This window comes from Gymnoscopelus braueri (assembly GCF_963280865.1).
Source record: "Gymnoscopelus braueri genome assembly, contig: SCAFFOLD_73, whole genome shotgun sequence".
Classification (NCBI taxonomy): Eukaryota; Metazoa; Chordata; class Actinopteri; order Myctophiformes; family Myctophidae; genus Gymnoscopelus; species Gymnoscopelus braueri.
In genome coordinates this window covers 208,100-345,000 of record NW_027660867.1, presented here as the reverse complement: position 1 = coordinate 345,000, position 136,901 = coordinate 208,100, and the positions used below count along the sequence as shown (strand labels likewise).

General features: G+C 42.7%; 1 protein-coding gene across 1 annotated transcript; it reads left to right on the top strand.

The window, feature by feature from the left end:
* The first annotated feature begins 15,595 nt into the window (after positions 1 to 15,595).
* On the top strand, positions 15,596 to 78,947 carry LOC308081129 (NHS-like protein 1). The gene is given in 9 exon segments (XM_080457524.1): positions 15,596 to 15,725; positions 54,103 to 54,255; positions 59,410 to 59,537; positions 62,159 to 62,360; positions 64,038 to 64,169; positions 66,742 to 68,845; positions 68,847 to 70,120; positions 71,932 to 72,058; positions 76,225 to 78,947. Coding segments are annotated over 9 exon segments (4,812 nt in total). The 5' UTR covers positions 15,596 to 15,709; the 3' UTR covers positions 76,901 to 78,947.
* Positions 78,948 to 136,901: the final 57,954 nt, after the last annotated feature.

Genomic DNA, 136,901 nt, shown 5'->3' with positions numbered 1-136,901 from the left:
GCCTCTTTGGATAAATTGGTGGGAGTTTTGAATCGGGAAATGTCTTTATGACTTTGATGATTACAGAAAATATTACATTTGCGTGATTGCGTCCTTATACATTGTTATTGTGTGTGTGTGTGTGTGTGTGTGTGTGTGTGTGTGTGTGTGTGTGTGTGTGTGTGTGTGTGTGTGTGTGTGTGTGTGTGTGTGTGTGTGTGTGTGTGTGTGTGTGTGTGTGTGTGTGTGTGTGTGTGTGTGTGTGTGTGTGTGTGTGTGTGTGTGTGGGAAGGGTAAGCCTACCTGCACAACATGTAGATAAACTCACAGACTGGCACTTAGTCACACACATGCACGCCAACACGCACATCGTGAATTTACGGTGTGCTCTGTGTATCAATGACACGCGCTACTCTGTGAAGGCTGATTGGTGTTACAGGCAAGCAGACCTCTCTGATGTCAGCCCCACCACGTGTCACGCCAACGAGAACAGGCGACATGTCATAGCACGTGTGTTTATGCACCACGGTAAAGTCAGTGTGTGCCGGATGCGACGTGTTTGAATCTCAGTGCCTGAATGTGAATGTTTGTTTACTAGCCTTTGATTTAGCACCGAAAAGGCCCAGCGAGGTTCCCTTTGTTTTACTGTGAGATTATATGATTACGTTCCAGCCAGATATAGTACACCACTCAGTAAAACACTAGTTTGCTTCTCCTCTACCTGCCGGTTTTAGATGTGGCTGTGTGTGTGCAGTGTACCAGCTGCTCTTCACACTTAAATAAACACAATTTCCAACTGTATCTCAAGATATGTGTTGTATGCTTTGGTTTAATGTTCCATTCGCAGCCATGACACTCAACAGTCTTCTGTATGTCTCTGAAACGCTGCTTAAGTTATGCTAACCACTTAAACCCTAGTTGACCGGCATCCTGCTGGGCTCTATCCTCATAGCGCGGCGCTCTGTGCCGCGCTATGAGCTTGTATATCTGCTATTTTTGAATAGCCAAAGAAATCTTAAAATGACACAGATCCCGGTCCTAATGGATTAAATGACAGAGGAACACCGGGTAAAAAAATAAAAAAGGGCACCGGGTGAAAAAGGGTTACAAAATCGTGGGATAAAAATATGGTATATAAAAAAATGACAGAGGAGGTTAGTTGAATTCTACTTCATTATTGCACATTAGTTGTCTCCCTATTTCTCTCCTCTCCTCTCCTCTCCTCTCCTTTCCTCTCCGCTGAGTGTTTCTCTCAATTGCCTGTCCTATACAGCCCCTAAAGGACAACAACATGTTTTAGGTTTTCTGCATATTCCCCTGATGACCCCCGCCCCAACAACATGACACCGCTAAGCTAACCAGGAACACACACTCTTCATATTTTGTAGACTACATCGCCTGCGACGGTTTTTTCTGTTTGGCAGATGTTTATTAAATGCTATTGGTGCAATAGCTTTACAAATTAAGGCCCCACCCTTACGAGATTGTTTGGTCTGATATCTGTGAGAGCAAAATGACTAACATGTGATGATGATGTGGCTTAATATTCCGGGAAGTTGTTTCTTCTTATCAGTGATCTTGTGGTATACAGTAAATGGGAAATTATATAACCTTACGGCTCTTATTTTATACCTAAATTACTTTAAGGGTTTACATTTTGCCCTAAATTCTCCTTCTGGTACTGATAAATATGGATGTTGATATGTATCTGTTTTTTTTACGGTCGATAATATCAGTGCACCAATGTGCTGGTGGCGCTAGCAAAACATGAAACTTAATTTAACCATTTAGACCTGCAGGATGATTTTAAACCTGAGTTTCGGAAAAAGTTTATGTTGGCTATTAAAAAATAGCAGACATACAAGTTCACAGCGCGGCGCTGCGAGCTTGTACATCTGCTATTTCTTGAACAATTTGAAAATCTCAACAATGTTGATGAATGAATTTCTTTTTTTTTGACATAAACCTTCTCTTCTGGGCGGTCCCTGGAACAAAACCCTTTTCAGTATGGGGGTCCACAGCCAGATTTTGGGGTTCCTTGACAAAAAAAAAAAAGACACAGATGCTCTCCCGGATTGAAGGGTATAAGAACGCATGGCTTCATGGGTTAAGCATAGGTTTTATCAGTTCTCTGTTCTCAGGGGCCAACGTAAGGCTTCAGCCTCCATTCTGTTAACAATGTCATTGACTGGGAGACTGGGACAGATATTAGATGGATCATAATTGATTATTGCCACTTTCATTACTTCTCTGTGTGCAGGTTCAACGGGATAAAAGGAGATAAAGATTTGATGAGCGGAGGTAGGGTGGAGGAGGAGTAACGCTGACCTTTATGGTGACCGTTGACCTTCCTCCCCCCCTGGGGTTGGGGGAGGCTTTTTTAAACCGTTTTTTTCTGGAAAGGGGAAATCAATAGACTAAACCGGTTCCTGTCTCTTTGTCTATTTGACACTTCAGTAGATACAGTATCTCTAGAAAGCATTGTGCACCTGACCTGGGAATGAAAATAGATTCCGTCTGAGGTCTTTTAAAAAAAGAGACTTGAGTTTGTAGGACTTGTAATTGAGCTCCACTGCTACAGTGATTCATCCATAGAGCACCCAATGGTTTTGCTATATTGGCCTATGTATTTAAACTATCATCTGTGTCGGTCTGTTTTCATCATGTTTGGTCCCATCACAGACAGTTATTATTCTCCCAAGTGCTTTTAAAGACCTATTTTCTGCCACCGTCCAAGGTTTCATCTACCCATGTCTCTTTGTGATTGATCCCTCATCCCTGACCAGTAGAGTAGAGAGTGAGTGTGTGTGTGTTGTGTGTGTGTGTGTGTGTGTGTGTGTGTGTGTGTGTGTGTGTGTGTGTGTGTGTGTGTGTGGTGTGTGTGTGTGTGTGTGTGTGTGTGTGTGTGTGTGTGTGTGTGTGTGTGTGTGTGTGTGTGTGTGTTGTTGTGTGTGTGTGTGTGTGTGTTGTGTGTGGGGATTTCATTCTGCATATTTTTTGTTTGTGTTGCCTAATTAGTTCATGTTTACAGGTTAAATCAGCGTTGATGGTGTGTTGCATCATAGGATGAAGTATAGTGGGCTTAAGTTGATAAGGTTTAATCAAGGTATACGCATCAAATGAAGACAGAAAGGGAAAGGGTAGCGTTGCACTAACGCAGACACACACACACACACACACACACACACACACACACACACACACACACACACACACACACACACACACACACACACACACACAAACACAAACACACTGGTTTATGTGGTTTATTGTCGCACCTTAGTGGTCCCTGGTCACACACTCCCTCTGCGGTTACACTTTGGTGGGGAAAACTCCACCTCCTTGACATGCTTTGGAACGCCCCATAAGCACTGGATGTTGTTTTTGTCCCCTGTGGTCTGTGGCACTGTAATTGTGTTCCTTACTTCAGCTGTACATTATGCTTCAATGTGACAACCAGTGTGTCTATATTTCTTGGTGTGATGACACCCATTCTTTCTGTTGACATGCACAGTTTCTGTTGACATGCACAGTGTTTCATTATTCATTCATTTATTTATCTCTCACCGAGTAGAGAAATCACAGAAGGGACAACAACAGAAAACGTGCGTTCAGTTAAAGTATATTGGACAAACTAGTTTTGCAGCAAGAGGAGGATTACGGCTTTGAAGGCCGTCCCAGTTTATTCTTTACATTTCACAAAATGACAGATGAACGTTTCTCGAGTGTACTAAGCCCCACCCTGAGGAGTATGGCATAAGTTCTCACACAACAAAAAGTCCTTCCCTCCAAAAACAAGTAGGGAAAAAAAACGGCACACAAGAAGCCCTACTTTTTTTACAGTCTGCCTATCCTGTTTAACTGTTCTCAGTGCCTTGGGGTACGCCGTTAACCTTGCAGTGTAACCAGTCTCTTCCAAGTCTTCAGGTAGAATGTCAACAAGTGTTGTAATTATGTTAGACCTACATACCGTATATACACAGTAAAGTCCTCAGTGTAAACGTATCCATTCGTAACTCTGAGAGTGTACAAAAATAGAAGCAAATAAAGTTTTATATCAGGGACGGAGGTCCTCCACTTTGTCTCTCTGTCTCTCAGTGCGGGACACACCTGAGGGGGAGAGAATGGGGGTAGAGGAAGAGAGGAAGCAGAGAGATTAGAGGTGGAAAGAAAGATTAGGAAGGTTAGAAAAGCAGGGAGGGAGGAGTGGTTGTCATGCCGGCAGAAGCGGACGAAGGGGAGGGCAGAGATCAGGGATCAAGGAGAGAGAGAGAGAAAGAGACACAGAGAGAAAGAGAGAGAGAGAGAGAGAGAGGGATGGGCCGGCTGGCTCGTGTTACAGCACCGTGGCTAGGCTTGGGTGTAATCTTAACCCTGTACTCACATACGCAGATTACGCACACACACACACACACACACACCATAGGAGCAAGTGAGCAAGCCTGTAGCAGTGCAGCGGGAACCCTCATGAGCAAACAACTTCAGAAGAACTCGGCAGCAAACTGCGTTTGGTCCATCCGCGTGTCAGGCTTCAGGGTCGAAGCAGCAGGTGAAAGCGGTGCTCCCATGCACACAAAACTACTGCTCGCTCTTGTCAGTCACCATGATGGACTGATAAGAGACCTGCCAGCGCTTGGATTTATTTATTTATTCATTTTGCACCTTCAATCTACTTGGAATGCCTCTTCAATGGATCTCATGATGGAAGATAGACTCATTGAAGTCGCTCGTTCCACCTTCTAGACACTGTAGACATTAGAGAAGAAAGTGAGGAGAGCAACCTGTGCTGGAGTTGGATATCATTCCTCGGAAACTCCGCCCTGTGATGTCAACTTGGCGTCTTTAAAACAAACAAACACACACACCAACGAGGCGCACTGTTTCAGACCTACTGGGATTTGTGACAGGAGGTCTCCCTGAGTGCGTGGATGTGTGTGTGCGTAACCTCATCGGGCTGGGAATAAACCCAGGGTCGCACCTCACACCTCCTAGCTTAGTGGTCCTACAGCCTGTAAGTGTGTCAGCTGGTGTATGCAAACGACCGTTGATAAAATGCTCGGGGACACACTCTGTCATGAAAAAGACGCAACCGTTGACTTGTTCTGACTGAAACAGAACGTGATTAGGAATACTCTCTTCAGCCTCTCACACACCCTGAGGAATATCCCCAACACCAACTGTGTGTGTGTGTGTGTGTGTGTGTGTGTGTGTGGTGTGTTTGTGTGTGGTGGTGGAAAGGATGTGTGATTTTCCAGTTCGCCAGATTGGTTAATTACTACGTTGGATTCAGGATTCACGCCCGGGGTTTTGGAGCACTCTGCACACAAAGGAAAGTCAGAGGAGGTAGAGGAGATGTAGTGGCATTTGGCTCATGACAGACGGATGAAGTCAGAGAGAGCGAGAGTGGATATCTGGAGTCTGCCCGAGGTCAGAGCCATGACCTGTGGAACAGAGAAGAAGAGATGATGAGGCCTAGAACTGAACTTCCTCTAGGAACTGGTTTGATGCTGAACATGGACGTCTGAGACCTTTTGTATTAGATGTGGACTCTGCTCCTTTCCATTTGGAAACTATCACTGCTGCTTGTTGTTGACATCTTGAAGTGCACTTCCCTTCAGTGCAGATTTTCAGAGGGGGTTCATTGTAATCGGTCAACTTCAAAGGATTGATTATTCTACGCTAATAATTAAGACATTGGATTGTTCAGATTTATCAGACTGCCATAACTCCGGATTTCCTTGCCTCCATCTCCCACTCCTCATCCTCCGGGGCGAGGATGAGGGGGGAGCGGAGCTCTGGTTCCTTCCGCAAGGAGAAACCGGCGGCGGCGGCGGGGCTGTCGAGGGCCCTCAGTTGGCTCAACGTCTCCACCCTCTCCCGACAGACCAGCCGCATTTTCCGCAGCCAAGGCGAGCTCCACACGCACGGACGCCACGCGCACTCGCGCTCGCACACCCACCTGCCGCATGCCGCGGAGAGGGACGAGGATGAGGACGACGACGACAGTTGGGTGTACAAGCCCCAGCACCGGCACCGGCATCGAAGAGGTGAGACCAGAGAGAGAGAGAGATGGATGATCATGAATGGGATGGCTTGGGAGAGGGTCAGCTGAGGGGAATGGTTTTGTGAGATGGATGACAGGCTGAATGAATCAGTGGAACTTTTAGCTTTCAGTCTGTTCGCAGGGATTTTACCAGCTGCTGTATATGCCCGCTCAAACTCACTGCTGTATTTAAGTACACATTGTTGACACGTATGCGCTGACTAATCACAGAGTTCTGCCTCTGCTCAAATGAGTTGATTTACATTTCTGTGTGTGTCTCTCTCTCTCTCTCTCTCTCTGTCTCTCTCTCTCTCTCTCTGTCTCTCTCTGTCTCTCTCTCTCTCTCTCTCTCTCTCTCTCTCTCTCTCTCTCTCTCTCTCTCTCTCTCTCTCTCTCTCTCTCTCTCATCTCTCTCTCTCTCTCTCTCTCTCAGTCAGGAGGAAGCCAGTGAATGACTTGTGTACATGTGCATTGTGCAGACAAAGGCCCTTTTTTATGGCCCTTTGATTTCCCGACATTTACATGTCCCTGGCACTTCCTGTCTAGAGGATGAAGGGGGGGGGGGCATGGGTTGGTGCAGGGGGGTTCCGAGGGTCAAAGGACACTTTGTGTGGTGTGTTAGGTAAACAAAAGACGCGTCGGGCCGAAGCAGGTGATGTCAGGAGTATGGTGATGTCACAGACTGGTGGCGATGTGAGTGCCTGGTTCGGTGCCAGGGAGAGAGCTTGTGTGTGTGTGTGTCTGTGTGTGTCTCTGTGTGTATCCTTCATTGTACATTCAGACCAGAGGCTGCAGATGCAGTAGAATGGACTCATACCGCATAGAACGATGCCATAGTTGATTAAAACATTTTGTTTGTTGTAGCAAGGAGATCCTAACTGAGGTAAGAATGCCACCTAGTACTTCAGTGGTGTGGAGTTTCCTCAATCCTGATTAAGCTTATTATTTATTTAACAGGTAATTTGTGTGTGTGACTGACTCGCTGTGTGTGTGTGTGTGTGTGCGTGTGTGTGTGTGTGTGTGTGTGTGTGTGTGTGACTGTGTGCGTGGCCAGTGAGTGTGTCTGGATGCAAATGTGCACAAATGTGTGTCAGGTGCATTTGGTGCACATAGATGTCCGGTGGGATGTCCAGTGTGCATCAGGTCAACCGGTCAATTAGCTATTGGGGTCATTGGTTGTAACTCTAGCCTACTGTATAGACGTAGCCATTGGTTGTTTGTAACTCTAGCCTACTGTGTAGACATAACCAGTGGATGGAAGACACCAGTGCTACACTATTGTCTCACAGCGTGCTCCATTTAAAACTAGTTTGTCATGCAAATCTCCACTCACTCCAAATATTTCATTTGAATTTACTCAAATGACATTGGCCCAAGGGAAGAATTGAAGGTGAGCTATTCAGTTTAGGTAGTCTACTGCCCACAAACGTGTGTTTGTCTGAGGTTTTGACTTTGTTTGTGATGCATGTATATGTGTGTATTGTCATTTGCCTGTATTCACCTTCCTAAGGGAAATCTCAGGGTGTAGCTTATAACTGTAATTCTATAGCCTGTATGTGTGACTGCGTGGAGACATGAGGAGAGCGGGTGGTGTTACCTCATCATAAGCAGCCATTTTGGACCCTGCTGGTCTGGAACACGAGGCTTTAAGACTTCACTTCCGGCAACTGTTGTTGTTGTCTGTCCATGTGCCGTTCAGTTCACATCTCTCAATCCCTTCCCCAGTCACTCGCTCACCTCTGAACCTGCTCGGAGTCGTTCCTAAAACAGCTCTGGGCGCTACATGACTTGGATGTTTTGAAATCCTGCATTCTTTCGTACAACAGAGCCCAAAGGTTAGAAGCTGAAGTTAAGTGGAGTTGAAAGGGTTGCCATTTTGTAGTGTCATCGTTAAGTGGACCTTGGTGTGTAATGACCTGAACTGTCTAGATTTATATTTTGTTATTACCTGTCATTGTGACACACTTTGTGTTGTATGTTCTGTATTCAAAAGACATTCTTCTAGAAAGATTTTGAGGGATCTTTAGAACACAAGCAAAGTGAGTATAAGAAGATCATCCAACTACCTGTCCATGTTTGTTCCTACAAACCTATTATTTCATGTACTCTTTGGTGCATAGTATGAAAACATCTCTAAGTAATCAGAGTGCGAGTGTTCATTGATTATCATCCATCACTGACAATCACCCTTAATTTAATGGTCGATTAGGTTTGACCTGCCCAATTGAAGATTCAGTATGTTCTTAATTAATCAATGTTGGTCAATGAACTTTATTCTCAAAGGAGGGAAACTGGGAAATGTTTATTGATTGGCAGGATAATAGCAGACAACAGGGGACATATACACATTAGAAGATTACAACTTACTACACACTAAGAGCAGCTCTATGGACTTGAATGAAATGAAAACTTACTCTAGCCTGTGTCTCTCTCTCTCTACTCTTGTTTTATTTTCATGCTGTCAGATACACTCAGACATATCCTTTTTATAGGCTGTCCATGTCTGGAGACAGTGTCAGCGACAGGTCATACACACACACACACACACACACACACACACACACACACACACACACACACACACACACACACACACACACACACACATTAACACATTGATACTAACACTCAAATACCCATATCCCACAGAGGAAGCAGTCTATACAACCTAACGTATTTATAACAGCTGGATCCTGTTCTATGCCTGCCAAAGACATAGGCGGCCGAGCACCATGCCTGTGTGTAACTAATATAGCCCATAATAAGCAGTTTCGGTCCCGCAGCTGCTTAACTGGCAATTTTGACGCAGTCGCTGAGGTGACCAGTTGGATGTTTGCCTCAGTTGTCAAGGTAACGGTGCGTGAGCACTTCCTGGTGCAGTTTCACTTTGCTATTGGGAAGGCACTGAACCTGTGAGGTACTAGGGCTGCAACCGTCGATTATTTACCAATGATACTAATGAAGGCTCTGTTCACAGTGGTTCTCAAACTTTAAAATGTCAAGGACCCCCAAAACTCTCAGAGTTACACTTGTAAGGGGCCATTTGGACCCCCCTCAAAAAACCAGAGGGTCCCTGGACCCCAATTTGAGAGCCACTGGTGCATAGAGCCTATTGAGACCACTGTTTGGAACCAAAAGGTCTGCTGGGACCAGGTATCATTTGTTGCACTTAATTGGAGTTGGTTCTTCAGCCGAAAGAATTTGCATTGGACTGAAGGTGATTATAAATACTTGTGAAATGATCTGCCATCTGCATGTTTTTGACAGGGCAGCAAATACATTGAATGGTTTCTGATTAGTAAGTCACATGGCCTGTAGATGGCAACAGTGAGCCAACAGCTAGAAGGTGGTGACCCCCCCCCCCCCCATCCAAGTCTGTCCATTCACTTCTTTAACAACAAGCCTTTATTCCATCACTGCTATTATCTCTACAGCTTTCCATCTACCATTTCCTCTAGGTCTGCAAACACTATTGATTATTTTCTTAGCGATTATTCTGTCAATGACTTTATCAATTAATCGAATAACCGAGAAGCGCATTTTTTAAAATATTTATATATATCACTGAAGCTTTATTTTTTACTTCGGTCTCATGCAAAAATAGCGAAAACTCACAAGTTCTTGTGAGTTTGTAGCTCAGCTATTTTCGCTATTTCTTTGAATTTTCTTTTGAAATATATTGAAACCTTTCGCCTATAATGACATGACGCCATTTATATTTCTCATAATCTATTAAATCGATTAGTTCGATCAACTGTTGCACCCCAATTTCCTCTACCCCAGTAACCCCACCCCTACCTCCAAAGGCCACGCTTGATCAATTTCCAAAATCAAGCCTATTGATTAGCCAATAGCCACCGGGTTTACACTTACTGACTGAATCAATCAATCAAGGAGTGGACATGCTGACTCCTGCGGAAGGCTGTGTCAAAAAAAGATTGGACAGCCAGGCTCCAAACAGCCATCTAAATCCCCTTTAGACCTCTATCTGCTGTGGGACCTGGGGAATGAGGCTGGTGGGAGCTGTGCCAGATCAATCCTCATCCTGCCTGTGGTAGCTGAGAACCTGGACGTAGCCCCTTTTCACTCACTCACTAAGGAAAATTCCTAATGTAAATGAAGCAGGCTTTTCTGATTAATTTCTGTGGCTGGCAAGTATGAGTATTGAGTAAACCATTTGAAATGATAGATTTGAGATGCTTGTATGCTAGCCAGGTTTTTTTCTCTCTCTCTCTCTCTCTCACCCCCCCCCCCCCCCCCCCCCCCCCCCCCTCCACCACCCCATCTCTCTGTAGTTTTTTTCTATCCGCATTCAATACTGTATTTACGGTAACAACATTGACCATGAGTATTAACCATGTGTGGTTGACCAATTGCACAATGGCCAACACAGGATTGGGTCCTATTATGAAATGTTATTATAGTCTTTATGGTTTTAGGCTGTATGAGGGTTTTGGGGCCATAATTGTCTGTGGCTGTGTGTGAGATGCTTAGCGGATTAAGATGGAACCACACTGTTGCGTAAGTGTCTATTTGGACCATCTCTTTGGTTTTTAACTGGCAATGGTTTCTCATTCTCACACGCACACATGCTCTCTCTCTCTCTCTCTCACACACACACACACACACACACACACACACACACACACACACACACACACACACACACTCACACTCACACTCACACTCACACACACATCATTATCAACATCACCATGTACTTAGTGTGTAATTCCAGATTAACAGATGATAATTGTCTGTATGGGGAAATGTGCAGTATTTCGACTCATTAAAAGACACATGGAATTCTGCTGATGTGGCCTAGAGCCCATGGTGTACATACACAGATGCACACACATATACAGAGCACATATGGGCCTAATGCGCCACATCTTATAAGATACAGTATATAATGCAGATTGTCATTTTATATTACTCATACTGTATAGCAGACATGTCCAAAGTCTGGCCCGGGGGCCACGAGTCATTGAAGTTTTGGAGTGTTTTGAAATTAACCCTAGGAAGATAAGCTATTTGTCAGTAGAAAGTTTAAGGGCTCCCAACTGCTTGTTCCTTTTGTCTCATTCTCAAGATGTGAAAGAAAGGCTATTTCTTTTATTTTTGTAGAGACATTTTTCCACACATGCAGTACTTAGATTTGGCTACTCTGCCATTTGAACAAATGACAATTTCTTGGACTGTAAAGATAATAGCAACGCAGTGCAGTGCATGCATGCATGTGAAAAAGGGCTGGAAAAAGGCTGAATTGTTTTTGTTTTGTTCACAGCACAGATGAGTGGCTTACATTTGACTACACTGCCAACAAAGACTATTGACATTGCACTGTAGTTAAATACAATTGGTGTAATGTGGTGTATTTGTATGAGACTTTGTTGTGGTCCAAAGGTACAACATGACAGGAGATGCAGTTGGCCTTAAGGTATTTTCAAATGTGACCCCCTTTGAAAAAGGTTGGACACCCTGATGTATGATATGTTGTCAGTAATCACCAATCTCTCTCTCTTTCTCTCTATGTGCTGACTATCCTGACATTGACATCATAATCCAGGTAAGTCACCCCACTTTCTCTCCATAACTTCCTCTCCCTATCTTGGACCAGCCTCTTATCATCACTGCTACTGACTAAAACCTCTCCTGAAAGCCTATCACAGATCACCTTCTTGTTTTAACCCACCCTTCTCATTTAAGAGCATTACCACCCCAGCAAAAACTGAAGTCCTTTTTCCGCTACAAGCTGCTCGTCTGATTTACACAACCGGCCACACCCCAGAACACTACAGTAGCTACTTTATTGTCCACTATCCTATTACCTTTGCAGCAGGCCTATGGGATGTAATACCTGAACGCCCTGATACTAGATATCATATATTTCCTGCCCCAACTGTTTTTTTTCAATGCAAAAAAAAAGTTAAAGCCCCCCTTTTCACAAGTCTTAAAAAGTTGATGCCCTACTTTTGAGGACCAATGCAATTTCACCTCTGTTTTTTATCACAAGGACGGCCTGTTTAAGTCACGAGTCCACCAATTCGTAACAATGCTCCAAAAACAAAAGACAACACCGTCTAAAGTTCTCTGCATTTTGCAGTCTGTTATCAATCTTATCAGCGCTGAGCTCTACCCAGAAGTACAGTATTTCACTTTGTACTGAACTGGAAGTGTGACAGGATGTACTGTACATTCAACCCCGTGAGGTTCTGATTGATGTTCAATATAACGATACTTTCTTTGTTTGGAGTTGCAGAACAGGGCCTTTGAATTGATACAATGAGCCTTTAGATTGTCTTTCATCAATAGCCAGAGACTTGAGTTGTATTTTATAGAGCGTTGACGACAGTCTCCTTAAATGCCTCCTATAAGGCTTCTAATCTAGTAGTCTTTATTTTAATGTTCCTGTCCTCCTTACAGCAGTGATCTAAAAGTGATGGGGTCAGAAATAAATTCATCCCGGCTTTGTCCGCTTTCTGTTGGAGAAAGCAGTGATTAGGTTTTGTCTCTATAGAGAAAAGATTGAGGCATCCCCTTTGTGACTGAGGTTTTCATCTTGTAGGACAGTGCCCATTTTGAATGAAACAGTAATTTAGGTAGTTGCCTGGTGACGTAAAATTTTATTGTCTGGTTAGGTGGGCTATTCTGGGGTGGTGTGTGTGCATTTTAATTGTCAATTACTTCCAGGGTTGTGTTTTTTGTGGCTTTCTCATTTCATATAACGTGTCCTTGTGGAAGAGCTCACATACGTACACGCACATAGACACTCACAGACACACACATGCTGTAGTCACCCGGTAATTGACAGCATCTGGTCGTGGCAGACGTGCCATAGCCTGCAACCCGCACCGGGGTGGGATTAACACATGAAACACACACAAACACACACTGCCTCACTCATTTTATGAGCTTAAACATTATGCACACATACATGCACACACTGACACACACATAACCTCACTATAGTTTCTCCAAACAGAGTTTAAAATGCTCACATTACAGCAAGCGCCACACTTTTGATTTGTACTACCATCACATAAGGCTTTCACACAAGTTTGCTGAGTCCTGTGGTATTTGGTCTAAAGGAAGCATTGATTTCTCCTCTTATTGAACCGTTAGGAGAGTTTCAGACACCTCACCCCTGCCAAAAGTATTTGAAAACATGCCTAGCGATCAGTTGCTAATAAATATGTCACAGTATCATCAAACCTACGAACCTGCAAAACAACTTTGCCTCATTTGTGTACAGCAAGCACTGTAGTCGTTATGAGAACAGCCATCAGCTTCTGAACGAGGCTGTGTTACCCAACACAATTTATTAGTCGTAAATTACATAGTTTCAACTGTCACAGGGTTGGGTGGGTGGTTTAAACTCTCAGCTGTCAGTAGCTAGTTTTTGCAGTGTAAGAGAAAGCCATTACAGAGCCTCATTGGAAATCGATGGCCTCATTAAGTGTTCCACTCGAAAGCAAGCCAAACTTTGTGTTGACCCACTTGGGACCCTCTCTCCTTTTGTCATCATCTTTGTTTTTGTCACTTTACAGGTCCAATAGACAAGAATGTTACAGATATTATTATGAATACTTAAAGGTAGGGTAAGTGATATTTTTTGGTTAAAACAAAAAGTATTGTGTTAACTCTTACCCTGCCAGAGTTTTTTCAGAACAGTCTGTAGCCTCTGCCAGGGTTTTGACCGATTTTGGTACCTTTTCGCATAGCCACAAAATATTTTTCTCAAGTATGATTGATCCCCAGAAAATTTCTAATCACAGATGAGATTCAGGTGTGGTTTCACAAATGTCAACGAGGTCAATTTGACCTTGTTGTCATGTGTTGTTTGATGTTTGAAAATAGCTCAAAACCAGTGGTTTCAAACCAAAAAACATTGTGAATTGTTTGTCCGTTTCAATTTTAACATTGAAGTGGATGGAGCAGCAAATCTTTGGAAATTGTTATCTCCTTATTCGTTTGGAATATCGAAAAGGTGTCAATCTTAAATAATTAGAGAATCTTTTTTTTTTTTTTTTTTCAAGACGTTTTTAAACGTCTTTGGCAGGCAACAGCTAATTTCTCAAAGACGTTTATAAACGTCTTTGGCAGTTATAGAGTTAAAAGGTTAAAATACTATATTCTGATAGTAATCATTGCTATAGAGTGTTTTTTCAGTAACAGATGTCTCCCTGTCTCTCCAGCTCTTTAATAAACAGAAAATACATTTTTCGGTAGGTGTCAGAATCTCAGCCAATCAGGAGAAAGTACCCATTTTAAGCTTAATTTGTATAGTTTTCCAGTTCCAATTTTGCCTGCTCATTTCTTAGTGTCATCACTTCCAATTTCACTTGTTTAATCTGTATCCTGATTGAGTTCTCTGTCCTGGTTGGATAAAATTGGAAATGAAACTGAAACGAAAATGCATTTTCTGTTTAATAAAGAGGTGGAGAGACAAGGAGACTCCTAATACTGAACAAACACTCTATAGCAATGAGTACTATCAGAATATAGAGCTATTTAACAATTATTTTAACCAACGCAAATCACTTACCCTACCTTTAATTCAACAGTTAACCTACATCCTATCCCTCTGAACTTTGCAATTGTATGCTGTCTATTAGGAGACGTATGAAAAGACACCATTAAGACCATTTCTACCTTCCCAACAGGACTCTTTAGTACTGTATGCCAAGGTTGTTTTGACTCAAGCCAGCCTCTCATTACTGTTACCACAGTCAGCGAACGAGTCAGTAATACTGTGTCTGATGTTGACCGTGCTGGATGATCTGGCCAGCGTGGCCAGTTTGGGATGCTCCGAGCCCGTGCCGGCTTCCGATAACAAACGGTTGAGTCTGGGGGATTAAGCGATTATATTTGATCAGGGCACAATGGGTCGGCCGCGGGCCGGGGGCCCCCTGCCTCGTTCTGAACTGCTGACTGCCCAACTTCACTACAATCACAATCCCTACACAGGCTTACACGCCCTGTGTCTGAGTGCGTGCGTGTGTTTGTGTGTGTGTGGGCACATTTGCATGCCCATGCAAGTGAGTTCCTTTTTTGCCCTGTGCCCACAATGGGCCTAATAGGCCTGTGTTTTATGTGTACTTTCACGTAATGTATGTGTAATTGTGTATGTGTGTTTATCTGTTTACGGATTTGTTTGTCTGAAGATATTTAGGCTATACGTGCACTCCCCTGGGAAAGGGTCAATGATACATGCATTAAGAAGGCGGGTGACAGCAGCTTTGTGAGTCAGCCAGGCTGGGCTTCTGTCTTCCCTACTTCTTAAAGGAGGACGGGGGAGACAGAGGGGGGGACTGGTAGAGAAAGAGAGAGAGAGAGGAGGAAGACTGGAGGGAGGAGGGTTAGTAGGGGCTTTGCCAAGCAGTTTCCTCCAGCCCACACATTGGCTAGCTGCCACTCGCGGAGCGTGTGCGTGTGTGTGTCTGTGTGTTAGAGCAAGGGGGACACAGAGAGAGAGATGGGGCGAGAAGCAGGGAGAGAGAGACGTGTAAGTGTCAGGGTCCATTTATGAGTCCTGCAGGAGAACGGCGTGGAGTAAGAGGGAAAGAAACAAGAGAGAGGACAAGAAGGTAGAAGAAGAGAAGAGGGAGGGAATGCTTGGTGGTCAGTATCGGACAGCTCACTGTGGATATACACTACATATGAGGAAGTAAAGGAAGAGACATGTTCTGTCTGAAAGGTAAGTGTGTGTGCCCGTGTGTGTGTGTGTGTGTGTGTGTGTGTGTGTGTGTGTGTGTGTGTGTGTGTGTGTGAGAAGCATTAACCCTAATGGAGGCGTGGGACTTTTCCTGCAGACTCTCTGAGACAAAGGCAAGTTTTCAAGTCCATCACTCTCCTCCACATGGAAAATCATCTTTGTGGCCACTTCCTGTACACTAGATCCTTCCTCCTTCCTCTTTATGTAGTTCTTCTTAGTGGATGACATGCCCTTTGTTCTATTTTTGTTCTTTATCTCCCCCTCTCTACTACTCATTTCAGGTCTTTTGACCTTTTCTACCCACTCTCCTTCTGCTTGTTTTCAAATGTAATTTCATCTCTTGTCAGTTGCTGTCTGTCTATCTGTTATGAAGGGGACAGAATGGTGACTTGAACTGGTGGCTAATCATTTTGAAGCTCCCTCAGACTGGACCATGTAGTTTTTTTTAGTTTTTTTTACCAGAGTAGAGAGAGAGTGTGTGTGTGTGTGTGTGTGTGTGTGTGTGTGTGTGTGTGTGTGTGTGTGTGTGTGTGTGTGTGTGTGTGTGTGTGTGTGTGTGTGTGTGTGTGTGTGTGTGTGTGTGTGTGTGTGTGTGTGTGTGTGTGTGTGTGTGTGTGTGTGTGTGTGTGTGTGTGTGTGTGTGTGTGTGTGTGTGTGTGTGTGTGTGTGTGTGTCACAGAAGCAGCTGGAAAGGCAGCAGTTGCTGTGCTTCTTTGCTGTTGTTTCCTGCAGAGTGTTGCCATATGTTGGCCATTATTTGGCTGAACCGTGAGACAGATTGTTTGGCTCGTTTTAACTATTAGGATTTGACTCTCTCTCTCTCTCTCTCTCTCTCTCTCTCTCTCTCTCTCTCTCTCTCTCTCTCTCTCTCTCTCTCTCTCTCTCTCTCTCTCTCTCTCTCTCTCTCTCTCTCTCTCTCTCTCTCTTTCGCATTTTCACTCGCAATCACAGACACGGCTGGGAACACATAATGACTGCACTATTAGGAATGGATGAAGCAGACACATTGATTTGGCAGGCTGCATTTATGATTCAGCATACAGGAGAAACAATAACACTAGTGTCAAACCACCTTTTGATCACAGTGTTACATCATTCATATCAGACTTGTTCCCCTTGGTGGAGAGCCAGACCGATCCGCCATTATTTCGTCTCTGTCCGCGTGGAAACCTCATATGTCCAAAACTGTTACTTTTCAGGATTCAAATTCTAAAATGGCAAAAGTAGCAGATCGAGTGTGCTACTTTTGATACTTTTGTGTGATGCTGTAGTATGATCAAGTAGGACATTAATTTACGAAAAAACACAAAAAACTTAAAATATGGAGATAAGGGGTTTCTGCCCGACAGCGACAATATACTCTTCTGATGACATTGGTATCAGCAGTCATGCAGCCTGTGTCCTGCGTTGCATTGCGACGCATTGTTGAAGAAGCTCTATTGAAGAGACATGTTTTGTGTGTGTGTGTGTGTGTGTGTGTGTGTGTGTGTGTGTGTGTGTGTGTGTGTGTGTGTGTGTGTGTGTGTGTGTGTGTGTGTGTGTGTGTGTGTGTGTGTGTGTGTGTGTGTGTGTGTGTGTGTGTGTGTGTGTGTGTGTGTGTGTGTGTGTGTGGGGGGGGGGGGGGTGCGCAAAGTTGTAAGAGTGATGTGTTCCTTTATAATTGTATTTGAACTCTGCTTAGTTGTAGGAATGATGTGTTCCCTTATAATTGTATTTGAACTCTCCTTAAATGAAGGGGAGGACATCATGAAATAAAGTGGAGAATGAACTTAATTAAAGAAATACACTGACGGTTTGGTATGTCAGCTTTTTGATCAGCCTGCCTTTGTGTGACAAGAAAATTGGTACCAGCACACACCATCTGTTTCGTGGATGGCTCAGGCTAGTGTCACCTCGGAGATGAGGAAATCTGCTGTAGATATATGACTTTGAGTCATGAAATCGTGTGAGCTCAACATATTGTTGCTGCTGCTGTAACCAGTGTTTAGTTTGGAACAATTTGTGGGCAAAACTGAGTTCATCCAGTTTTGGAAAGTACCTCAGGGAAAGAAGGTACAATCAGTGTCCTTGGCATTGTCTTGCCTATAGTACTCATTTACCAATTTTCTTAACAAGACCACGAGGTTTGCATTTGTAACATGAGACGTAAGTAGTAAGCATTCATCTTTGTAAAATGCAGCTATTTTGACATGTAGCTCATACAATATGCTATACATGCATTGTCTTAAAGCTGTAGTATAGAGACACTGTAGTATAGACAATTTTAACTGCAAGTTCAAATTGGTGTCACACAATGAGGCCAACTAACAGAACAGTGAGGGCCCCCTGTGGGCTATCTGACTGGGATGACATCCGCTGTGAGAGTTGCCAGTTTCAGGTTTTGGGGCGAGCTTGTTCCACCTCAAATGTGAGTTTTCCTGTAAGCAGCTGAGGTGTGGAAAATGCAACATAGCTGACCCATGTTATCAAATGTACTAATAATCTCTCATCAAATGAACATATTGCTGAGAATTTATCTAATCTCCCCATTGTGAAATCAAATGCAAGTGACAAAAGAAGCAATACTTTTCCTGACTCGGGTTCATGCACAAGTTTCCTTTTCACCCTCAATCAAAATGCATTAGACCAAAATATCTACAACAAATTAATTTCTGGGCGCAGTTAATAATTGGAGCTTTCAACTCACCAACCAATGGGCAAGGCATGAGGAATGTCAGTCGGGCTTAACTGAAATGAAAACGGCATATTCTTCAGGAGAATCCCAATCATGGGCGAAGCAATATTTCAACCGATGCATTTTAGTTTAATTTGTCTACAAACATGAATATGCTGCCAGTGAGTACCTGGATCTTACCTGCTCCATCTGGTGGACAATAGAAAAAAATCCTCCGAAAATGTTAAGTGACCCAAAATAGTTTGATCGTTAACCTTGATCGTCATGAATGTGAATGAAGAATAATCCGTTATTGCCTAATCATGTGTACATCTCTTGTTGGCCGAGATTACCTGGTGCCTGGAGAGCAGATGTGTTGGTGGTGGCCAGTCATCTCCTCAGGGGCAGATGATGAGGGCAGATGTCGCAGAGGAATGCCTTTCTGTGTAACTGCACTGTGAAGCCATACGGATTAGCAGAGACAAGTTGCATGTGTAATTGGGTTGTAGTGTCAGAGCTTATAAGGCAGGTTTAATGTTAGAAGGGTGTTTAGTCTGGTCTATAGCAGCACGGTATCCTTTCACAGCAGGGAATCTTGTCTTGTATGCGATTATGTACGCCTGTGTTGTGTTACGCAGGCGTGCGCTGGAAGGTATGATTTTGAGCATGTGTCTTTATTTCCAGTGCCTGTGTTCATTCTTACTATGAAATACTTTATATACTGTAGACAGACTGTGTGTGTGTGTGTGTGTGTGTGTGTGTGTGTGTGTGTGTGTGTGTGTGTGTGTGTGTGTGTGTGTGTGTGCGTGCGCGTGCACTGCCAGGCACATATGCGTGTGAACTGAATTTCAGGAATGTGTGTGCGAGAGTTCCAGAAAGTTCTTGGGAGAGCCTGGGTTAACCGTGTTAGATTTGGACCAGGGGGCAGTGACCTACATAGCTCTATGTCTAAAACCTATATTTAACCCACACTCTGCCATGGTGTTTTACACTGGATTCTCACAGCCTACACTTACATTGTAACCACTGGACGGCGGACGGTAGAGCCCACATTTATGTCCACTGGACATAAATGTCCGTAAACTGTCCATTAAAGTTGTTAATTGGTTCAGGGCTTTTGCATAGCCGATTTGTGGCAACTGGGAACTTGACCACACAATGATGCTTATTCATGTTGGTTAATGTGACGCAAATCATACTTCAGGCATACTGCTTATTGTCAGACATGATAAATAAATACTAAGCACAGGCGGCTTGTTTTTCCAGCCCCGCTTTTCAGCTTCTGCCCCTGTTAACCCTTCTGATCTTGTAAAGAAGACAGTGGCTCCAGTGTCCCATCATGCACCTGTGTGGTTTGATTGGAGGGATTCTGACCTCTTGACCTCAGGGCTGACCCTACCTGCCCCCTGGCCAAGTGTTGATGGACGCTCTCACATGAGATGTGGCAGGCCACTTATCTCCAGTGGAGAGGAAGAGAGAGGGCAGTGACAGGAGAGGAAAGCAGTGGAGTGCCAAAAGGACTTTTGAAAGACCCATAGAATTTCACCAGTTAAAATTGATTTAATAAGTTCATGGTTTGTCGCATGATGACACCATGTTGACTCACTATGTCTGAGTGCTGAATCCCACATGAAATGAAAGACAACTTGTTGGTCATGCTGGTATAGTAGCATGAGTCACAATACCAGAATGACATAGAAGTGCTTGATATCAGTACACAATGCACTGCAATTATCTCGACACAAAATACTCTGCTTACCCACTTTCAACCTGGCGTCCCAATTTGGGTACGTCATGTCAAAACATTTCAAAACATTTCCAGAATGTTCTATAATTGCAGGAAAATTGCAGATCTACAATCTAACAATATGTGATGATGCGTTGTGAGGTTGTAGAACTGCTGTTTTTGTATTGTGCTTAAATGGTTAAATAACAGGACCTACGGTTTGGGTCATCTTTGAAACTTTGGGGGAAAACATTGACACGTTTAACTTGAATGAGAGTCTTAAGAGAAGATGGATGATGTGGTGGCATTGACTTCACCTCCTTATCTGGCAACAAGTCAAAACTCTTCCAAGGGGAGGAGTTCTCTTGCACTGATTGATAAACAATAAATGGAGAAGTTCCATTCACTGTGAATGGGGTCCTGTCAGTCAGGACCCCAGTGAGCTTTTTCACAGTGTTGTGAAAAGAGTTTAGAATTAGAAGACAATGGCTTGCTAACAAAAAGCCTTTTCGTTTTTTAAGGAAAGTTCTGCAAAAAGTTTTCCTGAGTAAAAGGTTTTTTATTTTTAGTAAGAAAAGACAATGGCAAAGTTCCGCGGACAATGCTTCTTGGGATAATCCAGGGACAATGCTGGCAAAGTATTTTTTTTCTTCCTGATTGACTGAAGTTAGGAAGGACAATAGTCCATGTCCTGTGGACAATGAGTGACTCCCTGTGGACAAGTGGATGACTTCCCCAGAGCCAACACAAACACAGCATGCAGGTGCTCCTCTCCCTCCATTCAAACCCATCTGTGTCCATGGAAACCATTGTCCCCAAACCTTCCGCTCCAGCCCCTCTCCCCACGCACACATATCGTCCCTGTCGGGCAGAAACCTCGCATCTCCAGATTTCAACTTTTGATGTTGTTTCGTAAATGACTGTATGTCCTACTTCTTCGTTCACAAAAGTCGCACCAAAGCAGCAAAACAAGCCCGATCTACAAGTACAAGCTCACAACGCATTGCATCGCGGTGCGTTGTGAATTTGTATAAGTGAAAGTGGTTAAGAGTGTCTGTGGGTTTTATTAATATTGAACCAATGAAAAAAGTATTAACAAGAGCTTGTCAGTAAATAGTAACAACATTGGATCCGTTGGAACTTTTTCCCATTTCCTGAAAAGTAACGCTTTTGGACATACAAGTTTTCCACCCAGCAGCGATGATATACTATTACTACACACACACACACACACACACACACACACACACACACACACACACACACACACACACACACACACACACACACACACACACACACACACACACACACACACACACACACACACACAGGAAGAGTGTATAAGCACACACACTCGTATACAGATTGATAAGCCAGGAGCTGATTGTCCAAGACACACATGCACAAACACACCTCCTGTGCAGCTGTAATTCCCATTTGGAGGCAGTGGGCTGTGAGAGACGGACCGCTGTGCACGCTGAGCTAGAGCTAGACCTGAACATTCACAGACAACTGACTCACACCCCGATATTGTGTGGATGTGGGTGTGTGCATTACAATGACAGCACTACCACCAGTAACGCACGCACGCACGCACGCACGCACGCACGCACGCACGCACGCACGCACGCACGCACGCACGCACGCACGCACGCACGCACGCACGCACGCACGCACGCGCGCGCGCACGCGCACACACACACACACACACACACACACACACACACACACACACACACACACACACACACACACACACACACACACACACACACACACACACACTGAATTGATGATGCCTCTAATGTATGTGTTCACATTGCTTCATGAACCGGATGACCCCCTACTCTGTGTGTGTGTGTGTGTGTGTTCAGCATGTGTTTGCCAGTTGACCATGCTATGGGAATGATAACTATCAGTAAAGGATGTTTGAGCCCCTGGCTATCTGCTGTGGCTTCACTTTTGCAGGTCGGACACACACACACACACACACACACACACACACACACACACACACACACACACACACACACACACACACACACACACACACACACACACTCTCTCACAGCCGATCTTGCCAGATGATATAGAGAGCATTGCTCTCTTTATCAGTTTATCAGGTGTCTGTGTTTATGCATATTGCGTATATTCATACATTTATGTTATTTGTGCACGCTTGTTTGTGTGTGCGTGTGTGTGTGTGTGTGTGTGTGTGTGGCCATTGGCCAGCAGCAGGGGGAGCCATTTGCCTCCAGTCTTTCCAAGTGTCTCTCCTCTCAGTGGTTTCCATCATCTACTCTCTCCGGCTCTTTATTGTCTCCGCCGAAGGTGGAGAATATGTTTTCGCTTTGTGTGAGCAAACATTGCTAGCCAAGCTAACATTGGGCAAGCTCCACGTGACACGTGTCAATTTGTTGACACCAATGCCTCTGATTGGCTAGAGGGACGCGTGACGAAATAAAATTCTATAAATAGGTGTGTCACTTCAAAAAGTTCCTACTTTTTGAAGTGAGGTAAAACAGGATCAATCAGACTTGATTGGAACAGTACCTTCAGTAAGTCCAAGTCACCCGTCTGTGCGTGTGTGTTTCCCTCTGAGAACACCTAACATTGGTCAAGCAAAGGCGCAGAAGGCCAAAGCTAAGAAAGCATACTCATCTACAATTGTAACGTAGAAGAGGACTAGAGTTGAAATGATCCCACAACAAAGCCGAACTCTTAATACGTGTCAATATGTTGACATCAATGTCTCTGATTGGCTAGAGGGACGCATGACGAAATACAATCCTATAATAAAAAGGTGTGCCACTTCAAAAAGCCGTTTACGTTTTTGAAGCGAGGTAAGACAGGATCAATCAGTCTTGATTGGAACAGTATCTTCTAGTCCAAATCACCCGTCCGTGCGTGTGTGTGTCCCTTTGAGAACACCTGACATTGGTCAAGCAAAGGCGCAGAAGGCCAAAGCTAAGAAAGCATACTTATCTACAACAGTAACACAGAAGAGGACTAGAGTTGAATTGATCCCACAACAAGACCGAAATCTTAATACGTATTAATATGTTGACACCAATGCCTTTGATTGGCTAGAGGAATGCATGACGAAATACAATTCTATAAATAGGTGTGTCACTTCAAAAAACCGTTTACGTTTTTGAAGCGAGGTAAGACAGGATCAATCAGTCTTGATTGGAACAGTATCTTCTAGTCCAAATCACCCGTCTGTGCGTGTGTGTGTCCCTCTGAGAACACCTAACATTGGTCAAACAAAGGCGCAGAAGGCCAAAGCTGATCAAACACACCAATCAACTGCTGAAACTGTTCAAGACAATGAAGATGAAGAAGACAGACAAGTATTTGAACAAACCAGTCAATTATGACGACTCCCATATGATAGATTGCTTCAATGTAAACAGAGCATTGCTTCAATTAAACAGAGCTAAGAATCATAAAGAAAGAATGAAATTAATCAGAGACAAAAAATTGCTAAATGACAAAAGACGAAGACTAGCCATGAATGCTTACAATATGACACAGCAAAGATTGCTACAATCTACCGACTGCGCCGAAAGTGGACACGTGTCAATTTGTTGACACCAATGCCTCTGATTGGCTAGAGGGACGTGTGACGAAATAAAATTCTATAAATAGGTGTGTCACTTCAAAAAGCCCCTACTTTTTGAAGTGAGGTAAAACAGGATCAATCAGACTTGATTGGAACAGTACCTTCAGTAAGTCCAAGTCACCCGTCTGTGCGTGTGTGTTTCCCTCTGAGAACACCTAACATTGGTCAAGCAAAGGCGCAGAAGGCCAAAGCTAAGAAAGCATACTCATCTACAATTGTAACGTAGAAGAGGACTAGAGTTGAAATATTTCTTTAACATACACCTTTTTATTTAACTACAGTATATATCTTTTACTCTACTGTATCTCATTAGTTATTGCTATGATAATATAATTGCTATAGTCTGCTGGCGGAGACTTGTGCTCCGAGGAGCACATTTTCTAGTTCTTTCTTTATTTGTATTCCACCACATGCTTTTGTGTGCAAAAGATTCCAAGTAAGTGTGCTAAAAGGCCACTCCAGTCCTACTGGTCATCAGTCCATTATCTGGATATATCAACAGCCTGTGCCTATCACAGCCAAGCTGATTAGTGATCAGATACAATAATAAGCACACGCACACACTTGGCACTCGGGTGTACACATGCTGATCATCAGTAGTTGCTATTCCTCACTACTCTGAGCCAACGTATTAACCTCGGCTTTGTCTTTGCCCATAGCATGTGTCCGTTTGCCTGCAGTACCTGTGTGTCTTTATCTGCCTGTTTGCTCCCTGTGTCAATCTGTCAGCTATTTACCTGCTGCTGTGTCCACCTGTGCCCCTTGCAGCTTCCACTTGAGTTTGGCCGTTGCCTGTGTCAGTGGACCAGGATCAAGCAAGCATTAGGGAAGACATCCCGCCTGGATGTTGTTGTCCAGTCATTATGACCTGAACCCATGTGGCCTCACCCCAACCCCCCCGCCGCTGTGTTATGTTGGTGTGACAATGAGTGGGTGGGAGTGAATGGGGTGAGCTTGAGGTGGTAGCTCAGTGACAGTGGACATGGCATGTAGCTTTCAACACCATATGTGGTGGTGTGCGTCATTGTTGTGATGTCATTCATCGAGGTTTTCATCCTCGGTGATGCATTGACTGTATGTTGGAAAGTGCTCTTTTTTTTTTGTCACCAAATAAAATCAATCAATCAATCAATCAATCGGAGGTGACCAGCTAACACACACGCACACGCACGCACGCACGCATGCACGCACGCACGCGCGCGCACACACACACACACACACACACACACACACACACACACACACACACACACACACACACACACACACACACACACACACACAGTCACACACAGTCACACACACAGTATATGTCGCATGAACTTGAATGCTGGAGGGGATGTGGTTAATTACCTGCAGCCTGCTGTCCATCTGTGCTTCTCTGTGTGTGTACACGAGTGCGCGTTAGCGAGTCTACCGCAGTCAGGGACTCGAGTTTGGGCTAATCTGGGTTTATAGATTAGACCAGCAGTGTAGGGGGGTGTTTAGAAGAAGAAGCAGCCATGTGGACACCACTGGACAATGCTGGTGCTCTTGTCTTAGACAAAGAGAGAGATGAAGACAGTGATGCTCTCTGCAGAATCTGCTGACAACTGCTGTCTTTTACGAAGATGTTTTTGGTTTTTTTTATTGTTTCATTTTTTTTACCATAAACTGTAAGCTGTTGATTGAGGCTGTCACTATCCTTTGGACATGCATGCTCTTCGTGTATGCTTAGTTCTGACAGGCTTGTCACTTTTTGTGGACAAAGCCACATCCAATTTGCGGTGGACCCTGACGGGTAATTTAGAGAACAGTTCAGCAGCAGGGGAAAGAACAAAAATCTAACCTCAGTTATTTCCAATAGAGCCCTACCCTTTGTTTTCAAACTTTATTTTCACATCTTTGGAATACTTCTGAAGTTTCTTGTGGTCGTTTTCTTTGGAAACCGAACTTTATTTTCTCAAGCTCTAAGTTCCGAGTCTGGGTTCGAGCCAGTCGCCTGTTTGTACAAAATACCCTTTTCCTTTTTTTTTTCTTCTCTTGCTTGATAGCCTGAGTTATTCAATTCCGGAATATTTCTCGGGAACTGTAATGATGATTCTGGAGATTGATCTTGTAATCCAACTCTGCGTATAGCCTCCCTTTGTCAGGCAAATCAATGTGGGTCAATAGCATCTCCTGAGAGGGCGAGGAAAGACGAAAACAAAACGGAGGCTGAGGAACAGGAGGAGAAGAAGAAAAAGGGGGGTGCAGCCTAGGCGGCCTTTTTGAGATTGCAGTGTTGCGGTGCAAGGGGTTGGGGTGTTTGGGTCCCCAGCGGGTTGCGAAGAGCCCAGTCTCCAAGTTTTGTCCTCCCAATGAAAGAGGAAGGGGAGGTCTATTGAGGGACTGGGGCAAGAGGGGGACATCTCAAACACACACACACACACACACTGCTCGTCAATACCCCCGGGGAGGGCCCAGAGAGGTTCGCACGAGGGAAGGGACAGAGTGAAGGAGGAGGAGGAGCGAGATGAGTGTGTGTAGGGGGAGGTTGGTCTAGGGTTAGAGAGGAGGGGAGGTCTTAGGTCTTAGCCTGGGATGATCACATACGTGCGTTGCCTCTCCTCTGAGCCAGTGGTCAGCTGCTGGCACGCGGCCTGCTATGAGGTCCCCTCTGTCCAGAAGTGGTCCCCGTGCTCCCCCTGCCAGCCTGCCACCAAGATGGGAAACAGCCTCCAGCCCGGGGCCTCCCCCAGCCCATGTCCTCCTGGCCACAGCAGGCCCGAAGGCTGCCTGCGGAAACGCCTGCTCTCCGTGTCCAAGGTCCACCAGAAACGGGACACTCTCTGGACTGCCAAACCGTTGCTAGGACCCGTCACAAAGGGCTCGCCGGGACACACGCACACCTACCAGGATGGCAAAGGTAGACGGCAGAACGTGGTTGTTAATTGGGGGGCTTTGGTCGAGTTCTTGAAAATGTAGCACGTTTAACGCTAAACGCGAGAGTGCACCGGCTTTGACATGGAGTGAAACCTCGTGTTTTTGCACTGAGCCCCAGATGGTTCCTAGCTACAGTATGTCGGTAGACATTTCAAATTAATTGCCAGGGTGATTACTTGGCCTCGCCTTTGGTGGATGGACTTCTCAAGTCACAGTCGCTGGGCTTTGGGGCTCATCCGTGAGCCTCTTAGCAAGACTTACCAGGACTTACAAGTGTATTGCCTAGGGGTGATATGCCATAAGGAAATGGTTGTTATTTTTTCTTGGGAAATGGTTGTTATATTTTTCTTGGCTGCCTTGTAGGTTAGTGTCCTGAAACTACATGCGTGAAATAGTGACCCGATATACAGCAAGGCCAGGGACTCAAGAGACTTGTGGGTGAAGCCTTCTTGTACCAAACTGAGCTCTGTCACTTTTCATGGGATTTGCGTCCCCTGTAATGGTTTGATCTGCACCGTCTGTTGTCTGCTGTGTGTGTTTGCGTCGATGTGTGTGACTCTGTTTCGCTGGGCATTGGGTGCATGGTCAACACAAGATTGTGTCATTGTGACCTCCACAGCCTTTGACCTCTGAAGTGGTGGTGGGGCTCCACATTGGCCAGAGCTGTGTGACCTTGGAGAGAAAGGCTTTCATTCATTTGATAGGTCATAAATAACCTTTCATATAGCCTATTAGTGATCTTCACCCACTAATAATTTAGCTCATCTGCAAGAATTGTTGTGTTATTTCAGCGTGGACTCACTGTGTTTGGGACTGTGTGGGGCTCAGATGAGTGCGTGTGTGCGTGTCTGAATGACTGCATGTCAGCATGCATGCTTGCACCGAGACCAGACGATGTGTGTCCTTGAAGGGGACAGCCGAGCATCGCAATTAAAGATGCTCCGCTGGCCACCCTTGGGAACCGGACACAATAGTCAGCAGCTGGGGGTGGCGGGCCAAGCGAAGGGGAAGTGTAACAGAGCTGACAATTTGGGGTAACGGAGATGTGACCCACTTTCACCTCCACCACAACATAAAGGACCCATCAGGGAGATGAGATGAGAGAGAGATAAAAGGACAAAAGACAGTGAGATGAAGGGAATTGAAGAGAGAGTTTAAAGAACAGCATAATACAGGGCTGGAACAATGCAACCATTTAGTTTTTCCACTTTTGTCATGAAATACACACTCTGTGTGTAGACTTTAAATTAGTAGTTTAGTTTTGTAGGGTGTGTGTGTGTGTGTGTGTGTGTGTGTGTACGTGCGTGCAACGCATGTAAGACTGAATCACTTATTCCTGTGCGTTTAGCGGAACAAAGCGCTCCCAGACAAGCGTGGCCCGTCCTCACGCCTGCTTTGGCTAACGCGCCGTGACAGCTCAAGATGTTGCCGGCATGGGTACAGTATTGTCTGTCCCTTATGCACTGAATCAACCTTCCTATCATGCTGTGCTCGTGGCCCCACCAAGCAGATGACCCTTGAACACACTCGCAACACACACACACACACACACACACACACACACACACACACACACACACACACACACACACACACACACACACATTGTTGTCTTTTTTCATGCACTTTGTATTGTGGTTGTCCATTTGTCTCGGTCATCTTACTAATCTTAATGCATTCATTCACTTTACGATATCCCCTTTTTGTTCCGTCTCCAATTGTCTATCGATGCAAAGTGTGCGTTTGTGTGTTAGATACATAGGGTTTCTTTCTCTGATCAGTTTAGAGGTGGAGCAGGTGCTCTGTCAGATCCCCCATAAGCCTCCAGTGCACGGACGGGTTCAGCTATTGGCCTATCAGGGCCAGCGGCTCCCCAGGGAAGTGGAGTACCTGAGGGGAGGCTAGGCTGCGTGGAGTAACAAGATGAGCACAAATGAAATGGATTAGCTGCATTACACGAGAAGGAAGGGGAAACCAGTTAGGATCATTTGATTGTGGTGGGTGAGAATGGAGGATGGGAGGCTTGCCTTGTTTTATTTTCCCTCTCTTTTTCTTTTTTCTCATACACACTTGCACGCACGCACACGCACGCACACACCAAGACACACTTAACCAAGGTAGAAACCTCAATGCTTCTATCCCTGACTTCCTACACTGCAAATTCCTCAATTTTAAAGGGTCAATACTACACTTTTGATGTAAATTTCATTTAATTAATTATGTTCATCATAATCAGTAGAAACAAACTATATTCATGATTCAAATTGACAAAGAAAATGATCTCTTCCGTCTATTTCTGTCTTTCTCTGTGTTCCTACATTTTGTGCAGTTCATGAGCAAGCCTGGTGTTATGCATGACTTTTCTGAATTCAAGATTTTTTAAACGCATTGAAAAAGAACAGTGTCACGACCACCTAGGGTAGTGGCTAAAAAACAGGACCCAACGGTTGTAGTTTTCGCATTCACAGATGTTACTCCAGTGACATCATCACTGGAGTTAACATTTCAGTGCAACACAAAAGGTGGCTTGGTTTTGTGTTATATTGGAACATTATGTCAGCCAAATATTTAGAGACGTTGAAAATGCTGATAGTGTCCCCTTAATGTACATAACTCTGAGGGTGTCATAATGTACCCAAATGTACTGGACTGACTTAAACACTTAGGATTGTTCAGTGTAGTCAGTGTCTTCCTTAGAAGACAGGATGGAAAACAGGGCATAATAAGTATGTTGGGTAATAAGTATATTACCCAACTCTCCAGCTTTCCCTCTCGCATTGCTTTTTGCCTGGAGTTTGATTTATATTTTGCTGTACGATGGTGTCGTGACTCGTGTCAGCTATTTTGGGGGGGCGTGTGACACCCTCGTACGACAGAGCATACATTGTTGGCATGAGCCAGTGGAGTTGTGATGGATGTGTCTCAGTGCCTGGAGGCTATAGCTCTGGGCGTAAAGTCACTGGGGTCAAGATGACACACTGACCAGCTGACCAGCCCTACAGACAGACTGGATTTTCACTGGTCAAGCCTGTCTCCTATTAACAAATGTGTGTGCGAGACATAATCACACACAATAGGATAGCGGTGCTAGAGGATGGCCTACAGGCAGAAGAATATGGTGGCCCGTTGATGTCAATGCGTGACCGATTTACCGTAGCAAGTGTGTGTGTGTGTGTGTGTGTGTGTGTGTGTGTGTGTCTTTCCTCTGACTTAAAGGTGCTGTAAGTGATATTTTTTGGTTACGTTTTTTTCTTTTTCTTTTTTAAAGCTCTTATATTCCAATAGAGCATATTCCAAGTACTCCAATAATATTATTTAGCAAACAGAAAATACCTTTTCAGGTGGGTTACACATTTCATCTAATCAGGAGAGATCTCATAGAGGATGCAGGAAATGATTAAACAAAAACTAAAAAGAGAAAACAAAATTGGAGCACTATAAAATTGGAGCTGATAGTGATAAATGTGTTCTCCGTCCTGATTGGATGAAATTGGTATCCCGACCTGAAAATGTCTTTTCTGTTTACTAAACAGATGGAGAGACGGGGTAGACCTATGTTACTGAACAAACACTCTACAAAGCAATGATTACTATAAGAATATAGAGTAATTTATCACTTATTTTAACAAAGAAATATCACTTACATCACCTTTAAATGTGGGATATTGGAAAAATATCAAATAGGAAAGTGATTAATCACCTTCTCTCTCTCTTTCTCTCTCTCTAACACGCACGCACGCACGCACGCACGCACGCACGCACGCACGCACGCACGCACGCACGCACGCACGCACGCACGCACGCACGCACGCACGCACGCACGCACGCACGCACGCACGCACGCACACACACACACACACACACACACACACACACACACACACACACACACACACACACACACACAAATGCAGATGCTGTACATGATTGATTCCTGACATTGACAGTTTGGAGTTAGAAAAAATAGGGTTAGAGAGCATGACAGCTAATGTTAATTGTATGAAGCAAAGACCAGTATTTCATATGGGCACAGCGCACGCACACACACACACACACACACACACACACACACACACACACACACACACACACACACACACACACACACACAGAGCGTGTTTCGGGAATTGGGGGTTAGGGTCAGTCAACTGCAAAATGGGGGCAGTGCTCTGTTGTCCTTCAAAGTAACCCTGCCTGCCTCTCTTTGTTTCTGTCTTTCTTGTTGACATTCTCGTTCACGTTTGGGTGCACACGTGCCTGCCCGCCTTTCTCTGTTTCTGTCCGTCTCTTATGACCCAGCCTCGGTACCCAGGCGTTATGACCCAACACCACCTCATTCTAAAACTCTATTGTTGGCTTTCTTGCCCTCCATTGCCCACACTCAGCCACTCAGTCGGGTAATGGAGGTAAAGAGTAATCTAATGGCATGATTGGCATCTAATTTAAGGAGAGCTCTCTCAACCTGTTTAAGACTTAATAGGCAATGCTGGCCTAGCGGCCGGATAATGGCTGGTCCTCCATCATGGGTGACCAGCACCTAATGAAGTCATCACTGACAAGTAGTGGGTCATAATTGAGTTGTATTTGGAGCGGTGTGTGTGTTTGTGCCTCTACGTGTGTAATGATGTGTGTGTTTGCGTGTGTGTGCACGACTTGCATGTTGCAAGGAGGGGGGGCATTTGCATCTTGATTCTGTGTGACAAATTGCTGTAACGGATAATCTAGTCAAATAGATGGACCGGGTCTGGGCTCAGGGCTCAGCTGGGCTTCATTTAGAGAACACGGAGGCCAGTGAACAAGTGAGAGAGAGAGAGCAGAGGAAGAAAAGGGGGTGAATATGTTGAGTATCAGGTGCGACTGGCCAATACAGGCCCATCTGTGCTAAGCCTAACCGGCTTTGAATGAAAGGCTTGATTACCACATCAGGACATAACGGTCAGATAATCACTGGAATCAGTGTCACTCTATTGGCCAGATGTGTCAAAGAGCACGGAAACACAGGAAGATTAATTGACTGGAGGAGAGGATTGTAAACAGTGGGTCCGGACTCCGGACTATGGGGCACGAATAAATATCCCTTTTTTCCGTTTCCTACATAAGAGAAAAAGTATTATTTTCAAAAATGTAAAACAAAACTTTAAAAAATAAAAATCTATACATATCAAAAACTAGTGTGAATATGTAGTGTATTGTAGTGAAAATAGCAGATTTACAAGCTCTCAACTTGTGAGCTTGTAGATTGTCTATTTTCACTAGTTTGGGTCCCTGGGACACATCAGATTTCTCTTTTGGGTCTCGAGCTAATAGGTTTGGGAACCACTGAAGGGATGAACCACTCATTTTTGTAATCATCTCTTACAGAAACAGTTAAGTTGACCTTATGTTATTAGCTTTCATTTTCTTTCTTACTTTATTTCACTCTCAAATTATTCTGCTCTAAATTAATTCCCTGAAGAAGACCTTTCCAGGTCAAAACGTTGGTATTCATTTAATAAATTATCCTGCATCATGGCTATGAGTGTGCAGCCTTTTCTTCACTTTTAGACTTATTTACCAAGGTCAGCAGCACCTCATCAATACTGGTGCGCCCTTCTCCTGTTTGTTTGCCTTTTCCCCTTGCTTGCTGTTGTCATATAGAGCCCCCTAGTGGCTGCGTCTGTGTACTGCTTGCACCACATTGCAGCCGTCAGTGGACAAGATGAAGACAGCTCCCCGCAGCGATGACATATGTCACTCTTTAGCCAGTCTATATCCTCCCCTATCAGTGACACTTTAACCTCCATTCCACCTCTCTCTCTCCACCTCTAACCACTCTCTCATTTCCCCTTTAACCTGACTCGTGTTTCGCAGAGTGCTGCTGATATGAGTGTGTGTACGTAGGGCTATTTTACCCACACCGTGAAGAGAACCACCCGGAGAAAGGTTCATAACTAAACAGACACTGCTGGGAAGGAATAAGAGTGTGTGTGTGTGTGTGTGTGTGTGTGTGTGTGTGTGTGTGTGCGTGTGTGCGTGTGCGTATGCGTGCGTATCTTTGCATGATTATTGACCAAGGAGGTTAAGTCTCTCTCTCTCTGCACTTAATTCAATAAGACAGGTGCTCCTAATAGGTTAATGGGTCAAATGTGTTTACGCTACATGCTGCTGAATGTGCTCGAGTAATAGTATACGTGCACTGCACTTGTGTGCATGGTGTGTTTGTGTCAGCACATGCTAACATGTAAGAACATGTTTATGATTCTGCCTGTTTTTAGTGTTATACAAGCAATGGGCATATGTGGTTAAATAGTCTGTTAGTGCATATATTTCTTTGTCCTTACAATCTTGCAGCGCCAACAGAATTCTGGATTGACGGTTTGAATCAGAGCAGTTTACGTGTCTCCTACAACAACTTTTGCCTTCTTAGATTGTTGTTTACGAAAGCTTATTTATACTTTGGCCCTTTCATCACTCTAATGTAGGGGTGCAACAACTGTTAATTTGTTAATGAAGTAATCGATTCATTTGAATAAAATTCAAAAATGTAAATAGCAGATCTACATGCTTTACATGCTACATACTGTTCTGTGTGCGACCAGAGTGGTTTATTGTTTCATTGAAATATATAAAAAAACACCGAAAATGTGTTATTTGATTAATCGTATAATAAGTCATCCACACTCCACAGAATCATCGCTGAGACAATAATCGATAGTTGCAGCCCTATTCTAATGCCTAATTTATACTTGCGCGCCAGCAGATCTACAAGCTCACAATGTGTTGCAGCGCGACACGTTGTGACCTTGTAGATTGACTATCGTTAATGATGGTCATGGTTCATTTTCATTAATTTATTTAATGACCCTGATTGCAGTCAAATCCTCTGGGGTCTCTGTCTGTCCTGCACGCTCTCCCCACCAGTCTAAGTAAGTAGCCTTGGGAACCAACCGTTCCCGAGCCATGTGGCCCATCAGCCTGATCTCCAGAGATTACCGTAACATTGCACGGAACGAGTGCACTTCATTCCGTGGATAGCCGCCTCGGAACTCCCGAATTGCGTGCATATGTACGGCGAGTCCCACGGTGGGCGTAACCAGTCGCAACCCGGAAAAACCCGGAAGCAGAGCAGTCCCCACAAAAAAAATTACGATTCTGTGCCTATCGGTACATAACTCAAACGGCGCTGAGTAGGCACAGGCGAACATCCCACCGTTCAGGACGGCAACTCGGTCGCCTTAGCTCCCTCGGTGGTCCTTCACGGGGTGACAGTTCGCCTGTGACTGCGCGCCTCCGAAATGGTTTTGTCACAAAGGGAGCGCCGTACCATATGCACGCAATTCGGGAGTTCCGAGGCGGCTATCCACGGAATGAAGTGCACTCGTTCCGTGCAATGTTACGGTAATCTCTGGAGATCGGGTTGGGCCCATAGGTGAGGAGGAGCCTATCTACTGTCTCTGAAGCGTGAGGCAGCTTGATGTTTAAATACACCCCCTGGACATGTCACTAGTATGCATGAAGGGACTTACCCACAATCCAACCCTTGGTACTGCTTGCCAAGCAGGGAGGCATTGGGTACCATTTTTACAGTCTTTTGTATGACTCGGCTCGGGATTGAATGCCCGACCTCCCAACCCCAGAGCAGACTCTTTAACCACAAGGCCACTGAGCTGGCCCACACCAGTCTGCTATGTTTATAAAGTTTCATGCGAAATGTCCATTTGAACTATTATGTCAAGTCAAGACAAATGTGTTATTATTTCTATAGCACATTTCATACGACAAGCATAGATTCAATGTGCTTCAAACAAACAAAAAAAATAGAATATACAAAGATCAAGTGTGTATATTAAAAATAGGCAATTACATATTATAAGTGTGCATTCTGTGTGTGATTGTGGTTGGATCTCTGCATTGCAACTGGTACCTGAGGACTGCCCTTCTCTTCCCGAGCTTTACCTCCAACAAACCACAGATCCCTCCTCCTTGTACCCCAGCCCCAAGTCTCTGTGCGCCAGGCATATCCCCAGCTCCAGGTCCCTTTTGTGTCGAGATCAGCTGGAGCCTCCATTAAGCCTGAATAGGAGAGCCCAATCCTGTGAAAAGCTCATGTTCCCCCATAGAGACTCATTATAAAAGAGGAGAGAGAGCGGGAGGCGGGAGAGAGGGTGATTTTAAGAGGCTCTTTAATTCTTTCTGGTTAATGAGTTGTCCTCTCGCCATGGCAACCTCTCTTTGAGTGCTTCCACTCTATATGTGTGGACTGATGAGGGTAAAATGCTCAGGAAAAAACACAGTAAACCTGGAGATAGGGACGTTGCTTGCTGCATTGAGCTACATAAGTCATTATGGGTTGTAAAACCGCAGGAGAGTGTGTCAAAAAGAACTTAACTTTTGTTCTAATCTTGTTTATTTACAGCTGAAGGCAAAGGCACAACAGGACCCCAACGGTTGTGGGGTCAGAACAGGGTCATAACAGTTGTGGAATAAAACAATGCTTCTAAACGAAGATATCTGAACTCATTTTGTTTCTGTAGGTGGATATTTTGGCCACAAGATGTCAGTATACGACAGGCAGGTATCTGTAACAGACTCATTCAGTCAGTGACAGTATTTGCCGTGTTGAAATGGTGATGAGCTGTGAATCATTATGGCTTTCAAAACCACAGCAGATAAAACTAAACTATTTATAATATGACAAAAGGCAAATTAACATATTAATGGGATTGTGTTCATTATCCCTTGAAAATTGGCATCGGATTAATTACCTAGCACTTGCAGGCTGAACTCAAATGTATATCTACACACTCACACACCTTGCACCACCCACCCAAAACATAAATAAAAACATGAGTTGATTCATTTGGTGCCATGGGGTCTTTAATTTTGGGCTATTTGATCAGTGAAATACCCTCTTCTCCCCGGGGAACCATTAGGAACGAGCTCACTGCCTTTTAGCAAAGCCCAGTTCTCTCTATTAATCCATCCATCCTTCCATAATGGCTCATATGTGACAGAGGGCGAGGAATGAAGGGATGAACAGGGAGGGATGGAGGGTGTTTTATTACAGAGTGAAGGAGGGTGGAGGAGAGAGGTAGGGAGGGGTTAAATGGATTTCGGGGTCCTGCTTCTTTCCCAGACGAAGGCTCAGGAATAGGATTATCATCAGATGATGTGCACCCTGTGCGCACTCTAGTTCTTAGACGTATTCCCAAGTTAGTTTTAGACAGACAGATGATCCTACAATGCTTTTAGTGTGTGTGTGTGTGTGTGTGTGTGTGTGTGTGTGTGTGTGTGTGTGTGTGTGTGTGTGTGTGTGTGTGTGTGTGTGTGTGTGTGTGTGTGTGTGTGTGTGTGTGTGTGTGTGTGTGTGTGTGTGTGTGTGTGTGTGTGTGTGTGTGTGTGTGTGTGTTTGTGTGTGTGTTTCCACCAATACCGATCACTGTTCCCATGAGCAGTAAAGAGGCTCTGGACTGGTCTTCTTTACTACTTGCATAATATTATGTTGTGTTATTTATGGCAAGGTTGTGATTTAACCAAACACATACATAAGTTAGCAAAGCCTTGTGTTCAGAATTCAGAAACTCTTAATGAACTTACTGTCATTGTCTCATTACAGCGAAATTCTGATTCAATATTAGAACATCGTTGTAGACTGGAATAGACTGAAGGCACGGCAGGGTATGATGTTGGTTGTACAAGCGCACATATTGGGTCAGATCAACCTGATTCCATCCTCATCAGGGGTCGGGTCATATAACATACATATAACATAGGGTAAGCCATGGATCAATGCTGGCCTGTATTTACATTATGAGGCACGGGCTAGCCTAAAGGCTGCTGTAATTGGTCACCCAGAAGGAATGATGTCACTGTAACCTCGGTAAGAAATGGGACAGGTTCCTTTCGCAATTTCTGTCCTGTTGTTGGATGATCGCTGCATATATCTGCCAGGGTTATGCAGTTTGTTGTCTTGGCACAATGTCATCACTTCACCTGAGAGTTGATGGCTGTAGTTTTAATGTAATGGGGATTTTCAGATCAATTTGATAGGCCGGATGAACCGTGCCAAAAACCAATCATGCATGTTTATATTGATAATCAACAGTGGTCACTGGCAGCCACCAGAACTCACTCCCCCCCCCCCCCCAAATATGACCACTGGTTGGCTGCAGCGACAATTGGGCGGTTGACTTCCTGAACCCCCACCCTCTGACCCAGTGCCGTTGCTGATGAGAAGTGAGTTGCTACAGTAACTAGGAAATGGGTCAAATGATAGTATTAATGTACACCCTTCCCTATAGCGGAGGGCGTTACAGTATCATCTTTCTCTCTCTCTCTCTCACACACACACACACACACACACACACACACACACACACACACACACACACACACACACTCTCCCATTGTGATTGGCTTGGCTGTATCCTCTTGATAAGCACACTCACACTGAACAGTAGCTCTTCTTCCTTTCCTCCATAGTGATAGGGGCTAGCCTCAGGTGGCTTGGCGCACTGTGCCCTTGGGCTAGCGGAGGCACTTAACCTAAATGAGCCCAGTCTGTGTCTATGCCTCTCAGTCTGATTCAGACAAGCCCCTCTGTGTTAGCAACATGAGCTATAGAGCCATGCAGACCACAGCAGTGAAACACTACACTCCATGTAAATTATATAGCATTTGTACAAGAGCTGAGCTTAAGGAGCCTTTCCTCTTCCCTCTGTGGGCTTGGTGCCTTACACACCTTGCTTCCTACTTGAACATAATGGCATTTTACTGGGGTGTAAAAAATGCATAGATTCAGATGTCTTTCAGGCGCAATTCAGCTGCATCGTTTTGGAATGTAACAATTGATTATAATCCATTATTTTTGGCCAAAATATAATTGAAATAAATTTGCCACTTAAAATATATATGCTGAGAACTTGAGGCTTGGTGTATTTTTCTTTATTGTCTGCATTCTAATACCAAGTAAATCTGTTCCATTTCCTTCTGTAAAGTAGAGTCAATGTAGTTTAAAAAACTGTTCTGTATTGACGTGGATTAATCATACCAAAACAATCTAATTGAATTGTACTGTGGCGAAATTAGAGATTTCATGGTGCATGGAATCGCTTCCTATCCTAATGAAATTGAATTTAAGCTTATTCTACTCTATAGCTGTACTCTATGTACACTTAATGTACATCTGTCACTCTGCTCAAGGGAGTCTGTTTAATAAAATGTACCATGTTCAAAAAAGGTTGCTATCATGATTCATGAGTTATGCCAGTGCCTCTCACACCTATTGATTGTAAACATAGCCTGCTCCAACCTCATAATTTGAATTAAGTCAGCTGTGAGGTTTTATGTGTTTAACCTGTAGTGTTACACACACACACACACACACACACACACACACACACACACACACACACACACACACACACACACACACACACACACACACACTTTATGCACTCACTTTGAAGTCCCTTAGGATGGCTACACATCATCGCTGTGTACCTGTGTCAGATTTATGGCAATGTATGGGTTTACTTAATTAATCAAATGCATTTAGGGGGCTGGTGGAACACACATGCACACACACTGGCTCAGACAGCCCTGGTGTTAAAATATAGGTCAGGAGAGCAGTATGGCGGAGAACATAATGTTGTGTGTCTGTGTGTGCCCATGCATGTATGTGCATACGCATTTGGGTGTAATTGCATGAATGTGTACTATGGGCGAGTGCATGGATTTATTGGCTTATAACCTATATATGCAAGAGTCTATGTGTGTGTCTATTGAAGAGAAAGGCTAGAGACAAAGGGAAAGGGTGGTGGAAGAAGTCCAATATCTGCTGGCCTTTATAATCCAGAGTAACTGTATCGTAGTGTGTGACAATATCTGTTGTTTAAGTGCAGTGGATCGCAGAGCCAGCCACATTCATACACGATCACATGGCTTATAGTGCATGCTTACCCATTGTACACCCATGCCCTATAATCATGGTTGAAGCCTCATGTAAGCCATCACAAGTCAAGGGACTAGTCCCTGAGACAAAAACATTTTAGGTCTTGCAAGTTATTGATGTGGTCGATTCTAGGGGGATCCGTTGGGAAGTGAGGGAAGTCTTTAGTCGATATGACTGGAGACAGGGTGACCGGAGGGTAATGTCTCCTAATGCATTCTGGAGAGTTTCCAGAGTCTGTATAGAATCACCCGCTGGGATATTATTACATACATGATATTACAGTATATGATCTGATATCATTACTAGCGTATAGCTTGTCTGAACTTTTAACCTACATACCGTGCGGTACAATATCTGTTTGAGTAGAGGTTACGATAGGGATAGTTTTGTTGAAAGGTTTTTGTATTTTAGTAACCTGATAGGCTAAAGATTTTCCATATTATGTTAGGGCTTTGGTCCTGAAAGAGTAGAAAGCAGGAGGAATTGCATGGACACCATCTAGTCAGTAGCCTATAAGCCTAAAGTATATAATTGTCTTTATTCAGTATAGTATACTGTTATTTCTAAGCCGGAGTGCTAGCTCTTAATATTTCCCATTTCTTCCTGTTTGGAAAAGGGCAAAAGGCCAATGGGATTAGATTTACAACGCTGTCGCTAGGGGGAAAGGGACGGTTAGCCACAAATCCTTCCTGACGGGGGACATAAAAAGTGCTCTGGGCCATGAACAAAAATGCCCTCTCCAAAAGGACCAAAAACATAGAAGCACAAAACGGCCTGCTCGTAAAATAACGACTTTTAAGCTCACTGCTCAACAGAGGCACACATTTAGATTTGACACGCCTTTTGCTCAACTGAAGCTAACATTAGACCATAAAGGTTACTGCCTTGGTGTGTTTGTGTTTGTGTGTGTGTGAGGTGGGGGCTTATGAAAAAGTTACACGCCTTCCTGTCACTTTTGTCTCCCTTTCCAGTCTCAAAAGGTCTCGGCTCTCGAGGCAGGCCAGCTAACTGCTTAATTTAGCTAATAATCATTAATTAATTGGGACAGACCCTACGAGATGGCGTAGGTAGCGGTTATCTAACTTTCTAACCTATTTGGATTTGGAGAAACATTGCGTATAGTCAAACAACTTGTTGTCTATACTTACACTGCGTAGAGAATTGCCCAGTAGTCTCTTGGTCTTGGTTGACGATCTTGGGATCTATTCTTAAACCACAGTGTATGTTCTCCTTTCCCTCTCTCTCATTCTCAGTGTGTGTCTATCTCTTTCTCTGTCTCTTTCTCATATCATAGTGCCTGGGTTGAATTTCAAAGGGGTCCATAGGGAGTACCCTGGGTTAGACGCTGATGAAGAGAAAATTAGGCATGACCGCTAAGCCTGCTGGGCCTTTGTGTGTATGTGTGTCCTCCTGTGTTTGCATTCATTGCTCTTTTTTTTACAGACTTGATACCTGCAGATTTTTTACACCCACACAAATTCAAGCATTTATCGCTTCTCTTCTCCTCTTTTCTTCTCCCCCTTTATCTTCCATTATCTCTCCTCTCTTCTTTCACCTTACACTTGTTTATCCTTGCCTTCTCCCTCTAGCTTTGTTTTGGCTGTCAATCTATCCATCCTTTTGTCCTCTGTTGCCTATATGCCGCCTCCATTCTGTTCTGCCACTCGCTTGTACTTTGTAGTTGTTCCACTTCTGCCACATCAAAAGTATCTTTGAACCTTTTACTTGTGCAGACTCTTTACCGATGTCTCTTTCTTCTCCTGTCCTCTATCGACGTTAGTATTGTATTTTCTGAAAATTTCTCTCTTGCACAACTCTTTCATGCCAAATTTCTCTCATGCACAACCCTTTCATGCCAAATTTCTCTCACGCACACGCCAACATGCAAATTTTCTCTCATGCACACACACGCACACACACACACACACACACACACACGCATGCTATCTGCCTGTGTTAGAATAGCTGTGTGCGGTGATCATTGATCAAGATGAGACATTAATGATAGTGTTATTATGCACTCACGGAGTGGACAGAGTGAACCCAACACACACACACATGGAGGCTGAATATGTTAGTGTGGCCAGTGTGTGTTCTCAGGGCGTAGTTTGCAGGGTGTTGTCCTTTCCTTAAAACTTTTTCTCATGGATCACAATAGAGGAGTTGACTATAGAAGGAGGCCCCATAGCCTTTCACTGAGAAGAATACCCCAATATGCACGCACGCATGCACGCGCGCGCATACCCTCTCACACACACACACACACACAATGCAGTGTTTTTTGCCATTACCTCAAATTTGCATGAAATGTGTACTATTTGTATTAACTCAAGTGATGGGTGAAGTATTTCCCCTATAAAGCGGACACACACAAAATGCTTGGCAGTTTAATGGAACGCACAGTCTCCCCTAATTGTTGCTGCTGAGGTGGGTGAAGCAACTCAGACACACTGATGCAGTCTCCAGTGGAATGTCATGTTATTAGTGTAGATATTCACACAGACTCCCTCTGTGAAATCCTGAGTCTATCTGCAGCATTCCCTGCCTGTGTGGGTGTATGCGTCGTTAGTGTGTAAATGGTGCGTTTATGTAGCGCCTTTTCTCCAAAGCACTTTACATTATGCAGTACATTCACCCATTCACACACAAACCATGCAAGGCACCAACCTGCCCATCAGCAGCAGTTGGTTCGATTTCTAACTCATGGACACTTCAACCTTCTGCCGCCCTAACTCCGGAGTCACGCCGCCTCAGTGTGTCTTATGTTTGTGTTGCTTTACGTGTGTGTGCGTGTGCGTCTGTGGAAGAGTGTTGGCTGCATGTGCTGGAATCCCAGTGCCAACTGAAGCTGCTTGAATAGAGCAGGTCAGACGGAAAGGCCTTGAAAGGGGAGGGGGGGGGGGGTTGTATGTGGGGTTTCCCAGTAACCTCTGTCTCAGTGACCCGCAGAGAACAGCAGCATACATCATATAGAGAGGTGGGGAGAGAAAATCCAAGAGAGTGGGGAGAGCAAGCGAGAGAGAGGGAAAGCGGGGGAGACGATGAAAGGAAGCGAGCCAAGAACATGGAGGGACAGACAGACACACACACAGTAAAATCCTTAGTGTTCATTTAATTCTGAAGCGTGTACAAATGGAATCAAATGGGTCCTTCCTAATGGTTCCATTTGTACACTCTGAGTTAAATTAACTCTAAAGATTTGACTGTGCAGAGACAGCAAGGAAGGCAGAGAAACAAGAAACAAGAGGGTTTATCTGTAAGAGACAAATTTATAGTCCCCGACCGATATATTATTTGACTTTTTTGATGATATCGGTATTCGCAGTTAGGCAGCCGATGTGTCCTGATTCCTGATTAGATTTAGTTTTTGCACTTAATGACAAAGTAATGTATCGGTCAAAATCAGTGATCTAGGACTCTCCAAAATCGGGATTGGCATCGGTCAGGCTCTACAAATTAACCCAAACCCTTTTGATTCTTGATTCTCTGCCTTCCTTGCTGAATATTTTTGAGTGGTGCTAGCCACTCCAAGGAGTGACTTTGTCTGTGTGTGTGTCCGTCCGTCCGTATGAGCATGGCCTCTCTGTATGTTTGAGCACAGCTTCAACAGCTGCGGCTGATTGCAACACAAAGATGCAACCAGTTACGCTAATTATACACACACACACACACACACACACACACACACACACACACACACACACACACTTTTGAGTAAAAATACTTAAAATGAGTAAAAATACTTAAAATGAGTAAAAATACTTAAATATTAGTAAAGATACTTTAAAGTTCCTAAACTGAGTAAAAATACTTAAAATGAGTAAAAATATTTAAAATGAGTAAAAATACTTAAAAGATGTTAAAATGAGTAAAAACACATAAAAATCTGTAAAAATATTTTAAAGTACTTAAAATGAGTAAAAATACTTTGAAGTTATCAAAGTCTGTGAAAAGTAACTAATGAAATGAACTCATGAAAGGCACCACTCTCTTCATACTGGGTGTGATTTTATACAAAAGATTGTACAAATGGGAGCCAAATGGACCGTGTCCATTTGGACCCGTAAGTGTCATTTTGGAACCATTTGGAAAGTTCCATTTGGTTCCATTTATACACTCTTAGGAGTAAATTCAACACTAAAGAATAGTATTTAACTGTGTGCCTCTCTGTCCCGCCATGTCTTTTTCTCTGTCTTGATTCCATTCCATTGTCAAATCATTAATTTAACTGTAAAGAATCTACATATGGATTGTGTGTGTGTGTGTGTGTGTGTGTGTGTGTGTGTGTGTGTGTGTGTGTGTGTGTGTGTGTGTGTGTGTGTGTGTGTGTGTGTGTGTGTGTGTGTGTGTGTGTGTGTGTGTGTGTGTGTGTGTGTGTGTGTGTGTGTGTGTGCGTGCGCGTACATGTGCGTGTGAGAACTTTGGCCCATGTTAAAGCCATCAGTGGCAGAATTACACATGTTTATTCAGCCTGGCCTTGATGTCACCTTTAGAGTGACAGAGTGTGTGGGAGAGAGAGAGAAAGCTGTTTATTCGAGAGGTGTGTGAACTCCATATTGTGGATGACCCCCATTACCATAGAGCGTGGGCTGACACTCTCTCTTCACATGTTTACCATTTTTCAACAGACCGTCTGAATCTCACTATATTCAATATTTGTATTAATAATATAACTATTGTTTTAAATTAGACTTGATTTGTTTTATTTTTTTCTGATGCAAACGCTAGGCTACCGTAGTTTATAAATCAAACTAGTGATTTCCTGCTGGTTTTACATTACATGCTGAATATTTGCTGATCGTACTGTAGGTATCAGATTGAAAAAGATGTACTGTATATCTCAGCCAGATTTTCCTAAAAACACACGATACTCAGCCAATTTTCCTAAAAACACACGATACTGTGAAATATGGTATCTGCTGACCTCGCCCTATTCTTCCCTTGCTCTCTGTTGCTGATAGATTATTCATGCGTTGGTCCATATCTCAGAGGAGAGAGCATGGATCAGATACCGGTCTGCCCTTCTAACCCTACACTTTCATTCACAGAGATGATGGGATAAAAAGATACAGGGGAAATGGGATGAGAGAGAGCGAGGCAAGCATGCTCCTACACAGCCTATAAATTATACATTTTCATTCATGTAAAAGGCAGAGATCGGGCAGGGAGCAAGAGAGAGACAGACAGGGTTTCTGTTTATTTTTTTATGTCTACGCTTCTGTTCCTTTCTAAAATGATAATGGTTTTCCTGTATTTTTCCTGGTCACGTTTCGTGTCTGATCAAGTCTCAAACTTTGTGCATGATCAAGTCTCAAACTAGAGAAGTTTCAAGTCAAACCATGCTGCGCTGAAACTGAAACACGTGTTTTCAGACCCAGGGATATTTAACTATGTTGTGTGCATGCGTGCGTGTTTGTGTGTGTAAACGTGCAAAAGCGTGGGATTTCAGACCTAGGCACGGCAAGCACTGATATTTAACTAATGTATAGCTTGTTTTTACAGTGTTTTTTACAGGGCAGCGTGCACAAATGCAAAGATAACACTGTGTGTGTGTGTGTGTGTGTGTGTGTGTGTGTGTGTGTGTGTGTGTGTGTGTGTGTGTGTGTGTGTGTGTGTGTGTGTGTGTGTGTGTGTGTGTGTGTGTGTGTGTGTGTGTGTGTGTGTGTGTGTGTGTGTTTAAAAGCAAGTTTTCTGCGCTGCAATTAGAAAACACGAGAAAGAAGGAAGGGGAATCGATAGAGAGCTACATTACTTTAATAATAATGAAAGCTTTCATGTTGGAGAGAGAGAGAGAGAGATGGCAAGATGGGCCATAGAATGTCTATGTATCATACATAGGACTACATTTATCCTAAGGGGCGGCAGTGGCTCAGGAGGTAGAGCGGCCGCTTGGGAACCAGAAGGTTGATCCCGGGCTCCCCCAGAGTTAGCGTCGAAGTGTCCTTGAGCAAGACACTGAACCCCTAATTGCTCCCGATGAGCAGGTTGGTGCCTTGAATGGTTTCCTCCGCCGTCAGTGTGTGAATGTGTGTGTGAATGTAATGCACAATCATTGTAAAGCGCCTTGGATAAAGGCACTATATAAATGCACCATTTATACCTGTTTTACCTCTATTCACCTCACTAATTCCCAGGCAGTCCGACTCCTGAGGGCCAAGTAAGATATACCAAGGTATTACCAAGGCTTCTGGTACTGGTTGGTTGGAGGACAGGTTGTTATGGGCTCAGCTCAGCTGTCTGTTCTGTTTAGACCAGTTAGACAAATAATATTAAGCTGGGAACTGGTAGGATTATGTGCAGGTCCAAATTAAAGAATTCAAATGTGTGTGTGTTGGGGGTTGCATTGGTTTGCTGGTTGACTGATAGAACTGGGGCTGGAGAGGCGTGTGTGTCCACGCACGTGCATTCCCTTATGGGCAAGACATTAGACATTTCGTTCGCTGAATGTAGGGTAGAGGTGAAGCCTCATCAATTCCAATACGCATGTGTGTGTCTGTGCTGACGTGTTGAGCAGCCATCACTGCCAGGGGGAGATACATTCCATATGGGGTGTGAAAAGGGTTAGTTGGGAGGGTGGGGGGGACGCACTCTCTCATCATTCTCTTAACGGTTTATTAGCTGTCTGCCATTAGTCACCTTGTTTAATTCAACAGCACTTGTTTAGCGCTCACATTACACCCATCCCTGCTTTACATGACCTATATGTTCACCACCTCCTCACTGGTTTGTGTCATCATCTCAATTTATTGCGGAATAACAAGAATGGAAAGGTTACAACGCTATGTAAACCAAGCCAAGTCAGGAATCAGACTAATCTCCAGCAAAAAGTGCTTTTAGTTTTCACCAAGGGATTTCACCTTTATAGAGGTCAAATAAATAAAAAATGTTTAGCCTCGTGAACCTAATGATTTTATCTGGTTTGACAGCAGGATAGTCCAAGGGATTAGACCTGTGTTTTAAAATGGCAACGAAGATATCGCTTCATTGGCCACATAATTAAGAGACAATGTTAGTATTATTGTAATTCCATATTGAGCCCTGAACGTTCTATACATGAGCTTCATCTTCAGGCTTCACATTGTGAAGCGTGTCTGCTTCCTTCAGATGCTGTTTGGCATAGGAACAGATGAAAGATTGATACTGTCTGTTGGGGGGGGGGGGAATCTCCACTCTTAATCGTGTCTGGGATTGGCGGGAGGATGTATGGATGGACGGACTAATGGACAGATAGCACTAATCCTAGAGTTGTCCTAGTTTTGGGGAGCCATCCTTAGTTTACTAGATAGAGATGTTGACCTCTGGGTCTGTCACTCTGTGTATATTGCTTGTGCGTGCGTGCGTGTGTGTGTGTATTGTGTCGTCACTGTCCTGAGAACAATAGGCTCTCTAATGAGCGATTGGCCTTGTGTCTGCACAGATTATCTTAATACTTTACGCGTGCCAGACATGAAGATCCACGCCAAACATGCTCTGGGGCAATCAACTGGCATGGACACAACACACTCTCTTACACACATGCACACGCACACGCACACACACTCCTGTCCTAAGGGGAAGATGGGAACAATTTAAGAAAATAAGAATTAATCAGAATGACTTAAAACGCATTGCATGCAGAGGAATTGATGATAGAGCATGAAAAGTGCATTATAAAACCTTATAAAAACACGTTATTAATCCAGTAGCGTGCAGTCGTGCACATGTTGACAAATGCACACACTTGTGCACCTACACAGCCCTCCAGATGTGTACAGATAGGTTCATAAAAAGCAGGGTCTGGTCGGGGCAGATATAAGGGAGGAGGGAAGAACCCTTTTATTTGCCCACAAATTCAAGGATCATTTGCAATCCTATTGAAGCTCTGGTTACAGCCCCCCTTCATTTGGGATGAAAAGAAATAGGGTAGCAGAAGGAGGGGCACTGGCCCTTGTGAATGTGCGCGAGACAGCGTGCATTCACTGTCTTGCATGCACGTGCATGTATGCCTACGTGTTTGCCTGAATGGGAGCCTGGCTGGGTGCGCACGTAAATGTTGTGTGTGAGTGTGTGTGTGTGTGTGTGTGTACACTCACTGTGTGATATAGATTGTGAGCAGATCGGACAAAGGGCGGATTGTGTGATCTATATGCACGTGGCACAGATTCAGTGGCCATGTGCTGCCACAGCAGGCCGCGACAGAGAGAGAGAGAGTGCGTGTGTATGTGCTTGTGGATACGACTAGACTGAATAGAGAATAAATAATAGAGAAAAGTGGAAGTCAAATATTCCAAAATTCACATGCACATTGGCCAGTGCCACTACCTAGGACATAGGACACTACCTTGAAGTGTGATTTGTGAGAGAGCTTGATTCACTTGCAATAAACCTCTATTCATACAGCACTTCTCAAAACAGTGTCACAATCCACAAACAATAAAACAATAAATAAGAGCAAGTGACGTTAAGTATGAACAAACGTTATGTTCTTTTGAAGCTAGAAAATGAGCGATTGCGTTATTTGCTTGTCGTCTGTTTTGCACTGACTGCACTTTGCATGCAGGTGGAAACGCCGTATTCCCCTGGGAACAGCTTGTTAAAAAAACGCCAACATGTTGTTCAGAGAAATCGCACGTCTCCCTGAGAGAGGAACCTCCATGGTTTAACTAGATGCACTCATATTCCCCTGATGAGCTTTCTGTACTAGCAGAGAGACAACCATTTGAAAGACACAGAAAAAAAAGAGCGGGAGAGATGGAGCCTACACCAGTAAAACCATCAGTGTTAATGTATCCGTTCTAACTTAATGAAATGGACCCTTACAGGTCCATTTGGTTTCATTGGTACACCCCAAGAGTTTCTGTAAATTAACGCTCCGGATTTGACAGTGTAAGCAGAGGAGGGGGAAAGAGAGAGCGAGAGAGAACAAGAGAAAGGTTGAAGAGAGACGGATGGGATGAAATAAGTGCATCCTTCAAAGCAAAGTAACATGAGCGTGCGTGTTTCATCTAAGTACGTTTTAAATCCCGGCTGGAGTCCTGGAGTGTAAAGAAAAAAGAGAGAGAGCAAGCGAGAGAGCGATTGATGATGGCAAATATAAGGGAGAGGCAAGCAGAACTCCTTGGTAACCAAAGCGCAGGGGAACAGAGGGGCCGCTACACCCTTCCTGCTGCGTGAGTGTGTATGTGGGCGTGCTTGTGTGTATGTGTGTGTGTGTGTGTGTGTGTGTGTCTCCGAGGACTGGACTGACTGCCTGAGGGAGGAGGGGGGTGGGTTGGTTGTGTTCATTTGTTTTCTGAGATAGGGGGAGAGGCTCATTGTGAGAATAGGACCCCGGCCGGCAGCACACACACACTCATTCACTCAGACACACTCAGAGCTTAGGCAGAATAGGCACCGTAGAGGGAGAATGTGAGCGCAAGAGGAGAGCTATCATCAGCACTCATTTGTGTGCCGTGTTCTCTCTCGCTCGTTCCCTCGCTTCGTCCGCGCTATCTGTGCCTCAAAAGGACTCTTTAAGAAGAATTATTTAAGGATAGAGAGAGACGCACCCAACCTGGAACGATGGTGTTTATCGGGACCTCGTTAAAATCTGTGATTAAATACTTCAAAAGGAAGGGTAAGAAACGATCACTTAATGTCAATTCTTTTTTCTCTGTGCATCATTTTAAACAACCAGCAGTTTGTTTCCTTAGAAATTAAAGTCATATTTAGATTAGGTTTGTATAATGTTTTGCTCCAATTTAATTTGTCTCTTTGGTCTGTCATTTCCTGGTAACTTTTTTTTTAATGCACTATTGACCTCAGTAATATGTTTGTTAATAACTGATAGTTTTCTTTCTTGAGTGTTCAGAGTTTTTTTTCTGGAGGGACCCCCTGCCTTCAGTGAGATCAGAGACAGTTCTCTGTTGTTCCCTGTTACCTAGTAACCAAGACTTAAGGGGTTAGCTTAGCAATTAACAGCGCAATACTAACATATAGTACTAAATTACCCAGTCAACTGTATGTTGTCTGTTGTGTTGTATTGTATTGAATTTGGACTGTGGACAAATGAAATGTTCGTCATGTTTCCAATGACCCAGTGAATTTGAGTTTGATTTGACAGACAGAGGTATTGTATTGTGCCAGTATGTCAATAAGCTTGTCAGTGTCTTTATTTTTGGCACGTGAGGAACCGTATAACCTGGTTAATGCTCACCAAGCTGCTTGTGCTTACTCTAATCTCAGGTGTATTTAGAGGCTAACTGTCTGTGTGTGTGTGTGTGTGTGTGTGTGTGTGTGTGTGTGTGTGTGTGTGTGTGTGTGTGTGTGTGTGTGTGTGTGTGTGTGTGTGTGTGTGTGTGTGTGTGTGTGTGTGTGTGTGTGTGTGTGTGTGTGTGTGTGTGTGTGTGTGTGTGTGTGTGTGTGTGTGTGTGTGTGTGTGTGTGTGTGTGCGTGCGTGCGTGCGTGCGTGCGTGCGTGCGTGCGTGCGTGCGTGCGTGCGGCTGCAGTGCAGTCACGGTTGAGGTGGGACTGTTAATCATTAGCTCAGCGTTTTCACTCTCACTCCCACCACATCTTGCACATGCCTGCCCTGCACCATGCTAGCTGGTACCTGGGCTCTACTGTACAGTTCACTGGTATTGCTTTAGGAGGAGCTCTCCTGCACGCTGCTTGCACCCATAACTGTGTCACTCTTGCTGTGCAAATAATAGGTTGGGCAAGGGTTGCCTAATGCTTTAGACACCCTTCATTAATTGACATGGTCAGTCCATTTGGCCAAACATATTCAAATAGGCTCATTATTTATCATATATCCTGTCAAATGGTGTGATTTTCACCTTGCAGAGGAAACCATGCAAGGCACCTACTGTACCTACTCATCAGGAGCAGAAAGGGGGTAAGTGTCTTGCTCAAGGACACTGTGACACTAACCGAGAGCCAGGAATCAAACCAGGCAACCTTCCGTTTCCCAAGCCGCCACTCTCCCTCCCGAGCCCTCATAGTTTGAATTAGTGGTTAGAGGTGCAAATCAATATGTATTGGCTGATTGGTGACCGGACCCCGTTTAGGATTAAACCTAGATGGTGTCAATACAAAAACGGATCAATTATATTGATCTTAAAAGTATTCCCAGGCCTATATGCGATGCATCTGTGATATAATGCAATTCACACTCACACAATTCAATTCAAAGGGGCTTTATTGGCATAAGAAAACATACAATGCCAAAGCAAACGTGGAACAAAACCGTGAAAATGATGTATGTACAATTAAAAGGGAATACATAAATATGTAAACTGAGCTGTGTTAGATTAACTTAGGAATACTAACTTACAAAACCATAAAAAGTTTGTATTTGCTCATTTTGCTGTCAGAAATAGTTATATATACCATATATATATATATATATATATATATATATATATATATATATATGAAAAGAAATAAACCTTCCCTCTGCTTCTCTTAGGAAGGAACCGCACACTCCCAATGATGATAGACTCAGTTAATGCTTCATTTTTAGGCTTTATTTAGCACGACGCGTTTCGCCGCGTTGGCTTCATCAGGTGCTATATATATATATATATATATATACATACAGTGTGTGTGTGTGTGTGTGTGTGTGTGTGTGTGTGTGTGTGTGTGTGTGTGTGTGTGTGTGTGTGTGTGTGTGTGTGTGTGTGTGTGTGTGTGTGTGTGTGTGTGTGTGTGTGTGTGTGTGTGTGTGTGTTAGTGTTAGTGTTAGTGTTTGCTGGAGAGCTGGGATAGCCAGTGGACAGAGGGATTATTAGAATCCTGAGAGTCTTTCGCGCCATAGCCCACTGGGGACATTAATGTGTGGTGGAGGGGCTAGAGGGGGTCTGAAAGGCCCTGATGTGGAGACTGATGCTGGGGGACAATATAGGCTTTGTGTCCATAGTCCCCATGTCCTTGGTCTGCCTACAGGCTTTGTCTGAGTCCCATTCAACCCCGTAGTCTGAGATAAGGGTGGGGGAGGGCTACCTGTGGTCTGTGTGTGCGAGAAAAAAGGAAGGGTTGCTTCAGAGAATATTTTATTACTTTTCTGAAATCAGTCGAATAAAGACTTGCTTGGGAAAGACGGATTAGACACATTCACATACTGGCACCAACAAGCCAAACAGCTAAACCAATTGAATGTTGTAATATCAAGACTTGACTCACACCCCAGTATCTGCACAGTATCTTATAACTATACTTAATCACACTGGCGTAACTAGGCTTAGTCTGTGACGCCCTGTGCACAAACTTATCAAGATACTGAAGGTCCAGTCATACAGGATGTCACTGTACAACTCATCTAGTACATTATATTTATTCATATCCCTCTGCCTACCTCTATCAGTCATGACTCATATCTTCCTGGCCACGTGAATGTGACCTCTGCAGATGTATATATATTCTCTCTGTGCTTAATACACTTCCTTACCTGCCATGTGACACTATCTTGATGTCATCTTGTTCTCAGAGCTCACGCTTGTGTGTGTGGTTGTGGGTGTGAGTGTGGGTGTGGGTGTGTGTGTATTGGTGGGTAAAACATTAACACAAATTGCCGTTATAGTCAGTGGGAAAGGCATTCCCACATTTCTCTCCTTACCGTCATTTGACCCATGACGGTTGTAGTTCCCATGCTACATTATTATAACGGGTACAGAAGATGATCTCATGAGAAGTGTCTGCAAGCACACCAGACTAGGCATTTGTGGGGATGCTAAAATAACTCCTATCGTAGTAGTTGGACACTCCATCTCCATGATGTTATATTTTCACCTTTCTCTATTTTGTACATTTTGTTTCGGTTGCAGGCAGCCTCGCTGTACACTCGCTATCTCTCTTTATCGACCCAGTAGATACAGACACCCTTGCTCTCTCACTATACCCGATGCTCTTTCGACCCAACATCAACCCCCCCCCCACACACACACACACACTTTCTCTCTCTCCACGAGTAAACAAACAAGAGCTTTTTCAAGTGAAACTCTTACACACCAACATCGTTTTTTTATGAAGTATTTTGAAGGGTTTGCTCTTAGAACTACATCTGATTGATTGGTTGATATCTTTATTGATCATGAAATAAAACATATGTCACATGTAAAATACATCTGACCCACCATATTCAAAAGGATAACGCAAAAAAGCTTACAGCTTGTTTCCATTGCTGTCCTCAGTATGAGGTGTGTATGAGGTCATGTAGTGTGGTGCTGGTGAGTGCATGAATGAATATAGTTCGTGATGTGTTAATGTGTCCCTGGGCACATATGAAGTCTCTGAGTGGATGCGTGGGTGTGCCTGGCACTCAAAGTGTGTGTGTATGTGTGTGTGTGGATGGGGGGGGGGGGGGGGTGCGGGGGGTGTAGATAGGATACATCCAATACATATTTACAATATACCATCTACAATATCGATACAATAGTCCTTGTATACAATTTTTTATCTTACGTAAACACCGTCATGATGCACTGTCATGATGGTGCCCGTAAAGTGACACTTTTCACTCACACTCAAGTGCTTGGATAACAATACAGGCATTCTGACAAGGACGGGTGCCTGCATGTCTGTTGGTCAACCTGCTTTGCATTCCAAATTGGTGGGGTTACTAGGGGCTCTATCAGAATAGTACAGATAGCCTCGGGCAGTGCTGTAGTCGAGGTTTTTTCAGACTATTGTGGTTACAGAGGGTAAACTATTTTTCGGTTTGAGTATACTGCGTATATAGTGTATACTGGTAGAACACACCACTGGCCTCGGGTAAGGTTAGGTAAGGTCGTTTGTATCCTGTGGATAAGCCTTCTAGTAGGATAACAGGTTGCAATGGGCCTGGTGTCCTTTTATTTGTGTATTGGTCACAAGCTAGCTATTGTTACTACTTTTCATTAGTTCAATATTTATAAAACCCACCGACACAATTAACCACTTTCACTACAAAAATAATCCCCTAAAAGCAAAAGGAGCAGATCTACAAGCTCACAACGTTGCGAACTTGTAGACAGGCTTTTCTTGGCTCTTGCTACTTTTGGATTACACGGTTGTACAGTACAGCAAAGTAGGCCATTCATTTACAAAAAAAACATACAAAGTTTAAATATGGAGATACAAGGTTTCTGCCCGACAGCGACTATATGCAACTGACTGTTTGATGTAGGAACAGAATTCAGGAGAAAGTGGTGTGATCAAAGAAGAGAAATCTATGTGGTAAACAGTAAGCCGACCTGCTGTGCTCTCCTGGAGAGACCGTCCAGTACGCAAATGTCAACTTCAGATTGTAAGTAAGGACAGTAAAGGTGATGTTAGATGTTTTACTGTACAGCTGCTGTTCTGTGACAGCAGCCTGGTCTGATCTTGTAGCCAGTCTAGCCACTGCAAGTAGGCCTTATTTTATAACTAATGAGCCATTTCGGGGCTGACGACACAGATGATTTTTTACATTTATCAAAGCTCTTACAAACATTCTCACACTGTCCCTTGATGGCCCATTACACTTTGTGTGAATGACCCCCCAAAACACACACACACATATCCTGCTATGGCTCATTTGCACCTGTGAGGAAAGGCCCCCCACCCACAAAACACTCTCACACTCACACACACACACTCTCTCTCTCTCTCTTCATTAACCCGCCCCCTTCCGCCATGGTTGGTTGCTCCAGAGATTTCTTCTTTTCACTGTAGTGGTCAGAGTCAGATGGAGAGTGAGACTGAGGTTGTTTAAAGTAAGGACACAGGACAGGGACACAGAGTAATACTACTATCTACTTGTATTTATGGAGATAATCCTTCATCCACGATCGCCTACTTTGGATTGGCTTCGCTCTCTGGGTAAGACAACTTTTTGGTGGGATAATTGTGGATCTGTGTACATGCTTGATCAGGCTTGTAAATGATCAAGCATCGAGAATCAGTAAGGTTTATTTGTCACTACAAAGAGAAGTTTTGTCTGTTTTGTTTGATTGTCTGTTTGCGCAGTTATCCAAACAAGTTTGGTATGTTTACGAGGCCTGCACTTGTACATTTTCAAATCATATTGTTGAGATCTTGGTATAAGTTTGACTTGTTGAACAGATGTTGTTGTTTGGACAGTAGTCACCTAAAACAACCAGCAAATGGGTCACTGTGCAGCTTGTCAACAATGGCCAGCAGATGGGTTATTTTGAAAACATTGATGTTTTCTTCTGTCTTACTACAGTTTCCTACCTGTTTATTATTCTATAAAGACACATTAGCCAGTTCTCGAGTGAGAAGTAGTTTTTTTTTGCTGCTGAGCTGAGTTTTTCCCTCCACTATGCTGATGACCCCCCCCCCCCCCCCTCTTCTTCCTTCTCTGAAACGGGCGGCCCACTGTGTGATGTCACGGTGAAGTGTCAGATTGTTCGTGTTGAGACTGACACCTTGGTACAAAGCACTTCCCTCCCTCCCCTCTTTTCCTCAAACCATCACCTTTCTAATGTGTTTTAACACCTGTTTCTCGCACAGCCTGAGAGTCATACTTTACTGCAGACCCATCATGATGTCCCTCTGTCTGTGTGTCTCTCTCTGTAGCGGTGTCTAACCTGGATGAGGAGAGCAAGTGGACTGTTCACTACACCGCACCTTGGCACCAGCAGGAGAACGTCTTCTTGCCAGGCAGCAGGCCGCCTTGCGTGGAAGACCTCCACCGTCAGGCCAAAGTCAACCTAAAGACCGCCCTGCGAGGTAAGACCCCGCCGTTACAGATTGACTGGATGCCGCTGCTGCCCAACAGGGCTCGGACATGTCTAGTCTGACCACAGAGAAAGTGATAGGGGGGCTCTGTTGATGAATCAGTGTGATACAGACTATACCACTACGCGCTTGGGGTCCAATCCTCAATGCTGTCCATCTTTACCAACGTTCGGACCTCACATTGCTGTTTGGCTGATTCTAATGATTCTAATTTGAATGAGTGCCGATATCTTCCGATAACAGCAACAGTAATGTAGCAGTGGCCGCCACTAGCTGTAGTTTTCAGAATGTGTTGGCTGTCTAATGATAAATATTGTGATATCTTGGGGGGTGGCTGTGGCTCAGGAGGTAGAGTTGGGAATCGTAAGGTTCCCTCTCTCGAACCCTGACTCCCCCTGCGTTGGTGTCGAAGTGTCCTTGAACAAGACACTTTATTTCTAACTAAGCAAGTTAGTGCCTTCCATGGTTTCCTCTGCCGTCGGCGTGTGAATGTGTGTGTAATTGGGTGAATGTGATGCACATTGTAAAGCGCTTTGGATAAAGGTACTTTGTGGTCTTACAGTGTCAGTGTAAGACCACCATTTAATTTGGCAATAACACAAAATATTGGTGTAGCTCTCCCTTTCATGTATTAGTGCTTAACCCCTTAAAAACCCTATATGGTTGACGGGAGTCCCATAGGGCTCTATACTAGTATCGTTTCTGTTATTGTGGGGAAAGCTTTCGCAGAAAATAGCTGACCAACATGCTCACAACGCGCTGCGGCGCTTTGTGAGCATGTTGGTCAGCTATTTTCCCCACAATACTGATGCTGGGGTTTAAGTGGTTAAGTAAAGCACAAGTTTTAATCTTCTGACGATCATTCACACCAGAAATATACTTTGCAAAATAGGGCGAGAATGCAAAAATCATGGCCAGAAACAATCTCCTTAGAAACAAAAACTATCCACCCACTGTGACAACGTATGCTAATCCATGTGAACATAATACGTGATATACAATACCGTATATGACCAAAAATCAGTGGACAGACTGTGCCCTTTGTTCCAGTGATGGGAAATCTACAATGTCATCCTAATCTAGACAATTGTATGCAGCCAATTATTGGGAACAGTTTGCAGAAGGCTGTTTCCTGTTTTAGAATGACAATCCCCCCCAGAATTACCCCCCCTCTTTCAGAAGGAGTGTCCTTCTGAAGCAGGAAACGGTCTACCACAAACTGTTGCCACATAATTGGAAGCACACAATTGTCTTCTAGAATGTAATTATAGCTGTAGCATTAATATCTCCTTCCACTGGAAAAAAGGGCACTAATTAGAAATTCTAATTAGAAAGTGTCTACTGACGTTTGGTCTCTAATTCACACATTTTTCATGTCATTTGTTGCCTCTCCATGCCAGCAATACATTGCACTCATATAAATCCAGGCATTGTAAAAACATTGAAAACATGCATGGTGTGTTTAGGTGCACAGCACGCCCATGTGAGACCAACCTCTTCCTGTTAGTCCAATGGAGGATGTAACCTAATGCTTTCAGAGACTGAGTCACCTCTCCTGAGATAACACCCCCCCCCCCACACACACACACACACACACACACACACACACACACACACACACACACACACACACACACACACACACACACACACACTCACACTCACACTGTAGTTCTTTGTGTCCATGTCCAGTTCCTGTGTGTTGCTACACCTGACTCTGAAATATGACACACACAAGCGCATATACCATGCATTATGTCATGCAATATTGATGTTCCCAGTTACACACACACACACACACACACACACACACACACACACACACACACACACACACACACACACACACACACACACACACACACACACACATACAAACACACAGACACCACCTGGGAGGTGGGCTTTATTCAGCCCCCTCACATCCTCTATCATTCCCCCCCCCACACACAGAACCCCAGGGGTCCTTCTCAAAGCTGCCCAGCACAACAACAGGTGTTCAGTGAGAGTGCCTGAGCTGGCCTGTTGTGTGTCTGTCAACACCCTCCGTTTGATATGCAATTATGCAGACCTACATTTGATATGATTTTCTTAACTCAGGCCCTCTTGGTTCCTAACTATCAATCATTTAGCTGGGGACCCCCTCGAACCCCCTCAAGGACCCCTGGGGTTGTCACACCTTGTGTTTCCACAAGGTGTAGTTTGTGTTTGTAATTAACAGCAAACAGAAGGGACAGCACAGAGTGTAAGTGGCTTTCATTCCCTTCTCCTTGCACATGGCGCCACCAGTCATTGCATCCAATGGGGTGGACACGAGCATAATCAGAAGTTAGAGCAAGTGTGATATCTGTCCCGCAAACAACAATAATCAATAACCAATCAGAGAGTGATCCTCACGAACAAAGCCATATGTGCAGGCTGAGTTTCAGGGCATGGGTAGTGGCATGGCATGGCATGTGCAGGTGACTCATGAATGTTCAGCTGGGTTGCGTAACGGCGGTGCGGTCGATATGTCGATAACATTGTGGCAGAAGTACTTGCAGTTCAGTCAATGCATGTTGTGATTGAATAGACTAATTAATTCGGTTGATTATAAAAAAAAATCTGTTTGAATTGTTCTAGTTGATTATATATAAAATATATATATTAAAAAATGCGCTTCACGACTATTTGATTAATTTAAAAAGTATCACTAGGATAATCACTAAGAAGATAATTGATAGTTGCAGCCCTGGTTACAATGATCTCCTTTCCAAAGCCCTTCCACATCAGCAGCATGTTGCTTTTACAGTATGTTACAGTATGTACTTATGCCAGCCCCATTAGGCCCCATTAGCTTACAGTATTATTCATGCACGGCCTTCTCACTCTGGAGAGAATGCCTGTAATTAGCTACAAGGGAATACATAGATGACACATGAAAGGCACAGGGGCGCGTCTCAAAGGAGCACAACCATTAATAACACGTACACTAACTGATGCTGGTACGCCCCCGTTCTTCAGATGACACCGCAATGGAGGATTCATGCATCAGTGATGTAAGATCACAAAAATGATGTGTGAGGACTGAGGAGCTTTCATTTGTAGAGGAAAAAAAAAAAAAAAAAGGCTGCATATTAACTCATTCACTGCCACAATTATTGCTGACCGCGTTTGCCCACTGCCAGAGATTTTTCATTTAAAAAAAAAAGTACTCAGGAGCCGAGATACAGAATTTTTAAGTTTTAAGTTAACAAGGAAGTGGATGGGAGTGTAGATCTTTAAACAATCATATCTCCTTGGTCTTTGGGTCAAATTTGGAAAAAAAACTAAAAAAAAAAAAATAAAAAAAATAATAATTTTTTTGAAAAAAAAAAAATTACGTTTTTTACGTCAGTGGCAGGATTGGTAAACGGGACAAATTACGTTTTTTACGTCAGTGGCAGTGAATGACTTAAAAGTATCATGAATACTGATATGATGCGGACAGTAGGCACACAGGAGAGAGTGAATACTATGATATATGGCCCACACACACACACACACACACACACACACACACACACACACACACACACACACACACACACACACACACACACACACACACACACAGACACACACAGATATTTATAGATATGATAAATAATAATAATTTAGTCCTCACTCCTTTTTGGGGGTATTCATTTTGACACTGTACACAGGCTCATCATGGCATGCACTCAATCTGTAAGAGATATCGAAGTGTCTGCTTTTAAACATTGACATGTCCGTGCACATATTAATGCATTTGTACAGAGAATTAACTTCAAATGAATCCAAATGTCTCTGCTGTGTGTTTGAAGCCATGGCAGTAGCAGTAGTTAACATGTAAATTAGTCAGAAAGAGAGTAGACAAAGGATTCCCTGGTAGCTGTGGGCACACCGAGGGGGGGGGGGGGGAGTGGAAAATGGCCAGTGAGAGAGGAGGGGGCCGTGGAGCACAGGGAGAGAGGCTTTCACCATCTGTGTGTGACAGAATCTGATACACCCCTCTTGTGTTCCACACATGCTCACATGCACCGGCACACACACGCACACGCATGTTCATGTATAGAGTCAATTATTGTTCTGCACAAGCACACACACACATGCACACAAACGAACGCCCATCAAACCAGGAGATAATCATCAGAGGTGTGAGCCGAGCTTGGCAGGGTGTGACAAGGTGTGTTATCATGTGACACACACACACACACACACACACACACACACACACACACACACACACACACACACACACACACACACACACACACACACAGTAAAATCTTCTTGTGTTAATCTAAATCCCGAGAGTGTACAAATGTAACCAAATCCGGGTCCATTTGTGAACACTCTCAGAGTTACAAATGGATAAAATGAACACTGAGGATTTTACTGTGTATTATACACATAACAGATTCACACAAATGTATTCACTGAGCTGTTCAGCAGCTTTGCACACATCATCTCCAATAGTTAATGTAGTGTTTATGTTACAGTATGTGTGAGTTGTGACCGTGACTGAAATGAAGCTACAGTCATGGATGTTAGTGAAGCTAGTGTGTTCACTGTCTATATCTGAACAGTGTCTACAGTAACGCAGCTTCGCTATACATTCCACCTGACCAGGAAGATCAGTGCCTGATCACATTGTGTGCTAAATCAGACAAGCACTTGGAATTGTTGGAGTCGAGCCGAGGCATTACATGTTGTTTGACTCGGCTCCACAGATGAAGAACGCGAGCTTGTAGATCGGCAATCTTTTCAAATTTCTTATACTATTTGACAATTTGGCTAATGTTTGACCAGTTTTTATGTTATAGTTTGTTGGTTACTTTTGATGCAGTAATGGTCATTTTTCTTCTTTTTTTTTAGGTATTAAAAAAGTCTTAAAAGTCCTTAAATTGTCACTCCACTGTCATCTGGGGACCCCCCCAAAATCATGTGGGGACCCCCCTGGGGGTCCCGACCCACAGGTTGAGAACCACTGTGCTAAATAGTAACAGAATCGTCAAATAAATGTTTTACTGGTTCAGGGTCAGAATGTAGGTGAAGACAACAATCACAATCCCATTTCAGTCCTTGTATTTATTTTTAACCCATCCATTTCTTTCCTGTCTCTTTCTCTCTTTCTCTCTGTAGAATGTGACAAGTTAAGGAAGGATGGGTTCAGGAGCTCCCAGTATTACTCTCAGGGTCCCACCTTCGCTGACCCTGCAGATTCCACCAGCAGCCTGCATGACGAAGAGGATGATGACAACGACAAGAAGGTAGCGCACACACCTCGCACACACACACACACACACACACACACACACACACACACACACACACACACACACACACACACACACACACACACACACACACACTAATACCATTAACGACAACAGTGGACATTCCAAACCCATATTTACCAAATAAAATATTTCTTTGTTGATCAGCTGTTACCATAGCTAGCTAGCTATTAATGTAGTAGTTGCAGCCAGGTGAGAAAACAATACTGTGTTGGATAAATTATCTTTCCCATCTCTTCCCAATCCTTTCCATTGTTTACATTACGCGGAACTGTTGAAGATAGCTAACCTATAGTAAACCGATGTAATCAGCTTAATCCTTATGGTTATTAACCACCAGCCGACTGGACGTGTCCTAGAGTCTTGGCTTATGTCCAAGCAACATGAGAGCATTTGGATGGAATCATCTTTACACACTCAAGTCCAAGAATTAGCTCTAACGTTAGAGCTTGCAGTAAACTGGTCATGAAGGGATACTCATGTTCCATGCTGACCACTGCTGACTCAGCATGGTGCATACAGTAAATGCCTGTGCTCTTCAAGGTGGGTGGTATCAGTCTGCCCTCCAGTGGTCAGACTGGGAAATGCAGTGTTTGCTGTAGACCTCATCCCATTGCATCTCAGCCCTATGTCCTCTCTCACACATGACATGTCCCTCTCTGCTTCCCTCCCTGCGGGGATGGAGAGTCTGAAAATGTGAACCACAAACAATTCAGATAAATAAATAATAATAATAATTTCAAGGTCTTGACATGTTTGGGAATTGTATTAATGGAAGAAAAATGTAATCCGCACACCAGTATTATGCTCCCAGATTTTATTTTTCTTCAACTGTTCAATTTTTGATCCAGCACCCAGCCCAGCAGGATATGGGATGTGTGTGTCTTTTATCAGCTTTTTGATACCTTTTTCATGGGAATTATATTAAAACATCTTCAGCTATAGAGTGACTTGACCTGGTTGGCTGTCATAACTCTACTTGTGACTATCAGCAGGCACCGTATCGAATGGCAACCAGAAATGGCGGGAAAATGTCCCTGCGCCCCCCCCCCCCTTCTCTTCCTCATTAATGTGTGTTCTGCTGTCATGTCATGGCTGGTCTGTCATCTAGATTATTTAACCAGGCAGATTTCCTCGGGGAATATATACTGAGACTGTGTTGGTATTCTTCTACACTTGGTAGAGAGAGAGAGAGAGAGAGAGAGAGAGAGAGAGAGAGAGAGAGAGAGAGAGAGAGAGAGAGAGAGAGAGAGAGAGAGAGAGAGAGAGAGAGAGAGAGAGAGAGAGAGAGAGAGAGAGAGAGAGAGAGAGAGAGAGAGAGAGAGAGAGAGAGAGAGAGAGAGAGAGAGAGAGAGAATTTATTGGTCTCTTGTTTGGCAGAATGTGTAATGGATGGACTGTGAATTCACTTCTCTCCTACACTGTAATAGTTTGTCTTATATCTATGTGTGGTACACAAAGGAGATGCCCTTGTTTACAATGTAGGTCTTTCACAGACAGTTTAAGGGTCTCAGGTATGCCCTGACCAGCGACCCTCTCCATGCCTAACTTGACACCAAAAATAGTTTGCCATTCCGCTTTCTTTCATTCTCCATCTCATCCTCCCCACTGCATATTGCTGTTCTGTGGTTAGTGAAGTGTAGCTGATAGCAGCCTCGAAAGGACATACTGTTTGCTGGGAAGATAAATGGCTGATTCAAGATGATTTATTTATTGTCAAAACGTTCTTTGCATATTCTTTATTTATATTAATTCAATAGGCATCCTGGAGTGTAAACAGTGTAAGCCTAATTTAGACTTTGTTTAGACTGTCACTCGCCGAAAGTAAAGATAATAAAATGGTAGTTATTTACACCGAGCAACAATTGACTGGCAAAGTATAAATGAGTCATTAGAATCCCATCCTTTTTATCCACAGATCTGACATTCTTTCGATGTTCGTACACATGCTCTCTGTGCTGAATTGATTAATGTGCTTCTTCAAGACTGAAGACATTTGACATACTGTACGGGTTGACACTTTCAGTTTGTTAAAATCAGTTTAACACAGGCCAGGCAGCAGAGGCAAGTTACTGCTCACTTACTACTCTGTGGACAAACATACGTTAGGATTGAGAGACCTTAGTGTATGAAGTTAACACAGTTTAATGCATGAGTGGTTCTCTCTCTCTGTTTTTCCCCCTCATCTCTCAACCTCAGTTTGTCTGGCCTGTGTGTGTGTGTGTGTGTGTGTGTGTGTGTGCGTGTGCGTGCGCGTGTGCGCACACGCAACCATTTGGGTGTGATTGACCATGAACATTACTGCACCCCCGGCTTCTAAAGGTCACAGCCTTTCGATACTTAATAAACCATGTGTGAGTCTCTGGATGCGTTCAACTGCTCTGAAGAAGATTAGTAGTAAACAGAGAGCAGCCACAGATGTGAAACGCTCACTCACACACACACACACACACACACACACCTCTCCTCTCCTCTCCTCAGAGGCTCAGGTGTGTAGCCTCATGCCCAATCTCAAAGACAGACGATCAACCAGGTTAAATCAGGCTCTCTCATTTTAACCGCCTCTCCTCCCCATCTCTTTCTCTCCCCTCCAGTCCACGGCTTCGTCGGCGGAGGACAACAAGTCCCAGCTCTCCATGAGGCCCCAGACCCCAGGCTTTGGGGACGAGGACGGTGTGGACGTCGCTGACGGACAGGCGGTGTGGAACAAGGCCCCGCCCCTGCCCACCCCGGAGGAGAAGATGAGGCAGGTGGCCAAGGCTGTGCCCACAGATATTGTCCCTATCAACGTCACAGGTAGGACGCTCCCAACCGCCATCCTCCAATCATCCGATTAGCTCTTTTTGGACATCTAGTTGTTGTTTTCTTTGTCCATCTCGTGACCAGACCCTGTCAGCGGTGCCGGTGATAGTATTATCATAAAAGATATTAGTTCCATGTCATGTTCTAGCGCCGCACCCCACCCACCTAGTCTCATTAGCGTGATCTTCTCTTTTTGAGGCAAGTTTGGCCTCATTCAATCTAATTTTCTCACATACTAAATCATTAACCTTTCACCGTCAATCGCACACATCCGTTGATGTTTCTGTTAACCAACCAGCTGTGCTTTGAGTGGATACATTGTATCTGCCCATCCACAGTGAATAAAGCTGTATGTCTGCCTGCCTCTTCTCCTTTTTCTCCCCCTCCATCAAACTGACCTTCACTCTCCTCTGAGTGTGTGTGTGTGTGTGTGTGTGTGTGTGTGTGTGTGTGTGTGTGTGTGTGTGTGTGTGTGTGTGTGTGTGTGTGTGTGTGTGTGTGTGTGTGTGTGTGTGTGTGTGTGTGTGTGTGTGTGTGTGTGTGTGTGTGTGTGTGTGTGTGTATAAATTGCCAGGCAGCATAGCCAAAGGTCAGGGATTCTCGGTGACCGCATCTCAAACTGCAGGGCGCTTGACAGATGAATATCACAAGCACACACACACACACTACTCACACGTAACGTTGGTCTCTGGGATCTGCCACCTATGACTCCGTTCGGAGTCCCACTGGCACTGGCACACGCGCATTCAACTATGTGTACGTACTGTATTTCACACATACACACACAACACCTGCCAGTCTGCCAGTCCCGGTTATAAATGACGGTACATTAGCATTGGTAGTAGTACGCTCATTCACACATGCACTTGTATCAGACGGAGCAGATATAGACGTGTTATCCTGGGTGAGATTGAGGCGTCAGCTGCGGAATTCAAAAACTGCTCAATTTGGGTTGCGTCAATGTCAACACTCTTATCAATACGACCCGGCAGTCACTCCTGTGTGTGTGTGTGTGTGTGTGTGTGTGTGTGTGTGTGTGTGTGTACAATACGGAGCGGACTGATAATGCCTGTTAACTTTATCTCCTGTCACGTTTAATTAGTTAGACAGTCAGATAGAGAGAGCTTTCTCCATGGTTGAGTGGATGAGTGATGGAGACTGTACGTTGCCAGTAAGCAGCCTACTTTACAGAAAGAGGAGGTCCCAAAGCGAGAGAGAGAGAGGTAGAGAGTACACAGAGAGTGTGACCTACAAGATTGACTGTGTGTGTGTGTGTGTGTGTGTGTGTGTGTGTGTGTGTGTGTGTGTGTGTGTGTGTGTGTGTGTGTGTGTGTGTGTGTGTGTGTGTGTGTCTGTGTCTGTGAGCGAGTGTGTTTGCCTCAACCAGTACTTCTCCCACGCATGCATGTGCGTGTGTGAAGAATAAGCTTTGACTCATGTCTGGTTTCATCACCATCATTGCTTTCTGTATACCATTATCATTCACATTTGCATGTTTTATTTGAATAAAACCACTAGTTTTATGGCATGTTTTATTTTTTTACATTTTTCCTTTTTTTTAAAAAGCTTTTTGTTCCGTTTTTTTTCTTTGTGTGTTCCCCTCCACTAACCGGCTGCTGTATTTGCCCGTGTGTGTCTGCCTGCCATTGCTCTCGCCCTCCCGGCCACCAGGGGCAGTGTTTGACCGACAGGCCAGCATCCGGCGCTCCCTCATTAACACTGACACCGTGTCCCGCCGGCCCAAGAAGGTCAAACGCAGAAAGACTATATCAGGGCTGCCTGACAACTTCAACCAGGAGCTAGGTATGGATGACTGTGGGGCTCCACGCTGCCCTCTACTGTCCATAGACCTGTGTCAACACTCTGGACAAGCATCCTTCCTTTCTTCCAATCGCATTCCCATATTTGACATGAGAATTGTGAGGAGTGAGAGACAATTGTGCCCAATACAGTGTCGTATTGGGCACATCAAATTGGGCTTGGAAAATGAAGCTGAAGGAAGGGAGGAGGGATGCGTGTAAAGCCGCAGTGTTGGAACATGGCCCTGTAGTTCTTTAGTCTTTCCCTGGTTCCATTCCACACAGTGAATTCCTCATCTGCTCTGCTTCATCCTCTCCTCACTATGTCCATGTAGGTTCTTTAGCTGCAGCCTTTCAGACGCCTTCCTTCTATCTCATTAAGGAGTAGGACTCACTGAGAGTCTGCTTCCCATCTATCTGGCTCTTTCTGCTTTTAGAAACTTCTGCAACTGTAGCATTTTCTCTTCACATTTTGCAACCTGGAAAAGCAATGTTGACGAAGGAAACCAAGTGCCAACCATTCTTTTAGAAACTTCTGCAGCTGTAGCATTTTCTCTTCACATTTTGCAACCTGAAAAAGCAATATTGACGAAGGAAACCAAGTGCCAACCATTCTTAAATCAGAATGTCCCATAGACCTCTGCTCTGGGTTCATCGCTCTCATGCATCCACTCTTCTTTGTTGTTGTGTGTTCCTGTGAGTGTGTCTGTGTTTGTGTGTCAGTATTTGTGTTATAATACTGGGACTATACACTGCAAAAGTGTGCAAATAATACATGTTTACACTCAAAGTTAAATCAACATTCAGGATCCTGTGTATTGACAATCTCGGCATGCCAAACCTTAAAGTTGTGCTTTTAAGTTGTTCTTTTATTATTCGTTTAACGAATGGTTTGGTGTGTGTGTGTGTGTGTGTGTGTGTGTGTGTGTGTGTGTGTGTGTGTGTGTGTGTGTGTGTGTGTGTGTGTGTGTGTGTGTGTGTGTGTGTGTGTGTGTGTGTGTGTGTGTGTGTGTGTGTGTGTGTGTGTGTGTGTGTGTGTGCTTGCTTGCTTGCTTGCTTGCTTGCTTGCTTTCTTGTATGTTTTTCATCAATGCGTAAGTGTGTGTGTTTTTGTGGTTTGTGTTTCTATTGACGAATCCCAAGTTATGAGGGCCTCCAAGAACACAAGACAGTCACAAGACATTGAAATGGGCCTCAGCTTCTCAACGGACAGATTCTCCCTCAGCTGCTCCTCCTCGGATGCACATGCTAGGGGTGTGAATGTTTCCCCTATCACACACTGGGGTTGTTATTGTCAGCTGTTGTTGTGATAACCCCCACGTCATGCTCCAGTTCCCCGTTTCACACACAAACGGCTCCAAAAGCCCAATGAAACCTTAACCCGTTCTGAACACGTGGGGTCTGAATAAGAAACAGAAGATGTTTCAGAGGACCCCTTTAAACGCTCTAACCCCCATATAATGTCAACTGGAGGGCGGTTAAGCCAACACTCTGTGTCTAAAGTTGCATTGCATCCGACAGCTCCACAGGGCTGCTGTTTATTTACACCACTGTGAGCCGGGTGCAGACTGCGTAGGTTAAAAGTGAATGTCATTTCTCACGCAGGATAATGATCAGTCAGTGCTGATAGGAAAGGAGCTTTTAAAGTCTGGTTAGTGACTGACTGATGGTAGACATGGCTTTGAATGCCGTGATTACTGGGCCGGGGGGTAATTGTCCCCCACTCTGTCTGTCTGTCTCTCTCTCTCCCTCTATCCCTCTCTCTATCCCTCCCTCTCCTTGCACCAAAGCTGCCTGTGAAGTAGACCTGCAGCTTAATCTCTGGCAGACGGCAGCAGCCGGGGCTGTCACTCTTGCTTGTAGCCGAGGAGGGAGAGTGTAAGGGAGGGAGGGAGAGCAAGAGAGAGACAGAAGTGGGGAGAAAATAGTGTGTTTTGGAGTATGAACGTCAACAGGAGAGCCACCACAGATGGGAGACACATCAGACATCCTGCTTTCCAACCCATTCCTCAATTTGTTTGTTTATGCGTCGGTATGCACTTAAGTTGTTTAGGGTGAGTGTGCACGCGTCTTTTCTGTGTGTGTGTGTGTGTATGACTGTGTGAACGTGCATGAGTATGTCCACATATTTGTGTTTGCCATTTGTATGTCTCTGTGTTTGTGCTTGTGCATCTGTGTGTAGAGTGTCTGTGTCTACACATGTTCAACAGTGCATGTGCTTTTTGGCTGCCCGATGGCTTACCAAGCTGCCTGTCCCATACCCAGGGGGTTCATTCACTCTTCCATCAAACAGAGCCAGAGCCATAAAAGAGAGGATGCATAGAGAATCTCTCTCTTTTTCTCTCTCTCTATCTCTTCCAGGAAGACCAGAGGTTATTAATGCGTGAGACATAGTTATGACAAATCAAATTAATTAGCGTCCCAACAGCCACAGCTAATCTGATGGACAGTCTGCCAAAAGAGAACAGGAGGCATCGTGATAGAGAAAATTAAGAGAGAAAGCTAGACGAAGAACAGGAGGTATTATGGTCACTCATTATGTCCTCTGCCTTTTTTTTGTTTTGCTTTCTTTGCAGCAAAAGGACGTGGTGGAGAACTCCGGCCACATTCCATGTTCATCCCAGGACAGTACTCCACCCTGGGTCGAGTTGGGAGCGTGAACTCAGCGCTGCGGCGTTCCGACACCCGTGATTCTGGCTGCCAGACTGAGGCGGTGAAGGTTGTTCCCCCTTCTATGAGGAGGATCCGGGCTCAGAGGGGACAGGGCATCGCTGCCCAGATGGCTGGGATTTCCACGTCAACGTCAACCGGGAGCATATCCGTCTCCAGTAGTGACTGCTCCGGCATTCTTGTCCTGCCGTCTCACTTGAACAGAGACGCCTCTCGTTTCCACAGCCTGCCCCGACAGGGTGCCAGGGTGTCCCTGAGCGCCGACCCTATCTACAGCAGCACCCCCATCAGGTCAGAAGATCAAACTACACCCCAGAGGCAGATCGGCAAGCTGCAGGTGGACGACACGGTGGTGCACCTGAGGAATGCCCCCAGGACCGCCACCCTGCCCAGGCCCAAGTCCCAGGAGGTGAGGGGCTCACAGGCAAGGGAGTGGGGAGGAGGCCCGGCCTGTGTGGTCTCTCCACATGCTGCCTACTCGACTTCCATCATCCCCAACGCTACCTTGTCCAGCTCAGCTGAAGTCATAGCCCTCCATACCCCCAGCCATTCCCCAGCCTCAGCCTACCCCATGGTGAGGCCCCTGAGCCTGGCTACCTCCACCAATACTGACCCCTTGACTTCCAGTTCCACTGCCTTCACCCACAACCCCTGTCCAGCGCTGGCCACCTCAACCCCGACACATGGTGGTCTGGTCGCCCCATCAGCCCCTAGTGAATCAGGCCGCTCAGACAGCAGTGTACACAGCCACAGCACGCTAGCGGCCTCTCCGCCACCATGTTTGCCAGAGGAACAGTGGATATATGACACGCCGGAGAATGTGGTGGCACCACGCCGCCCTCTGACCTCCAGCTGTTCCACCCCCATCAACCAGCTGTACAGTAGCCTGGAGATGTCCTCCAGGACCACCACAGACTCTAGCTCCCTCTACTCCCAGGACAATGATGGCTACTACACCTCTATGCACCTGGACTCCGGTCTGCGCGAGCGCAGCCACGGCAGCGGCCAGGGCCACGGGGCGGCAGCCGGACGAGCCACCCGGCACAGCATGTATGAGTGCCGGGAGATGGCCAACCAGGAAGATACTAGCAGCCTGTACAGCGACCGCTCTCTGTCCCGCAGCATCTCTCTCCGCAAGTCCAAGAAGCCTCCGCTGCCCCCAGCTCGCACCGACTCCCTCCGACGCAAACCCGGCGGGAAGAAGCCCCTTGGAGGCGTCAGTGCCATCAGTGGAGCTAACGACGTCAACGGGACAGTGCTAAATGAGACTCTGATTGCTAGCTTGCAGCAGAGCCTCCAGATGGGGCTGAGGAGTGGTAACGGGAATGGCGCGTCCCCGTCATCACCCTCCCACAGCCCCTGCAGTGATTATGACGACCCCTGGGTGCTGCGTCCTCGCAGTCAGAGTAGCGTCAGTGCTGCTAGCTCAGCAGCGTCGCTAATGGCCAATGCTAACGGCGGCGGTGTGGCTAATGTATACGCCCTGTGCCATGTGACTCCGGCGCATAGCGACACCAGCAGTCTGCGCTCCGACTACGCAGAGTCCTGGGGCTACTACATAGACTATCCCCGTAACCATGGCGATCAGGGGACACAGGAGACCTCTGCTCATACCACAGCTAACATGTCCGCTGGTCCTCATCTAGCGGAACAGCAGAATGGAGGTGGGGTTCATAATCCCAACAACAACCAGGCCGCGGTCGCCCCAGGTCAGGATGGAGGGGTGACAGTGAAGGCCAAGACGGCCACCTCGTCTCCAGACAGAGTTCACCGTCTCACCTCCCCCTCCAGTGGCTACTCCAGCCAGTCTAACACCCCCACTGCCGGGACCCCCGTGCCCTCCTTTGTGAGATCTATGTCTCCCTCGGGGGGCCGGTCCAAGCCAAAAGTGCCTGAGAGGAAGTCCTCGCTCCTCTCCTCCGTCTCCATCTCTTCTTCCTCCACCTCCCTCTCCTCCAACACCTCAGACTCGCTTAAGAGCTCCGGACCCCCACCCCCACTGCCTCTCCCCCCCACTCCTGCCCCCCTCGTCCTCAGCTCCCCACCCACCACCTCCATCTTTCCCTCCCCCTCCACCTCCAACCTCCAGTCCAGGTTCTCTACCACCTCCACCCCCGCCGTTACCCACTACCCCACAGGGCACCACCCTGAGCCCTCCCTCTTGCTCAACCTCCCCAGAGTTCCCCCCTCCGCCTTCCCCTGACGCATTCATCCACCCTAGCCAGTCTTTCAATGGATCTCTCAGTCCTCCCCCTCCTCCTCCCCCTCCATTCCCATCCATGGGACCCCCTCCACCTCCCCCTCTCCCAGCCCTTGCTCCACCTTCTGTCGCCCTCTTTGCTCCAAAGGCAAGGAAGGGGGCTTCTATACCCAACAGCCCTACCAAGGACAGCAAGCCCCTTATAACCCCATTCGCATTGCAGAGTGTTCAACTCCGCTCAGTGAAGCGACCAGAGAAGCAGCTCAATGGTGAGGTGGACTATACCATGGCTCTGGAAACAGAGGTGGACCTCATCCAGAGTCTAAAGCCCCAGAGCCCACAGATGTCTAAATCCCAGGAACATCCCACAATGCTTCCCTTGTCAAACTGCTCCTCCCTTGTGGAAAGCCCACGCAAGTCCTCCTCATCGCCTGTTTCAAACCTCGTAGAGAAGCTATCGCCAGACTGCAGGAGCGCAGACATACCACCAGATGTCACGATCCTTAACGGTATCTCCGAGCATCACAGCCATAGCCTCTCAAACAGAAGAGAGGACGATAAGCAGGGGGAAGAGGGGACACCCGTGTCCAGTCCCCCAGAGACCCCCAAAAGCTCTCCTGTCAAACAGAAGCCCCCTGCAATCTCCAAGAAGCCCAAGCTTTTTAATATCGTCCCCCCATTTGGCCCACAACCAATAACCAGTGGCCAGCGGCTGTCCACTCAGTTTCAGGAGACAACCAACCATGTTTCAATGGAAGACCAAGTGGACGCTCCGCATAGAGGGAAACACGATGAAATGAAAGTCAAGGAAAGTGCAAGACCGGAACAGGAAGATGAGGCATCAGTGTGTCCTGAATCTCTGACAAACAGTTGTGAGGCATCCACTGAGACCCAAGAGGGGACCCAGCTCTCTGCCCCCACAGACGAGGACACCAGTCCTAGACACAGCCAAGGCTTCAATGGAGACGCCCAGGAAGAAGGAAGCGATGAAGGGGCACCTGAAGAGGAAGAGGAGGATGAGGAAGACGACGGAGATGGAACGAGCAGTACCACGGGATCTGTCAGCTCCAAGGAGGACGAGAGTGGTGAGTCTCACTGAAATTTACTTAATCATTGGTCAGTAATGTTAAACTGCAGTACTTATACATTTTCAAGAAAAATATCCAAATGATAATGAAAATATTTACAAATGTCAAAATCAAAATGAAATGTGTCCATTACAATAAATGTGGATGGTGCTAATAGTGATGGGGTGGTGCTGGGTGTTAGTTGGCAGCAGTCTCCACTCCAGATGGATGTGGACTCGGTCACAGCGCCAGCCACAGCAGAGGAACCATCCTGAAAGACTTTATCTTAGTATCTGACCCTCCTCTTTTGGTCATTCTTTAATTCCCTCCCTAGGTGTGGACAAAAAAAGCTAGTTATTGAGGCCAGCACCCAGGCTGAGCTCGCCTCTGATAGCTTCCCGGTGTTACTATAAATGCAGATTGACTGTGAAGATAAAGAGGTTTAAAAACTGTGTGAAAATTGAGCAAAGGGAGGTTGAATTGTTGGAGGGGGAAAAAAAGCTTATATAGGTTGTTTTTAATGTGAGCAAAACGTTATTCTTCAGAGCACTGCATTTTTATGGGATGAAATCACTTGGGCCATAAACTCAGGTTTTACTACTAGTTTTCTTGGGCATTTGATCTAGCTTTAGGGCTTTGTTTGGTGAAGCTAAAAGCTTGCCCTAATGTTGCCTAACAGGATCCTGTGGCTAAACACATGGTATCGATTGTATACTTTCCCTATACAATCTACAATCTATTGAATGTCATCAAGATAGCCAGCTGTCCTGCCAGATCCTCATCGCCCTCTTCTACCTTCACTCTGAAAGAAGGCTTATCCACCAACTGCCGCAGCCTCTCTCTCCCTCTCTCTCTCTCCCCCTCTCCTCTCTCTCTCTCTCTCTCTCTCTCTCTCTCTCTCTCTCTCTCTCTCTCTCTCTCTCTCTCTCTCTCTCTCTCTGCTATGGTTCTTTGTATACAGCAGGCTCCTACTGCTTCCATCCCCTCTCCCCTCTGTTTTTTCCTGAGCTCATCTTTTTCTCTGCCCCCACATTCTGGTTTTCAAGTATTTACTCCCTCACTCTGATCCAGCCTCTCTCCCTTTCCCTCTATCAAGCTCTCTGTGTCCTGTCCTGTGTTACTTTTCTCTCTGGCTCTGTCCTGCTTTCCTCCCTATTCCACCTTTCCTCAATTTCTCTCTCTCTCTCTCTCTCTCTCTCTCTCTCTCTCTCTCTCTCTCTCTCTCTCTCTCTCTCTCTCTCTCTCTCTCTCTCTCTCTCTCTCTCTCTCTCTCTCTCTCTCTCTCTTGCTAAGGTAAGGGAGGGGGCAAGTGTCCCGGTGGAGATGTGTTTAGGGGGAGGGGAGGGGCCCCATCGTATCAGAGGGGAGGGGGCATAGAGAGAGCGCGTAACGTGAGATTGCCTGCAGCGGTCCAGGCAGTGGAAGTGCAGACACACGCGAGCGAGGTGCAAGAGAAGAGAGAGGGAGAGAGCAGAATATAAAGTGCAGAAAGACCGGATAAAAGGAGAGGAGAATAATTCTGAAGCGACAAAAGAGAATGTAAGGAGACAGTCCTGCATCAACCTCCACACACCACCTCAACATCCATTCACTAGCATCCAGGTTAATGCTCGCTACGGGACGAAGGATATCTGACCTGTGTGTGTGTGTGTGTAGGTTGTCACTCTGCTGCTAATCTGTCTGACCTTTGCTGGGGGTGGGAACACAACCTGTGTGCATGGTTTCCCGCGTGTCAAAGTGCTGCATCATGTGTGTGGGTGTTTGTCATGTACATGAACACGTGTGTGTCTGTGTATGACTCTGTCCCTGCCTCACTCTCTCTGTTCCAGGTGACGTGTTTGACTCCAGCACGGGTGACCCTTCGCCGGCCCCCACCGCAAACGGGGCCGGTCGGGGGGACATGGTGACACCGACGCGGCCCCGTACCACAGAGGACCTCTTCGCTGCCATCCACAGGTGCGTTTTGCTTCGCCGTTCACACGGCAAACTCAAACTGTCCTCATCTTTCATTCCCTTTTTCGAAGGTTGCCTGTTAAATCTTCCGATATTACGATCTCTCTTTCCCATTTCTCTGTCTCCCTGTGTTTATGTCTGTCCCTCTCTTTCTCCGTCACTCATTACCCACAACATGTGACCTTTAACCCTCAGATCCTTCCATCCTTGTTACCATTCAGCCCATGACTCCTCTCCTCTCCCTCCCCCATCCCCCTCTCCTCCTCTCCTCTCCTGCCCTCCATCTCTCAGTCATAACTTCAGCCTGGGCTGTCCCATATTGATAAATAGTGTCTGTCTGTACCTGTTCCTCGTCTGTCAGTCACAGCATATAGATGCATCATCGGTTATTCATTCTGAGGCTGTCCAGAGTCAACGGTCAAGCAGGTAGATGTGCTAACGTACAGTAGCATGTTCTGAGCAGGCTGACGCTTCATTCATTATTAAGCCGCCCGACAACACCCCCCCCCCCCCTCCCCACCACCACTACCGGCCCCAATCTAGGTTAGAAGCCATGGGAGAGTGAGTCTGTCTCTCTCTATGTCACTCTGTCTCCGTGCTCGACGGTCTCACATATGATGCACATACAGTGCCTCTGCTTCAAAGAGAACATGCATAAATTTCTCATGTAACCCACTGTGTGTGTGTGTGTGTGTGTGTGTGTGTGTGTGTGTGTGTGTGTGTGTGTGTGTGTGTGTGTGTGTGTGTGTGTGTGTGTGTGTGTGTGTGTGTGTGTGTGTGTGTGTGTGTGTGTGTGTGTGTGTGTGGGTCATGGTCATGTTCAGCCATTTCGTCTCTCTTGAACATCACAGGATTTCATTTCATGAGATTGTATTTCTGCTGGCTTTGGGTTGAGGTTGTATTTATGGAGTGTGTGTGTGTGTGTGTGTGTGCAATGCATAATACACGAGTTGCGTAAGTGCATGTGCGCACAAGTGTGCACACATGTGAGCATAGTACGATTTATTGTGCACTTTAATTAAATGTATGAGGCTTCTTCGTACATGCACGCATAAGCATTGCACCGGGTGTGTGTTTGTTTACTGTTTGACTGTGTGTGTGTGTGTGTGTGTGTGCTCCTCCTCACCCATATATATGCAGTATAACACAGCGTTAATGCTGGAGGGGCAGTTTAACACAAACACACAAAGCCAGTGGGGAATAAAACCAGGCTTTCGTGGCAGACAGTGCCCCAAAAAAGCCAACCAGTGCACTACAAGGAGCCTTTTTGTGCTATTTATGTAATAATGCATAGACGTGCACTGCTTTGTCAAGCACCATAGAGGGTTTGTTTACCCAGAGATGCAGAGGCCGTAGTAAAGTGTGTGGACAATGAGACTCGAACACCAGCTGCCGTCGCTGACCCAAGGTCAGCCAAACTAAATATATTTACGTTATTATCCTGCCTCGAGCTGCCCACCTCCTCTCCTCTCCTCTCTCTCCTCAATCCTCTCCACCTCTCACCCGCTCAATATCCTCCTTCCTCTCTGTGGTCATTCACACCACTTCCCCACTCTCACCATCTCTCTCTCTCTCTCTCTCTCTCTCTCTCTCTCTCTCACGCAAACACACACTGGGTTAGCAAGGGGACTGATGAAAAAAATCAAGTTTGCACAGCCTCTGCAGGAGGGTATCCTCACACCTGAAAATAACAAAGTCCAGAGAAAGGAATCAATATCATTCTCAAGAGTTCTGTTATATAGCTTTCTGGTGTGTTGTTTGCCAGGCTACTATGGATTGATTTGTACATCTTTGTTTTTCCTGCTGGCCGATCTGTCCATCTGTGTTTTTGAACTTTGGGTCATTCTGATGCTGTGCTTACAGTAGCATTGTCTGGGTTCAGTGAAGTCGGGCGTGCGAGTGTGTGTGTGTGTGTGTGTTTGCATGCGACTTCTGCGTGTGTGAGCGAGCATGCGAGAGACGTTATGTAATGCCGATGCTTTAATGTGCAGAGGGAACTCCCAGGAGACCATGTTAAATGGAGGTTGAATTTAAGGCATGGGTGCACATTCCTGCAGCCATCCCAGACCTTCTCTACCTTCATGTTAAGACTGTAATCCCTGTGTATTTTCTGTTGTAATGTCTACCCTACTGACCTCCCACTATGTAGATTCTCTATAATAATAGATCCCCTGTCCTTTGTGGAAGCATTTATTTAAACCTCTTAGTCTCTGGATCTGATCTGAGGATTAAAGGTTTGGTGTCCCTGCCTCCTGATCCTCTCCTTTTACTTTTACCACCAAATCCTTCTCCTTCATCACCTTTTTTTTCCAGGTCTTTCACTGTCTCCGTCTCTCCTCTTCTCCTTCTCCCCCCAACCCCTCCCTCCCCCTTGCACAGTGAGGGAACGCAGATCTTGGGTGCCCCGTGTCTAGTGAGGTGCGGAGCGGCAAGTAGCCCCCTCCTGTAATTGGCTGGCCTTGTTCTCAAACGCCATGGCGACACTAGCATTGCATTAGCATCAATAATCCCGCTGCTACAACCCTGGACCAGAGATTAATTATGCCCCCCTCCCCTTCCTAAACCTAGCTGTAATCTCATATATGCTAGCTTCAGCTTTATTGCTATGCTATGTATTGTAGCCACAGTGTGGACTTTGCAGTCAACTCTTTTGGTGCCCCCTACTGAGAGAAGGCTGCATTGTCCTCATGCGATTTAAAAACGGCTCTGGGCATGTTTCCCAGGTTGTTTGATTAATTCCATTGTGCCATCTCTAAGCATTCCTGCAGAGCTGCAGTATCTGCAGTATCCTTAACAAAAGTTCTTGCATTTGAGTAGAAACTTCTCCCTTCCCCTTTTTGGGGGAATATGCCACTCATTCGCTCTTTACCGCTGTGCTTCTTTAACACTTATGCTGTGATGCACCATCGCTCTGGGCATTGTTGACATGTAGCAAACTGGGACACTGGTCGCAGTTGTGTGTACCAAGTGTTTTAACAATATTTTGCTCTTAGTTGAAATGACCAGGAAAAAAATTAGCTAATCTGAGCTATATTAACTCTTTAATTACATCGTCTATAGCTGCCCTTGCCAGCGATTTTGAGCGTTTTTACTAACCTTTGAAAAATCATAGAATTATTATTCTTCACAACGATCCACCCGGCGATCGCCTCAAAAGATGTATCCGAGTCTCATAGAATCGAAAAAAGCGAGCCGCCGCAATCATCCGTTCCATAGTTGTGGCCAGTTGAATCTAGGTTGTTTTTCGCCCAAAAGCAACAGAAACGGAGACAAAGCCATTTTCCCAAATCAAATTACAAGGAAGTGAATGGGCTGTTTTTTTTTGCGATCTCGTGATGTGCTGCTGCTTTGCTTCTCTGGGAGTCAAATGGTGACTCCCAGGTTAGCAAACAGCGCCATCTTGTGGAAAACCACTGAAAATACACAGCCCGTCATGCTCGTCATCGGCGGTGTGGACCTGACGAGTGTATTCGTCAGTGGCAGTCAATGAGTTAACACATTCAGTGCCAGGTACTATGCATCCAAATCATCCTCAGAGTGCCAGCGTTTTTTACCGTGTTTTGACGATCTTTGGACAGCTGCAGAAGCCACAACGTGCACCCGGATGTAAAGTGTCCGGGGGCTGGGGGAGGGTCCCGTCTATCCACTGGAACAACATTCTTTTTACCGCGATCGGCCATTTTGGAGCGAACGCCCATTGAAAATGGCTAGTTTTCAACAAAAAAAAAAAGAATCAGAGCTAGTAGTGTTTTTCTCCAAATCCTATCATTGGAGCGGACGGAAGTGACGTTTTTTGGGATGAAGTCACAATCACATCCGTTGATTCCTTCTAGCACAGTCGAGGGATTCCTACGTTGAGTTAGAGCGCCCTCTTGTAGAATTAAAAATAAAATCGTAAAAGACGCAGATCTACGGATTTGACACAACGTAGATCTATGTCTCAATGTGTTAAGTGTGGTCAGTTAGTTTAAAGCCCAAATATAGCACCACAATTAAAGTTTGTAAATCCCTTCCCAAGAGAATGTCCTGCAAAAATGTTATATTGTTTGTTCTACTTATCTCCTACTTCGCCTCCCATAATATTTTACCCAGCTTACATTACATGATGTCTTACTCAGCCAAATTTCTGCAAACATTTCAATAACCTGGCTTTCCGCGTCTTTGTTTAGGTCCAAGAGGAAGGTCCTGGGTCGCAAGGAGTCTGAGGAGGACAAGGCAAAGGGGGGGACCAATTCACAGTCTCCGCCGGTCACTCCCACAGCGACGTCCCCGGGTCCGGTGTCCCCACTGCCCCGCCAGTCCGGCTCCATCCAGCGCAACATCCGCAAGTCGGCCACCAGCAGTGACACCTTCAAGGCCCTGCTCCTGAAGAAGGGCAGCCGCTCCGAGACCAGCTTCAGAATGTCTGCCACCGAGATGCTGCGCTCAACTGCCCCACGTTTCCAGAGGACATGCTCGGAATCGGCATTAGACCCCACCGCCGCCTCACCGTCCTCGCCAATAGCCCTGCACAGCCCCTGCGCTTCCCCAGGCCGCAGCAAGAGGGTGCCAGATGAGTGGAACCGCAGTGACGGACTGGCCCTCTCCTCACCAACTTCGTTCTGTTTGCCTGTGAGCGGGATGAAGTACGGCCGCTCGCGCACTCCGCCCTCTGCAGCCAGCAGCAAGTATAACTCACGCTGCCGTCTCCTAAGCAGCCCCATGACTGTGATCTGTGAGCGTGAGGGAGAGCTGGCCGAGAGTGAATACGGAGACACCACAGACACATTTTCCAGTCCCCTAGCCCGGACTCTTCCTTTGCTCCAGGACTCTAATGGCACTTTATCTGAAGAGAGCAGCAGTTAAAGAGCAGAGAACTCCCCGTGGATATTGGGGAGATGAACTTATTCATGGCTACCAGGGAGTTAGCAGGAAAAGGAGCCACTAGGAGGCCCTCTAGCGACAACTCTCTGGGCACCACCCCTTGGCCACTGGTCCAAGCAAAGGGACTCTTCATGCCCTGGTGTGGTCTGGTGTAGTCCGATCATGGACTAGGATGTACTTAGTCTGACGCGGAGACCTGGTTCAGCTTTTCAAAAACTAATTTAATACAATTCACATTTTCTGCTTATGTTGATGACTCATGCTTTGTGTTACAAGAACAGTTTAAAGCCTGGTGTTCCAAGTTTAGTTTTTCATTTGTTTTGCTAATTTTTACTCTATCCTGTTAGAGCTGGTGCTGATTCTAAACGAATGCAGAAGACCGCGTTCCATTTGTAAAGGTTTCTCTGAAGGATATAAGTATAGTGGCAAGCTAATGTGAAATGAAGGAATTGAAAAGTGAGGAGTTGTTTAGTTTAATATTGCTGCTGTGGTGCTAAGTAGCTGGAGCTGCCTGAACAGTGTGGAAGGTGTGCTAAGGGCCTTGCCTTTTAGATCTTCTCTGCTTTCTGCTTCTCACCTATTAGCTTTATAGGACATTTTACAACACCATAGCTTGTTGGCTTGAAAACAGCCATACTCTGGAATGAATATCTGGAAAGTTATACTAAGGTACAACCGATATCGCCAAGGTACAGCTCCATCTATCGTTCCTGCCATGTTTCTCCTTACTATTCTGAGGCAAGCCATTTAGTTTGCAGAGCTGGTATTTTCAGTGGTCAATGGCAAGTGCAGAGTGCTGCCCCCTAGTGAGGGCTGCAAAGTGCTGCCCCCTAGTGGTGGTCATGAATTGGGCAATGGTTGGGTGTACAAGTGGATTTGCAAGGTTCACAAAACCATTGTTTGATTTTGAGTTTGTAGAGTTTGCATTGTTCATATATGTTCCTTTATCTTTGTTTGTTGGTGACATTAAAAAACAACTATGTGTTTAAAGATTGTTTTATTAAACCAGTGGCGTCATGACTCACATGTTTGTGTAAATCTAAAAATGTAAAACTATGAATTACATTAATGGGGAAAAAAACAAAAACATCTCTTTCCTGTTCCGCTTATGTTCATGTTGGTTACCAAAGAGCTCCAGAATTAAACGTAGCCTGCTGTTTATCCTAATGTGGACACAATCTTGAGTTTGTGTTTGTTTTTTCTGCATTTGCAATGCATTTGGTCCTGATTTAAGAAATTTGATGAGACATACCTACAAGAACCTTCTAGGGCTTAATGATTTAGATCGCTAGGTTTCTCGATTTTCATTCTGCAGTTTTACAAGGTTCTGTATGTAAATACATAGAAAGGCGTTTTAAGTAACATTAGAGTTATTTTCAAATACATTTTTTTGGGGTACATTTTTAGAGTCCTCTGTTTGTTGGAAAGGAATGATTTCATTTTTGTAGACTATTTATTTTTTAAAGAGAGGGACTGCATTGCGGCACCCTGGTCTCAGCCTACCAGCAGTCAGATAGTAGGCAATGGAAAGAAAGGGGATTGGGTAAGGAGGGATCTGGAAGTACAGGGGACAAACAGACAGCCTTGATCACAAGGACCATGTTTACAAAGCTTTATTCCACCAGGACAATTGTGTTCCTTTGCATACCTAAATAGTTTTCCTAAAACTAGGGGTGCAACGATTTTAATTTAAAACAAATGATTTTGCGTAGAAATTGTTTTTATTTCCTTTAAAATCCCAGATCTACAAGCAAATATTAAATACATTTAGATCGTCAAAGGTCATGTCTCAACTAGACAAAGGGTCTGACATGAAATTTGACCTGAAGGCCAAGATTCAATGTATCCCCTGAGCAAGCAGGCAGGCTCTATTAGCTCAATGGTAAAACATTTCAGCACTTGCGCAGGAATCTGGGTTAAAATCCGGGGTAGAAGAGGAAAGTTACATAGTGAGGCTTTAAGACCATGGATATGTTTGAACATTTAACTGCCTTTTTTTGTACTCATACCAATGAGTCACTGAAATCCCACACTGGTGCTTAAATGCTGAGTAAATGTGGTCTCTGGGTGTGGCAAACTGAGGCGACAGGCATGAGACTTCTTAACCTCCCTAACAGCCATAACAGGAAGCGGTTTAATCACCTATGACCAAAGTGTGTCTCCCGGGCTCGGGCCCGGACATGATCGAGCACTCGGTCTCATCTCATGACGCATGACGGGACGTCTATGAAGACTCAATCTTCTTAAGCTGACAGGTGGAGAGGGAGGGGAGGGGGACGGAAGGACGACGCGATGAACTAGTGGTTGTGGAGGTAAAGCAAATTGCTAACCCTCTTGTGTATGTCTGTGTAATAAAAAACATGGTGATATTTAAAGATGGTGTCAGATTTCTCTGTCTTTCTCTCTCTCTCCTACTCTTTCCAGCCAACTCTATGTGATTCACAGCCATCTGCCAGCCCAGCACCCCAAATTACCACCTCATTTGGGCCGTCGCCATGGAACCAATGCTCATCCGTCATCCAGATAACTCCATAGGGCATCACTCACCCATCTCGGCCCCTCCCTCCCCACATGGGGTCATCAGTTATGTCCCTCTCCTTCTGGTCATCCTATTAGAACACACTGAATCACAGGCACAGCCAATAATAGTCCCTTCTACTGGCAACAAAAAAAAGAGAGAGAGAAAAAACTTGCATCGTCATATAACAGTCTGTGACCTACACTTGTGTTTCCTATCTCCGCCATGATGACGAGGCGTAAATGTGACCCTGCAACCTTCCTCTTTTCCCTGTAGAGATGTTATGTCAAACCTCTCAACGTCCTACGTTGGGCCGATGGGCCGCCTGTCCAGATTGCAACATTTCATCATGTCAGAGGTTCCCGAGGGGGTACAGAGACCCTCCATCTCAAATTCATCAGTGCCCTAAGCCTATATAGCAATACTGTATATATTATACTATATTGTTGCTGTTGGGCAGAAACCTTGTATCTCCATATTTCAGCTTTTTATGATTTTTCCTAAATTAATGCCCTACTTCGTCATACTACAGTGTCACACAAATGTAGCAAAAATAGCCGATATACAAGCTCACAATGCATCGCATTGCTTGTAGATCTGCTATTTTTTGGCTTTTTGCTATTTTAGAGAAAACAAGTGAAAGTGGTAAGTCTGTGGGTTTTATAAATATTCAACCAATGAAAAGTATTAACTAGGGATGTCCGATATTATCGGCCTTTTTTTTTTTATATATATATTTTTGTAATAAGTTACAGGAGTTCTTACTGTATGGTGTGTGATATATGAAATGTGAGCTTAACATAATCACAGTAATCCTTAATTATATTCCATCATATTCAAGGGCTTTTGGAGAGAAATGAGACAGACTCCTGTCACTTTCAAATTAGAGCACTGCAGAGGGCAGGTGAGCGTGTCTGTGTCCAGCTGACGCTCGTTGATGCTCGTTAATGTTATAGGCATCGAGGCAATTATGCTTCTGCACTGTCAAATAGGCCAACATCTAATTAGTGGGACTCATTCAAATGACCACCAGTGAGTCCCGGGACTCACTTTATTGAAAACCAACATCACTGTATTATATAAGATTTATTAGAATCTAATAAATATAATATAATACAGTGATGTATTATATTATACATCACTGTATTATATTATTATACAGTGATAATTATTAGATGATAATATCTAATACTTAGATATTATATTGATATTATAGCTATTTTATTTTATTAGATATGTGATGTTACCTGACAATTAGTTGACTTTTGGTGAAAAGGCCTGCATATATCGGTATCGATTGATATCGATATTGGAAATTAGGAGTTGGACAATATCGGGATATCGGTAAAAAAGTCAATATCGAACATCCCTAGTATTAACAAGAGCTTGTGTCTTAAATTTGTGTCTCTACACTTATTATCTTTGCCAAAAATAGCCAATCTACAAGCTCAGCCCCAGGATTAGGCCTCAGGATTGGGCATCTAGAAAATAGATTTCCAGGTGAGTCGCTAATTTCATCCAATCAGGATGAATCAGTGTACATTTTATGGTGTTCCAGTTCAAATTTTGTCTGTTAATTTTTTTTTTTTCATTAGGCTAATTCAAATTTTACGGAGCCCTGGAGTGGCCATTGAAAGAAAAAAAATCCGTAGCCACAAGCAATCCGTGGCCACAAGTTAGTATCTTGTTAACTCGTTCGAAGATTAAATATTTTTTTCTTTCAATGGCCACAATTTCACTTGTTTATCCTATACCGAGTTATCTCTCCTGATTAGATTAAATTAGATTAAAATGGTATCCCAACATATATATTTTTCTTTTGTTACTGACACTATATTTTTGCTATGGGAATATAGAGCAATTTAACACTCAATTTAAAAAAAAACAATCACGTACCATTCACCACCTTTAATAAAAAAAAAGAAAGAAAAGAAATGCTGTGTCATTCTATTAATGGCCAATTACGCAGGTCCACCCTTGAGATATTCAACATTATTACTATTATTGGCAGATACGGGTGACAGAAAAAAGTATTAATACAGCACTGTAAACATCTCAAATGCTGAACAACATTTCATGTTTGGAACTTTAATTTCAGTTTACCCACTCCTTGTCAATTTGCTGGATTGCAACACCTGCCAAAGGTTGTGCATTTGCTGAGGTCTAATATCCTGGATGGGAAAAATATGTTGTAAAACCCAAGCCCAGGAGTAGGCCTATACAGAAATGTCTTTTGGTATGGAACTCAATATGCTACCTGCAATATAGTATCACCTCACTGAGCACGCTGAACACTATCATTTTGACTGTGTGTTTGTGTGTGAGCTCATTTGTCTATGCCGGGAAAAGAGAGAGATGTCATTGTTTGTTTCTGCTGAGTATCTGAACATGATAGTGGGAACAATTCTGCTACAAATAAAGATGATGACTCAGCATGAGTCAACCTGACTGAGAGAACAGGGATGGTAAGATTATAAAAGGAAAGTGTAGAAGATAGATTGAGACTAGCTGCCATAGTGCCATTATACTGTTGGCATAGTGGCACATATCTGTTTCCAAAGACACCAAAACAATTTCCATTCTTTCAGAACGAAAAATAAATCTTTGTCATCAAAAAAGCTAAAATTAGAGATTTTTATACCAGGGTCAATACATTTGTGTCCATATGGTTTAGTTAAATTTAAAAGTGATAACATTTGAAAATAAACAAGTTACTTGCATACTTTATTCTATTTGAGGACCTAGACAAACATTGCTGGTTTAATTCAATATTGATAGGATATTTGGAGGAATGGCAAATATTTAAATTGGTGTAACCAGAATACTGTGTACCAAATATTTCAACTTGTTTAAAAAGGTGAAATTCTCAATAAAACACTCTGTCAACTAGCTGGGCATGATCTTAGAACTATTTAGTCATTGAAAGAAATGGATCACCAAAGCTCTGAATATAATAATTAATTTGGGGATTAGGTCATATAACTGGTGTAACCGACCCACTGCTTGGGAAACAGTGGTATATAGTGTTTTAAATCTGTGTACGTTTGTTTATGTTTGTTTGTGTATGAGTGAAGGGCTGCAGTGGTGTGCTTCGCTGATTGAATGATGAATGAATGAGTGAGTGAGTGAGTGACTGGATTGCAGGATGTAATTAGGTTGATTGAGAACATGCAGGCACAGAAATCCCCTCTGATCGTTTGTCTGTTCATTCTGTTGTGGCTGTCACTAAGTCACTATTTTATTAAACACCTCAGTATTCAGTGATTATTATTATTCGGATTATGCTGTAAATGTAGTTGTATTGCAGCTGTAAATGGGTAGAATTATAAGTTTGATTAGGCTACTTACACCTATTAAAATAGACCTGAGTTGCAACTACTTGAACCGCTTTAATGGATCTACACCAAATCTCTTTGCCAAAAATAGCCGATCTACAAGCTCAAAACCGTCGCAATGCAATGCCTTTTGAGCTTGTAGATCAGCTATTTTTGGTAAATGTTACCCCCACAATTGGGATCTTGGGGTCAAGTGGTTAAAAGCATGAGAAAATGTTAAAGGGTCTACACCATGAATTTTTTGGGGGTTTTTAGTATTTTTTGGGCTCCCCAGTGTCTCTTGTACCCCAAAAAAAAATATTAAAAAAAAAATGTTTTAACATTCAGTCATTCATTCTCATTTCAGAGATTTTCAGAATGGGCGTGTCTGAACAGGCCATTTCAGAATGGCAATGCAAGTGACATCACTTGCATTGCCATTGCATTGATGCTGGCCAGACAGAATTGCTCAGTAGCCCCCCCCTGCCCAAGAGGACGTTTTGGTATTGCAGCTGAAAGTGCTGTATAAGCCAGAGACAATTGACTTGGGATGAGTATATCTGAGTGATGATTTAGGCTCAAACCTTTTGAAAAAGGTTTGAGGGACATATACCATATGATATTAAATAACAAATATTTTTTTTAAATTCATGGTGTAGATACTTTAATACAATGTGCTTATCCATGCTAGCCTGGTTCCAGACCATAGACCCCGCCCACTCTCTGAGTGAATCAGGCTATATCCATGCAGCTATTTCAGCAATTTTCTTGTTTCTGGTAAAGATTGTGATTGATCTTGATTGTGATTATTATTAATTTAATTTATGCTTATTTATCTAATTGTCTGTTTTCACCTTTTCTTCAGTAAAATCCTGCCAACTTACATCATCACATGGCCTGTTCCTTGGCGGAGTTGATTGGGTATGCATTTTAATGACAGTACTAAGGCTAAAACAAATGGGGTGCTCCTTCCATGCCTTCACCTTTACATACACAGTGGTGGAAAGTAACTAAGTACATTTACTCCAGTACTGTACCTAAGTACAATTTTGAGGTAGGCCTACTTCTACTGTACTGGAGTATTTCCAATTTTCAATACTTTTACTTCTACTCCACTAAGCTACATCTCAAAGGCAAGTATTGTACTTTTTACTCCTCTACAATTATTTGAAAACTTTTAATTTGAATCATTATTACAAAACATACATTAAATAGTAGATCTACAAGCTCACAGCGCATCACATTGCGACTTGTGAGCTTGTAGATCTGCTATTTTCAAAATATTTTAACACATTTTATACATAATGATACCATGTGAAAAGGGACATTCTGCATATACTTTTACTTTTGGTACATTAAGTATATTTTGATGCCAATACTTTTGTACTTTTACTCAAGTAACATTTTCATTACCGGACTTTTACTTGTTTTTTCTAGTGTTTCTAAATTGCAGTATTGATACTTTTCCTTAAGTAAAGAAATGTAATACTTTTTCCACCACTGCCTTAACTGCCTTGTTGTGCCACACTATCAAGTGCATTGAAGGCCCTAGAACCCAGCCTCATGAGATGAAGTTCCCTCTTCTGCCACCAGATGTAGCAATAGTCTAATCACCCGTTCTCTCAATGAATAAATAAATGAAAGGAGAATAGGAAAAAGATGAGTAAATTGCAGTTTGTGATGCTGAGGTTTAAAAATAGGCTGTTCTCTTGGAACAGAAGTAGCAATGAAGATCAATTAATTAATTAATTACAAAAACAGATCACAATTTAGGCTAACCGGAACAAAGTATCAGCCTATGACATAATGTATGACTCTTTATTAACAACAATACTGTATGACCTTTCTTTTTTTACTACAGTATTGTATGACTTAATTTTTCCTGACATGATATGGTTTGACTTTAACTACTATTCCCATGTTAATGTAGGAACTGAACTAAAATAAGCTGAATTACCTTTAGCATCAACTCCTCCAAGGAACAGGCCATGTGATGTAGTTGGCAGGATTTTACTGAAGAAAAGGTGAAAACAGGCAATTAGATAAATAAGCATACGTGAAATTAATAATCATAATCTTTACAAGAAACCAAGTTAAGTATACATGATTATGTTTTATCTTACAGGTGAACGGTACAGTAAATAGGTGTATGTTAATATTTTCTCATTATTTTACATTTATTTTATTTGATGAAGTTCGTCAAAATGTAGCTAATTGACAACAGAATGTACCCTAGATATTGTAGTTCATGCCATTTTCTCAATAATACGTTGTCTGAACAACACCGCCCTCCTCTGGTGGAACTGAATTTCACTGTGGTAAAATGCAGAGTGTAGAAAAGAAAGTAACGACACGCTTTGATCTCGCCGCAAAGCGGGCTCCAGTGGGCTATAGCATAGATATTAGAAACCTAGATACCTCATTGGCCTCTGCAGTTCATTGGGGCGACTTGTATCGCAATACACACGGCTCTTCCGCCCTGCACGGCTGCACCTGCCACTCAAAGTGACTACTGGCCAATCACAGCGCTCACAGCGCGTTGACTACTGGCCAATCACAGTGCGTCTTTTCCGGGACTTGTCATGCAATGGTTCTCAACCAGTGGTCCGGGAACCACCAGTGGTCCTTGAGGGGGTTCCAGGTGGTACCCAGCTAAATGATGGAGAGTTGATAACCAAATGGACCCTTATATAGATCTTTAAATCTTGAGTATAACATTCCACACTGTCAAGAAGAGTCAAATTGTTAAACATCTACATTACTTACTAAACAAGTACACAATTAGAGAACGTAAATAATTGTTATTTTGACAACATCTAATCGAATGATAACATTCTAAGTTTTGGGTGTGAGAGGCTAAAGCTTATCAAACGGTGGTCCGTGACTCAAATGCTGAATAAATAATGGACCTTGTCACCTTGATATGAAAAAGGTTGAAAACCACTGTTCTAATGCATTTACGTCCATTGAAGCAGACGGTCTCTCCACAATTAAAATCATCACAACTCCCTGAATTTTCAACCTATTTTCAAGCGGTAAAGTTTGTCACAAATGCGAGACATGGAGTTATGGATCCAGTAGCAGCTAGCGTAGGCCTATATTTGGTTACATCTAAATTGCATATTTTCATACCAAAATACTTTCAAGTAACAGTAATAGTCACAAAATATTTTTTTCTCCATTCACTGACAGACTACATGAAATATGCTGGCCACATTGCAGAATTGCCTTTATCTAACATCCTTCATGTTAGCTATTCAGGTCAGAACAGAGCTATCAACTTTGAAAGACTGAAATAATTGTTCATTTGAGAATTTTCTCTTCCAAAAACAGCAACTATAAATGAAAAGTCTGTGTTCCATATTTTAATGGCACTGAAAGTATAACATATAACACAAATACTCCAAGACAGCCAAAAGAATATCATTCCAAAGTCACAGAGCAGAATATCATAATGGCAATAAAGATAAAATAATACCAGAAGCATATCATTTTCTAGCCATGGTTCACGTGACGCTTGTATACGGGCTAATCATTTTCCACACGAAGCGACCATGTCTTATTTGAATTTCACAAATAGAGTGTGGAGTTTGCCAAGTTCCAACTAACTAGATGCTGCGCACAGCTGCTGCCTCTTAAAGGGTTAAAAGCTGGGTTACAAAATGACCCGCCCCCACCTGCCTCTGATTGGCCTACCGAACTTCCGCGTGTGTGACGCACACGGCAGCCCTGCAGAAGCAGGAAGCGCGCCCGAGATACAGACGCTTCAGAGCCGAATGAGGCGTCTACCTTTATATGTAGCCCAAGAGGAAAATAGCAAGAGGCGCATTCTCCGGTTTACTTCCCGTTTCTCCTAGTTTCTGCGTGACGTAGGTGGACACCTTTTTAGGAGACAGGAAGCAAGTTGGAGTCTATTTGATTCCAATGGAAGAGTCAACGTGAACACAGCTTCTGAACCATTCTTTAGCTCCATGGTCACTGAACTAAATATTGGACCCGATCGTCACAAGACACAAAATATGTACGATTTTCATACAAAATTTGCTTTTTTTTTAGTGACACAAATTAGGAGAAAATCTACTTTGTTATCAACCTTTCTCTATCCTTGCAACACACTCTCGCGAGATCTGGGAAGATATCTGAAGAGTCCATCTGCAGTCTGACGGACGAGACATAAGCCGCTTTTCCATCACAGCTTAAGCACGACACTGTCCAGTACAGTCCAGAACCGCACCGCACCGCTTCAAAATGTCTTGCGTTTCCATTGCACAAAAGTCCCCACTCGCAAAATCCCCACCCTTCCCTCCCCTCCCGAAGGAAATCAACGCCCCTTTCTTTAACACACCAACTTAGCCTCAGGCTACAGGGTTAGCCTAAATGCTAGCGTGCTTCCTCAGAGCTAGTTTGGCTCTTAAGTTATTATTTGGCCATGTTCACCCTGACTTTAATCTTCGCTATTGTTGGGAAGACCTGTGTGGTGTCTAAACACGTTGCATCACTTATATAAAAAACATTATTAGCGTGTATCGTCGCACATTCATTGTTGCCAGGTTTAGCAGAAAAAAATAAGCAATCAGGTCTATGAAAACAATCCCAAAAGAAGCGACTATCTACGGCTATTTGAAAATAGCAGATCTACAAACTACGCGTAGCGATGCGACGCATTGTGAGTGTGTGCATCTGCTATTTAAAAAATATATATACATATATAATGTTGACAAATACATATTAATTTGGCCTTGACATGAAAATGTTTAAGAACCACTGGTTTCAACAACATATGGAAACAAGCCCCAAATAATCAACTACATTTTAGAAACAAGCAGTGGTGGAAAAAGTACTCAAATGTTTTACTTAAGTAAAAGCATCAATACTGCAATGTAGAAGCACTCTACAAGTTAAAGTCTGGAATTACTTGAGTAAAAGTACAAAAACTATTGGTATCTAAATGTACTTAAGTACAAAAGTAAGTACTAAAATGTTTGAAAATAGCAGATCTACAATGATGCGATGCGTTGTGAGCTTGTAGATCGGCTATTTTCAAATAGCCTAGGTATAAAATAGGGCTTAAGTGGTTAATGTATGTTTTATAATGTAATCATTTATATCTGAAAAGTAACTAGTAACTAATACGTTTTCAGATAATTGTAGTGGAGTAAAAGTACTACCAATATTTACAAGCAACTTTACAGAAAAATAAGCCCAATGACGCTTATAATAAGTGGACATGGCAACACTGCTACCGTAGTGTTTACATTTTACAGAGACCTGAGTGGACAGACACAGCTGTGAGCCGACCAATCACAGCTTTAGCCCCGCTTAGCCCAGCTCAGACCTACCCAAGACTGGGTACTTTTTAGGCACCAGTTTAGTACCACTTACACACCACTCTACCCACTTCATTGTAGTGGAAACCGTTGCTGTGGTGGGCGGTGTGGGGTGGGGCTAGGTAAGTCCATGTATATGGAAAGCCGGCTATAGAGGGCTCTGTCTGTCCTTTATATTATATTGTATTATTATATTAGATTTGAACTCTATGCTCTGTCCCCATAAAATGTTCTAAAAACTAATAAACTGAGATTCTATATGTGAATGTGGTAGGCCTACGTGAAATCATTATGGACATTTCAAAAATTAAATAAAATGTGTGTTCCAATGCTCAATAATATAATTTCCATTATTAACTGTCTTGGTTGATGGGTATGATTTGGGAATCATGACATTTTGCTAAACATTCATGCTAAACACATTATAGTCTATAGTGGTAAAATATATACCTTATAAATAAAAGGACCTGTTACAATGTTGAGCAGAATAGGAGCATATCTAGCAGAAGATAAGACTGAATAATACGTGTGAGTTTGTGGTGGGATTTTTTGGGGTTTCTTTAAAATCACCTTTGCCAATAACAGTGCACTTTCAAACATGTAAAGCATTTATTTTCTTTAATAAAGAAAATACACAAATACACATCCACATGACGTTGTCAGCCAGGGAGAGGGGAGGGGGAGGGTGGTGGGATGGTCGGGGGAGAAGACAACCACGCCTACTTAGGAGACCATTTGTAGGATTTGTGTACTACTTCGCCTCTAGTGACTCCAATGGAGAATGTGTATCTTTCTATATTAACAATCTTTGGCTATAGTTCCAAACATTGGAACTATCTCATTGAGATAGACAGAGCACTTCCGCATTCCATTCTTACGATGGGAGTCGTGTCAGAACTCTCTTTATGGCTCCGGTAAAATGTGCGCACATATCTTTTCCAAAGACACCAAAACAATTTCCATTCTTTCGAAAAATAAATCTATGTCATCAAAAAAGCAAAAACTAGAGAATTTTATACGTGGGTCAATACATTTGTGTCCATATGGTTTAGTTAAATTTAAAAGTGATAACATTTGAAAATAAACAAGTTTACTTGCATACTTTTTTCTATTTGAGGACCTAGTCAAACATTGCTGGTTTGATTCATTATTAATAGGATATTTGGAGGAATGGCAAATATTGAAATTGGTGTAACCAGAATACTGTGTACCAAATATTTCAACTTGTTTAAAAAGGTGAAATTATCAATAAAACACGCTATCAACTAGCTGGGCATGATCTTAGAACTATTTAGTCTATTATTATATTATATTACTAATAGTGTAACAATAAATAATTAGGTATCATTTTCTTGTTTCTGGTAAAGATTATGATTGATCATGTTTGTGATTATTATCAATTTCATTTATGCTTATTTATCTAATTGTCTGTTTTCACCTTTTCTTCAGTAAAATCCTGCCAACGTACATCATCACATGGCCTGTTCCTTGGCGGAGTTGATTGGGTATGCATTTTAATGACAGTACTAAGGCTAAAACAAATCTTCTCTAATGAAAAAGTAAATGTGGGTGAAGTTTAGAAATGTTCCAAAAGATTGTTACAAACAATAACCTAAATGTCACTTGTGTCGTTATGAACCCTGATCATCAGTGGATTTATCTGTAGATTCAGTCATTCTGTCAGGGGGAGAGGTGTTTTTCATCTTTTGACCTGCCACCTCTCCCTTCAACGTTAAATATAACTTCCAAAAATGTTTTAGTGTGAAAGGCCTGATGGCATATGAATAAAGGTGAGGTTTCACAATCCGGAGGTTGGGAGTTTGAATCTTGGTCCCTGTGAATCTTTGTTTTTGGTCTTTGTAAGGTGAGAAGCATCCTCCCACTCTCTTTCAGATTAATAAATGTACATATTACACAAAGTATATAATTTTTAAAGCATTGCATAATTTCCTGTTAGTTTTTTAAGCATTTTATTTTTAGATTTTTGATATGTATAGTTTTTGTGATTTCCCTTTTTTTCAAGCATTTTAATGATTACCAATCAATGTATTTGATTTCCTAATAATTTTAGTTATTTTTCTCCCATTTGTTTCATAGGCTATCATTAATTTGATGGATGTTTTATTGGAGCATTTGAATCAGTTGTTTTTGTCACACCAGTTTGATTTCATAGTTGTTGTAGTTGTGTATTGGAGTTATTCCTGAGATTTGAACCTAGAACCTTCGATTTATAAACCCTTGACCTTATTTGTTGAGCCACGCTGGCATGGAAGATGCAAGTGAGAACTAAATTATTTGGTTGACCTTTTAGAGCTTTTAGCTAAAATGTTCCTTAGAGGTTTCGAACACTGAACCTACGTTTTACAAACTCATGCCATGTCGTCTGTGCCACGCAGGCATGGAAGATCCATATGATAACCAAATACTTAACCTTTCAAATTTTAGATGACCTTTTAGAGTTTAAATGGAGTGCGAAAATGTTCCTTAGCATATTTGAATATTTAAACCTTCGTTTAACCCATTGAGACCTGGAACTGTCTCATTTTTAGATTTGAGCTAAAAAGCATTATTTTACACTTTGGGCTATTCAAAAATAGCAGATATACAAGCTCATAGCGCGGCACCGAGTGCCGCGCTACGAGCTTGTAGATCTGCTATTTTTGAAAAATCGTGAAAATGTGTGCAAATCTTTGAATATATATATTTTTAAAGCGAACATTTTTAACTCAAATCTTTGCTTCTGGGGGTCCCTGGAACAAAATATTTTGATGGGGGTCCGCGGCCAAATACATATAATTTTGGGGGTCCTTGACATGAAAAAGATTGAGCACCACTGATATAGAAACAAACGTTTTTCAGAAAACTGTTGAGATTTAGGAGACATGTAGAATCGGCTTCAGGTCTCAGTGGGTTAATAAACCCCTGTCAAATTTGGGCATTCATTATAGGTAAACACACATACAGTAATTGAAAAGATCACGTACACAGTTTGTAGGTTGTTTATTTTCAAAATAATTGTTATTGTGTTATTGTGTACCACACACATAGCACAGAAATACAGAGCTAACTTAGCTTACTACATAGCAATTTAGCTGCAGTAAAATGTATGATTCAACCTAAATAAACGTAACCCTACTTAGTAGCGATGTAAGGTTGCTTTAGCTAGCAGATAATAAACAACACTATGCAGACTGAGGATGACTGCTGACTATGCTGTGCAATAATTAACAGCCTTGTACATAGAAAACTACAGGGTGGTGCTGGTTAAACAAATTAATCTGGCAACTACATCTGTAGGGGCAGAATAGCTAAACATTTACATTTTCATTTTTGGAAAGGCTTGCTGGTAAAAGGTAAAAAAAAAAGAGAGAAGAAAACAAAAGTAAAAATACAAATACTAATAATAGTTCAATAAAGTAAATTGATATGAAGTAAAAAAAAGGGGATTAAAAGGAAGTCCTTTTAACGCCTGTTCTAGAATCCTCAAGGCAAGGGACAGTCCAGTAGGCTGTTCCAGAGGCGTGGAGAAAACATCCATATGTGTAGGGGGGATGAGGAGACATGGAGGTATGTGGATATGTGTAGAGGGGACGTGGAGATGTGCAGCAGAAGGGAATGGCTACGGCGGAGGGAACACAAGGGTTTGAGGGATAATGAGGTCACTGATGCAGCTGATGTAGAGCGAGTATCAGGGTTATTTGGGATGACTTTTTTTTATGGATTCTGGTGGCACTGTTCTGGATTAGTTGTCGACAGCTGATAGATTTGTGTAGGAAACAGGAGAGAAGTGCACTGCCATAATCAACTTGGGGAGAGATGAACGCACTGACCCGTTTTTTGGAGTCGTCTTTCGAGAGTGATGGCTTGAGTCAGGTTATAATTATAAGGAGAAAAAGGGACATTTTGCTGGTGTTTTCGATGGGCTTTGAATGAGAGTGTAGAGTCAAACTTAAGACCAAGGATAATGACAACAGAGGAGAGGGAAATGAGTTTTCCATCGAGGGAGGGATGCCAGCAAGTTGTTTGGCGGTGCCAATCAGGATTGCCTCTGTCTTGCATACAGGAGTGCATATCCTCAAGGCAGGTATTTCGAGATGATGATGGTGGGATTGTTTTCCTATGTGGGAACCACCCGTTTGGTAGCCTCGGAAACCCATGCCTTTTTTTACCCGTTCGGTGCAGACTGGAAACTGCATTGGAGGACTTAATAAAATTAATTTACTGAAAAATGTGACTGGAGCTGTCAGGCTACAACCTTTTCAAGAACTTTGGCAAGGAACGGGAGGTTCGACATTGGCATAACAGTTGGATGGAAGTTTCCGGTCCAGATCAGCTGAATTGGTGCCATTGAAATGGTGGTTGATGTTGGAGAACAGGGTTCTAGGATAGCCTTTGCCGTTGTCAATTAATTGTAGAGCAGTAAGATGAACGGGCAGCTTTTAGGGCAGTATAGCGCAAACAGTGTTCTCTGAAGGCCAGTACATGGACAGTGAGAGCATCCTTCTTCAACAGCCTCTCCAGCTGGCAGATCATCAGTGAACCAGGGAGAGGAGCGCTGGAAGTTTGTTGTTCTTGTTGTTATTGTTGATGATGTTGATAATGGCTCCAATGTTTTGGGTTTGTTAGGCATTGATCAATGACAGTCTCATGCTAAAAATATATCCTAGGCTACATATCGTTGCTGTCAGGCAGAAACATTGTATCTCCAACTTTCAAATGTTTGTTTTTTCGTAAATTAAAGCTCTACTTCGCCATACAGGAGTGTCACACAAAAGTATTGAAAATATCTGATCTACAAGCACACAACGCCTCACTTGTAGATGGGCTATTTTCACTATTTAAATCGTTTTTTGAAATAATAAAGGTTTTGAACATGCAAGGTTTCCACCCAACAGCAACGATATGTGACTGTTACTAGCTACACCTAGTAAGTCACCTTTATGATTCATTTGATCTTTTGCTTGTTTGCAAGGATATATTTGAGTCCTCCCGGTGCCTCGGCTTCTATGCGATTCTTCAAGACCATCATTTCTTTAACTCTCTCATCGTTTCCTGTCTCCTTGAATTTTTCGATCAGAAATTCCAGATGGGGGTAGATGGAGAGCGAGTCTCTCTTCAAAGCGATCTCGTTCAGTTGGATAATGCTCTGGTAGATTTCCTCGATCTGTTCTTTTTTCTTTGTCAAGTTTTTTTCCACGTCTTTCTGAATTGCCTCCAGCAATGCATTCGCTTTCCCATTCTTTTCGTTGATTTTATATATCTTCTGCAAATCGCCCACCGTTTTGGTGACCGACCAAGTCTTTTTTTTTTTTTAAGCAAGATTTATTCAAAGAGTACACATGACATTGTATTCAAATTTGCAAAAATTGAAACAACTCTTCGGTTTTACATTTTCTCCCAACAATTCCCACCCACCCCTCCCCACAGGGCCGGACATACAAACAACAATACATGTACATAAACAAGATCAAATAAATAAAGTAGGATACATAGTTAAGAGACAGGAACAAAAACAAAAACAAAAACAAACACAAAACAAACACAAAAAACACAAAATTCTGTTCAAGGGAACGAGGAATAGATTAGAATTTGAGAAGGAAGAGGAGAAGAAAAAAGGAATTATCAATGATAATAGCAGTGATGTATATAAAAACAAATATACCAATAAAATGTGAAATATATAATACAAAAAAAAAAAAAAAAAAAAAAAAATATATTAAAAAAAAAAAATATATATATATATATATATATATATATATATATAATAATAAAACTGTATACGCATTTATATAAGTAATGAGCTGAATTAGCTCATTCCGTGACCTTCACAATACCTTAAGTTATGCATCTTGCACCAAATAGAGATCCGCACCACCAAAGCACCCCAGTACCATGTGTTTTCAGTCAGGTGATAATGATTGTAATCTGCTTACATATGATATTAATGGTTGCCAATAGATATAGAATTTGTCAGAGGATCCTCGAATTGTGAATTTAATTTTTTCAAGCTTCAGAAAAGACATAACATCAATCAGCCATGATTTAGCCGAGGGAGGGGGCTCTGCTTTCCAATGTAAGAGTATCCTCCTGCGAGCAATTAATGAAGCAAAAGCAATAACAGTAAGTTGTTTTCTGGTAAGGACTACATCCTCCTCAGGGATCCCAAAAATCGCTATTTGAGGGCACGGCAGAATGGTTGTCTCCAACACCTCGGACATAACATCAAAAAAGGTTTTCCAGAACGTAGACAGTTTGGGGCAAGACCAGAACATGTGGGACAGGTTTCCCGGTGATTGTGAACATCTATCGCAACTGTCCACTACACTAGGATATATTTTAGATAACCTTGTTTTACTATAGTGAGTTCTGTGGAGAACTTTAAACTGGATAAGGCTAAGCCTCGCACAAGAGGAGGAGGAATTAACCCTCTCCGTTGCCCGCTCCCACCAATCATCTGAAAAGGTGATCCCCAGTTCGGCCTCCCAACCCATCTTGATCTTTTCCAAGCCCAGGTCTCCACGAGGGATAGCTTCATAAAGATATGAGACAACACCTTTAGCCAAACTTGTTGCAGGAAGGAAATGTTCAATACCTGAACGAGTGGGTAACTGAGGGAATATTGGAGAGTGGGTTTTTACAAAATGGCGAACCTGAAAATATCTAAACCGGTCAGATGGTCGTAGGTTATAGATTTCACACAAGTCTCCAAATTCGGCAAAATGACCCTCTACGTACAAGTCTCGCAGGCAGGTTAGACCCTCTCTACCCCATGCAGCAAACCTAGAGTCCAGTTTAGCAGGTAGAAAAAGATGATTATTACAGATGGGTGCTGACATGGAAAGTAAAGACCATCCAAACCTCTTCCTAATCTGACCCCAGATCTTAAGCGATGAGACAACAATCGGGTTAGCACTGTGTTTTGACGGCACAAAGGGGATAGGACTACAAACTAGGGCTTCGAGGGAAGACGACACGCAAGAGCTGGCCTCAAGCCTACACCAGCAACTTTCAGGCTCACTAATCCAGAGAACGATTTTGTGAATGTTAGCAGCCCAATAGTAATACATAAAATTTGGAAGGCCCAATCCACCCTCAGCTCTGACTCTCTGCAGTAAAGACAGTTTGATTCTCGGAGTTTTATTCTCCCAAATAAAAGAGGAAATAGTAGAATCTAATTTAGTGAAAAACGATTTAGGGAGAAATATGGGGAGGCATTGAAAAAGATACAAGTACCTAGGCAATATGTTCATTTTAATGGACTGCACTCTACCAGCCAGAGAAAGGGGCAGAGTGTTCCACCTCTGTAAGTCAGCTTTGACCTTAGTTGTTAAAGCAGTAAAGTTTTGTTCCCGAAGAGAGCAGAAAGATTGGGTAACATGTACGCCCAAATATTTAAAGCCATTACTTGCCAAATGGAATGGCTGGAGGGATTGGGAGATGTGACGGGCCAAATCATTAATCGGAAAGCACTCACTTTTTTGTAAATTTAATTTGTAACCAGAAAAGCTTCCAAAAGAGTCAAGAAGGGATAAAATGTATGGAATACTGGGCACTGGATCAGATATATAGAGTAACAAGTCGTCTGCATAGAGGGACACTCTATGCTCAATACCCCCTCTCCTTATCCCAGAGAACAGAGTGTCGGCCTTCAGCGCTATGGACAATGGCTCGATGGCGGCGGCGAAGAGCAAGGGGGACAAAGGGCAACCTTGGCGAGTCGCACGTGTAAGTGGGAAAAATGTAGAGCGAGAATTACTGGTTGTAACACAAGCCTGTGGGTTAGTATAAAGTAAACGTATCCATGACATGATTTTTTCCCCAAAACCAAATTTCTCCAGCGTAAAGAACAAGTACCTCCACTCTACTCTATCAAAAGCCTTCTCCGCGTCCAACGAAATTACCACTTCCGGCTTTATTCCAGAACTAGGGGAATTAATGATGCTTAATAGTCTGCGAACATTTGCAAATGAGTGACGATTTTTAATGAAGCCTGTCTGGTCTTCAGATATTACTGTGGGAAGGACATTTTCCAGTCTGCCAGCCAGCACCTTAGCCAATATTTTTACATCCACATTAAGGAGTGAAATTGGACGATACGAAGAGCAACACGTGGGATCTTTATCCTTCTTGAGTAGAAGAGAAATGGAGGCTTGAGTTAGGGTTGGTGGTAAAATACCCTTTTGTAATGAGTCCTCAAACATTTCCAGGAGCAGGGGGGATAATTGGTCTGAAAATTTCTTAAAGAATTCTACCGGGTAGCCATCGGGGCCCGGAGACTTCCCGCTCTGCATCAACTGGATAGCAGATGTAATCTCGCCAAGCCTCAACGACTGATCTAGACTGTGACAATCTTCTGGAGAAATTTGGGGAACCGTTTGTTTTGAAAAAAAATCTAACATTACCGAAGTGTCCTCTGACGCTTGGGATGTATAGAGTTGGGAATAAAATGATGTGAAAGCATCATTAATTAGTTTTGGGTCTGTAGTCAGCGATCCTAAGTCATCACGAATCTGTGAAATTGATTGTGAGGCCAACCTGCCCTTCAACTGGTGGGCAAGAAGTCGTCCCGCCTTATCCCCATGTTCATACAAAGCGCCGCGAGATCTGAGAAGGAGCCGCTCTGCATCTCTAGTTGTTAAAAGGTTGTATTCTGTCTGAAACGTAACTCTGTCCCTGTAGAGTTCTGGGGTCGGATCAATGGCATAACGGCGATCAATGTCTGTGATGAGAGCCATCAGTTCTCTCTGTCTCACGGAACGAAGCTTGTTGGCATGTGCTGTATACGAGATTATTACACCGCGGACATTTGCCTTCAATGTCTCCCATAACAATGAAGGTGAGGTTTCACTATTCTTATTAGTCATGAGAAAGACATCAATAGCTTGTGAGACAGTTGTACAAAACTCATCAGATGAGAGCAAGGCAACATCTAACCTCCAAACGCGAGTCTCTCTGGGCTTAGATTTAAAAGTCAGATCAAGGATCACAGGGGCATGGTCTGAGACGGTTATAGCAGAGTAATTAGCTGAGACCAGGGAAGGCAACAGGGCCCTATCAATAAAGAAGTAATCTATACGTGTGTAAGAATGGTGTACATGAGAAAAAAATGAGAACTGTTTTACCGTTGGGTACAGAAATCTCCATGGGTCGATGCAGCCACACTGATTCATGAACGTGGAAAAGGTTTGAGACATCTTGGAGGGCACGGCAGTTCTAGAACTAGATCTATCAAGAAGGTTATTTATAAAAAGATTCAAGTCGCCTGCCAGTATCAAGCGGTGAGTGTTCAAATTAGGAAGTGAAGACAAAAATCTTTTCATAAAGTTAACATCATCCCAATTAGGTGCATATACATTAACAAGAACAACTGGGGTCTGATATAGTGACCCAGTTACAATTATAAAGCGACCATACGAGTCTGAGATAGTAGAAGTAGAAGTAAACTGTACATTCTTATTAATCAATATAGCTGTTCCCCGTGTTTTAGTGTCAAATTTGGAATGAAAAATTTGTCCAATCCATGGTCTAGAAAGCCTCATCTGGTCTGCAGTGCGTAGATGTGTTTCTTGAAGAAATGTAATGTCAGCTTTAAATTTTTTAATGTGGTCAAAAACCTTAGCCCTTTTAACTGTCCCATTAATACCACCAACATTCCAAGAAAGGAACCTGACTGCGTTCCCTTTCAAATTAATGTTAGTCATAGTGCGATGCTATTGGGGTGTGCAGATCTCCTAACAGTGATATTCCAAATTGAGTAACGGTGCAATGAAGTACTTGTCAAGGTGAAGGCCAATACAGAAACAAGACTAGAAATCAAAATTACATAGAACATTTTGTAATGGAAGGACACAAAACAATAAAATAAAAGCAGTGCAAAAAATATTACGTGGTAAAAAAGAAAAAGAAAATCAAAAACGTTGTTCAATCCAGCCACCCGTTCCCCCGTACCACCCACTTCCACCCCCCACCCACGCCTCCCTAAACCCCAAACCAAAAATTGCTGAAAAAACAGCAAACCCAAAGGAATGCCTTTGAGTCCTATGGAGGCCATTCAGGATAGACCACTCTCTACCTACTTCCACCATATCCCCACAAACATTAAACATTGTATTTGTCCCTGTATCAAGAGTATTTATGTTGAGTAAACCAATGAACGGAACGCCTTCAAGGCATATCAAAAGAAACAGCGGTAGGGATAATTTTTTGTATTATTGTATAAATTGTTCAAACATTACTGCCATACTGGACAGGGCCAATTAGGAATTATCTTGAAGTGAGAGCCACATTGGAAATAATGTGGCTTATGTAACACACTCCAGATTACCTATTGGCCTATAAGACCACCGCATTGAAACCTATGAAGAGCCAAAAATAGCATTGGGCCCAGCAAAAGCTTGCCACCTTAAATAATGTCAACTTAATTAACCAGGCTATCGTTCATGGCCTACTCACATAATATTAAGGAACAAGTCACTAGACACAAGAAAAGAGGAAAAAAAGAAAAAGAAAAAGAAACCAAAAACCACTGACAACAAAACTTGTCAGACCCACCACCAATGAATCGAGGTGTATTAAACCTGCGGAAACGACTGCAAACATCAGAAAGGTGTTCTAGTCCTTGTCAGAACAGCCGAGCAACAAAAACAGATAATAATAATAATAATAATAATAATAATAATAATAATAATAACAGCCCAATCAAACGATGCCATCGGACGTTCTATTCATTCAGTAAATAAGAATAATGGAAAAAATAAAATAAAAACCAACAGAATAAGAACCTAGACTATATATAAAATAAAATGAAAAAGGTAATAATGACAATAGAGTGAGCAGAGGGAAAACAATGAAATATACTGATAACTTCATCTATCAGAAAAAAGAAAACAGACAAAACAAAACCATAACAGTTATTAGGTTGAAATACATTTGGTTAACTGAACCCACAAATTAGCAGCTACAGGCACTGGTAATATAAATTCCCTGCCAACATTGCACAAGCTTGAAAATAATAATAATACTAACTCAACCATTTCAAATGTGCAAACATAATTTCCCTTAAAATCCAATAATTAGAGTCAAAAAGATAAACTCCAGGAAGAAAAAAGGGGGGAGGCAAAAAACAAAAAAAAAGTTGACAGTATGCATGTTTAGATGAAAAAAGTATTCAAGAATTGAGTCCATGAGAAAAAGAGAGAAAAAAAAAGGCGAGGCAGTGAATTCCAATGACACTCACAGGCATGCAGCAGCGGGCGGGCGCGCACGCGCACGCACCCCGCGCGCCCCGGGCCACAAGACCGCACAATAGGTCCCGCGGCCCGGGGCGCGCGGGGAACGACCGCGCGCGCGCACGCCCCCGCCACAAGACCGCACGAAACCATCATCCCAGTCCCCTACTCCCCTCATTGTGTGATCCACTCACTCGACTGGGAGCCCGGGAGTGAGTCACTCCCAGGCACTCATGTCCATATTTCACGTAAAGTCCAGAGGATATAGGAGTGTAATCATCGCAAGAACAGAGAGAAAAAGAGAGAGGGGGGAAAAAGGGGGGGGGAAACGAAAAACACTGACAGCATATTTGTCATACAATTCTTATTAGGTATTGGCTGAGAAAGTATTTCCAAATACATTTAAAAATAAATAAATAAACATTTTTTTTTAAAAAAGGGTTTCGTCCATGAGAGGAAAGGGAGAAAGAAAGAGAGAAGAGGAGAAAAAAAAAAGAGAGAGACGAAAAAAGAAGGGGGAGAGAAAGAGAGAAAAAAAAAGAAAAAAGAGGCAACGTACAATAGTTTTCAGAGATGCGCGCGTGTGTGTGTGTCCGCGCGCGCACCCGCGTGCGCGCGCTCATTCATTCAACCAAACTGTATTTTGTTATGCTTTGATCTACTCATCATTCAACCGAACTGTATTCTTGTTATGCTTTGATCTACTCACTCATGTCTCCATTGTCTCGGCATGTCCCGACAGTCCCAAAACAAAAGACAGTGTAATGTCCGCGACCGGGACTAACCAGTGTCTCCTCCATAGCCCTGGATGAAGCTGGTAGCCACCGAGGGGGACCCGAGCCATTTCCTCTCGCCACCCGGGAGCGTTATGCGTAGTTTTGCGGGGAAAAGTAGAGACGGGCGGAGGTCCATCTTGTAGAGCTCAGCCATCTGGGTCTTGTACTCGCCACGCTGCTTCAGCACCTCCGCAGTGTAGTCTTCATAGAACCTGATTTTATGGCCACGATAATCCAAGGAGCCGCCGCGCTTGCGTGCCTCATGCATGATCAATTCTTTGATCTGAAAACGATGAAAGCAGACGATAACACTGCGTGGCTTATCCTTGGCTCCTGGGTGAAAAGCATTAACGCGATGAGCCCTACAAAGCTCGGGGGGGGAGGATAAGACCTGGTCACCAAAAACATCCACAAACAGTTGAGAGAAAAAGGTTGTGGGTCGCGGACCCTCAATTTTCTCGGCCAAGTTGACTATACGGACGTTTGATCTCCGACTGCGTCCTTCCAAATCTGAAAGTTTAATTTTCATTGATTTGTTGTCTTGCAGTAGCATAGCATTAGCTGCCTCCAGCTGTTCAAGTCGTTTTGCAATCGCCTCGGCGTTGGATTCAAGATCTGATATGCGCTGGCCTTGGTTATCGGCTGTGGCTTTTATGCCATCCAGTTTCTTCTCCAGGGTATCAAACGATGTTTTAATATCCAAAGCGAGCGCTGATCTGAGTTGGTCAAGTAATGTAGATATATCCGCCATTGTTACAGGGGCCGGATTGTTGTCGTCGTCCTCAGATTCTTTGCCAGCACCGGGCTGTTTGCCTTTTTTCACCGTCGGCATCGTGTAGGTTGATAAATGGTTTCAGAAATTATTTAACACAAAAAAAAGTAACTTTGTACGCGGTAAAACAGGGCTAAAGTTGGATTTAAAAGTTTGTCAGTGGGAGCCGGCGAAATGTGCGTCTACACCATCTTCCTGCTCATGCGCACTCGACCGACCAAGTCTTGATAACATATCTGGAATTATCTCGGACATGACTGGAGGCCTCGCATTTCCCTGGACATATGGTGCATCTCCCATTTTCCATCATCAAACACCAGGAAGCATCCCAGGCCCATGTGCATCCTGGGAAATGACAATTTTCCTCACAGATGGTACAGCGGGTGGCCTTGTAGTCCCACCAGTCATCAATTGTTTCTAGCTCCTTGTACTCCTGCTCATATGTGGTTGTCTTTTTTGCTTTATCGGCCTCGTGTTGGAATTTCTTCACATCTTCCAAAATTGCCCTAGCCATTTTTTCCTTTAAGGTGCTGACATGGATCCGTTGCTTCAGCACGTTAACCTTTGCCTCTATATGGATGCGTTCGTTCAGGACCTCTACTGTCTGCTTCAAGTTTTGAGGCTTTACTTTAGTCAGGTAATATTGCTCTCAGACCCCAAGCATGTTTCATTGCCAGATCCTCTTCTTCCTCTTCTTCCTCTCCCTCCTCCCCTTCCCCCTTGACTTGTCGAATTGGGGGGTTGTCGAATAAGAAGTAGATTGGTTTATTTTTCCCGTTTCTAGCGATTCTGATTTGAGCACTTTCAAGAGCTTCCAGAGCATTTTTAGGATGATGCCCACCAGAATGAGTAATCAGAGCTACCATGTTATTCTCTATGTCTTTGCCAAAAAGAGACACCACTGAGTTAAAGATGTAGCTCTGTCTGTCAGTGAGACGATTTGTACTGTCTTTCAGCACCAAGGCCACGGCATCGATTTCTCCGACTTCCTTTATGAACAGACCATGTAAAGTTTGAAAAACTTTTGGATCGTGATCAATGCCTCTGGTGTCTCCGAACCCAGGTGTGTCAATGATGGTCAGAGAGTAGGGGAATTTTCCATTATCAAGTCCAAATAACTCTGTGATGGCTGTAGTTTGGCTTTCTGCTTGGCTTCTCCCCTCTTCCTCTACAATCTTACACCTTATGTTGTCTCCATATTTTGTGCCCTTTAAGTGGTTCAGCATGACATCAATTAAAGTAGACTTCCCTGCTCCTGTTTCTCCAACTAGTAGGATAGTTTTATTTGGCATATTTGGATCTTTCTCTCCAGTGGTAACCCTCCTGAGTTTAGAATCCTCTTCTTTATCAGCATCCAGACATTTCAGATATGTCTGTACATGATGCTGGGTTCTTGGTCCAGTGAGGGTTAGTTTTGCAACAGCTTTTTTTGCTCTTGATAGTTGTCCCTGAGCATCACTCAACCTGTTAGAAAATGTTGAAAATGGCGACGTTACCAGCTGGATACTGATACCACAGCAGGAACACAAATGTGCAGTTCAAATGATGTTTGCTTTCACTTCAAATAGCTACAGTGGAGTTTTGCATTGGTAATTATGTCAATATACTTACTTATGTGCCATGTTGCGGACAGTTGATAACTAGATAAAAAGACAGACAAAAAATAAGTTAAAAGAGGTTGGCCTCATTCGAATTTGGACACATATTTTACAATAATTGATTCATGGAGACCTACACCTTTACACAGTGGTGGAAAGTAACAAAGTACATTTACTCCAGTACTGTACGTAAGTACAATTTTGAGGTAGGCCTACTTCTACTGTACTGGAGTATTTCCAATTTTCAATACTTTTACTTCTACTCCACTAAGCTACATCTCAAAGGCAAGTATTGTACTTTTTACTCCACTACAACTATTTGAAAACTTTGAAATTGTATTATTATTACAAAACATACATTAACCACTTCCGCCCTATTTAAACTTTGGCGATTTGAAAATACTAGATCTACAAGCTCACAGCGCATCACATTGCGACTTGTGATTTTGTAGATCTGCTATTTTCAAAATATTTTAACACATTTTATACATAATGATACCTTGTGAAAAGAGACATTCTGCATATACTTTTACTTTTGGCACATTAAGTATATTTTGATGCCAATACTTTTGTACTTTTACTCAAGTGACATTTTCATTACCGGACTTTTACTTGTTTTTTCTAGTGTTTCTACATTGCAGTATTGATACTTTTCCTTAAGTACAGAAATGTAATACTTTTTCTACCACTGCCTTTACACCACTTTTGTGCCACACTATCAAGTGCATTGAAGGCCCTAGAACCCAGCCTCATGAGATGAAGTTCCCTCTTCTGCCACCAGATGTAGCAATAGTCTAATCACCCGTTCTCTCAATGAATAAATAAATGAAAGGAGAATAGGAAAAAGATGAGTAAATTACAGTTTGTGATGCTGAGGTTTAAAAATAGGCTCTTGGAACAGGAGTAGATTAGATACCTGGGTGGAACTGCTTGACCAGGATGAACAGTGTGAGGTCTCGTCAAAGATCAGATTCAGCACGGATACTCTGTGAGAGAAGAGATCAAGCCTGAGTTATACATTGTCGTACAATGGAGTCGTACGCTGAAAATAGTCAATATACAAGCTCAGAGAGAGAGAGAGAGAGAGAGAGAGAGAGAGAGAGAGAGAGAGAGAGAGAGAGAGAGAGAGAGAGAGAGAGAGAGAGAGAGAGAGAGAGAGAGAGAGAGAGAGAGAAAAGGGGGGGGTATATATACATACACACACGCACGCACACACGCACGCATATATGAAACAAGAGTTACAAGGTCCTATAAATTCATTGTGAAAACATTACAGCAATTCATTGATATAAAAATGTATAAATGTAGGCCTACCTCTACTTTTACTTTTACTTATACTTTAAGTATTCATCAAAGCATGTACTTTTGAATACTTAAGTATATCTAAAAGCAATTACTTTTTACTCTTACTTGAGTAACATTTTGACTGAGCTACTTTTACCTGTAGTGGAGTAAATTTGACCAGGAGTATTTGTACTCTTACAAATACTTACAAATACACACCAACATAGAACTATTTCGATGAAGTCGAAAACCAACAGTTGGAGGCAAAACACTAGTGCAACTGAATACAGATACGTATCTGTTGGTATCAGTGGAAGTACTCCAATTTGTTACTTGAAGTTAGGGCAAATCATTTTCTTTGGTATAATAAGTGTTAAATATCTCTATATTCGGATAGTACTCATTGCTGTAGAGTGTTTGTTCAGTAACAGGAGTATCGCACCTTATTAAACAGAAAATTTATTTTCAGGTCAGGATACCAATTGACCCCCCCCCCCTTCAGGTCTGCTCAGTCCATTGAGATTTTAAGTCCTTACTTAAACATCACCTTTTCTCTCTGGCTTTTAACAACATCCAATCCTAAATCTTCCTGTTTTTTAACTATTATCGTATTATCGTATAACGTTTCCTACCTTCTGTGTACATAAGTGTACATATAACCAAAACATATCAGTTACCCTACCTTTAGGTACAAGCAGTAATACCACAATGTAGACATATTAACTACTTTTTCTGTTAAAAAGGTTAAAGTACTATATTCTGATCTGATTCTAATCATTGCTACAGAGCGTTTGTTCGGTCACAGGGGTCTCTCCTTTAGTAAACACAACATTAGTACATTTTCAGGTAGGTGACACAATTTAAGCCAATCAGGAGAGAGCACTGCAAATGCATTTTCTGTTTAATAAAGAGCTGGAGAGACATGGGAGACTCCTTTTACTGAACAAACACTCGCAATGAGTACTCTCAGAATATAGAGCTATTTAACACTTATTTTAACCAAAGTAAATCACTTACCCTACCTTTAAAGTCATATATATATATATATATATATATATATATATATATATATATATATATATATATATATATATATATATATATATCTTAAAATAAACAATTCACTTAAATGACAAAAGGGAAAACCCAAGACAATTCTTCTTACTTACTTGACTTATCTTGAGTAGGATATCCAACGGCTTTCTGGGTAGAAGAAACTAAAAGCTCCTCAAAAGTAAGTTCTGTAGTAATTATAACAGCTCACCCATTCGGTCAAGTCCTCAAGCCTCAATGTATGAACTGAGGTTCATGATGTGCCATTTATATGTGATCTGGCAACCTTGGTGGTAAGCGTGTTACGTCATTTCCTGTGTTGTTATCTGAGCATGACCCTGCCGATAAACAATGCGGCCCCCCAGAGTGAGTGTGGAAATTTTGTGGCCCTCACCATCTACAAAGTTGCCCACCCCTGTTCTAGAGGTTAGATGGAGCGCGAAAATGTTCCTTGGCAGTTTCAAACCCTAAACTTTCTGTTTATAAAGCCATGTTACATCTCTTGTGCTACAAAGACATGAGACGCAAATAGTTGTTGACCTGATAGTTTAGATGACCTTTTAGAGTTTAGCTAGAGTAGAGAGTGAAATTGTTCCTTACAAAGCCAAAGTGCAGTAACTGTACGTTTTTGGACACACCGACTTATTTGTATATCCCAAAGGTCAAATTAGCCTTTGTGATTTTGTGAGATAAACAATTACCTCAAGAACAAATATACAATTAGTGTAATATCACGTATATGCCGATCTCATTTGGCTGACCAGTTGAAACACTTTTAAACCCATTTACCAGTAAAAAGAAATTCCTTAGTTACTGCACTTTGGCTTTGTAGGGCAAACCCGTCACATCGCTTGTGGTGCTACAAAGGCATGGAAGATCAATTTTTTTTCATCTGACAGTTGACAACTGATTTATTTGATTAAGGCATTTGAGTTTTAAATTGAGGCAATAATCATTTTCTTTCATAGTTATTTTACTTAGTTTTTTACTTTGAGTTTTTAACCTAGAACCTTCAGTTTATAAACCCCTGACCTGGGTTTGTGCCACACTGGCATGGAAGATGCAAGGGAGAACGGAAAACTTAACCTTACCAACTATGTCTGGAGTCTTTACTATTTTATCTTTCTACTCTACTACCTTGGTTCATAATTGATTAGTTGTATTGCATGCTGTTCAGTGAAAGATTAGAGCCAGGTACACATTTGGAAAAAATATTTAACTTTTACTCAAGTACATTATAGGAAGGCTGTAAAGTACTGAGTACTTTTAAGCCCACTCCACATCCACACCAATGATTCGCCATGCAACTCCTTGCAACATGCAACTCCTTGCAACATGCAACTCCTTGCAACATGCAACTACTTGCAACCATTACGCCCAATGGCAGTTGCAAGGAGTTGCATTGGTGCGGTTGACCTTAAAACGGTTTTGTTGCAAGGAGTTGCGACTAGTTGCATTGGTGTGGTTTGGCCTTTAGGTTGGCTGTTTTTTTTTCTTCCCTAAAATGCAATTGGCCTAACTTCTGCTCTCACACTAACCGTGTTTCTGGCTTCCCCCTCCGCTCGCCTCTTTGTTACATCTTGTAAGGGTGTATAGGAGTAAAAGCATTTAGTTCTGGTTTCTCAGTCATTTCTATGTTTTTATGGTGTTTCTGCAGGCTTTGTATAATGTGTTGGTTGTAAGCACATCAGTGCATGCAGTGCAGGTGGTTTCAGAGAGTTACAGTACTTCTCTGAAAGAAGAGTTACAAGGTCCTATAAATTCATTGTGAATACATTACAGCAATTCATTGATATAAAAATTAAGAAATGTACTTTTACTTTTACTTGAAATATTTTTCAAAGCATGTACTTTTAAATACTTAAGTATGTTTAAAAGCAATTACTTTTTTACTCTAACTTGAGTAACATTTTGACTGAGCTACTTTTGCTTGTAGTGGAGTAAATTTGACCAAGAGTATCTCTTCTATTACTCAAGTACCTTGGTCGAGTACTTCGTCCACCTTTGCACTCATCCTTGGTTTTGAACCAAGAAAATTTGGTTTATTAAGCACAGACTATCTATCACAGCACAGAAGCATGCAGGACATAATTACTTAGCTTTGAGATACAAAGTGGAGTACATGCAGAGTGAGAAATCTTGCAGAGGGTGGTTTTGAAACAATTTCCTCTGGAGTCATCTCTGTTTTTTTTAAGATATATACCTTAACACTTTATCCCTAAGATTTGTTGTCAAGCCAGGTACAAACTTGGAAAACATACTCATCCAGTTTTGAACAAAGACACTTTGGTATACAAAGCATTGAGTTATCTTGGGCACCAGAGGAGTATGCAAGGTATTTGTGACAAGTTAACTAATTACTTGCACTTAGAATAGATACAGAGTGAAAATGTTCCAAAAGGTAGATTTTAACCAGGGACCTTCTGCTTATAAAACTGCCATATTTCCTGCACCACACAGACACGTGGAAGATATCTGTGACAAGTATGGTTATTACTTAGCCTCATAGGATTTAGATGCAGGGTTTTAATGTTTGGAAAAAGTCGGGATTTGAGTTTCAAACTCAATAATAATAACTTGCATTTATATAGCGCCTTTCAGAAACCCAAGGAAGCTTTACAATACAAAATTGCCAAAAGCCTGAGTAAACAAGTGTCTCTTCAGTGCAGACTTGAAAGAGTCCAGTGCTGATATCTGGCAAATCTCCATGGGGAAAGAGTTCCAGAGGGCAGGGGCTGCCACACTGAAAGCTCTATCGCCGAGGGTCCGCTTATTGCTGTGAGGGGTGGTGAGGAGCCCCAAGTCAGAAGACGTCAGGTTCTGCGGTGGGGAGTAATCCTCGAGGAGGTCTGACAGGTACCGTGGGGCTAGGGCATGGAGAGCTTTATAGGTGAGGAGGAGCAGTTTGTAGGTGATGCGGAACTTAACCGGAAGCCGGTGGAGGTGTTTGAGGGTGGGGGTGATGTGCTGCCAGCGTTTGGTGCGTGTGAGCACTCTGGCAGCGGAGTTTTGCACATACTGCAGTCTGTCCAGGGCTTTGTTGGGGAGCCGAACAAGACACTGTTACAGTAATCCAGGCGGGAGGAGATGAAAGCGTGGATGAGGGTCTCAGCAACAGTCTGAGAGTGACAGACTCACAGTCTCATACTCTTCAAGGCCTGTATCTTACCACTCTACTGTGATTCTTCACACTGAAGCAATTCTCTTGCATGCTCTTCAGTGAAAGATTTTCAACATTACTTAGGCTAAAACGAAACATTTCAATGAAAGTGTAAAATGTGGGTGCAGAGGAAAAATGTTCAAACAGATGGTTTTAAACAATAACCTAAATCTCAGTTGTGTCATAATGAACCTTGATCATCAGTGGGTGTATCTGTAGATTCAATCATTCTGTCAGGGGGAGAGGTGTTGGCTGTGGATTTTCATCTTTTGACCTGCCACCTCCTCCTTTAACCTCAAATATGACCTAAACGTCTTATTAGTGTGAAAGGCCTGCTGGCTCAAGAGCAAAGGTGATATCCTGGTTCCAGACGAATCTGCCATTGCAAAAAAAAAAAAATGCGTTTGGCAGATTAGGTCTGGCCCCTCTCAATAGAGATATGAAAGAGATTGGGCCCAGTATGCCAATATGGTGCAGGTTTATCACCAGAGGCATTTTTTTTATTTGCCCCTCGGAAATGCAGGTTCCACACAGAGATTCCAGACTAATATCTACGCAGTGATATTAGTCTGGCCATGCCAGGCTACAAAGGTGAGGCTTCACGACCTGAAAGTTGATTATATGAATCTTGGTCCCGGATAATCTTTATTTTTTGCTATTGCGCTATTGTCAATATAAACAAGCCAAGCAAATGGACTTTCAGATACTTTACTGTGGACTTTTGCCACGTTTGATATTTTATAACTTTATTTGGGTCCTTTTATTGTTTACATTGGATATATAATGTTTTATTGTTGATTCCTCAACTGACACCTTTATATTTTTTTGCTTGAAAGAATTGTATTTGAGTTTTATTAGTCTATTATGGTATAGGCTTTTATTTTGAAATGAATGAAACAGGAAGAATGTTGCCCACTGCACTGTATACTTTTAGCGCGTCTTTGCAAAGAAGCACGTCAGAGTGAATGAATACAACAGAGGAGCATGTCCATGTTCCAACCATTAAGGTTTATTTTGTTGCACATGGCTAAGGGCACAAGGTAGTGTTTATTATTCCTGCATTGTGTTATTTGCATCTCTTACTTTGTGTCCATTGTGGATATATATATATATATATATATATATATATATATATATATATATATATATATATATATATATATATATATATATATTTATAATCACCAAGTTAATAGTCACTTTGAATGTATGTAATTCTGCTAATCTATTCTAGACCCATTGAGAAGTCTCAGTAACGTGAAATTAAATAAATGAATAAATATGGGTTTAGATCGGTAATTCATAATAACAGTGCATAGACTAAAAGGTACATTTCATGTTTGCTAAAAGGAGATACATTATACAAATAATAACTTACATTTCATTGTTGTTGGTTTAATAAGATAAAGGCTATTTTCATTGTGATTAAGATAATATTTACCTATTTCATATGTTTTGCACTCTAAAGAGAGATTGTCATTTTGGTTTAAAAACTATTCATGCTAAGTAATTGTAACAGGGCATACTGTCAAATGTTTATTGATTGGTTTGTGTCACTTTATATTTCTTATAGCTTTAGGCTATATTTCATTATGGTTTATGATAATGTGTTTGTCACTAGTCATATTGGTAATGTTTGTACTGTTTTACTGTGCTTTCCCACCTACAGTTCTTACGGTGGTTCTTAGAATAAATGTTCTAAAATCATCAGTTTGAGAAACCATCCTTTATTAGCCGGGGTTGCTTACAACAACCACCTCCCTCCTCATGCTCTCTCCTCTGGTCAGGGCTGCCAACACTCTTGGATCCAGCAGGAGTCTCCTGGATTTCAACCATGTCTGCTGACAGTCTCCTGTATTGTCATTTCTCCTGGATGTAATTTCCTGTGTTCTGGTGAATTTTGGGAGTTTCTCCTGGATTTGGGAGAATCCAGGAGAAACTCCCACAATTCACCAGGACACAGGAAATTACATCTACTAGTTTAAAAGTTTCTGGGGGAGGACCCAGTGCATGCAATCATACAGAGATATTAACTTTTAAGTAATGCATGGTTATTACTAAAGATGCATTGCTTCAGTCAGCAAATCAATTTCTATAGACCTACTTTTAGCATTTTAATGGATGAAATTGTACCCACGTTCCTAATATTGTAATGTTTATTTTGTTACCGTTAACTCTGTTTTTTGATCATTGTAATGCAGTCGGAGTCTGTTACTTCTGAGCTTGTAGATCAGCTAATGTTCACCTCAGAATGTGGACACTACGGATCATGTGGTTAACTAGTATTAAACCTGGGTTATGGATGGACATATGGAACAATACAGACAAACATCACCTTGTATAACAATACACAGATACAGACAGTTACAACCTCACCTGGTACAACACACAAAGACACGCACGCGCGCGCACACACACACACACACACACACACACACACACACACACACACACACACACACACACACACACACACACACACACACACACACACACACACACACACACACACACACACACACACAGGAACACACACAGGAACACTCAACACCTATACTCACACTGTTACTGTGGTTCTACAACACAAACATTTTTGCTGTGACAATGTTATGTAGTGTACCATTATCCTTTGTGATTACTGACTTAGTGTCCCCTGGTGGTCGATGTAGTAAATAACTACATTATATAGAGTCAAATTGACTTGCATGAAATGAAATGTAATGACAACATCCACTGCTTGCAGCTTATTTGGGCTACTTTGCTCACAATAAAGGCACATACTCTGTGGCTTTTGTAAAATATAATAATGTGTGTATTTCATTGTACATTGAAGAGAGTTGGACGTATAAAACATAAGATTTGTATCTAAATGTCTATTAGAGTGGTACCCTCAATTCCCTAATAATATCTAATGTATTTTTAAACTGTGATGTTGTTGAATTTGCACCGTATTGTATTACTTGACGACACTGCAAATGAGTTTGATTACTCAAATTTTTTAGAGTACCTTAATTACTTATTTTGAGAATAAATACATCTTGAAAAAAACATGAAAAGAAAATTGGACCCCTGATGGTCCCCAGACCTGACGTTGAGAACCAGTTCCTCCTCTTCCTATTTTTCATTTTTCTCCTCTTCCTCCTTCCTTTAATATTCTTCAAGTCCTTCAGGTGTCAAAGGTTGTAATGTACACTGACATCAATCCTGACCTTCACATTTCAGCTTCAAAGTCTCATTTCAAAACCCCACATTAACATTTCATTTCTAACGTTTATATCTAATCCACTAGTCTACTATTTCACTATCATGGCAGTGTGGTTAACAGTTGTTGTTTTTTCATCAGACGAACTTAAGCTTGAGTTTTTCATATTTTATATTTACACTAAAAGAAGAAAATAAAGACATGAAGCTTGATATATGATTATCAAATAAAATATAATATTTATTACACAACCTATAACAAACTTACACTTCTACTTAAAAACGAAAAAGTTAACATTGTTATGGTTTATTTTGCAGAAAATAATAAAAGCATATTCAATGTAGATTTTTTTTTAAATGTTTAACATAAAGGATGAAGCACATTTAATGTATAATAATAACAAAATATGAAACATACTTAATGTAAAATACAAAATAACAAAAGATTAAACCATAGTCAATGTCAAAAATAACTATTACAAGTGTTACAGATTATTAAACAAATGAGAAATAATACTCAGTGTACAAAAAACGTCTATTGCATTGTTGTTGTTTATAATTGTTTCTTAGAGACTTTTTTCATGTCTCTGCTTGCAGTTTAACCACTTGAACCCTACTGTCCCTATTCTGGGATGAACATTAAGCAGCACAAATAGCAGATCTACAAGCTCACAATGCGTCTCGATGCAAGGTGTTGTGAGCTTGTAGATCGGCTATTTTCACTATTTTAAAATGTTTTTCAAAATAATAAAAAATGCCTAATAAGATTAGTCATAAAGACGCTGTGCATGATGGGGGGGGGGGGTTCCCCAGTTCAATTATGATTTTGGGGGGGAGTCACGGCCTGAAAAGGTTGAGAACCACTGACTTACAACATATCACCTTTAAGAGTTAAAGGTGAAAGGTTAAAGGGGAGTGACACAGACAGGTTTAGGGGTTAAGGCCAATAAATGCTTCAAAATAATCCATCCTACATATTTCGGATGGCCCGTCCGAAAAAAATAAAGAAAAAAAACTTCTGAGAGACAAAAGTCCATTCATACTGCCTCCAAACTGTGTCTGACTGTGCCTGTCAACTGTGACGCGTTGTGAGCTTGTACTGTAGATCGAGGAAAAAAGAGCAGCCAAGTACAAAGCCAAAGGTCAAGTTTACTAAGTATTGAGAGTTTAAGTGGTTAGATGTTTGAAAATACACATTAACATGAATCCAACATATTAATAGAAAAGATCATGTGTAAAACAAATAAACAAACAAAACATGATCACTGAACACTGATCATAGTGCTGTCAAACAAGTCTATGAAGATATCTATGAAATCTATGAAATAGTTTAATCTGCAACACATTTTATACAATATATAGTGGGAGTCTCTGCTTCATCTCTCTCTATCAGATAAGGAGTCCATGGCCTGAAAAACGGTGAAGACCCCTGCATTAGCCTATAACCAGAACAACCCCAGAAGGGTACGTCATAATAAACAAAACGAAAACTTATTTATAAAAAAAGCTAAAACAAGCTTTAGTGAAGTGAGCTTAACCCAGTGGTTACATTCTCTTGGCCAGGACCCCCAAACTGATATGTATTTGGCCGTGGTGGACCCCCATCTGAAAATATGTTGTGCCAGGGACCCTCAAAAAAGATTTTTGTTGTGAACAATTGTCAAAGATTATTCCATAATTTTCACACATTTTCAAGATTGTATAACAATAGCTGAAAGTATATACTTGGGTTAAAGTGTTAAACTGATCTTGATGCTATATTAACACATTTTACTGGGGAACCCCTTCAAGGACCCCTTTTTTCCGATCCACTGCTTTAACCACAGCCCAGTCCCAACTGTTTTCAAATCATCATTATGACCGTGATAATTTCCACGGTAACTTTAATCCACTGCTGTGGCTGAAAGCTATGATATAATAATCAAAAGGTAATTTAGTATTTTGGTTGGTTTAATGGAACCAAAAGGTCTGTTTTGAATTTACAAGGAATTCCAAAATAGTGTCTTTATTCAGGGGGAGAGATGTTGAGGGGAGAATGTGTGTGTGCATGTGTCACAGAGTGGTTCAAAGCCTCTGCCTGAAGACCAAAATCATATTATCTCCTTTGGCCAAGGGGTTCCCCTTTAAGCTAGCGGTTGAGACGTTTGGCTTTATTTTCCCTTCCTGCGGTTAGAATCCCGGCCGTTACATAAAGTATGTTACTGTATGTTATGTTGCATCAGTGAGTGTGTCCGTTGCTCAAAGTTTACAGTGTGGCGTTGTTTGAGGTGAGAATTTACAGAGAAGCTTTTCCATCAACGTGGCTCACAGTTCCTTCTGTATAGATGCACTCTATAGCCCAACCGATGCCAGATATTTGGGTCTGATGATGATCCCGATTTTGAAGAGTCCCAGACCACCGATTACTAATGTTTTAACCAATATTTTGTCAAAAAGTGCAACATTTTCTAATCATAAAAAAACGTTTTGCTATTTGAGAACATTTAATATGTAACTGAGCAAAATTATAAATGAACATAAGTAGATTTTTGATAGATAGAAAAAAAAATATATAGTATTCACCGGCCGATATACTGTATGATATATCAGCCGATCAGTCTAGCTCAATGCACATGGAGAGACTTAAAAATGTTCCTCCAATTCTCTGATGGTTCTTTAAAGCATCATATTGCTTCTTACAGGGTTCATTCAAGTGTGAATTGCTTGAATGTGTTTCTTTAAGTTGCTGTCGCGTTTGAACAATTTCTTACACTGGTCACAGTAGTAGTAGTTTTCTGAATGAATTATCTGGTGTGATCTGAGGCCTCGGTCAGTGCTGAAGCATTTATCACACTGGTCACAGTGGTAGGGCTTCTCTCCTGTATGAATTCTCTGGTGACTTTTGAGATGACCTCTTTGGCTGAACTGTCCCCCACACTGGTCACAGTGGTAGGGCTTCTCTCCTGTATGAATTCTCCGGTGTTGTTTGAGACTACTACTTTGGCTGAACTTTTCCCCACACTGGACACAGTGGTAGGGCTTCTCTCCTGTATGAATTCTTTGGTGACTTTTGAGTTGACCACTTCGGCTGAACCTTTCCCCACACTGGTGACAGTGGTAGGGCTTCTCTCCTGTATGAATTTTTTGGTGACTTTTGAGATTACCACTTTGGCTGAACTGTTCCCCACACTGGTCACAGTGGTAGGGCTTCTCTCCTGTATGAATTCTCTGGTGACGTTTGAGCTCACTGTTTCCGAAGAACCTTTTCCCACACTGGTCACAGCAGAAATGTTTCTTCACTGGTAGTTGGTCAGGAAAGACCTCTAGAATGGAGAATGAGGGGAGATAAATAAACCATAAAATGATTAGAAATAACATGGAAGCTGTGTTGTAATACCAACTGATAGTGTTCTAATTATAAAAGCATCTGGCACTACTTCCTTCTTCAAACTGATACAGTAGGTGATACAGTAGGCTGTTGCATGCACCATTTAACCAGTTAATACACCATACCGTCACTGTCGGTAGGAACCTTGCATGTCCAAAACTGTTACTTTTCAGAAAATGGTAAAAAAAATAACCTGTGTTATTATTTGAGCAGACCCTATTATATTATTTATTCACCAGCTCTTGTTAATTATTTTCATTGGTACAATATTTATGAAACCCAAAGACACACTTAACCACTTTCACCTATACTTTAAATTTATTATTTTTAACAATAGCTATTTTTGCTACTTTTGTGTGTAACTCACTGTTGTATGCCAACGTAGAAACTTTGGCATACTGACTCTGACTCTGACTAAAAGTACAAAAGTATTGGCATAAAACGATGCTAACGATACGAGTACCAATGTCAAAGTATTCTGATTTTTCAAAAAGTGTCCAACTTTTTCGAAAACAAAATTTAGGGGTTCAGTCAGTGTCTTGCTCAAGGTCAAAGACACTTCCACAGTAAAGTGTTTGCTCTTCCTCCTGAGCCACTGCCACCCCAAGAAAATGTACTTAGTTACTTTCCACCACTGCCATAAAATGATGCTCTTATATAGTACTGGTATTTATGCTAATCAAACACACACAGACTAAACCTCTCTCTCTCTCTCTCTCTCTCTCTCTCTCTCTCTCTCTCTCTCTCTCGCTCTGTCTCTCTCTCTCTCTCTCTCTCTCTCTCTCTCTCTCTCTCTCTCTCTCTCTCTCTCTCTCACACACACACACACACACACACACACACACACACACACACACACACACACACACACACACACACACACACACACACACACACACACACACACACATACACACTACAACACTCCCTTCACATTCCTTCTCTCCTAAAATCTCTGGTGAGATGGGAGGCATTTTTTCTTCAGCTTTTTTCTCACAGTGTAGAGATTCAGTGTGTTTTTATCCTCTCTTTTCATTGTATTCATGGACAGCGCAACTATTCAGTTTTGTAAACTATTTTGAGCATGAATAAACAAACCTTAACCTTAATTCTGTGGTCTGCAGCTCTTATCTACAGTTGATTTGCTGCTGGAAGGAAGCATACTCCGCTACTCTGTCCTTGTTAATATAACAGTTCTGTATCTGCTAGTTGTAGCCTATTGAAGATGAAGCGAGACTTGAAAGTGACATAAAAGCATCACATACCTGTTCTGTGTAACGTGATTCCAGGCATCAGCATTGCTTCGAGCAGACTGCGTCCATGGATCTGTTGCTGTTCCTCTTCTGACACAGTTGACAAGCTTTTGGAGGCCATCTTTCTTCTGAAAACCCTAAATAGTTCATCTTCAGTCCATTTGGATAGTTGATATTTCAGGCAGGGTTTTACCAGCTGGGATCTGAATGTACTTAACATTTGATCAAGTTCAGTATGGTAATGAACGACTTAATGAGTTAATAATAAAATTATTCGTACACCACTCCACTAAGAAGAAAACCGACCTAGACCCACAGAGCAGCGCCTACAGACTGTAAGCAGGACGCAACCAGTGTCCACTCTCTGCTCCAGCCTCCTAAACTCGCCACATGCATGCAGATGATTGGGAGAGAGCAGACAGATACTCCCCCACACACTCCCCAGTCTCTTGAACAAAAATTTCACAGTTTGACACAGTCCAAGGACAAACACAGGCTGATGTAGTGAAATAACAAATGTGAATCTGTGGTGTGTTGACTGTAGCTGAAAAAATATAAGCTTTGCCCTACAAAGCCAAAAACTGTGCGTGCATGTGTGCGTGCATGAGCGTGTGTGAGACTACCTTCCAGAGAGCTAGGACCAGTAAGGCCAATAGCAGTACGCCTCCCAGTGAGCTGCCCAGTATGACCCAGAAAGGAATAGTCACTTCCTCCTCTGCACGCTTCTCCAATGCAATCTACATACAACACACACACACACACACACACACACACACACAGACACACAGACACACACACACACACACACACACACACACACACACACACACACACACACACACACACACACACACACACACACACACTGGAGGGACTCAGCTGGATAGAAGCAGAGACCAGCATGCCTAGAGATCTGAACCTCACCTGGTACAACATACAATACACACACAGACAATGATAACATCACTTGGTACCACAATACACACAGACAATGATATCAACTGGTACAAATATAATATAATATATACACATAAACAATAATGGTTTTGATTAGATCAGAATAGACATGTAACTAAGTATTTAAGGACAGTGTTAATGACCCTTTAGATTTTCCCCAAGCCGTTTGTGTAGTTTAGTTTAGTCTGCATCATATATGTATGTATGCTCAAACCAGGAGCAAACAAAGACAGGAGCTGGTCGAGGGAGAGTATGCCGGCCGACAATGGAGTGTTGCATTAGCAAAAATCCATCTTGAGGGAAAGAAACAAGTGATGTACAAGCTCACAACATGTCCATTGTGGCGCACTGTGATGCATTGGTGAGCTTGTAGATCAGCTAATGTTCACCCCAGAACGTGGACACTACGGATCATGTGGTTAACTAGTATTAAACCTGGGTTATGGATGGACATATGGAACAATACAGACAAACATCACCTTGTATAACAATACACAGATACAGACAGTTACAACCTCACCTGGTACAACACACATAGAAACGCACGCACGCACGCACGCACGCACGCACGCACGCACGCACGCACGCACGCACGCACGCACGCACGCACGCACACACACACACACACACACACACACACACACACACACACAGGAACACTCAACACCTATACTCACACTGTTACTGTTGTTCTACAACACAAACGTTTTTGCTGTGACAATGTTATGTACCATTATCCTTTGTGATTACTGACTTAGTGTCCCCTGGTGGTCGATGTAGTAAATAACTACATTATATAGAGTCAAATTGACTTGCATGAAATGAAATGTAACTGGAAAAAGTGCTCCAGTGCCAGGTCAGGTAGATTATTCAGGCCTCCTGGTGGCGCTATAATAGGCCAATGTGAAAAGGGTGCCATATCTTATTAGGCCTTGCACGACTATCGGACACTGCATTTATGATTTGAGGCATTTTGTTCCAAAAATGTGGTTTGCTAAATTAGACCTGATGGTGGCGCTATAACAGGCCAATGTGAAAAGGGTGGCATTTCTTCCTGGGCCAAGTGGGAATCTCTGTGGAAATTTCACGGAAATCGGATGCTGCGTTCATGATTTGAGGCATTTTGTTCAAAATGAACCAATCCTGCAAACTTTGGAAGCCAATCTTAACCAATCAGGATGGAATTTGGTAAATCGGACAGATCCGTGATGATCACATGACTATAAAGATACTGTCTACCGATTTGCGTGTTTTTTGGAGAAAATCTGTAGGACTAATATCCAATAATATGTTTTGCAATAGTCGGCCTCATGGTGGCGCTATAAAAAGCAGATGTGAAAAATGCAGGGCAGATGTTTTTTCTTGGCCTCTGGGGAGTGTGCGTGCAAAGTTTCACGCAGATCGGTGCAGTTATAGGGAAAAACGTGAATCGGCCTATTATAGCGCCACCATGAGGCTGTTAGGAAAGCTTTCAAGTGGCATTTCTTCCTGGGCCAAGTGGGAATCTACGTGGAAAATGTCACGGAAATCGCATGCTTTGTTCATGATTTGAGGCATTGTGTTCAAAATGATCCAATCCTGCAAACTTTGGGAGCCAATCTTAGCCAATCAGGATGGAATCTGGTAAATCGGACAGATCCGTGATGATCACATGACTATAGAGATACTGTGTACTGATTTGCGTGTTATTTGGAGAAAATCTGTAGGAGTCATATCCAAAAATGTTTTTTGCAAAAGTCGGCCTCATGGTGGCGCTATGACAGCCTGATCTGAAAAATGTGGGGCAGAGGTTCTGCTGGGACATCCAAGGAGTGTGTGTGTGCAGTTTCACAGCGACCGGGCCAACGGTGGCGGAGATTAGCTGGTCGCAGACAAGGACGGACACACACACACACACACGGACACACACACGGACGGACGGACGGACGGGGGGCAAAACATACTCTCTCGCCATGCCTTTTGGCCTGGCGGAGACAATGACAACATCCCCTGCTTGCAGCTTCTTTGGGCTACTTTGCTCACAATAAAGGCACATACTCTGTGGCTTTTGTAAAATATAATAATGTGTGTATTTCATTGTACATTGAAGAGAGTTGGACGTATAAAATATAAGATTTGTATCTAAATGTCTATTAGAGTGGTACCCTCATTTGGACCCCTGATGGTCCCCAGACCTGATGTTGAGAACCAGTTCCTCCTCTTCCTATTTTTCATTTTTCTCCTCTTCCTCCTTATCTTTAAATGGCCAGCTGCACAGCAGCTATAACTGTGAATGTTTCTGTTGCTTTCAGTGTAATGTACCAACCTCACACAGACATTCCTTGTGTACAGTATGTTCACAGATACCGTACCTGCTCCCAATAAAAACAATTGTGATTCCCAACGCAGGAATGGATTTCCCTCATCTGTATGTAGCCCCTAGACTAGAGGGAGGCATAGATTATATGATGTCATAAGTGACACAGGTATATAAGGCCTTTCTGAACAGGCAGGTACGAGGCTGCCAATCTGTGGGTCCTCACAACACCATTCCGGTTAATGTGTTGTGAGAGGAGGAGGCTTTGTTTGAGTGCCAACTTGAAGAGTGGTAAGCCTGTTTGGTGTTTTATTGTTTTTACAGTGTTGGTTTACTTTTGTTGTTATACATGGAAAATGGAAAATGTTTATTATATCATCAGGTGTGTACCGTTCATGTGTTTGAGACATGCAAGGAGTGTTGTCTCTCCAGGGAATTGTGCATGTAAACTGGATATGAAATGTGAGTGTATATGTTACAGGGAAAATGGCATTCCAGGGAAATTGAAAGGGGTACGCTTGTTTTCATGCCCCTCATGCAATTCTGTAGAATCAACGCTAGAGGGCAATGCAAGCCAGACATGAGCCCCACACCACACACGCATGCACAAACCAGCACGCACACACGCATGCGCACACGCGCGCGTGTACACACACATACACACACACACACACACACACACACACACACTCCAGGGGGCGGGCCTGGCGGGCTATGTTAGTGCAGTGAGTGGCACTTGGGGCAAACGCAGTCCCCACACAACATCATTTACGATTCTGTGCCTATCGGTACATAACTCGGACGGCGCTTAAGTCGACTAGCAGACCATCGGCCGGTCGTCGCGGGCACTCGCGCCTGGAGGCGCTCGGGCGCGACTCCTCGGCCTCAAGGTCTGCTAAGTCGGAGCGCCTTCCGTCATGGTCCAAAACTATACTTTATCAGCGAAAAAAAAGTAGTCCGCGGTTGTTTGAAAAAGTAATGTCCCAAGCTGGAGTCAAACCCCGGCTCCCAGTGGTAGTGGGTGGGGAGTCCAATGATTATCGAAGTGCGCCACTGAGGCTTGTACTAGTGGTGCAAAGTAACAAAGTAGATTTACTCAAGTACAATTTTGAGGTATTCGTACTTTACTTGAGTATTTCTCTCATATTATCCATTTTATTTTCAGCGTTCCCCTAGCGTAGCTTCCTGGTTAGTATGTTGTTGTTGTGGTCGTCGTCCTCGCATCAAAGCCCCGCCTCGCAGCACCGCCCCGTGCCTATAAAACAAGCGCTCCCCTGTCAATATCCCTGGAATGCCATTTTCCCTGTGACATATACATGGAAAAGAGCTTTACACATTTATGCATGTGATGTGTGATTCTGTGTACCATTCTACATGTTTATGTGCTGACATTCAGTGTACAGCTGCAGTTGAGGAAGTGTGGCAATTGTGAACCAAGTCACTCATGCAACCTTACAGAGTCACATGGTAATGTAGTTTGTTTTTCTTTACTTTTAATATCACACTGTTATTACAGTATGTGTGTATTGTGAGTTAACTGTGTTTGGTATTTGTTTGTAGGGTCATGTGGAGTGAGCGGCCTAGGTTTGACCGCTGTTCCTTTTTCTTGATAGTGTTTCCTTTGTAGTTTGAGTACATGGCACAAATCAGCTGGCCGGCTACCGCAATCGAGTATGGTTTTGCTCCTAGAGTTAGACTTATGGTGATAAGTAGAGTGCGGAGCTGGTTGGCTGGTTTGACCAAATTTCTATTTGTTTATTTGTTTGAGAAACCATCTTCCCCATCGTAGCTAACACACGTAACCCAGCTCTGCTTGAACTCCCTTTGTATTAGGCTGCCATACAGGTGAGGGGCTTTGTACACTATTTGGACTGCCGTGTGCAAACAGGGCATTGGGCCTTTTCGTTTGTTGTGCTCTATAGAGTTGCAGTGTTGGCCTTGAGGTCAAGTGTAAGGTGCTGTGTTATCGTGTGATTTCACCCATTTGATTCCCCTCTCTAAGCCTGCAGCCATCAGGAGTGGAGCACAAGCAAGCTTTTTTTTGTGGGAAGCATTTGGGGAAATGTTATATGTTGTATGTCATTGCTCACTTCAGATTTTAAATGAATTTGGAATAAAACTATGTTTTATTGAAATTCCTTATTTTTTACTAAATGCTAATAAAGATTGTATATTTTTCTATTATACTTGAGTACTGCCTGTTGATCATTATAGCGGGGTAACATGTATCATTGTGTGGACAAACACAGTCAACTTCACCATCTATCTCTTCCTTTGCTAAACCATCTCAACTGAATTCCTTACATCAAAATGACAATGAGGAGTGAATCTTTTTGCCTTTGTTTCCTTCAATATTTAACATTCTTCAGTCCTTCAGGTGTAAAGGTTGTAATGTATAGTGTACACTGTTACTGTAGCTGACACTGACGTCAATCCTGACCTTCACATTTCAGCTTCAAAGTCTCATTTCAAAACCCCACATTAACATTTCATTTCTAACGTTTACATAGTCTAATCCACTAGTCTACTAACTATCATGGCAGTGTGGTTAACAGTTGTTGTTTTTTTCATCAGACGAACCTCAAGCTTGAGTTTTTCATTGCTTATATTTACACTAAAAGAAGAAAATAAAGACATGAAGCTTGATATATGGTTATCAAATAAAATATAATATTTATTACACAACCTATAACAAACTTACACTGCTATTTAAAAACAATTTGCTACTTAAAAACTTAAAAGTGGTGGCACAGTCGCCTCGCCTCACAGCTAGAAGGTCCTGGGTTCGATTCCCGCAGGGGACGCTGGGGGCGTGTTCTCTCCTCCGCGTCATCAGTGCCCATACCCTAGGTGGGGTTGGCGAAAGGGCCTTTCTGTGTGGAGTTTGCATGTTCTCCCCGTGTCTCAGCCGGGTCGCCTGATGGAGGGGAAGGGAACTGGTTGGAATAACGTGTTCCTTCCACGCGCTACGTCCAACCAGGGAAACTCTCCCCTGTCAGGTGACAAGAAGGTCAGTTGGCTCTCATGCATTGAAGGAGGCATGAGCTCGGCCCTGGCCTCCCTAGGTTGGCAGAGGGAAGGTAGTGCCCAGGATTACATAGACAATTGGCACTGGGTGTAAAAAATAGGGTTACAAAATCGCGGGATAACATTTTAATTAATAAAAAAAAACCCGTAAAAATATGGTTTATTTTGCAGAAAAGATAGCATATTTAATGTAAAACAAACAAAAGATGAAGGATGAAGCATATTTAATGTATAATAGTAACAAAATATGAAACATACTTAATGTACAATACAAAATAACAAAAGATTAAACCATAGTCAATGTCAAAAATAACTGTTTATTCATATTATTAAACAAAAGAGAAATAATAATCAGTGTACAAAAAACGTCTATTGCATTGTTGTTGTTGTTTATAATTGTTTCTTACAGACTTTTTTCATGTCTCTGCTTGCAGTTTAACCACTTGAACCCTACACTCCTTATTCGGGGATGAACATTCAGCACACAGAGCAGATCTACAAGCTCACAATGCATCTCGATGCATGGCGTTGTGAGCTTGTAGGCTATTTTCACCATTTAAAAATGTTTTTCAAAATAAAAAAAATGCCTAATAAGACTAGTCATAATGCATAAGACGCCGTGCATGATGGGGCCCATTGCACTATGTTATAAATATGGATCCATGGCAGAATGTTTCACTGTTACATTATAAACATTTAACATTTGAGTACATACAGATGGAATATGGAATGCAGGCATGTACTCAAATAGTACATTCGTATTAACTACTAATAAATAATTGAAGTCGCGTTCAATTATTTGCCTAAAAACCATGAACAAAATGCTACCTTTTAAGATATACATTTATGGGGGTCATTATGTTTTTCTTTGAGGACTTCGAGGGCGGGATTGAGATGGTCAAAGGCCCCCGGGGGTCAAAGGCCCCTGGGGTGTAAGTTGCCCATGTGTGGCATAGTGTATAGTGTAGGTAGAAACAGGCGAAGGTAACCAAAACAAACAGCATAATAGACTTGAAATAGACTTAGTTATCTCCATGTCCCTCCATCTTTTAGTAAACAGTAAATACATTTCAGATGGGTCCCATGTATCAGCTTCAATTTGATCTAGTTCCAATTCCAATGTTGTCAGCTTTTGTTTTGTTTGTTTCATTACTTCCAATTTCATTTATTTAATCTGTATCCTGTATGAGTTCTCCCTCCTGGTTGGAGGAAATGTGTATCCTGACCTAGAAATTTCTATAGCAATGATTATTAGGGGAATATAGAGCTATTTGTATTTAAACATTTATATTGACAAAATAATATCACTTACAGCCGTGGTTCTCAACCTGTGGGTCAGGACCCCCAGGGGAGTCCCCACATTATATTTGTTTCACCCCACAATATTTATCTGTGGGACCGAGTCAAACAAAATCGAACACCTCAACTCCTACAATTTCAAGTGCTTGTCATGGTGGTGGTGGTGGGGGTTATGATAATTATTTTGGGGGGGAGTCACGGCCTGAAAAGGTTGAGAACCACTGACTTACAACATATCACCTTTAAGAGTTAAAGGTGAAAGGTTAAAGGGGAGTGACATAGACAGGTTTAGGGGTTAAGGCCAATAAATGCTTCAAAATAATCCATCCTACATATTTCGGATGGCCCGAAAAAAAGAAAGAAAAAAAACTTCTGAGAGACAAATGTCCATTCATACTGCCTCCAAACTGTGTCTCACTGTGCCTGTCACAACTGTGACGCGTTGTGAGCTTGTACTGTAGATCGAGGAAAAAAGAGCAGCCAAGTACAAAGCCAAAGGTCAACTTTACTAAGTATTGAGAGTTTAAGTGGTTAGATGTTTGAAGATACACATTAACATGAATCCAACATATTAATAGAAAAGATCATGTGTAAACCAAATAAACAAACAAAAAATGATCACTGAACACTGATCATAGTGCTGTCAAACAAGTCTATGAAGATATCTATTAAATCTATGAAATTTTTTTTTTTATCTGCAACACATTTTATACAATATATAGTGGGAGTCCCTGCTTCATCTCTCTCTCTCAGGTAAGGAGTCCATGGCCTGGAAAACGGTGAAGACCCCTGCATTAGCCTAGAACCAGAACAGCCCCTGAAGGGTACGTCATAATAAACAAAACGAAAACTATAAAAAAAAAAAGCTAAAACGAACTTTAGTGGAGTGAGCTTAATCCAGTGGTTACATTTTCTTGGCCAGGACCCCCAAACTGTATTTGGCTGTGGTGGACCCCCATCTGAAGATATTTTGTGCCAGGGACCCTCAAAAAAGTTTTTTGTTGTAAACAATTGTCAAAGATTATTCCAAAATGTTCACACATTTTCAAGATTGTATAATAATAGCTGAATAACTGATCTTGATGCTATATTAACTCATTTTACTGACGATCCCCTGGAACACCTTCAAGGACCCTTTTTTTCTTTGCGATCCACTGCTTTAACCACAGCCCAGTCCCAACTGTTTTCAAATCATCATTATGACCGTGATAATTTCCATGGTAACTTTAATCCACTGCTGTGGCTGAAAGCTATGATATAATAATTAAAAGGTAATTTAGTATTTTGGTTGGTTTAATGGAACCAAAAGGTCTGTTTTGAATTTACAAGGAATTCCAAAATAGCGTCTTTATTCAGGGGGAGGAGATGTTGAGGGGAGAATGTGTGTGTGCATGTGTCACAGAGTGGGTCAGAGCCTCTGCCTGAAGACCAAAAGCATATTATCTCCTTTGGCCAAGGGGTGTTCCCCTTTAAGCTAGCGGTTGAGATGTTTGGCTTTATTGTCCCTTCCTGTGCAAGAGACCTGGGTTAGAATCCCGGCCGTTACATACAGTATGCATGTGTTATGTTGCATCAGTGAGTGCGTCCGCTCAAAGTAGTTTACAGTGTGGCGTTGTTTGAGGTGAGAATTTACAGAGAAGCTTTTCCATCAACGTTGCTCACAGTTCCTTCTGTATAGAAGCACTCTATAGCCCGACCGTCAGAATTTTGGGTCTGATGACGATCCCGATTTTGAAGATTCCCAGACCACTGATTACTAATGTTTTAACCAATATTTTGTCAAAAAAAACTAATCATAAAAAAAACATTTGATTTAATTCAAGTTGCTATTTGAAAATATTTAACTTATGAGCAAAATAATAAATGTAACTGTAAACATAAGTAACTTTTTGATAGATACAAAATAAAAAGGTATTTTTATTCGGTCTAGCTCAATGCACATGGAGAGACTTAACATGTTTCCTCCATTGAAAACTGTTCCCACATAATTCACAAGGGTGAATTATGTCTTCTTCAGGGTGAATTCTCTGATGGTTCTTTAAAGCATCATATTGGTTAAAACCCTTTTTACACGGTTCATTCAAGTGTGAATTGCTTGAATGTGTCTCTTTAAGGAGCTGTGGCGTTTGAACAATTTCTTACACTGGTCACAGCAGTAATAGTTTTCTGAATGAATTATCTGGTGTTGTCTGAGGCCTTGGTCAGTGCTGAAGCATTTATCACACTGGTCACAGTGGTAGGGCTTCTCTCCTGTATGAATTCTTTGGTGACTTTTGAGATGACCACTTTGGCTGAACTGTTCCCCACACTGGTCACAGTGGTAGGGCTTCTCTCCTGCATGAATTCTCTGGTGTTGTTTGAGACTACTACTTCGGCTGAACTTTTCCCCACACTGGCCACAGTGGTAGGGCTTCTCTCCTGTATGAATTCTCTGGTGTTGTTTGAGACTACTACTTTGGCTGAACTTTTCCCCACACTGGACACAGTGGTAGGGCTTCTCTCCTGTATGAATTCTTTGGTGACTTTTGAGATGACCACTTCGGCTGAACTGTTCCCCACACTGGTCACAGTGGTAGGGCTTCTCTCCTGTATGAATTCTCTGGTGACGTTTGAGCTCACTGTTTCTGAAGAACTTTTTCCCACACTGGTCACAGCAGAAATGTTTCTTCACTGGTAGTTGGGCAGGAAAGACCTCTGGAATGGAGAATGAGGGGAGATAAATATACCATAAAATGATTAGAAATAACATGGAAGCTGTGTTGTATTACCAACTGATAGTGTTCTAATTGTAAAGCATCTGGCACTACTTCCTTCTTCAAACTGATACAGTAGGTGATACAGTAGGTGATACACTAGGCTGTTTCATGCACCATTTAACCAGTTAATACACCATACCATCACTGTTGGGTGGGAACCTTGTATGTCCAAAACTTTACTTTACTTTTCAGAAAATGGAAAAAATAACCTGTGTTCCATTGGATCCAATGTAGTTATTTGAGCAGACCCTATTGTATTATTTATTCACCAGCTCTTGTGTATTGGTATTGGTACAATATGTATAAAACCCACAGATCACTTTCACCTATACTTTAAAATGTATTATTTTTATCAATAGCAACTTTTGTGACTTTTGTGTGTGACTCACTGTTGTAGCTTGTATGCCAAAGAAATATGGAGACGTGCGGTTTCTGCCTGATGGCAACAATATTTGTTATACAGGAACTGCCAGGCCCAGATCAGCCTGGTGACTGATCTGTCCTGCAGCCCATTAAAATGCAAGGAAACAGTGGTGGAAGAAGTGCTCACATTTTTTACCTATAAAAAGGAGTAAAAGTAGCAATACCACAATATTAAAAAAATATTCTAATACAAGTAAAAGGCCTGCATTTAAAATCTGACTTGAGTAAAAGTACAAAAATATTGGCATCAAACGATACCAACGTCAAAGTATTCAGATTTTTCTAAATGTGTCCAACTTTTTCTAAAACAACCGATCTACAAGCTCACAACGCACGTTTTGAGCTGTATACATGGTCTATTTTCGAATATCCAAAGTATAAAATTGCAGTGGAGTAAAAGACACAATATTTGCCTCTAAGATGTAGTGGAGAAGAAGTATCAAGTATTGAAAAATGGAAATACTAGTACTACTAGGAAGTAAAATAAAATCAGCTCAAAATAGTACTCAAGGAAATGGTAAATGATGCATTTATACAGCGCTTTTTATCCAAGGCGCTTTACAATGTGCATTACATTCACCCATTCACACACACATTCACTGACGGCAGAGGAAACCTGCTCATCGGGAGCAATAGGGGTTCAGTCAGTGTCTTGCTCAAGGTCAAGGACACTTCAACAGTAAAGTGTCCGCTCTTCCTCCTGAGCCACTGCCACCACAAGTAAATGTATTTAGTTACTTTCCACCACTGCCATAAAATGATGCTCTTATATAGTACTGGTATTTATGCTAATCAAACACACACAGACTAAACCTCTCTCTCTCTCTCTCTCTCTCTCTCTCACACACACACACACACACACACACACACACACACACACACACACACACACACACACACACACACACACACACACACACACACACACACACACACACACACACACACACCGCAATAAGTTAGAGTTTAGGATACACAGTCCAAAACTATAATCCTCTATTACATTTAAACTATGTCTAATCCATTATAAAATAATGGAATATACATAGATTACATATAATATGGTAGTATGTATACATTGAGATTATTGTGTAGACACATTTTGGACTGCAGATGGCAGCATTGTTGTACGTACCTACCTCTCCACTGTCACTCACTGTATACAACAGAAAATAGGCTATTAATGGAGAGTTATTGCATTCCTTGTTAAAGCATTTTCTTTATTTTGACAGTAAAGCTGATAGGGAGACAGTGTAGGACAGACAAACAGTAGCATAGCTGCGACAGTGTAGGAGAGACAGACGGAAGCAAAGCTGAGAGGGAGACAGTTTTTCCACAACTCACTCTCTCTCTCTCTCTCTCTCTCTCTCTCTCTCTCTCTCTCTCTCTCACACACAAACACACACACACACACACACACACACACACACACACACACACACACACACACACACACACACACACACACACACACACACACACACACACACACACACACACACACACACACACACACACACAAACACACACACACACACACAAGCATATGGAGGAGCATCAGCCAAAGAGAAGGAAGGAGCCTGACCCCCAGAGGTCAACTGCCTTTTTTACACACACCACTGCAGACTGCGTGCCCTGCGCGCACACACACACACACACACACACACACACACACACACACACACACACACACACACACACACACACACACACACACACACACACACACACACACACACACACACACACACACACACACACACACACACACACTACAATACTCCCTTCACATTCCTTCTCTCCTAAAATCTCTGGTGAGATGGGAGGCATTTTTTCTTCTGCTTTTTTCTCACGGTGTAGAGATTCAGTGTGTTTTTATCCTCTCTTTTCATTTTATTCATGGACACTGCAACTATTCAGTTTTGTAAACTATTTTGAGCATGAATAAACAAACCTTAACCTTAATTCTTTAGTCTGCAGCTCTTATCTACAGTTGATTTGCTGCTGGAAGGAAGCATACTCCGCTACTCTGTCCAGTGTTAATATAACAGTTCTGTATCTGTTGGTTGTAGCCTATTGAAGATGAAGGGAGACTTGAAAGTGACATAAAAGCATCACATACCTGTTCTGTGTAACGTGATTCCAGGCGTCAGCATTGCTTCGAGCAGACTGCGTCCATGGATCTGTTGATGTTCCTCTTCTGACTCTGTTGAAAAGCTTTTGGAGGCCATCTTTCTTCTGAAAACCCTAAATAGTTAATCTTCAGTCCATTTGGATAGTTGATATTTCAGGAAGGGTTTTACCAGCTGGGATATGAGAATGTACTTAACATTTGATCAAGTTCAGTATGGTAATGAACGACTTAATGAGTTAATAATAAAATTATTCGTACACCACTCCACTAAGAAGAAAACCGACCTAGACCCACAGAGCAGCACCTACAGACTGTAAGCAGGACGCAGTCAGTGTCCACCTCTGCTCCAGCCTCCTAAACTCGCCACATGCATGCAGATGATTGGGAGAGAGCAGACAGATACCCCCCCCCCAGTCCTACCCATACACCAGGGCTCTTTTTTTTCACTCCCTCCATGCAATGCTTTACAAGGAGGCAGGGCATCGAGAGCAGTGCTTTTTGCCCATCCCATCCCATCTCCCCCCCCCCAACTCACCTTCCCCTTTTTTCTTTTATGTATTCCACTGTTTGTCTGTCTATAATGTTCCCAATGTAATGTCTATAATTTTCCCAATGTAATGATGTATTCTACTGTTTATCTGTCTGTTTCCCAATGTAATGTTATGTAGTTGTATTCCACTGTTTATCTGTAAATGTATTCCTCTGTTTGTCTGTCTGATTTATTTTATGTTTCTTTGTGAGGACTGCGGATGAAAACTAGCATCTTTGCTAATTCCGGTGTATTTACGTCTTGACGTTCATTAATATGCATTGTCCTGTCCAAATAAACAAATGAATGAATACTCCCCCACATACTCCCCAGTCTCTTGAACAAAAGTTTCACAGTTTGACACAGTCCAAGGACAAACACAGGCTGATGTAGTGAAATAACAAATGTGAATCTGTGGTGTGTTGACTGTAGCTGACAAAATATAAGCTTTGCCCTACAAAGCCAAAAACTGTGCGTGCATGTGTGCGTGCATGAGCGTGTGTGAGACTACCTTCCAGAGAGCTAGGACCAGTAAGGCCAATAGCAGTACGCCTCCCAGTGAGCTGCCCAGTATGACCCAGAAAGGATTGGAATAGTCACTTCCTCCTTTGCACGCTTCTCCAACGCAATCTACATACAACACACACACACACACACACACACACACACACACACACACACACACACACACACACACACACACACAGACACAGACACAGACACAGACACATTTTGGACTGCAGATGGCAGCATTGTTGTACGTATCTACCTCTCCACTGTCACTGACTGTATATAACAGAAAATAGGCTATTAATGGAGAGTTATTGCATTCCTTGTTAAAGAATTTTCTTTATTTTGACATTAGTAAAGCTGATAGGGAGGCAGTGTAGGACAGACAAACAGTAGCAAAGCTGAGACAGTGTAGGAGAGACAGACGGAAGCAAAGCTGAGAGGGAGAACGTTTTTCCACAACTAGAGCATTTATACATTATCTTGTATTGTACTGTATTGCAGTTGTCGTGCGTTATCATTGTGTGATGTTGTGTGATAGCTGTCTAAGTGGCCGGTCCTCCTGTAGGAACATGGGACTGGAGGGACTCAGCTGGATAGAAGCAGAGACCAGCATGCCTAGAGATCTGAACCTCACCCGGTAGGCTACAACATACAATACACACACAGACAATGATAACATCACTTGGTAACACAATACACACAGACAATGATATCAACTGGTAAAAATATAATATAATAATAATATATACAAATAAACAGATCAGAATAGACATGTAACTAAGTTTTTAATGACAGTGTTAATGACCCTTTAGATTTCCCTCAAGCCGTTTGTGTAGTTTAGTTTAGTCTGCATCATACATATGTAGTATGCTCAAACCAGAGCAAACAAAGACAGGAGCTGGTCGAGGGAGAGTATGCCGGCCGACAATGGAGTGTTGCACCAGCAAAACGCCATCTTGAGGGAAAGAAACAAGTGATGTACAAGCTCACAACATGTCCATAGTGATCTCTATCTCTATTCACCCCAGAATAGAGATAGAGATAGAGGCTCATGTGGTTAACTAGTATTAAACCTGGGTTATGGATGGACATATGGAACAATACAGACAAACATCACTAGTCGTCCCAAAAATATGGTGCCCAGGTGTCCCCTGGTGGTTGATGTAGTAAATAACTACATTATATAGAGTCAAATTGACCTGCATGAAATTTAATGTAATTACACATCCCCTGCTTGCAGCTTCTTAGGGCTACTTTGGTCAAGTTAGCATTTACTTGTTATGCTCACAATAAAGGCATATACTCTGTGGCTTTTGTAAAATATAATAATGTGTGTATTTAATTGTACATTGAAGAGAGTTGGATGTATAAAACATAAGATTTGTATCTAAATGTCTATTAGAGTGGTACCCTCAATTGGACCCCTGATGGTCCCCAGACCTGATGTTGAGAACCAGTTCCTCCTCTTCCTATCTTTCATTTTTCTCCTCTTCCTCCTTCTTATTCCTCCTTTAAATGGCCAGCTGCACAGCAGCTATAACTGTGAATGTTTCTGTTGCTTTCAGTGTAATGTACCAACCTCACACAGACATTCCTTGTGCACAGTATGTTCACAGATACCGTACCTGCTCCCAATAAAAACAATTGTGATTCCCAACGCAGGACTGGATTTTCCTCATCTGTATCATTGTGTGAACAAACACAGTCAACTTCACCGTCTATCTCTTCCTTTGCTAAACCATCTCAACTGAATTCCTTACATCAAAATGACAATGAGGAGTGAATCTTTTTGCCTTCGGTTTCCTTCAATATTTAACATTCTTCAGTCCTTCAGGTGTCAAAGGTTCAATCCTGACCTTCATATTTCAGCTTCAAAGTCTCATTTCAATATTAGTCTAATCCACTAGTCTACTATTTCACTATCATGGCAGTGCGGTTAACAGTTGTTGTTTTTTCATCAGACGAACCTCAAGCTTGAGTTTTTCATTGCTTATATTTACACTTAAAGAAGAAAATAAAGACATAAAGCTTGATATATGATTATCAAATAAAATATAATATTTATTACACAACCTATAACAAACTTACACTTCTACTTAACAAATTGTTATGGTTTATTTTGCAGAAAAGAATAAAAGCATATTCAATGTAAAACTAAAAAAAAAAAAAAGTATAACATAAAGGATGAAGCACATTTAATGTATAATAATAACAAAATATGAAACATACTGTACTTAATGTACAATACAAAATAACGAAAGATTAAACCATAGTCAATGTCAAAAATAACTATTATACAACTGTTACAGATTATTAAATAAATGAGAAATAATACTCAGTGTACAAAAAACGTCTATTGCATTGTTGTTGTTGTTGTTTATAATTGTTTCTTACAGACTTTTTTTTTTATGTCTCTGCTTGCAGTTTAACCACTTGAACCCTACACTCCCTATTCTGGGATGAACGTTCAGCACAAATAGCAGATCTACAAGCTCACAATGCGTCTAGGTGCAACTTGGCGTTGTGAGCTTGTAGATCGGCTACTTTCACTATTTTAAAATGTTTTTCAAAATAATAAAAAATGCCTAATAAGATTAGTCATAATGCATAAGACGCCGTGCATGATGGGGCCCATTGCATTATGTTATAAATATGGATCCATGGCAGAATGTTTCACTGTTACATTATAAACATTTAACATTTGAGTACATACAGATGGAATATGGAATGCAGGCATGTACTCAAATGGTACATGCGTATTAACTACTAATAATTAATTGGAGTCGCGTTCAATTATTTCCCTAAAAACCATGAACATAATGCTACCTTTTAAGATGTACATTTATGGGAGGTCATTATGTTTTTCTTTGAGGACTTCGAGGGCGGGATTGAGATGGTCAAAGGCCCCCGGGGGTCAAAGGCCCCTGGGGTGTAAGTTGCCCATGTGTGGCATAGTGTATTGTGTAGGTAGAAACAGGTGAAGGTAACCAAAACAAACTGCATAATTGACTTGAAATAGACTTATCTCCATGTCCCTCCATCTTTTAGTAAACAGAAAATACATTTCAGATGGGTCCCATTTATCAGCTTCAATTTGATCGACTTCCAATTCCAATTTTGTCACCTTTTGTTTTGTTTGTTTCATTATTTCCAATTTAATTTATTTAATCTGTATCCTGTATGAGTTCTCTCTCCTGATTGGAGGGAATGTATATCCTGACCTGGAAATGTCTATAGCAATAGGGGAGTCGGCCTGAAAAGGTTGAGAACCACTGACTTACAACATATCACCTTTAAGAGTTAAAGGTGAAAAGGGGAGTGACACAGACAGGTTTAGGGGTTAAGGCCAATAAATGGTAATTCTGTCTCTCTTGATATATGAGGTAAGAATTTAGAATTTCTTATTTCATCATACATCATACAGAGACATTTTGAGTGGAGTGGCGGATTAGTGGGTCTAGTAACATTGTAAACAAATCAATAGCACTCCAAGTATGTTTACCAGCCTTATAAAATGTTAATGTTTGACCACAATCATGTACTTAAGATTAATTTGTTGTATTTCAGGCACAGGTGATTCTAATAAGAACCCAGAAGTCCTTGCATGAAGTGGAATTAGAAATGTAATAATGTAATAATGTAATGAAATGAAACTCCTGCAGCACCACAGACGGTCATGGAATTCAGACCGAGATTTCTTTTACAGATTCTGACATTCAATAAAACAATCCTCGGACAATCTTGGGCTAGAAATGAATCCCAAACCCTTGCATCAATTTTTTTTGGTCATGTCATAGACCAACATTCATAAAAAATGGATGAACATTCGACAAAAATATACAAACATTCGGTGAAAATAGCAGATGTACAAGTTCGCAGCACTTTGCTTGGAGACATGTGGTGAGCTTGTAGATCGAGCTTGTAGATTTTCGCAAATGGACGTATTTAACCCATTCAATCCGGCAACGCATCTGTGTCATTTTAAGATTTCTTTGGCTATTCAAAAATAGCAGATATACAAGCTCATAGCGTGGCGCTGTAGATCTGCTTGTGAAAATGTGTGCAAATCTTTGAATATATATATACATTTTTAACTAAAATCTTCTAATTGCAGCACCATAGAGATGGTCATGGAATTCAGACCAAGACTGTCCGAGATTTATTTTACTGATTTTGACATTCGATAAAAGAAACAGACAGTCCCTCACACCGAGTGCCACACTATGAGCTTGTAGATCTGCTATTTTTGAAAAATACAAGTGAACATCTTTGAATATATATATACACTATTGGGGGGGTCGGCAGACAAATACCTATCATTTTGGGGGTCCTTGACATGAAAAAAGTTTGAGAACCACTGATATTATATATTATAATTTTTTAACTTTTTAACTGTTGGATTTAGAAGAATCCCCGGAAGCAAAGATGGTTAACCCAGAACGTTCCTTAACCTGAAACGTTCCAGAACCTGTGAAGCTCTGTGGTGGTTTTTTGTTTACATTTCCATTAGCCCATGGGTCTTCAACACGGGGTCGGGGACCCCTAGGTGGTCCTCAGAATTACTACAGAGGGGCCGCCAAATCTTTGTGGGATATAGGAACTTTTTAACCCTACCGTCGCTATTCAGGGGAGAATATTCGCCCAAAATAGCAGATATACAAGCTCACAACCTATCGCACTGTGACTCGTTGTAAGCTTGTACTGTAGATCGAGGAAAAAAGAGCAGCCAAGTACAAAGTCAAAGGTCAAGTTTAAGTATTGAGGGTTTAAGTGGTTAGATGTTTGAAATTAAACATTACATGAATCCAACATATTAATAGAAAAGATCATGTGTAAATCAAACAAACAAAAAATGACATACTGTGACACTGAACTTTTTCCCACACTGGTCACAGTGGTAGGGCTTCTCTCCTGTATGAATTTTCTGGTGTTGTTTGAGATGACTGTTTCTGAAGAACGTATTCCCACACTGGTCACAGCAGAAATGTTTCTTCACTGGTAGTTGGGCAGGAAAAACCTCTGGAATGGAGAGTGAGGGGAGACAAATAAACCATAAAATGGTTAGAAACAACATGGAAGCTGTGTTGTATTACCAACTGATAGTGTTCTAATTGTAAAAGCATTTGGCACTACTTCCTTCTTTAAACTGATACAGTAGGTGATACAGTAGGCTGTTTCATGCACCATTTAACCAGTTAATACACCATACCATCACTGTCGGTAGGAACCTTGCATGTCCAAAACTGTTACTTTTCAGAAAATGGTAAAAATAACCTGTGTTTTTATTTGAGCAGACCCTATTGTATTATTTATTCACCAGCTGTTGTTAATTATTTTCATTGGTACAATATTTATAAAACCCACTTTCACCAATATTTTCAATTTATTATTTTTAACAATAGCTATTTTTGCTACGTTTGTGTGTAACTCACTGTTGTTTGCCAAAGTAGAAACTTTGGCATAATGACTCTGACTCTGACTTGAGTAAAAGTACAAAAGTATTGGCATCAAACGATGCTAACGATACGAGTACCAATGTCAAAGTATTCCGATTTTTCAAAATGTGTCCAACTTTTTCGAAAACAGCCGATCTACAAGCTCACGACGCACGTTTTGAGCTGTAGATGGGCCAAAGTATAACATTGGGTGTAATCGGTTAATGTATGAAAGTGACTTAAACTAAAGTTTTCAAATAATTGTAGTGGAGTAAAACATACAATATTTTCCTCTGAGATGTAGTGGAGAGGAAATACTCAAGTAAAGTAAAAGTACCCCAAAATAGTACTCAAGGAAATGGTAAATGATGCATTTATATAGCGCTTTTTATCCAAGGCGCTTTACAATGTGCATTACATTCACCCATTCACACACATTCACTGACGGCAGAGGAAACCTGCTCATCGGGAACAATTAGGGGTTCAGTCAGTGTCTTGCTCAAGGTCAAGGACACTTCTACAGTAAAGTGTCGGCTCTTCCTCCTGAGCCACTGCCACCCCAAGTAAATGTACTTAGTTACTTTCCACCACTGCCATAAAACTATGCTCTTATATAGTACTGGTATTTATGCTAATCAAACACACACAGACTAAACCTCTCTCTCTCTCTCTCTCTCTCTCTCTCTCTCTCTCTCTCTCTCTCTCTCTCTCTCGCACACGCACACGCACACGCACACACAGACACACAGACACAGACACACACGCACACACACACACACACACACACACACACGAGCATCAGCCAAAGAGAAGGAAGGAGCCTGACCCCCAGAGGTCAAATGCCTTTTTTACACACACCACTGCAGACTGCGTGCCCTGCACACACACACACACACACACACACACACACACACACACACACACACACACACACACACACACACACACACACACACACACACACACACACACACACACACACACACACACACACACACACACACAAGCATATGGAGGAGCATCAGCCAAAGAGAAGGAAGGAGCCTGACCCCCAGAGGTCAAATGCCTTTACACACACACCACTGCAGACTCACACACACACACACACACACACACACACACACACACACACACACACACACACACACACACAGGTCAATTGTCTCCCTCCCAGAACTTGAAATGATTATACACACATTTGTCTCCTCACGGTTGGATTATTGCAACTCACTATTCACCTGCCTCAATAAATCAAACATGAACCGCCTCCAGCAAATTCAGAATGCTGCTGCCAGACTGTTGACCAGGTCCAGCAGAAGGTGCCACATCACCCCAGTCCTGGCCTCATTACACTGGCTTCCTGTACACTTTAGGGTCCATTTCAAGGTCCTGGTGCTCACCTACAGAGCTTTGCATGGTCAGGACCCGAAATACTTAACCGACCTGGTCCCACGTTATGTGCCAGGGAGGGCCCTTAGGTCTGCTGAAGAGGGTCTGTTAATAGTTCCCAACACAAATCTAATTACTAAAGGTGACAGAGCCTTTCGGGCTGTAGCTGCCAAGCTGTGGAATGCTCTTCCACATGCCTTGAGAACTGCACTTTCTGTTGACATTTTTAAATACAATCTTAAAACGCTATTATTTGAACAAGATTTTACAAATGTTATTTGATTGTATGTCCACGTTGTATCATTATTTGCTGTATACTTGAGATTATTGTACAGGCTTTTTACTGTTCTACTTATTTTAATACCTTGTTTTGT